General features: G+C 34.2%; 7 protein-coding genes, 1 long non-coding RNA gene and 1 pseudogene across 15 annotated transcripts; 2 read left to right on the plus strand and 7 right to left on the minus strand.

The window, feature by feature from the left end:
- Positions 1-30,554: 30,554 nt before the first annotated feature.
- Positions 30,555-32,870, minus strand: LOC132048090 (protein UNUSUAL FLORAL ORGANS). Its single transcript, XM_059439026.1, has one exon. The coding sequence runs from the start codon at positions 32,422-32,424 to the stop codon at positions 31,066-31,068; it is 1,359 nt and encodes a 452-aa protein (XP_059295009.1). The 5' UTR covers positions 32,425-32,870; the 3' UTR covers positions 30,555-31,065.
- Positions 32,871-46,163: 13,293 nt separating this feature from the next.
- On the minus strand, positions 46,164-54,931 carry LOC132038834 (GTP-binding protein ERG). The gene is made up of 8 exons (XM_059429387.1): positions 54,256-54,931; positions 52,377-52,466; positions 51,249-51,394; positions 48,232-48,390; positions 48,055-48,125; positions 47,378-47,481; positions 47,110-47,249; positions 46,164-46,576 (listed from the first exon to the last, which is right to left on the minus strand). Exons 1-8 carry the CDS (start codon positions 54,769-54,771, stop codon positions 46,489-46,491), a joined length of 1,314 nt encoding a protein of 437 aa, XP_059285370.1. The 5' UTR covers positions 54,772-54,931; the 3' UTR covers positions 46,164-46,488.
- Positions 54,932-57,752: 2,821 nt separating this feature from the next.
- On the minus strand, positions 57,753-67,202 carry LOC132038850 (enhancer of polycomb-like protein 1). The gene is made up of 12 exons (XM_059429388.1): positions 66,939-67,202; positions 66,224-66,353; positions 66,048-66,150; positions 64,825-64,948; positions 62,391-62,456; positions 61,542-61,580; positions 60,670-60,750; positions 60,502-60,549; positions 59,786-59,836; positions 59,554-59,622; positions 58,756-58,998; positions 57,753-58,592 (listed from the first exon to the last, which is right to left on the minus strand). Exons 1-12 carry the CDS (start codon positions 67,086-67,088, stop codon positions 58,344-58,346), a joined length of 1,353 nt encoding a protein of 450 aa, XP_059285371.1. The 5' UTR covers positions 67,089-67,202; the 3' UTR covers positions 57,753-58,343.
- A 2,739-nt stretch (positions 67,203-69,941) lies between these two features.
- On the minus strand, positions 69,942-86,073 carry LOC132038866 (transcription factor TFIIIB component B''). 2 transcript variants are annotated; one of them, XM_059429389.1, is made up of 15 exons: positions 85,992-86,073; positions 81,350-81,411; positions 81,101-81,262; positions 80,411-80,559; positions 80,272-80,335; positions 79,904-80,112; positions 79,746-79,803; positions 79,329-79,666; positions 78,817-79,210; positions 78,641-78,741; positions 78,463-78,506; positions 77,009-77,195; positions 71,872-72,016; positions 70,689-70,819; positions 69,942-70,328 (listed from the first exon to the last, which is right to left on the minus strand). In XM_059429389.1, exons 2-15 carry the CDS (start codon positions 81,393-81,395, stop codon positions 70,173-70,175), a joined length of 2,184 nt encoding a protein of 727 aa, XP_059285372.1. In that variant the 5' UTR covers positions 81,396-81,411; positions 85,992-86,073; the 3' UTR covers positions 69,942-70,172. The 2 variants fall into 2 exon arrangements, with proteins under 2 accessions (XP_059285372.1, XP_059285375.1); XM_059429392.1 differs by lacking the exon at positions 85,992-86,073 and having other exon boundaries at positions 81,350-81,427.
- Positions 86,074-87,181: 1,108 nt separating this feature from the next.
- LOC132048091 (uncharacterized) lies at positions 87,182-88,657 on the plus strand. Its single transcript, XR_009412896.1, has 3 exons — positions 87,182-87,416; positions 87,771-87,875; positions 88,328-88,657. It is a non-coding gene; the product is annotated as an uncharacterized LOC132048091 (long non-coding RNA).
- Positions 88,658-90,934: 2,277 nt separating this feature from the next.
- On the minus strand, positions 90,935-98,195 carry LOC132038892 (protein SUPPRESSOR OF FRI 4). 2 transcript variants are annotated; one of them, XM_059429394.1, is made up of 7 exons: positions 97,826-98,190; positions 95,857-95,957; positions 94,969-95,080; positions 93,126-93,529; positions 92,128-92,282; positions 91,993-92,046; positions 90,935-91,326 (listed from the first exon to the last, which is right to left on the minus strand). In XM_059429394.1, the coding sequence occupies exons 1-7, from the start codon at positions 98,017-98,019 to the stop codon at positions 91,255-91,257; spliced, it is 1,092 nt and encodes a 363-aa protein (XP_059285377.1). In that variant the 5' UTR covers positions 98,020-98,190; the 3' UTR covers positions 90,935-91,254. The 2 variants fall into 2 exon arrangements, with proteins under 2 accessions (XP_059285377.1, XP_059285376.1); XM_059429393.1 differs by having other exon boundaries at positions 90,935-92,046; positions 97,826-98,195.
- Positions 98,196-100,953: 2,758 nt separating this feature from the next.
- Positions 100,954-113,172, plus strand: LOC132038912 (phosphatidylinositol N-acetylglucosaminyltransferase subunit C). 6 transcript variants are annotated; one of them, XM_059429427.1, is made up of 4 exons: positions 100,954-101,087; positions 101,170-101,287; positions 109,034-109,218; positions 112,047-113,171. In XM_059429427.1, exon 4 carries the CDS (start codon positions 112,067-112,069, stop codon positions 112,985-112,987), a length of 921 nt encoding a protein of 306 aa, XP_059285410.1. In that variant the 5' UTR covers positions 100,954-101,087; positions 101,170-101,287; positions 109,034-109,218; positions 112,047-112,066; the 3' UTR covers positions 112,988-113,171. The 6 variants fall into 6 exon arrangements, with proteins under 6 accessions (XP_059285410.1, XP_059285389.1, XP_059285425.1 ...); XM_059429406.1 differs by having other exon boundaries at positions 101,170-101,274; XM_059429414.1 differs by adding an exon at positions 111,473-111,530 and having other exon boundaries at positions 101,016-101,274; positions 112,047-113,172.
- Positions 103,978-104,460, minus strand: LOC132047621 (uncharacterized). The gene has a single exon (XM_059438640.1). The coding sequence runs from the start codon at positions 104,458-104,460 to the stop codon at positions 103,978-103,980; it is 483 nt and encodes a 160-aa protein (XP_059294623.1).
- Positions 113,173-118,497: 5,325 nt separating the features above from the next.
- LOC132038946 (zinc transporter 3-like) lies at positions 118,498-121,653 on the minus strand (annotated as a pseudogene).
- Positions 121,654-131,780: the final 10,127 nt, after the last annotated feature.

A 131,780-nucleotide genomic window follows, 5' to 3' on the forward strand; every position in this document is an offset into this window, starting at 1 on the left:
ATCAAAGAATTTTCAGCTTTTTGTGGTCTGTTTCTTCACATAGTTAGAAGTACCAGCTTGCTACCCACAATATACCTCTTCTTATGGTACAATTATCAACCACACTATATAAATTCTTATTGCTCAAAATATGATAGTTGCTAATGTTGCTTTAACTTACCCAAGTAAATAAGTAAAGAGCTATTCTTCTATTTCTCCCAATGGCACAGGTTCAAGGCTGTAGCTTCTCAAATTCTCACTTCATCCGTTGGCAATTTGGTCAAAACGGTGGTCTCGACTAGTGATGATGTTCTGCGTAACACAAGCACAACAACCCCAGGTGAAGCAGACTTGGACATAGACTTGGACATAGCGGGTGAACCAGACTTTGACATAGGGGTGAAGCAATAGAGATTCCAGAATTGGCCAGACTTGATATAGAAGCAGACTTGGACATAGTGGGTGAAGCAATACAAATTCCAGAATTGGCTAGACTTGATATGGATCACCTAAGGGTGTCGTGTATCCGAGTGTACACGGACACTGATTTGTTCATGACCGCTGCTTTTCCAAATGGAGTTGAGTGTGTTCTAGTTTCGGTTACTGACATGTCAGACAACTAATACTATAGGCTCCTCGATAAAGTCAAGCAGTACCCTAAGATCCGTGTACAACTTAGAATTCCTAGGAGGAGGAGGAGGAGTTCCATTCTTCCCACAATTGGAGTTGTATCCGGCATTTTGGTAGCCGGCACCATCTATGACCTAACCTCCGAGAGGTGATACAATCGATCAAGGAAGGAGCAAAGGCTTCAGTTAAGGCACTGGGAAAAATGGTTGACAAGGCTACCATGGTTAGATTCGGTTTGAAAGGCAATTACCCATGGCTCCACAATATAAAGTTTGGTAGGCATTAGTCTGGGTAATGGGTTTTGTGGACTAAATTTAGTAGATGCTACTCCATATGTCATTCCATACGTGCTAAAAAATAAAAGAAGAAAAAATGAAACCTAAAAGATGGAAAATTGTATAGGACATATAGAAACCTTAAAGATGAGCTTGCAATGAGATAAGTTCTTTATGGTTCCTATCTGATCTTACCCTATAATGAATCACATCTTGACAAATTCCATGGTTCTTTCACTAAACACGTCTCAGCTTGATTATTGTGGATCTCTTCATGTGCACTTGAAACTAATGAAAGAGGCAATTATGTTAATAGTGCCGAATGCACATGACTCTACAGTTGAAATTGAAACCACTTCAACTTTAGGTGTCGTTGTTGGGGTTTAGATGATGGGCCGAAAGCTGAATACAAAGGGCCAGAAGCAGAATGCAAGGGGTCGGAGTCCTTTAGGTTTCCCTCAACAATATATTAGCTAAAATTAATATTACTTCAAGTATTTTACTGTTTTATTAAGTTTATGCATAGTAAATTTAGCCCTTTAGGTTGCCCTCTACTATTACTGTACAGAGTGGGGAAATTAGTAATAAATGAAGAGAAATTTTATTGTCGAATATCTCTCCCTGGCTATCTGCTGATTTGAATGATACAAACATAGTAATAGTTTTGCATATAACTTATTTTGTTGCTTGACTTTTTCTTGCAGTTATCACTTCTAATGGTTGACTAACACCATCTTGGAGAAGAACAACAAGCTCGTTTTGAATATGAACTTAACCAAATGGAAGTGTCAAAAGAAGATTTAGTTAAGATGTTGGAATTGCTAAACTAAGCTATTGGAAGGATGTAAACAGGATAGCCCTCTGATAAATTATTGGTATGTCATTCTTTTTATTCTTTTGTTTGGTATAAGACTTTTATTTGGGGTTTCCCAATTTGTTAATAAAATTATTTACCTTATCAATGTTACCATGAGTCGTACCAAAATCTTGAATAATTATGCAAAGTGACTGTTAAGAGTCGAGGGAAAATAAATTAGAAAAACTAGGAATTGCGGAAGGAAGTTTCGAGAAAGGTGTAAAACTGGAGAAAAGATTCTATTACCAGATTTGTGGTCAGATGCACCAGTTCGAATATTCATAGGTTAGTGGGTGAAGACCCTATCAAATAAGCAAAGTTCACCCGTTTGTGATCTACCAGAGGAAAGGATTGCTTGTTCTGCAACTTGATATTGTAGGCAATCACTTCAATCTGCTCCAATCAAAGTAATGGAATCAGTCTATTGAGTATATATGTAATTTATTCGTCTGAGCCACATAAGTCGCGGGCCGGTCCTTGTGACATAGTGGTCACTCACGTATTTTCCAACAAGTGTCTCTAGTAAGGCTTGACTTGTTGCAATGGTTCCAGTAGTGTCTGAGTTTCCCTATTTGATAGCTATTTTGCCACTCAGATTCCATTCGACACTATTAAATAAATGCCACTTTCATTAGTTTCAAGTGCACGTGAAGAGATCCACAATAATCAAGTTGAGACATCTGTTAGTGAAAGAACCATGGAACTTGTCAAGATGTGATCCATTATAGGGTAAGATCAGATAGGAACCATAAACAACTTATCTCGTTGCAAACTCATCTTTAAGATTTCTATATGTCCTATACAATTTTCCATCTTTTAGGTTTCATTTTTTCTTTATTCTTTTATTTTTCAGCCCGTATGAGATGACATATGGAGCAATCCTAAGCAAGTGCCATCAGTGCGGATCCATTATTATTTTTGACGGAGCTAACTTTTCTTGTTATCGGGCTGCATATATGAAATCTACATGCATATATGAGAGATATAATGTCAAGCATGCACGAACTCCTTGGCAAATTCCAGAGAATGTAGACAATGAACAGTTGAAAAGGGTATTCCATATCAATACTGTCTTCTTCTTCTTCTTTTAATTTTCAGGTGGATATGTGCTGATATTTTTTTTCAAGTGGAAGAAAGATTCTGAGAACATTAAACAAGGATACATATTAAAGGGTCAGAAGGCTGCAAACAGAGAAAAGATACTAAAGGAAATATAACAGCACAAGAAAATAGTTACTGACAAAACCATCAAAGAGCGTTTGTTGGTGGAGGAAGACACTGTCTACAGCTATTTCTTGGCCACAACTAATGATCTTGGAACGTTAAAGTGAGTTTTAACGACATAGTTAGCTGTTATATTTTATAAAACCTATTTTACTTTATTTTCTCATATTTGTTTATACCATTGTATATTTTTTTTTGTTACAGATATGCCTTCGGTCAAGTTTAATATATCTCATTTTTAAGTGTGCAGCTTGGACCGTGTAGCTATATGCTTTTTTCAAGGGAAAAAGGTTTGAGTACCCAATGATAAGGCTTATGAATATTTTGATCCTACAAAAGCTCACAATTACGCGATGAGTTGCTTAGGCAAATAGTTTCTACATTCAACCGGGAACACATGGGAGGAATGGCTTGAGGGAAGATTTGTTAGAATGCCTAAGAAATTCTTCGTTGAAGATAGTAAGATCTATACTATAGTATATCTTGCATGGTATTCCATAATTTCTTTTCCTGTAAAGAAGTTAAAAATAATTTTTTTTTCAGGATTATCACTTGAAACTCAATTTCGCAAAGATTAAGGACATTGAAGACTTCCAAGAACAAATTGTTGTTAACTTGGATGACTTGAAATAAGTCATTTGTTTAATTGTCTTTCAAATGTTTATTATATTAGTATATGGTAGTAAAGGACTCCGACCCTTTGCATTCTGCTTCTGGCCCTTTGCATTCGGCTTCCGGCCCGTCATCTAAACCCCAACAATGACACCACAAGTCGAAGCGGTTTCAATTTCAGCTGTAAAGTCACATGGGTGTCATTGTTGGGGTTTAGATGACGGAAGCAGAATGCAAGGGTCGGAGTCCTTTAGGTTTCCCTCTACTAATATTACTATATTTACATATAGCAACTCATTTTGATTCTTAATGAGATCTCAATACATTTAAATGTTTCAAATAAAATTATAGTTACTTAATATTCTTGTTGCAATTATTAAGTTGTATTTATATTTTTTTTAAATTTTATAATGCAGATATAATTCATTTCTTGTCAAAAAATAAAAGACGTTTATTCTTTTTTGATCTTTAAGCAGACTTATTACTCATTTTTATATAAAAGAATGACAATGTTAGTTTGCTTGGATTTAGTTATGTATTATATTGATTGAAACTTTTATTATGTACTCTTAAATTTTAATTAAATAAAAATAAAAACTTAATTAAAGTCTTTCATAATAGATTTTTAAAATAATTTCTCTATAAAATAATCTTAATAGTAAACGTTCTATGATACTTGTCCGTTTTCGTAATTTGACACTCAAAAGCAATTTTTTAAAAAGATTAGCCAAACAAAACCTGTTTATCAAAAGCACTTTCAAATAACATTGATAAGGTAAATAATTTTCTTAACAAATTGGGAAACCCCAAATACAAGTCTTATACCAAACAAAAGAATAAAACGAATGACATTCCAATACTTTATCAGAGCACTATCCTGTTTACATCCTTCCAATAGCTTAGTTTAGCAATTAAATTCCAACATCTTAACTAAATCTTCTTTTGACACTTCCATTCGGTTAAGTTCATCTTCAAAACGAGTTTGTTGTTCTTCTCCAAGATGGTGTTCGTCAACCGTTAGAAGTGATAACTGCAAGAAAAAGTCAAGCAACAAAATGAGCCATATGCAAAAGTATTACTATGTTTGTATCAATCAAATCAGCAGATAGCCAGGGAGAGATATTCGACAACAAAATTTCTCTTTACTTATTACTAATTTCCCCACTCAAATACGGTAATAGTAGAGGGCAACCTAAAGGACTAAATTGACTATGCATAAACTTAATAAAACAGTAAAATACTTAAAGTAATATTATTTTTAGCTAATATATTGTTGAGGGCAACCTAAAGGACTCCGACCCCTTGCATTCTACTTCCGGCCCTTTGTATTAGGCTTCCAGCCCGTCATCTAAACCCCAACAATGACACCAAAAGTCAAAGCAGTTTCAATTTCAACCGTAGAGTCACGTGCATTTGGCAATATTAACATAAATGTCAATTTCATTAGTTTCAAGTGCACGTGAAGAGATCCACAATAATCAAGCTGAGACGTGTTTAGTGAAAGAACCATGGAACTTGTGAAGATGTGATTCATTATAAGGTAAGATCAGATAGGAACCATAAAGAACTTATCTCATTGCAAACTCATCTTTAAGGTTTCTATATGTCCTATACAATTTTCCATCTTTTAGGTTTCATTTTTTCTTTATTCTTTTATTTTTCAGCACGTATAGAATGGCATATGGAGCAATCCTAAGCAAGTTCCCTCAGTGTGGATCCTTGATTATTTTTGACGGAGCTAACTTTTCCTGTTATTGGGCTGCATATATGAAATCTACATGCATATATGAGAGATATAATATCAAGCATGCACGAACTCCTTAGCAAATTCCAAAGACTGTGGACAATGAACAGTTGAAAAGGGTATTCCATATAAATACTATCTTCTTCTTTTTTTTAATTTTCGGGTGGATATGTGCTGATATTATTTTTTTTTTCTAGTGGAAGAAAGATTTTGAGAACATCAAACAAGGATACATATTAAAGGGTCAGAAGGCTGTAAACAGAGAAAAGATACTAAAGGAAATAAAAGAGCACAAGAAAATAGTTACTGACAAAACCATCAAAGAGCGTTTGTTGGTGGAGGGAGACACTGTCTACAGCTATTTCTTGGTCACAACAGATGATCTTGAAACATTAAAGTAAGTTTAAACGACATAGTTAGCTATTCTATTTTATAAAACTTATTTTACTTTATTTTCTCGTATTTGTTTATATCATTGTATTTTTAATAATTTTTCTTGTTATAGATATGCCTTCGGTCAAGTTCAATAGATCCCATCTTTAAGTGCGCAGCCTGGACCATGCAGCTATATGCTTTTTTCAAGGGAAAAGGTTTACAGAGTACCCGAAGGATAAGACTTATGAAGATTTTGATCCTACAAAAGCTTGCAATTACGCAATGAGGTGCTTTTGCAAAAAGTTTCTAGATTCAATCGGGAACACATAGGAGGAATGGCTTGAGGGAAAATTTGTTAGAATGCCTAAGAAATTCTTCCCGTTGAAGATAGTAGATCTATAATATAGTATATCTTGCATTGTATTCCATAATTTCTTTCCTGTAAAGAATTTTTTTTTTTTTTTTTTTTTTTTTGCAGGATTATCATGCTAAACTCGATTTCGCAAAGATCGAGGACATTGAAGACTTCCAAGAACAAATTGTTGTTAACTTGGATGACTTGAAGTGAGTCATTTGTTTAATTGTGTTTCAAATGTTTATTATATTAGTATATGATAGTAAAGGACTCCGACCCTTTGCATTTGGCTTCCGACCCCTCAACTAAGCCCCAACAATGACACCAAAAGTCAAAGCAGTTTCAATTTCAATTGTAGAGTCACGTGGGTGTCATTGTTAGGGCTTAGAGGATGGGCCGGAAGCTGACTACAAAGGGCCGCAAGCAGTATGCAAAGGATCAGAGTCCTTTAGATTGCCCTCTACTAATATTACTATATTTATGTACAACAACTCATTTTGATTCTTAATGAGATCTCAATACATTTAAATATTTTAAAGAAAATTACAGTCACTTAATATTCTTGTTACAATTATAAACTTGTATTTATATATATTTTGAATTTATACTGCAGATATAATTCATTTCTTGTCAAAAAATAAAAGACGTTTATTATTTTTTGATCTTTAAGCAGACTTATTACTCTTTTTTATATTTAAAGAATGACAATGTTAATTTGCTTGGATTTAGTTATGTATTATATTGATTGAAACTTTTAATATGTACTCTTAAATTTTAATTAAATAAAATCAAAAACATAATTGAAGTATTTCATAATAGATATTTAAAATAATTAGTCTCTATAAAATAATCTTAATAATAAACGTGCATTTGATACTTGTCCTTTGTCGTAATTTGACACTCATAAGCACTTTTTAACAGAGATTAGCCAAACAAAAACTATTTATCAAAAGCACTTTCAAAATGAATAGCCAAACACAAATATATATATATATCACCAAAATGAAGCGGCTCCAATCGAATTCCCACCATTCTAATTCATCATGCCATTAATTTCAAGAATTGAAATAAACGAGCTGAAGAAAAAAAAAATTAGAGAAAGAATGAAATTCAATTTTTTATTACAAGAAAAGGGAGAAATTCAGAAGCGGCTAGCTATAGAGAAGAAGAAGAAGACCCAACAAAACCATATAGAGCGAAACCAAACAGAACAAAACAGTGGGTAACGACTGCCCTACTTTTTTCCTATGAGGAGTTAGATTTTTGTAGCACTAAATCATTGGGTCTATTTGGGATTTTAGAGAAATTGTGGCGTTTAAGAATTACCCTGATTTGACTATAATCCACATTAAATTCCTGAATATATCATTAATAGTTAATCATAATTAAAATCAAAAAAATATATTTAAAAGTTCTAGTCAAAACTATTTGTTTTATAATATTGGGATTTATCTAGGAATGAAATTTATGGGAAGATACTGTTACGAGACACTAGTGTGCCAATTTCTGTGACCTAAATATTGTTCTTAGTCCTTTTGACATAAACATGTTAGGGTTTTTACGAGGAAAACAAAAAGAATTTCAATACAAACGAGGCTTAATATTGTATTAGTTTTATTTAAGTTATTTTAAGAACTAAATTTTACTATTTTTGGAATGAAATTTATAGACATATACTATTAGGGGACACTATTGTGCCAACTTCTTCGAGATAAATATATTGTTCTTAGTCCTTTCGACATAAAGGTTGTTAAAATATTCACGAAGAAAGAAAAAGAATTTCGATATTAAGGAGCTTAGCATAGTATTATTTTAGTTTAAATAAATAATTATAAGAATCTACATTTTTTTAGCAATGAAATTTATAGGCAGATATTGTTATAAGACACTATTGTGCCAACTTCTGGAGCTAAATGTTGCTCTTAGTGCTTTCAACACAGAGGTTGTTTGGGTTTTCACGAACAATAAGAAAAAGGGATTTCGATATTAACGGAGCTTAGTATTGAATTATTTTTATTTAAGTTATTAGATAATTTGCCCGCGCTCTGCGTGATCATGAATAACTGCATTAAACTTACAAATGATCTTTTTATATACCTGAATATTAAATAATGAAAAGATAAGTTCTTATAAATATTAAAAATATGAAGAATATTCTCACATGAATTAGAATATTTGACATTGTCATATTTCTCAAGAACCTCTAATGAATGAATTTATTTTCATGAAATATTCAATCATTGGATTTTCTTTTCTTTGTTTACACAAAAAGTAAAGGGAAAATGCATAAACACACCCTCAAACTTGTCCCGAATTATCAGTAACACACCTATACATTACGGGGGTCCAATGTAATGACCCATTTGGTCGTTATAGTCTTTTCGATATTTTCACCTGTTCCCGAGCATTGATTAGCTCACTTATGACTCAAAGGGACTGTTGACAGGCTTCCCGAGGTGTCTAGACTGGGTTCGGGCAACTTTTGTGAAAATATAGGCTTAAAGTGAAAAATGGTTGACCCAAAGTTGACTTTTGGGCAAACGAACCTTTTTCAGAATTTCGTCGATTTCGAGAGGTCCGGATGGTTGTTTAGAACCTGTATGGGTATTTGGTTCGGTTCCCAATGCATTCGGATGTATTTCGGGACTTAGGATGGGAAATTGGAATTAAGGCATCGGGGGTTGACTCGGTCAACGAGGCCTCCGTTGGATATTTTGAGACCACGAGCGCGTTTGCAGTGTAATTTTGTGTAGGTTTGTGGGTTTGGTTTGTAAGCAGATGGCCTCGGGAATAACCCAAAATTTCGATTGAAGACTTAGAAAAATGGAAAAATTCTGGTGTCTGGTGCCCGCTATGGTGGCACCGCTGTTGCGGTATGTTGACCGCTGGGGCGGCCATGTATATTTTGGCCATACCGCTGTGGCGGTCCACCAGCCGCCATAGCGGCGCAGCTGTAGCGGTATCTCTACGGCCAAGGCGGTGACGGGCAGTGATTTTTCATTAAATGTGTCTTAAATAAGTCTTAGACCCTCATTATTTCCCATCTCGGTTTTGGAGCTTGAGGAAACTGTTCTTGGAGCTAATTTGGAGAAATTCTTAGAGGTAAAACTTTGCTAATCCTTTACCCTTCCTTAATCCCAATCATCTTAGATTTCCCCCTTCCCTTTAACAATCCCTTAGAGATGGAATTTGAGAGAGGGTTTTTGAAGAACATTTCCCTAGATTATTAATGATAAATTGATGATGGTTATGCTAGATATTGACTAATCTAAGCTTATTAAGCATATATCTTCCACTTTTAACATTGAATTTCGAATTTGGAGACTTAGGGTTTATACCCAATTTGGGGGTTTTTACTTGAAATCAGATTTAGGCCAATTCTTGAGTTAAATCAACAATTAGTGGTCGGGTTATGATCACCTAGTACTTAATTTGGTATTTTGCCCGCGAATTTCTTGTTCTGCCCTTGTGGGCTCGTTTTCCCAATTTTTAGGGTTAAAATGGACCTAGTTGATATCATAGCAATATTAGTATCATTCTTCATGATTTCTAATATAGAATTCGATTATGCTTAGACTACTTTGGTTCTGAGCTTCAGAGGAAGGGCAAGGCAAAAGAGTGACTTGTTGGTGTTGCGGTTCGGCAGTCCAGGTAGGTTATGGCTTACCTTTAGTGAGACTTCGTATAGTGAATCACATATTTAGATTATAATGTCGGAGATAGCATGTGAACCTTCGGGTATGAAGTTGGGATGGATATTGCCTTAGGTTGGGCCCTGATGTGTGTTGGGACTAGCCACCCAGTTATGTGTGCTTGATTGTTCCATTTTGATGGATGATGCCATGTGTAGTTGGTAGATATCAAGTTCTGTCTTGTCGTCTTGATTTGGACAGAATTAACATACCCGTGGTTGGTATTTGTACTTGGATATATTGTTGGCGTACCCACTGTTAGTACTTGACTTATTGATATATGTTGGCACGCCCACTGTTGGTATTGTGATGTGATACTTGTTGGCGTACCCCGTTGTAGTGCTTGTGATATTGAACTTGATCGATTTATATATGCATTGCACGCATTCTCTCATATTCATGCATGGCTGATACACAGTGATGATCTGGTATCGTTGATTGAGCGAAACTGATATTTGATAAACTCTTTTACCTGAGTGATTATAAAAAGGCCGATGTCGGAGGATCTATTCCAAAATCGTTGATTATATGAAACTAATATTTTGATGAACTCTTTTACTTGAGTGATTGTGAGGAGGTCGATGTCCAAGGTTTAATTCTGGAATCGTTGATTGTGTGAAACTGATATTTGACAGACTCTTTTACTTGAGTGACTGTAAGATGACCGATGGCCGATGTCCGATGAGCTATTCCGGCATCGTTGTTGCATGGACGATTTCGATTTTATTCCAAAATAGTTGTTAGTGCATGGACTCCGCGGGTCCCCCAGGGTGGTACCGGTGAGGCTCCTCCTGTGAGCAATTAGCCAGGATCCCGTCTGTCTGTTGGGCAAAGATCCGAGACGGGTGGCACTTAGAATTCGCGAGTCAAGCTGGGTTGTGCTACTGAGACGTCGATATTTTCATCTGGAGTACATGTGTACACCTCATTTGCATGGCATAGCATCACATTCATAACATTATTGCACTGCATTGCATATGACTTGATTGAGGTGTTTGATGATTGGATTATGATGATTGGATTAGATCGGATCGGATATACTCAGACTTGACATATTCGGGTTTAGATGCTTTACATAGGTGGTGATGGATACTCGGTTGCGACTATATTGTCTCATGCTTGTTTGGTTTATTTGCTTATCTGCTTTATCTTCTGAATTGTGTTAACTATACTTAGTCGGCCGATGATGCCTACCAGTACTGTTGATTGTACTGACCTGCACTTGCTGCATTCCTTTATGAATGCAGAGTACCAGGACGGCTCTACTTCTGTGACCCGTGGTTGATCAACTCTTCAGCTTTCTCTCCAGTTTCCAGGGTGAGCATGGCGTCCCCTGACCTTGAAGACCTTCCTATCGCATGTCTTACTTTTATCTCAGAGACATAGACACCATGTATTAGTATTCCAGACCGTATTATTCACCTTAGATGCTCTTGTATTATTCAGACTAGACCCTGGGGGGTATTTACTGTCTTCCGCACTTTTTACTACTATCTATCTATATATATATATCGTGAGACTTACGTATTTGTTCTATTCCGCTGTTTTAAATTCATTCTTCGTGTATTTATTCGTTGTTGGGATGAGAGTTCGCTTACCGAGGTGGGAAGGTAAGTACCCGCACGACCTAAGCAAAATGGGTCGTGACATCAAATGACCCCTCCTGAACCATTTTAAAATGGATTATTGACACCCTTAAATTGTCACGCCCAGATCTTGATGTTGCATGTAGACGCGCGCCTTATTTTTCAATACTTCTTTATCCCTTTTTTCTTTCTTTATTTCCATTCTTCTTATTCCGCATCTCTTCCAATCCCATCTTATTTTCAATACGGCAAGTGGATCTTTTCCCTTTGTCCACCTTCTTGTGGATCAGCTTTAGATTCAAAATCACTTCACCTCCACTGCACGTTAAACATCTCAGAACTCCGGCCAATATCTCAGTCCACAGGTCCACTACAGAGTTCAGTCTTTTGTAGGCTATGAAGCTTCATATGGGTGGGACTAATTAGAATAAACTTTCACGATGAATGAAATTTAAAAACAAACTATCCATTTGAGTGTACTTTACATTATAGTATTAATATATTTATTACTGGTAAATGATTGAGCAAGTTTGTTACTAGTCTTAAAAAAATGATTGTGCAAGTGGCCGCAAAATTTGAAATTGAAGGATTCCCTTTTCTTTCTTTTGGTGGTGTTGCGTAATTTTAGGGGAAGAAAACGGAGGTGCATGAGAAAAGAATATTGTGGATGAAAAATGAAAGGAGAAGAAGAGAGAAATGGTTGGAGGGGCTCGTGGGCCTGCCATGGTCGATTTGCAGAGGTGAAAAAGAGGGGAAAGGGTTAGAGAGTGTTAAATCTTTAATTGTATAGTATCCCATTAAGAAATGACACATGTATATATCAGTTAACTTTGACTTATTTTTTTTGTCTCACACGCCTACAAGAGATTGAGTACACTTGACATGCCACATCATCACTTAAGGGTGTCAATATTCCAGTTTAAAATGATTTGGGGGAGTCATAGGACCCCAATAAAGTATAGGTGTGTTACTGATAATTCGGGACAAGTTTGAGGGTGTTTTTATGCTTTTTCCCAAAAGTAAATAATATTCAATCTCATCCCGTACACAATATTCATTCTCATATTCATTCTCAAGAACTTCATGATGTTAAAGCTTCCTAGAATCATCACTTTGTAATATCGGTAGTTAGTTAAATAATTGACTAAAAGTTTGTCAATAATAATGTTGATTGGAAAATTCCGAACATAACATTTTCTCAATTATGTTCACCCTTCCAATGTCTCCTATTAGTTCTCTGACTAATGAATAAACGCAAACAGGATAAAAGCTAAAAGAACCAGATTACAAAGGCGATTGCAAAAGAACAAAAGTCAAACATGTTGTGTACACTGAACATGTCACACCCTTAATCCGATAGGGTGTGATGGGCACCCGACCCTTACCTAGGGCCGAGCGAACCCGCAGACTTTCGTAATACACATAATCATACTAGCCCGCAAAACGTGTCAAAATGCGAAGGAAAATTTTCAAAAAACATCATCTTTTCGTCTTTTTCTCAAATAAAATCTTCATAACGAATAAACATAATGCGTGTTGCATAGCCGATTATAAAATAAATGCAGCATAATGCATAATAATACATCGGCTTACGCACAAGGTATCACACACACGACAACATGAAAGTCTCTAACTTAACTCCGGATACCATTTCGTGGATGGAGAAATGGAGCTCGCCGGTTGGAACATCTTCGCTAATCACTACTCATTGTGGGTAAAAACGGAGAAGAAAAAGGGGGTCGGTACGGAATATGTGCGAGAAAAGCGAAAATACGAGAAAACGAAATCATAACCGAAAGTCGGGGAGTACGAAAAGCATAATAACCCGAATACCAAAGTACTTACATCGACATACAAATCATACATAAGGGGTTCGAACGACAATAGGATAATCGGAATGTCAAAGTGCTTCGCTTTCTTTTTGAAAACATTTTACATCTCGTATATACGGAAAATCAAACATATCATATGAGTTAATCGAATGCCGAGGAACGTACGGCCCAATCCATATATAACATAATAATGCGAGGAACGTACGGCCGATCCATATATAACATAATAATGCGGGAACGTACGGCCCGATCCATATATAACATAATAATGCGGGAACGTACGGCCGATCCATATATAACATAATAATCATCATACCGTACCCGGCCCTACGTAGGGACTCGGTAAATCGAATCATATCGTCATATCATCACATATCATATCGTCTCATCAGATCATTACATATCATATCATATCACATACGGTCCGTAATGGGACCCGATGAACGGAACGTGGTCGCCACTCCATCTGGGCGCCACAACACATCATACTTCGAATATTGTATACCTCCGAACACATCATACTCCGTATCACATCATATATCATATCACATCATACTTCGAAAATCACATCATACTTCGAATATAACATAGTGCGCACGAACATAACCGGCCGGGATCCCGAAGAAGTAATAACGAGAATGCGCGAAAGCGAAATCGTAGAAATCATATGCAATGCCAAACATTCACAAAAACTCAATAGTGCGATCAAACGGTATTTTTATAAGCCAACGGTAGTCAAAACGGACTTTTCTTCCGAATGTCACTCGGGAACATATCAAATTGAACTTCGAAACCATAGTTACGTATCGGAATCATAAGTATACGAATCATTATTTCGGACTCGACACAAATATATAATCATACTCGGGGTCGGAAAGGTAGTCATATTGATTTCTTTCAAAAGCCATCGGTTGTACGAATCGCGGGACCCACGGACGAGCGTCGGCCCACGTCCGGGCCGCCTACGAAAATCATAGTCATCATATGTTACCGAATCATTATTACTAACTCAAAAGATAAGTAAACTGATCGTACTTGAAATTGGAATGATAGTCATATCATATCCTTTCAAAAATCGTCAGAAGTACATAAGGAAAGTCGCGGGGCCCACGGAAGGGTGTCGACTCAAGTCGGGCCCGCCCATAAAAATTTAAGTCATCATACGTCATAGAATCATTTTTGAGCATATCGAAGCGATCCGGTTCGTTCGTGAAAGTTACGGACTTTCGTAATTTTCGAATCATTTAGGAACAAAACTCTTTTAAAAACCAAACTTTTATGCAACTTTTGAAACTTAGCCATACAAAAGACGTATAAACCATAGCTTGACCATATAAGGATGCCAACATCAAAAGCAAATACGACTCATAAACGTGCTCAGATTTTTAAGAATAGAATTACCCCCGAAGCTCATAACATACCACAACCTAGCCATATCTAAGACATGCCAAAAGAAGGAAAGGTAAGTTTTACATACCTTGATTGCTTCCTAAGCTAATCCAAACTCAAGTCTCGGCTTCTCAAAATCTACAACACGTCATTAGACACCAAACATTAGTCATAGGCACCTCGGAATCCCATTTTAAGCTCGCACTTTATTTACAAAAATTTGGGCATTTCCCTATAAATTCAACACCCGAGAATTTAACTCGGCCAAATTCATCAACAACAATACCAACAAACATTCTAACAACATCAACCATTAATTCAAAACGCACTTTAACATCAACAACCTTTTTTCGCACAATGCGACGCATTCCAATTACGTTCAAATCAACATATATAATCAACCCAACATCATTGCCCACGCGTTCAAATACCAATCCAAAACCATTCAAACATGATTCAATAATATTTCCAACAATCCACAAAATTATTCAAAACAACTCAACCAAAACATAAGGCAACCCGAAACCTTCCAAGTCCAAAGAAATATCAACAACGCATTTCTTTTCTTCCAAATTCATAAACTATACTAACAATCCATACTTTAACAACATTAATCTCAAAATACAAGAAACCATATTAAGATCACATTAGGTTCCAAAACAGCCCACATGATTTCAACTTCACTTTGAACCATTAAGCCTTCATTTTACAACATAGAATCTACAACACAACATCCTAAACATACCAAATGAAATTAGTTCTTCACTTCTACCTTACACCACACATACACGGCCACAACACAACAATTACAACGTCAACTCGAATCATTCAATACCTTCATTCTCATCACATAATCCATGACAACAACAACCAAAATATACTAAATAAAATTAGTTCATCATATTCTACAAACAACACATATACACGGCCACATACCAACTTCCATATTTCCATGAATTTCATCCATTTCCACTTACTTCAACATGCACAAACACCTATTAAACATGTAAAGATGATTAAATCTTACCTTCCACTTAACTTCTCCCTCGGCTAGAATTGGTAACTTGCGACAACAAGCGGTTTTCTTGTTCCAACAACTACTCCACGTTGACGAGGACCTTCCAATTAGTAGAAAAGCTTGAAGCAAACAATTTTTCATGATCAATTTCATGGGCAAGTTTCGGCCAGCTTGGCCGTTTTTCTCCTTCTTTTTTTTTTTTTTTTTTTTTTTCTCTTGATGTTTCTTGAAATTTCTAGGAGAAGAAATGGTGAAGATGACTTAAATTAGTCATCTTTCTCTACATATATATTTGCACATGTGTCCCTATGGCCCACAAGTCATGTGCATGGCCACATTTTTCTTTTCATGAATTTTAAGTTTCCACAACATCACTTTTGGCCCCAAATTTTCATGAAATGTCTAGCTTTCCATAATTCATCTTTTGGTCCCAAATTTTCCTTATTCTAAATTTACCCTTAACATTCCATACCAACAAAAAGATGAATATGCAACTTATGTACTTTTAACAAAATCGGAAAAAATTGCAACCTTATCCTTAACTTGTCGCAACCGACTTAGAATATTCCAACATACAAAGTACGGGGTATAACAAAACAATCGTGAGGTATTCTCACATAATATTTTTCCAAAAACATATCAACATGTTCAATAAAGAAGATACACTTATGAAAATAGAAAAAGAAAGGAAGATAAAGTAATTAAAATCTGCAATCTCAAGTGAAATGAAGTCTGAATATCCAGACCACCTACAAATTACTATTCCATCTTGACAATTTTGTATCCCTAAATCAAGATTCCCAGTGTGTGACGAAGGTAGATAATAGAACTTTACTACCATTGAACACCTAGAATCAACTCGGACAATAGCATCCATCAGTCCAGGAAAAATATTAGCCCCAGGATTTTTTTTTCTTATATTCCCGATTTAATGAAATGTTTTTTCTAGGCATAATACATAAACAAGCCCTCAAACTTGGCCTCCGTTGGCAAGTGTACCCTCAAACTTTGGGTGTGCACAAGTAGTCACAAGTAGGTTTCCGAAAACGCCGCAATTTCGTCTGCCACAATTTAAAATTGTCCAACCCCCCATATATTAAGGACCATTTTGATCGTTTCTGTATTATTTTTGTCTAAATGGATAATTAATTATAAGAATCTACATTTTCTTAGGAATGAAATTTATAGGCAGATATTGCTATATGACATCATTGTGCCAACTTATGCGAGCTAATTATTGCTCTTATGCCTTTCAATATAAAGGTTGTTAGGGTTTTCACGAACAAAAAAAAAAGAATTTTGATATTAACGGAGCTTAGTATTGTATTACTTTTATTTAAATTATTATAAATATCTACACTTTACTTTTTTTTAGGAGTCAGACACTATTGCGCCACCTTCTGCGAGCTAAATATTGCTCTTTAGTCCTTTCGACATAGAGGTAATTAGGATTTTTACAAAGAAAAAAAATTCTACTAGTCGAGCTTAGTATTGTATTATTTTTATTTAAATATATTATAAGAATCTACATTTTACTTTTTTTTAGGAATGAAATTTATCAACAGATACTGTTATAAGACACTATTGTGTCAACTTCGCTGAGCTAATATTGCTTTTAGTCCTTTCGACATAAAGGTTTTTAGGATTTTCACGAAGAAAAAGAAATCGATACTAATAGAGCTTAGTATTGTATTAGAATCATTTTAGTTATTATAAGGATTTACATTTACTTTTTTTTTTTTTTAGGAATGAAATCTATAGGCAGATACTGTTACGAGATACTATTGTGTCAGCTTGCTAAATATTGCTCTTAATCCTCTCGACTTAAAAGGTTGTCGCTTTTTCTTCGCCAATGGAGCTTAGTACTGTATTAGTTTTATTTAAACTATTATTGTACTAGGAACCACAGCTGTGCCAACTGCATTGTGCCTAATTTTGCAGAATAACAACTTTTAGGAGCCTTTTGACATGAGGGATAAATATGAGATCGTGCTATTCTGTATTTACCACATTTTTAGCATTATTCTTATATCATATTACATGTAGGTAGCAATTTCAAAATTAGCTAATCCGGGGATAAAATAATTAAAAGACAAAGAAGCCCTCGACCGAAGCTCGTCTTCCAGGGTCCTTAATAAGGTTAAGGTTAACATTAAAAATAAAGATTTATTTAAGTTTATCTAATATAAAATGAACACATGTTTTCTGTATTCTATTTTTAATTCAATGAACTGAGCATTTACCAAAAAAATCATCCTCTAAATAATTCTATTATTATTACTATTTAATTTTTAATCATATTATGCTTTTTTTCCACATTATAATCGCAGTAAAAAATTTCCGCAAACGAGACTACCCCTTACTCCTTTTGGAACAAGAGTCGTCAGGACTTCTTTTAACAACAAAGAGCTATCCTTTCAAAATCAACAAAGTTTATTGTCGTTGTAGTTTCATTTAAATTATAAGAATCTACTTATTAAGTTTAGATGAAATTGCATTTCACAAAGTACTCAAATTTATCTTCGAAAAAAGCAAAATAAAGAAGAAATTTGTATTCAATCAATTTTATTAATAGATTTTAGGTGATACTTTTTGAATTTAAATAATAGAGCACAAATTCATTTGTATTTTCTGTAAAATAAAACAAAGAAGGGTATTTTATCTTGTAAGCTATTCCTGAGCAGCGTAGATAATTGGATTAAAATTTTTCTTAAAAGGAAATAATAACGAGACCTCATAAACTGCATAGCACATGTTTAGTACTCTGTGAAAACCATCAATGTAGTACATTAATGGGTTAGATCTTTTATGATACCACCAATTAATACGACATCGATTGCTTAGAATTTAATATGTATCTTAAGTCTCAGTTGTTTGAACTTAATGGAGGTCTGAATCTGAATTGTTCAGACGTTAGACCATTAAATGCATTTATTTACATTAAGATCTTAACATTTATTTGGTCTGAATGGGTCTTTTATTTATTTGCATCCAGTAGATTTTGTTTTCACTATTCAAAGATGTGAGATTAACAATTTTTAGTTCTCTAATGGAGTCCGTTGAATCCAAAAGAAACTTTGTAAATCCAGTATCCTGTACCTTCCACGCCTATTTCCTGGTTCATTCTTCTACGACAACATTTTGTCTAGTCCTTTATATTCAGAGGTTAGAGGTAGATCTACAATTTAAATAGATTCTACATTTTGAGGTTTTTAACATTTGAACTTATTATATTTTAAAAATTGTTTTAGCAATTTTTCAGCATATATCTACATCTCGTTTTAAATATATTGGAATCGATGAATTCGTAGTATGTACACTCCATACACCACTGCCTTGGACCCTCAGCCTGTTAAACACGCTTGCAACCTTACGTATCATATATTAAACCGGCGATGTCGTTTAGAGCCTTTTTAATCAGGCTTTCAAATTTACTTGTATTTTATTTTTCTTGTCAAATGAAATTCGGAATAGCTTTTTCCTCTTCGAACTTCCCTCCTCTGCTACAACAACAATATACCCAGTGTAGTCCATAAGTGGGATCTGAGGAGGATAGGATGTGTGCAGACCTTACCCCTATCTTTACGGGGTAGAGATGAAATTTCCGGATGTCCTCCTCTACTATTAAGTATTGACGAACCCACTGGCACTTCCGCCCAATAATTCGTCCAAAGGTAATTCTATTATAGGATTAGTTTTGTGAGACGCTGTTATTATTTTTTTCCGTCCAAGTCCAATAATCAATTTGGTCTCTCGGAGGGGGTAAGGAATAACAAGTTCGCCAAAAGATGCAATCAATATAGTTAAGAACCACACCCGTAACCCAAGTCAATTAGCAAAATTTGTTAAATTTGTCATGTACACACGAAATATATGATAGATAATCAGGACCATGATACTTGCCAAACATCGATGACCTGATCATTGACTCATTCCATATCATAAATAATTACACGAAATACTTTGATAACCCGAATTTCTATTTCTTATAATGATATTCCACAATCACTCAATCCTGTAAGTTCATTGATATCTTCTTTCCATAAAGTTAATCAACTTCGATCTTGTTTTAGCTTAAAAATTACTTGTCCTTTTAGCCTGTACGCGTAGACTGTTCAGCCAACGGTGTTAGTGCAAATATTTTCCTACAAATATATCATTATATATGTACTACTATCAACTTGCAAGATCTCTTTCGACCAACCTGGGAACCATCGAAACTAGTTTGATGAAGATATGAATATAAGTCAGATGAACAGTTAATATTTAATACTGGTGAAAAAAAGGACTATTGGTTAGTATAGTAGGGACATCAGAACTATCATATCTATTCGAAGAACTAATTATTCGATCACGAGCTGTTTTCATTTATAATTGAAATCACTTTCTTATGGCAAATAAGGCTAGTGTACTCCACGTGGCAGAAAACAAATGGAATACCTGTTTTTAAAAGATTTAGGATTAGGGCAAAACAATTACTTCTCCATGACTCCATGTCGGAAAAATTCGAGAAATGTTGCTTGTTCGATTTTTACCAGATTTTTGTATGTTACTATTGTTCTTATTATTATTATTGTCGTTGTCATAATTACACACAAAACAATTTAAAACTCGTGCGAATTAGGTAGGCTGGATTTTACTCTAGAAAAGAAATAGGCGAAAAGTACATAGAGAAGTGCTTTCTTTTTGTTAGAAAAATGATACGGAGCAAGGACAATGTAATTGTGTACGTTAAAACAGCGGAAGATTAATCGTTAAACTTGCTATCAAAGAATCACCCAAGTCGAACTTTGAATCACTTGGAAACAAAGTATTCTTTCACGAATTAGATGTCTTACTTTTGTGTGTATTGAGGAACTCAATTTTTCTTGTCATCAAAAATACTGGGTTTTCTCTATTTGAAGAGAAGAGAATTAGTGGAAAAAATCAGAAGTTACTACGTTGGAAAAGGAAAACTGTTTTTTGCAACCTCTATCCACGTAGAGTGTGGGAAGTTTCTCTATTGTGCAATAAACTTCCTCTCCCCGGTAACTTCTTATGTGGTTATCTCTTTAATCCTGGAGGTTTGTCCACATGGGCGACCCACAACCCATAGTTAATATCCAACATCTCCCACTTCGCACATGATGGACTAAATCCAAACTAGTACTATGTTAATAATACACATCGTTCATACTGACAAATATTTCGTGCGACCTGCGAGCATCAAGAGCTTTAATATTCCAAAACCTATTAAGGCCGTACAAGAGCTCTGTATAGAAATCCAATCACATGCGGAAATGATTCACTACTAACGTGAGGATCTTATTACTCGCAATACCCCAGACATCATTCGCTACACCAGTAGCTAATTATCCGATCCGTCGTCCTCTAAAGAGGTGAACTCGAGTTCATATTTAACTTTATATCCACTATTACACTTGACACCCTTATGGTAAGTGTAATGGCCCGTGAATACAAGTTAAATTAATAATTTTAATTGACTTCCTTTACTACTCGAATCTATCCGTTCCAAATCAATCGTTTTCCAGACATGCATCATTCTTGAATGACTCATGGCTATTAGTAACATGCTAAGTAGCAACACCGATTGCAACTTCAAGAAACGTACGAAAGGTCGAAAGGTATTCCATTTAAAAGTTAATGTAACTTTTCGGGGTCTCATACAATAAAGAAGCAGGGATCCATCCTTCCATTAACCCATTGGTCGCTTAGCACACGTGGTATGAAACACGTGCTACGGTGTTCTCACCTTCTAGTGACGCGTGTGTCTCATTCATTTACTTATTCAACACTGTATAGATCTTGATCTAGATACCTCCAGATGTCTAAATTTGAGCTTCTCTCAAATCCATCTTCTTAGAGAAACTCATATCTGGCTTCAAAACAAGTCATAACATGGTGGTGGAACTTATCTCTTCACGCTACTCAACATAAGAGGCGATTGCTCGTGTGAGAGAGCCAATCTCGCGACTTGTTCGACACACTTTATCAATAAAATTACATCATCACATGCATATAAGATATGAACACAAATTCAAGAGTAGAATATTGATGAAAATATTATAACAACCCATATTACAATACAGAAATATAATCATGTCCTACGCAAACCTAGAGCCATAACATGTTTCTCAAACAGGTCTCTAGATATCGCCTTTGTAAAATGATCAAATATTATTTTCTCGCGTAGGTATGTATTGTAAAGTTACTTCTCACTTGCATCGTGTCTCTTACAAAGTTATACTTGATATCAATGTGTTTGTTCTCTATTGTGATACTTGGGATCCTTTGTGTATGCAATAGCTATTTGACTATCACAATGTAAAATCATTGATCCTTGAGAATTTTTTGCTACGCCCAAATGCTCAAAGAATCTTTTTAACCAAACAGCTTCTTGTATTGCAGATGCACAAGCCACGAACTCAGCTTCCATAGTTGAAAGAGCCGTGCAAGTTTGTTTCTTACTTTTTGTCACACCTCATAGGCGTGTACGTGAAATCTATTGGGCAGTAGTTGGTTAAGTATAGACGTGGCGCATTCATCTTATGGTTACGAGGGTTTGAGTTCATATAATAATCTATGGAAGACTCGGGGACCAAGCAAATCAAGGAAATTAAGTGTGTCGAAAAATTTGAAACAGGATTTTGAGTCAACATTGGAGGGGCATATCTCCATGTGTATTAGGAGTTTTAAGGTGTTTCAAAATCCATAAATGAAGTTCGTCAAGTCTAGGTTATAATGCAACAAACCGCTCGTCGATAGGATATCGGAGTAGAGAATTATAGACGTTACAAACTGAGCTGATAAAGCAGAAACAGAACTGCTACAGTACTGTAGCTACAGTGCCGCCGCCTCAGCCCCTATATAAAGGGTTAAAACCTCATTTTAAAACTCTCCAAAAATTTCCAGAAAATTCAGCTCCAAAAAGGCTCTCAAATATTACGTAAAAGTGAGGATCTTGAGCAAAATTCAAGCTCGAGTACTAATCGAAGACCACAACTTGTAGTCGCGATTATCATATCGTTTTGTGTTAGAGTTAGCTTGGGAACAAGTGATTATTGAAGATCTTGCCACTTTAGTAAATATAAGGTATGAATCCTGAATTTCTTCCTTTATTAACCTTGATCAAGGAATAGTTGTAAGAATAAAAGTCATAGTTTGTTGTGTTGAGGTTGTTGGCTTATGGATGAAGTTCGAAGAGAAATTTGTATGAAAAATATATATAATTGTCTTGTGGAATGTTGAGGAAGTTGTTGTTAATGTTGTTGGTATTGTTTGGAAGTTGTTTTAGCATTTGGAGGAAGTCGACGATATAGGAGGTGTTTTACCAAATTTTCGTAACCTAAATTTAGTCTTCCATAATTAGTACTTATGAGTTGATGGAAAGGCAATGAAAATATGATTAATGATATATTTCTTGATATATATATATAGGCTCGGGTGAAGGGCAAGCCTCGATATAAGGAATTCTTTAAGTGGTGGCTCGGCGGATAAGGTATGTAAGGTCTTCGTTTCCTCTTCCTCGCGCGAATCCAATTAGTACATAAACACGAGCGTTCCATAACAAATCCACTCCATTCCCATGTTTTGTATTTCAAATCTTAAGGACTCGTTATTTTATTGATTCTTAAAATATTATTTTACTTATCATCATCGATTACTTCTTTGGACTCGATACGAATTCCATAAGCTATTCGGAGGCTACCGACCTTATGTCACTCCGAAAGGCCAAGGTCAGATCATTGACTTCTCATACATGGTATATACATATAAATAAATGTATTTCACTATTTTACTACACCGTGCCGCGCTATAGTCGGCCGGGCATGGCGCGTAAATGCGCACACCACCGGTGGGCATGTTATGATATTGCCCGGACGGCCAGCTAATGATGATAACACCGAGCCTTAATGGCGGGCATGATTTTACATATATGACACCGAGCCTTACGCCGGCATGGATACTATCTATTACATACGTATATACATATATATACATATATACGAGCACACAAATGAATTTATCATGCATTGCATTTTGTGCCATTTCCGGATGTTTGGTTTTCTTTGCCTATATTAATGTCACATTTTATCTTAATTATGTTGTTTCCCTCGCCTTACATACTCGGTACTTTATCCGTGCCGAGGTCCCGTTACGCACGGACGACTCGCATTTTCGTGTCACGACTGCGACGGATTGTATCGAGGAGCAACCCCGGTGGGACTCTCCGGATCCAGCAGGTGTTAGTGCCACTACCCCGGCTTGCTTTCTTTTGGGTACTTTCATAGTTTAACATATGTATATAAGTATGCTCTTAGAGGCTCATGGACATTGTGGGATATGTAATTATTATGTGTGGCCTTGTCGGCCTTTTTTTGGCTTCTTGATATGTTTCTGATAGCCTTGTCGCTTTATGATATACTTTATGTGTAGCGACCTTGCCGGTCACTTACGTACATGTGTGTTGAATTATTAAGTATTTTTCTATGTTGCCTTTCCTTTCCGCGAGCAAATATTCTTTGAGTTCTGGCACGTGAAGTCCAAGTAACGGTTAAGTCAGGTGACTTCGGCCTACGGGTCGGAGCCTGTCATACTCCTCATCGGGGGTGTGACACTTTTCCATGAAATAGCAACACCATTAAGTAAGAAAGCGTAGCCGGATGTCGATTTTCTATCGTTCCAGTCACCACCCCAATCAGCATTTGTATACCCTCTCAAGTGTAAATCATTTCCGCTATAACATAGTGAATAATCAACAGTTCCTTTCAGGTATCGAAAAATCCTCTTCACAGCTTTCCAATGATCTCTTCCAGGTTTAGACTGATACCTGCTAACCAGACCTATGGCAAAACAAATGTCCGGACAAGTACACATCATAGCGTACATCAAGCTCCCGACAACACTAGAATATGGAACTCGAGACATGTCTTCTTTTTCTTTTTCGGTCCTCTCGGACACATTTCAAGGCTTAAAGTTTCACCTCTTGCTATAGAGTATCCATGGGTTTGCAACTATTCATTCGGAAGCGTTCCAAAATTTTCTTTATATAAGTTTCTTGAGCTAGACTCAAAACCTTCTTGGAACGATCTCTTTGGATCTTAACACCCAATATATAGTCTACTTCACCCATGTCTTTCATGCCGAATGACTTTGAAAGACATGACTTGATAGTTTTCACATACTCCAAATTATTTTCGGCTAATAAAATATCATGCACGTAAAGGGAAAGAATTATAAACATTCCATTGGACTTCTTCACATAGATGCAATGGTCTTCATCAATCATATGAAATCACCCCTTTGTGAAATCTCAAATATCACTGCCTTGAAGACTGCTTTAGGCCATAAATAGATCTTTTAAATTTGCAGACTTTCTTTTCTTGGCCTTTAACGATGAAACCTACAGGTTGTTCCATGTAAATTTCCTAGTTTAGTTCTCCATTGAGAAAAGCTGTCTTCACGTCCATTTGGTGTAACTCTAGATCTAAACGTGCAACAATAGCCAAAAGTAACCGAATTGAGGTAAACTTCACAACTGGCGAAAAGGTTTCCTCATAATCTATTCCAGCTTGTTGGGTAAAACCTTTTGCGACCAATCGTGCCTTGTATCTATTGACCCGCCTGCTTTACGTTTAACCTTGAGAACCCATTTGTTCCTAATAGCTCTACGCCCAGAAGGAAGGTCAACCAGATCCCAAACTTTGTTGGTTCTCATGGACTCTAATTCTTCTTTTATTGCTTTTATCCATTCATCTTTTCTAGGACTAGTCAAAGCCTCAGTCACAGAATTAGGCTCATCCAATACTGTGGGAGACACCAGGAAAACATAATCTTCAATCTCATAAGATCGTTTAGGTACACTTTTTCTGGTACTCTTACGTTGTTGAAATTCAGATTCCTCTAAAGGATTTTGGGATTCAAAACTCCCACTTGGACCAGGAACCGATCCTTGATCTATTTGACTATCAAACATGTCCAAAGACATTGTCTGATCATCTGAATTCAACATTTCATAAAGAGGCTCTCCTTCTTTTATTTCGCCCTTTTTGGGAAAATCATTCTCTAAAAATGTGATATCTCGTGATTCAATTTCAGTTTTACTTCCATCTTCTAATTCACCAATGCACACATACCCTTTGAAGTGTTCTGAGTATCTTATAAAGATAAATTTCTTCCCTTTTTGACTTAGTTTTCCAAACTTACCAAAACGATCTTTTACATATGCAGTACAACCCCAAGGTCTTAGATCATTCAGGTTCGGTTTATGACCAGTCCATAGCTCATAGGGAGTGGAAGTAACTGATTTAGAAGGCACTTTATTTAGTATGTAGGCCGCAGTCAATAACGCATCTCCCCAGAAAGAGATAGGTAAATTTGCCTGCGCCATCATTGACCTTGTCATGTCCAATAATGTTCTATTCCTCCTTTTTGCTACAGCATTCTGTTGAGGTGTGTAAGGATTAATTAACTGTCTCGTAATGCCTTTTTCATTACATAATTCTTCAAACTATTTTGATAAATATTCACGGCCTCTATCGGTTCTTAAAGTCTTTATACTTTTATCTAATTGATTCTCAACTTCATTCATATATTTTCTAAAGCATTCAAGTGCTTCAGATTTATGAGAAATCAAATAGACATAACCAAAGCGCGTGAAATCATCAATAAATGTAATGAAATACAAAGCACCAGACCTTGCCTTCACATTCATTGGACCACGCTATCGGAATAGATTAATTGCAATGGGGAATCTGCTCTCTTAGCCTTCCCAAATGGTTTACGCGTAATCTTTCCGGCAAGACAATTTTCACTTAAGTTGGCATTTCAATCTTGGAGAAAGGACCTAAATGCCCTTCCTTTGCCAATCTATTCATCCGATCTTGCCCTATGTGACCTAATCTTGCATGCCACGTAATAACATCAACTTTACTGTTACTAGAATAACATGTCATTACACAACGGACAACATAATAGTCATAAGTTGAAGGATTACAATCTAAAATGATAAAACCATCATAACGAAGTCCAAAAGCATAAAAAAAAACATTGTCTTGAGTAATTCTAACACCATTGCGACTAAACTTTAAATCGAAACCTAGATCTAGAAGAACAGACATAGATACTAAGTTACGTCGGATCTCTGGAGCATATAGGACGTCATGCAACATCAAAGTTCGGCCACCACGCAAGTCCATTTTGCAAGTGCCTATCCCTTTGACTTCAAGCTTTGCATTATTTCCTACATATATCCACCTTGATCCAGGTGAGACTCGACGAAACTCCACAAATGCTTCTCGATCACGACTCACATGGTCGGTGGCCCCTGAGTCTACAATCCACACAGGATAAGATTCAGTTAGTAAAACAAAGGCTAGAAACATAAGTAGCACTTAGAGATGCGTTTTGAAATGCTACCTTTTTTGGCTCGGGACACTCATGAGCAAAATGCCCTAGAACATGGCAGTTGTAGCATGTCATCTTAATTTTGTCTTTCTTCTTGAAAAATCATTTTCCCTTCTTGGGATTTGGCTTGTTTCTTTTCTTGGAAGGTCCTTCTCCAGTCTCCTTACCCTTTCCGTTATTTTTCCAATTCTTCTTGCGTTTGAATCCTGAAGAATTTGTGCCACTAGATTCTACCACTTAGGCATTAGATACAGTTTTAGCAACACCAAGTCGCTCGTCTTCAAGCTCAACATGATGGGCAACATCAGAAAAAGTTTTCATGCTCTCATTATGGGTTAAGTTAACCTTCAAGTGTTCCCAACTATTGGGAAGAGACCGGATCACCGCCCGAACTCGCTCGCTCATCGTAGAGAACATGACCAAGACTTTTGAGTTGAGCAATCATGTTAGACATCACCCTAAGGTGTTGTTTGACATTGTGATCGTGACGCTTCTTGTAAGTGTCAAATTTGATAGTCACCGTATCTAAGGCGGGTCATGAGTAGCCCTATATGTCTCTCGTAAGTGTGCCCACATAGCATGAGCAGTAGGGTATTCATCACATTCGTGAATGAGATCATCAACAACAGAACTCAGAATAATCCCACGTGCAAAGAGAATCTTTCTTTTTCCACGCATTGTAAGTTTCTAGTTGATCTCTTCTGTGATGGGCAGTGTTACCCTCTTCTGGGTAAACCAAAACTTGGTTAATACCTTCCAGAGCATCTTGCTCTTCTAGTACATACCACATTTTATGACTCCAGATGTCATAATTCTCGCCATTTAGTTTTTCACCTTTGTTTAAATCAGCAATGATGCTCTTAGATGCCATATCTGTTGATTGAGACAATGAAGCAAGTTTTTACTCATCAATATTTACTTTAACAAATTTATGCATGTGATATTCACACTCAAGCAAATTAGTTCCCATAAATGACTTCATATTTAGTGTAAAATCGAAAGGTCATAAAGTTTCCGATCATCATCTACGGTCTAAATGTTTAATCAAAAAATGAAAAAAAAAATTCCTTATTATGAATATTATTTAATAACTTTCAATTTATTCACAACCCATTCAAAAAAATAAACGGCATATAAAAGGAGAGTTAAACAACGTGATTCCATAATATTAAAAGAAGAAAAAAAATCACATGCAAATTACAAGTTCATAATCTCCCACTCGACTTCGAGTTCTCAAACATACACCTCAAAAGGTTGACTTGGAAAGAAATCGTGATAAATTTTAACAAAAGTACCACTCCAAGGCTCTCGGAGGGAATCTACTAAAATTGTTAAAGCTTCTCAATCCGAGATTTCAATAAAATTAGCCAGTTCTTCTCGTTTTAACCGAAAAAGTTCAATATGTTCAAGCACTGAAGTATTAGGAGACATCTTAAAAGCTTTGAACTCTTTGAATTTCTTCTCTCCTTCCCTTCGTATAGACCTTTGATCCCTTAGTAGATTTTGCGTCGCCCTCGGAACATTATTCCTTATGACTTCACGTCCACGGAAATGTGTCCTACGACGACGTACTCTTCTACATTGTCTCTTTGCTCGATTTTGGGAACTCCCACTTGGAGTACTTCGAGCTTGTCCCTGTCCAGCCATGTCTGAAATGGGAACAATGAAACAATAAGAATGGACATACCATTCAATATGACAACACATGCCACATTACTCGTAGAAGACAAAAATACGTTTAAGGATCATATACCAATATAATGGCGTGGCTATTAGGAGGTTATAAAAAACAAAAAAACTTTTTATTTTATTTTTAAATTATTCAAACACAAACTGTAAAATTTACAGAGAATTCATGGGATATAGCAGAAGCATCAACAATTTAGAAGCCAACAATAGTCTTTCCATAACGAATAATGGTTCCAATTCTAAAATATTGCAAAAGAACCTACCTCTTCACAGTTCATCAACATTTATAGTAAGACCCATCAAACATGTTGGATATTTACACCATTTAATCACCATATCAAGTAACATTTTATTTATTTGACAAATCATGCTCAAAGATTCCCATCATAAAAAAAAAAATAACAGTAATATTACTGTAACTAGATAATATATTTCACTAATGGTACCTATTCCAACATTTCACTAGCGGTACCCATTTCAGTGATGGTACCCATTTTTACCCAAAACAAGTTTTCATCTATGGTACCCAAAATAAGTTTTCATGAGTGGTACCTAAAACAAGTTTTTATACGTATTTCATCTATGGTACCCAAAACAAGTTTTCATCAGTGGTATCTAAAACAAGTTTTTATACGAATTTCATCTATGATACCCAAAACAAGTTTGCATCAGTGGTACCTAAAACAAGTTTTTATACATATTTCATCTATGGTACCCAAAACAAGTTTTCATCAGTGGTACCTAAAACAAGTTTTTATACGAATTTCATCTATGGTACCCAAAACATGTTTTCATCTATGATACCCAAAACAAGTTTTCATCTGTAGAACCGTTTTCTCGTGAAAGAAAACTCATACTACGAGAAAACTCATACTAGGAAACAAATAAACCTGGCTCTGATACCATTGTTAGAAAAATGATACGGAGCAAGGACAATTGTGTACCTTAAAACAGCGGAAGATTAATCGTTGAACTTGCTACCAAAGAATCGCCCAAGTCAAACTTTGAATCACTTGGAAACAAAGTATTCTTTCACGAACTAGATGTCTTACTTTTGTGTGTATTGAGGAACTCAATTTTTCTTGTCATCAAAAATATTGTTTTCTCTATTTGAAGAGAACATAAGTGGAAAAAATCAGAAGTTACTACATAGGAAAAGGAAAACTGTTTTTTGCAACGTAGGTCCACGTAGAGTGTGGGAAGTTTCTCTATTGTGCAATAAACTTCCTCTGCAAAGAACTTCTTATTTGGTTATCTCTTTTAATTGGGCCGAGTTTGTCCACATGGGCGACTCACAACCCATATTTAATATCCAACATCATACTAGGAAACAAATAAACCTGGCTCTGATACCATTATTAAAAAAATGATAGGGAGCAAGGACAACGTAATTGTGTACCTTAAAACAGCGGAAGATTAATCGTTGAACTTGCTACCAAAGAATCGCCCAAGTCAAACTTTGAATCACTTGGAAACAAAGTATTTTTTCACGAACTAGATGTCTTACTTTTGTGTGTATTGAGGAACTCAATTTTTCTTGTCATAAAAAATATTGGGTTTTCTCTATTTGAAGAGAAGAGAAGTGGAAAAAATCAGAAGTTACTACGTAGGAAAAGGAAAACTGTTTTTTGCAACCTCTATCCACGTAGAGTGTGGGAAGTTTCTCTATTGTGCAATAAACTTCCTCTGCAGTAACTTCTTATGTGGTTATCTCTTTTAACTGGGCCGGACTTGTCCACATGGGCGACCCACAACCCATATTTAATATCCAACACTTCTCTTTCCAGAAAATATAGAAGAAGAATTTCATATTTACTAAATGCAAGGTTACATGTAGAAAAAAGCATGTCCGATCCTATAATTCATCAAATCAGAAATTCTTGTAAATTTGGTACTGAAGTTTAGTCGTTACTCATTAACGGTGCTAAATAGGCTAATAGCCATTGTAGATTGAAAACATTACTATGTTAATGTTGTTTAAATATTAGGGTTTTCTAGTTTGTAGTTTTCATTTACTGTCAAAAAGTACAAAGGAAAAGAAGGATCAAGCAAAAAATTAAAAAAGAAGAAAAAACACAAGTCAGTAAATGAGTTTGCTAATGTTAATGTTGATGTTGTTCTCTCTTATAGCCAAGTAAACTCTCATTTGTCTGTAGAACAAGGTAAAAAAAAAAAAAATTGAACTTGTTAACTGAGAACAATAATAGTAGCACAGATCAATGTAAAAACTCACAATAAGCCACGAGTAGTAGAGTACAAACTTCTTAGTAAACTTCTCACTAATATAACAGCAGTTACTAAATTGAACATTAAAATACACTAATAACCAAACCAAACTTAATAACTTACTACTATTCATAGTACTAGTACTACTGATACCCCCACTTAAAAACAGTTTAACTATCAGTTGAAAGACTGAAAGGGCAATGTCAACTGATCAAGAAGTGCACCAATTGGTGCAGCAAGTCTAGGATCATAACCAAATCCATGCAACTCTCCCCCTCCATATTCCCCACCATAATTATTACTAGTACCACCATAATCAACATTACTATTTCCACCCACAAATGGACAAGGTGGAATCCAAAGCCACCTCTTCTTGCAAAAATCAAACAACAATGCCTTATCTGAATTATTCTTGATCATTATCACCACAAATTCACCATGTCCAACACAATTAAAACCTTGCCCATTTTCCAATTCAGCAAATTGGACATACAATTGTTGTGGCATCCTTTCAATTTCCACCCACATTGTCCCACAATCTTGCAATGCCCATAACCTCAAACTCCTTGGCACATTCAGTTTGCTCTTCTCAACTGCAGCAACTAAAACAAGCCTTCCATTCCCCTCCACCAAGCTAGGCGAACGTAGAAATCGTCGCATAGGGGCTTGAATTTTGGACCAATTATTTGTGCCAATATCATAAGAAAGCACACTAAAAGGACTAAAATTCATGCAGTAAAATCTCCCTTGAACATGCACCATTTTGCCTGATTCAAAACTGCATAATCTTGGAAGTGAAGAAGTTGTACCCCATATTGAGTAAAATCCATTCCCATCAATGTGAAATGATTCAGTGGTCAAATTTTTAACAGCATAAGGAGAGATTAAATCATCTCCAGCCACAGCTAAGTCAATAGATGAATTAGTTATGGTCAAACCAATAGAAGGGAACAACCTAGGCCTTAAAGTTGGAGGTAGGGGAATTATGGACCCCACAAGAGGATTACACAAAAGTATGTTTTTTGATCCAGCTTCATCAGAAACAAAGCAAATTAGTCCACCAGAAGAGGAAACAGGAGAAAACCCTTGTGGGATTAAAGCAAAAGAAAGCCCATACCAAGAAAGATTATCAGGATCAAACAGGTACCCTTCAACTGAATTACTTCCAGCATTAGTACTGTTGTTGTTCTTGTAAATGTTGTTTCTTGGCACTTTTTGCTTGAAGAAAATGAACCAATGTCTCTGAGGGGAAACTTGGAGGTACAATTCAAGAAAATGAGTAGAGTAAAGAAGGCCATAAAATCTCTTACAAACAGCTCTAGCTCTAAAGAAAGCTGGTGGTGGAAGAAAAGCAACGATCCTATCAATGAGCCTATGTGGAAGTCTACTCCAAATTCTACTATCCATCCAAGTGTCTGATCCGTTAATTGATAAATTTGGTGCTGTTGTAGTTCCAAGAAAGTTGGTTGTTGGTGTTGGGACAGGGAAAGCATAGGGAAAGTGAAAGCTAATAGGTGCATGATGAAAAGCTTCCATTTTTTTGGTCTAGGAAAGAAAAGGTAGACTATAATTGGAGCTAATACTAAAAGGGATTTGAATTGTGCCTTCAAGTTTGAAGTTAGAGGAAACAACAGCTTAAAGGGAAAGTTAAGGTTTTTTTTTAGCAATCAACAACGAGGGGTTCTTTTGTTTCTCAAATTCAGTGGGAGTTTCACTAAAGAGGAAGAAAATGAGGAAAAGGATATGAATCTTTGGCAGAAAACTAAGCAAAACTAGAAGGGTAAGTCTCTTTTTTGGCTTCTCTCTTTGTCTTTTGGATTCTTGGTTTGTTTTGGGAGAGGAGAGCATGTGTTTATATAGGAGTTAAATGGCAACCTTTTATTTCCTTTAATTTTTTTTATTTGGTTTATTTTTTTTACTAAATCTTTTTTGCAGAGAAAAGGAAAAGTGGAAATCATCTTTTTGATGGATACATGTATCATTTCAGTGTTTTCTTGTCAAGGCCGAGGAAGGAAGGACAATCAGCAGACTGCAGTTGAAACAGATAACCAGACAACACATACATACACATAAATAAAGAGACAAGATATATATTCTGAACATAATTAACTATGGAGTTCTTGATCTCCTAGTTTGTGTAGAGGAAATGTTTCTATTATATTTATTTTGATTTTATCTCCTTTTATTTGGAATTATAATCAATCATGTAAGTTAACTTGTTAAAGTTTAACTTGTGATATCAGGTTGGTTTGTTATAGATAATTTATAAAAATCTAAGCGGGTAAATATTTTTTTACATTATCAGTGCAAAAACTTAAAACTCTTTTCTTTTTTTGTAAATATCAGTTAAGTAATTCAATAACACCTCGACTCATGTATGTAGTACTTGACAACTATCAGGGAAATTAAACTAAGTAATTACTAAGTTGTATAGCAACAAAAAGAAAAGAAAAGATGAACTACAAAAATTTCTGTTACTTGAGGGTTGTCTAGACCACAACTATAAGAAGAAAGACAGAATTCACGCCTAAATAAGTACAGATGCTAATATTTTTAATTAAAAGTGATTCTGAGAAAAGTTTAGGGTGTTTGAGATTTACATCTCTACTAATTAAGCCAGTTTGGAATAGATATATATGGCAAGGTCTGTGATAAGGTTATATATAATTAGTAGCTAAATTAATAGGTTCTCGGTTACAAAAGAGAGTGAGCATTTTATTGCAGACAACAGCTTAGAGACCAAGAACTCCATATATGGTTACTTCCAACTGGATTTAAGTTACACTTACTAACATTGTAATTTTCTTACTCTATTTTTACCAGGTTATCAATTGATGTTTATCACAATGTATTTACTCGTAACTATTTAGAAGTGACCTAGTTTTTTACACCCTCCAAACATGGAAATTAAAATCTTTTTAATTAACTCTGCTTAAATTATAGGAGTATAGATTTTTTTTTTCTTCTCTTACATATAGTGTTTGCTTCTCTTTACACAATCAAGGTTTTCGGTGGCGGAGCTATGAATGAATACAAGGGGATTCAAAAAAAATACTAGAATATCACATTTGAAATTTAACTTGTTACCTAAAGCAGAATTTGCCAATATTGCACAAAAATCTTCACTTATGTCAAGTGGATTCAAAGGTTCATATACAATCAGAAAACCTTTTTTTCATATTATAATTTTTCAACGGCTCTACATAGCTCCGCTCCCGAAGGTTTCCACAACTTAGTCCTAATGAATTGGGTATATGCAGCTTTCAACCTAATCAAAAGCTTTTCTTGAAAAAAGGCTTAGTAAGCTAAGTGCATGAAGCTATATTACCTTAATAATGAAAAGAAGAAAACTTAAGGACGTTGCACTCTATGTCAAACCTTATGAGATCTTGAAAGCATTCAAATTTTAAAGAATCATCTTTAGTATTTATTGTTGTCCTGCCAAATATTTGAATTTGTTTCCACCAGCAGCGTAGAATAAATGCTAGTTTCCAAGTTCTTAATAAGAGGCAGATAAGTTTCCTTTACTCTACTACTCAACATGACCAAAATAGAAGAAACGAACACAGTCCAAAAGCTATAGTAGTAAGTACGTAGCAACTATTCTTTTGTATTCTTATTTAATATCTTTACCTGATTTGTCTAAAATTCCAAGTGTCACCAGGTCTTAACACTTCTTTAAATATCACAAATCAGAGATATAATAAAACATTTATTTAAATAAGTATTATCATTGTCATAGTACTATTGTACTAGTAAGTGGTAGTCTTAGATGTAATTAATTGTTTGAGATTTAATATCAAATCCCAATGTGAAGTTTTCCTTTTCAAATTTAACTTAATTATATATGTCGAATGTTGATATTGTAAAAAATAATTAGTATCATACATGTTATTGCAGATTTTTTGTGTACTTATTTTTTATGTTACTAATCACTTTTTTATTTATCTTTTAATAAATCTGCTAATTTAAAAATTCTTTTACAGTGTCAACTTATATAAATTATCTTTTTTTCTTTTTATTTCGGAGAACTTTTGTCCAATCTGAACTATTTGTACCAAAAGCAATGAAATCTATGACTATGAGATCTTTGATGTATTTTGAAAAAGAGAAAGACCATTAGCTTTCCCTTTTCAATGAGTAATAATATTCTCTTTTTCCAACTGTCTTGGCTTTTGTTTGGTTCTGTTAAGGGGGCTTGCAAAGTCTAAGTCAGAATTACTAGTCAGTCATACACCCCCACCCCCTAAATACCCCCTACACCACCCCCTCACTTGTCTTGTTTCTGTCAATCTATTTATTAAGATTACCCTACAAAGCTTGTGTTTTTTCAAGAATACAAAAATGGAAAAAGTTGGGGTGATCAGATTTGGAAATTGTGTTTCCATTCAAGAAACCTCCTTTTAAGGAAAAAGTTTGTCCCCAGATTTGGAATTTGTGCATTCCTTCAAGAAACCTATGTTTCCAAGTTGTACAGTCAATACTGCTCAAGAAAGCTACCTATATGTACTTTTCTTTTTTTAATTTTTTTTTTTAAGGAGTAATCATGATTAGTGAAGACATTCTTATAACTATAATAATAATTTCTGATCAATTTCCTGACCCAAGATCTTTCTGTATTGCCCATCATTTTGCTTTGAATATTCATAAACTGATTTTAGTGAGTACTATTTACAATTTACACCAAGCAATGGACTAATTATGTACTACAATTTTGAAAATTATATTTTACATCATAACTAAGCTTTATTTTCTCCTTATTCGTTAAAACACGAGAGGGTAAACAATTATGCAGCTATAATAGCTATAATATATCATTATATATATAGTAGTGGGGAACTATGAAACAAAATATAAGCCCATTCGGTTCCAGAACGGGTATAACACAAGGTCATCACTCCCTTTGGTTTTCACTATATATAAAAAAAAAAAGACATGATGATTTACCAGAAAATAAGAAATTGTATCAAGAATTATGTAAAAATAGATGGACAAAATATAATGTTAATTCTACTTGCTATCTTTTAAAAATACTTTTATTGAGTTTAAGAAAATTAACGGGATATGGCTTGCTATATACACTGGGCGGTAAGTATTTACCTATCTTAGTTACCCTATAATTCGTTCAAAATAAATGTCTTGTTCCATTTTGAAAAAAATCAAAATTCGCAACTATTATATACCTAGACATATACGTTCAGTTTTTTACATGCAACTTTCATCATTTTGTGATGCTTGATAGTTTCTAATGTATCAGCTAAACTCTCAAAAGAGAAAAGAATACTGATCACTTTTAGATTTTACCTCTTGTTTTTAACAATTGAATACATGATCATAATTGAACATATTTAGTTTTAAGATGAATTAACAATTCAATTTTTCTGTGTGAGTAAAAGCAACATTGGCTAGTTACATCAGAAGTTTGACTTGTTTCTGATTTAGTGCTAGATTGATGGAAAAGGCTACTGTTTCAAAGTTTTGACTTTTTAAATTTGCCTCCAATGGTCTTTTGGTTAAAATAGTGGAATCCCTCAAGCTTACCCTTAGATTTGTGGGAGTTACTAGGGTTTTAAAGGTGTTTGTTTAATTACTTGAATTGCAACTACCCAATCAATCTTGGCACGCGGTTTCTTTTGCATTCAGTCAATGCTAACTTAGAATTTCGACATATATATGGACTGAGAAAAATTTAAGATTTCAATTTTATGGATTTTTATAGCGACCTAAAATTTTTTGTCACAATTATGTGACAATTTTCATTTCTCAATTAAATTATATAAATTTTGACCAATATTTAAAATGTGTTTTTTCATCATATTTACTCTCGAAAAGTGAAAAATGTTACATAAATTTAAATGAAGGATGTATAATAATTGAATTTACAATCATATTTCTAATATTTAGTAAATTTCTTAATAAAAATACAAATTTAGACAAAAGTCACTGAATGAACCAAAACCCATAGCTTTAAGGCTAGATCCATATATTTAGATAGAACACTACCGTAAAATCGTATTGTTAGTTTTTGCGCACATATTAGAAAAAATTAATAGAATATTTTTAATAATTATTTGACTAAGTTACCCTTAATATCTTCTCAAAACTCGAAGTCTAACCTTCATCTCTCCTCATGCCTTTTAGATAATTTATTTCGGTACCAATATATTTGAAAATAAATAAAAACTTTTGTTCTTCTAAATCGACGCTTGTTTTGGACTTTTTTGGACTAAATTTGAAAGGTCAAAATGACATTTAAATTGGAGCAGAAGTAGTAGGGTGTAGCAATATTTATTTTCCCTTTGTTTTTGTCTAAGGGGGTACAATGACGGAGTTAGGAGTGTAAGGGGTTTATCTGAATCATCTTAGTTGGAAAGTTACATTGTAGGTACAATGTTAATTTTTTTATGTATATATAATAGATGTTATATATATTGAATCTCTTTGATATTCACTGTAAGTGTAGTTTCTTATTTTTAAAATTTTCTCGGTGAAAATCCTGACTCCATCCTAGAAGGAGTTCCAGTTTTGATCTTATCTTATCTATTTTTAGTTCAATTTTGGTTTTAGTTCATTAATCATTGTACTCGTACATATGGTACTTTGTTGCTGTAGTCGTCCTTGCAAATCAAACGAAAATGGAATAGGAAATTCAGGTTCTTCTGGCACTACACTCTTTTGGCCAAACTTCCCCTTATAAATTTTCTAATTTGAAGTCCCCAACATATGGAAACAGAACTTGGATTAAAGGAAAGGATGAGGGGATTACAAGGTATGGAATTGAGGGGATTACAAGGTATGGAATTGAGGGGATTACAAGGCATGGAATTGCACTCCCCACCAACAAAAAGGAAATTTAGGTATTAACTGGCTACCATAATTATCCACTGAAGTAAAAAATTTGTTTTAAATTTTTTTTATGATAAAAACCTTTAGTAAAACTTTATATTTACGGAACTATTTCAACATTAAAGACAAAAACAATGTCACGCCTTGTCGATAGCACATGTACGGCCAAAGTCAAATAAATATACTCCCTCCCTTTATTTTCTAACTAGTGTACTTGACCGCGCTTCGCGTCGTCATAAAAAATTCTCTTACAAACACAAAGATCATAGATTAAATGGAAAACAAAAAATACACATATTGATGGGAAGTAAAATTAAAGGTATAAATATTAATTCCCACATTTAGTTTAAAATATTTATTTTGCCAAAAAGAATAATTAAAATTTTACAATATAAATGCAAAAAAAAAAAACACCATCATGCTAATAAGCATAAAAATTATAAATCTACTAAAAAAAGAAAGAAATACGGAGGAAAAGTAAAAGAAAAAAAAATAAGAATGTAACACATACTTATTAGCCTTAAACCTCTCACTGAGGGTATCAAAGTTACATAACCCCAAAACACAAAATACATAAATTTAAGAAAATTATGAAAATACCCGATTAAATAAACAAAAAAGAGAACATAAAGAAACATTAAAAAAAAATAGTCCTACTCTCACTAATAACTAAAGAATTGATTTTACAACATATTAAAACTTATTAAAAATTCTCATGATACTTAAATAAGCAAATAATTTGAATAGAACATTTGCAAGAGCTCACGAACCTGAAAAAGAAAACAAAAAAAAAAACATATCAGTAGTTTGTTAGCTGTCAACCCTACTCTAAGAACATGGGCTTGAAACAAAATTAAAAGGAAATCAAGATCACAATAACTCAGAGCCCCCTAAGCACAAAGAAATACAAAAATGAAAAAGAGGGGAAGAGGGAAGGTATTTTCTTTTATTAATAATTTTCATATAAATTAATAACATTTATTTTAGGAGAAGGGGAAAAGGATCAAAATGTTTGAGGAAAAAAGCTAAAGAACAAAATGTTTGTCGCCACGTCACGTTCCTAAGACCAACACGTGAATAAAGAATTTAGACACAGTTTTCTGTTCTATGAAAACAAATAGGCTTACAACTAAATTATTGTTGGGTTAATTTATCACTTTGGCTTGCATATAAAATGTATAGTTAATTATTATTAGTGGTACATTGAGAAGATGATTTTTTTTATAAAGGAAGTACAAATTTTGTAATTAGCAACAACATCATATGACTTCTACTACCTCTTGTCGGCCTTTCATTACAAATTTAAAAATAGCTGAAATTTTCTTATTAGAGTGCGTACCTTGTATCTATAATAAGTAAAATTAATATTGAAATAAGCAACAAAAAATTGATCGTATATTTATAAATGTTATTCAAACGACATAATTGGAGTTTACCTTGATGAAGCAAATGCTTTTGTTAATAGTTAAACATTTGAATGTAAGAGGGATAAAAACAACTTTATCTAGCCAATTCAACATACTAATTCACATATGATCCGTGACCAAACAAAGAATTAGCATAGAAAGAAACGGTAATCTTTTTGTACTTATTGCAATCTTCTCTATTAATTGGGGAAAAAAAAAATCAGCATAAGAATGTTATATAAATACAATTTCTTATCTGGCGACTCGCAATATAGCTTCAAATTTATTAGTACTGCCGCCCAAAAACATGATCGTGCTTTGCCAACTTCCTTTTAAATCACCTTAAACAACAATTGAATAAGGAATGCTTAAAAATGAACTTAAGAAAACAAATGTGCAAGGAAAACGATATAAAAGCATAATACAAAATTAAAACCAGATATAAGCCTCTCATACCTTTTTGGCTTTTTGTAAGCAACTAGTTCCAGGTTGCCTTTGATAGCATAGATGCTCAAGCTTATCACTTATGGACATGCTTTTAGAGAGAAAAAGACACCTCTCCATTTTAGATTTTGTTCATAAATAGTGGTGAATCCCCAAATAACACCAATTCATAAAAGCAGTTTTGTAACTAATATATGAAAAATCAAACGGGCCGGTGATTTTTGGTTTTCTTAAAGAAAGCAAACGGACAGGAGCTTAACAGTTATTTTGTGTTTAATTTTTTTTTTTTTTATGAGTTATGTGAATCTCTTAATTTTGAAAAGAAAAAAAAAATCTGAACTTTCTAATCAACAAAGAAAGGTTAGCAGATATCAAACAAAGTTTTCCACGTTAGATGACAAATAAAGTGCTCATAAATTTGCACATTAATTCATTTGGGGGTTATTACCATGAAAGGCTTGGAAGTTATGGATACTACTAATTATTACATTCTTAATAAGTAGAAGTTATGAAGATTAAGGTATGGAGATGATTTTTAAAATTTTCAAATTTAAAAAAAAAAAAAAAAGTGGGAAAAGGCCAAAGAAAGGAGAAAAAAGATAAATAAAAATGGTGGCCATAGAAAGGTGTTACATTACCTTGTCTATGCCTAGCTTTATATTATATATATAGATTTGCTTTTTTACATTTAATTAATAAATAAAAAATAAAAAAACTTTAACTAAAGTCTTCAAATTATTTATCATTTAGATGATGCTACTTATAAAGTGATTTTTTATATATATATTTTTATAATTTGACACTCAAAAGCAATTACGAAAAGATTGGTTCCAATCTGCCTCTGTAATACCTTAAAAGGTGCTTCTCAAACAATAAGACCAAACACAAGTACACACCCTGACTCCCTAAGTATAAAATTGCAATCACTGCAACTCTAATCCTAACTAGGAAATATATACTATACACCTAATCATAATTGCCATCTAATATTTACTTTTAGCTAATTACTACCTAATGTTGAGTCGTTAAAAGCAGATATTCTTTTCTTTATGGATCAATCAAGGATTATGTAATTCTTCCTCACTGCATTTTGCAAAGGAGATAAACACTCTTTATCTTTAAATCAGTATTACATGCTCAATCAAGTACATTGCTCCCATGAGATTTGATTCGTCCTATAATGTAAGGTGAATTTTGACAAAAAAGAAACAATCAAAATTAATTTTTTTTATGGATGTAGTTATAGTTTTGCCCAATTGGTCTTAGCTATTAAGTAAATCTATATATAATATAAAGCTAGGCATAAACAAGATGATGTGGCACCTTTCTATGATCACCATTCCTATTTATCTTTTTTCTCCTTTTTTTGAAATTTTCACCTTCTCATTTTGCTCCAAAATATCCAAATAATCTGATTCTTTTTATTTTCCTTTATTAATTATAATTAAAGTCCTCTAAATAAGATCTTTAATATGTCAACAAACGGGTGAAGACAAAGGGTCATTTTTAAAAGCATTTTTTCCTACTTTAAAAAAAGTTTTTTGACTTATTTTTTGGCCAATTAATTAAAAAGTAATTTGAGCGTAGTTTAAAAGGTGCTCGTTTTTAAAAAAGAAGTGAATATTTTTTTTAAATTTTCTTCAAAATCATTTCGCTTATTCCCAAAAGACTTATTTTCTCCCAAAAGCTTGGCCAAACACCTACTTTTTAAAATAAGTACTTATTGAAAAATATAAGTACTTTTTATGGAAAAATAAGCTTGGCCAAACTATTAATTTTTACTTATTTTTAGTATATCTTTTTCAAAAAGAAGTGAAATTTTATTCCAAGACTATTTTTTTTAATTTATTAGAATTTACTATTTTTTTTGTTATTAGAATTTACATGTGCGTTACCCTCTACTCATTTCTTACCTTAAATTTCTACCATTAATTGCTTTATTATTAGAATATACATGTATAGACGTTAAATATTGTATATGTGTTTAAGCACATTAAAGAGGAAGACATTAAGGAAAATGCAAGATATAAAAACAACACTTCTTAGGACATTTCATCATCCCAAACTGTTTTTGTTTTGAGGACGAATATTTTATAGCTATGACAACGTATATAGGTAAGCAAAATAGAAAAAAGCATTTTTATAGTGTTGCTGAGGAAGGGAATGAAATGGAGAAAATAGAAGATCGATCTCGGTAGTATATGTAGCGCAGAGGAAAGAAGTGAATCATTAAAAATAGAAAGAAAGGAAAATTGCAAGATATCAACTCTGAAGAACGTAGATGAGGAGAGACCTCGATCAAATGGACAAAACAATGACGACTTTATATAATGAGACGATGAAGATGACAAAAGTGGTCATGTCGGTGGAAGTAGAAAGGTGGAATCGTGGAGATACGTGGTAGCATTGGATTCTTCCGCAGAAATATTTTGTATGTGTGTGAGTTGTTATATGTTATTAATCCTTAGTATTCTGTACTTCATGAATATGGAGTCTCGCATTTTAGTTTCGCTTAATTTTCTAATTTATTCTCTCTTTTCTCTTTCAGTTAAACTTTGTAGATTTGTTTTCTATACATCATTTCTTTTGCGGAATTTATATGCAAAAAACGTGGTGAAAATTGTAACCGTAAACATGAATTTTATGAGATGCTGTAAATATAGAATATTTAGTCTAATTTTTTTTAAGGGAAAAGAAATTTTCCTATATTTAAAGCAGTGACTTCAGACTTTGGTGACTAACTGGTAGATAAGAACCGAGAAGAAAGTAAACAAAAAGAGAAGGAAGAAAAAAAATGGATGAAAAGGAAGAACGAAAGATAATGTTGCTGTAATCTGTATTAAAACAAGGATCAGTAATTATTTGAAACGAATATAAGGATAGATGTTTGTTTCACCCCTCAATCATGTTTTCAAAGATAGAGGTGTAGTTCTATTACCTTTTGGACACTTCTTTTAAAATATTTCTATAGGAGAAATTTATTAATTGAATTTGTAAAATTACTTTGATTTTTAATAGACTTTTACCCCAACAACGGCAAGTTTTTTTTTTTCATTTAGAATGTTTTGTTTTGATGATAAAAGCATTTTGGTTTTCTTGCCAACAAAATAAGTTGTAACTTTTAGCGATTTTTTTAAAATTTTATGCACCTTATAACTTGAAGGGACCAATGACTTATCATGAGAATATTACCAAATTGTCTTCCATTGGACAAATAACATACCAAAATCAACTCATAAGCTATCCTCTCCCAAACAAATCTCAATTAACTAAAATGTGCTAATGAAGCTTTAATCAAACAAAAAAGGTTCAAACCTTAAAAGTAAGAGATATTAGCATCAAAACTTGCTTTAAATAAGTTTAGATCAAATAACATATCAGCATGAATAGATACCATGTTCCCGGTGAAAACGTATCTAACTATATAATTTTTTATATTACTTAAAAATTAGACTGAAATGAGAACATATCTAACCTTTATTGCAATTTTTGTCAAACAGCTAAAAAGGTTAATTATAGATATTTTATGTAAAGAAAATTAATCAATGAAATTTGTCTCCGTTAAATTCCCCTTCACTTTGTGAAACCAAACATGATATAAGAGAATGAGAAGAAGAAAAAAATAGGTGAAACAACCTATCTTAATTATTCTAAAAAATTGAACATTAGAAAAAAAAAATCATAAATATAATGAAATCAGTTATAACCGCGCGAAGCGCGGCAAGTTCACTAGTTAACTTATTAAGTCGATAACTCTGCAAATAGTAATATTTCATAGACTTTTATTCTTTTTGGACCCGAAATAGTTACACCTCAATCAAATAGTTACACCTCAATCAATCCTTTACACATCAGCTTGAAGAATTTCTAATATATATATAAGTGTGAAGAGAGGACTAACACAGCATTACAAATTTTTACCACAAACTATATAAATTGTACATTTTAACCAACTATTTTTTTATCCCACGTGGACATATGTCATAATACTGAATATTTATCTCTTCTCATGTATACATAGTGGCGGAATGTGATTTCGGCTTAGGGTTCAAAATATAAAAAGAAACATACGAAGAAAGTTTCCTAAAGGGGTTCAACATCTACTATATATACATAAAAAATAATTTTAATCTTAAATAGTTTTTTTTTCCGCCGAGAGGGTTCGGATGAACACCCTCGGCATAGTGTGGCTCCACCGCTGTGTATACACGTATGCACTTTAAATTTAATTCTCCGACACATTTATTTCGTGCACTTCAACATTACTAAACTTCTCCGACAACACATATTTATTTACACGTATGCTTCAATTTTAATCCTCCGCACTTTTATTTCTTGTTCATAAAAATGAAGTACTCAACATTACTAAAAATATATGTCCAAATTACTTGTTCATTTACAAAACCAAGATAAAATTAATTAAATCTTTCCCATTTTATCCTCTCCATCCCATATTACTTGGCCACATTACTAAAAATATATGTCCAAATTACTTATTCATTTACAAAATCAAGATAAAATTAATTAAATCTTTCCCATTTTACCCTTAGTAATAAATGTTCTTGAAAATAGTCAATTTTGATTAGAATGTATTTATTGGAGAGAGATAGGGATAAGATAGTAAAATACATCTTTTATTTATGATTTTTTTAAGGGGCGTGCAAAGGGAAAGTGACAAGTAATATGGGACGGAGGTAGTATATATTTTACCATAATATTCATATTTATTGGTGTAAGTCTCAATAGCCTTCGAAAATGATTTGAAAATGAGTAATTAATGTGAAGGGTAGAATTAATAATAAGAACAAAAATTTCTTTTTCTTGATATGTTAACGTTGACAAGTAAAAGTAAACGGAGGGAGTGACTTTTATTCTCATTTTTCTTCTTTGTCAATACTTTAAACGTGAAGAGATGATGAACAATAGCAATGCAAGTTATATAAATTATACACTTTAACCAACTACTTTTTTATCCCACTTAGATGTCATAATACTAACATTTGTTCTCTTCTCATGTATACACGCATGCACTTCAATTTTAATTCTCCTACACATAACTTGTCCACTTTTGACTTTTCACGTTCTTTAAGAATTAATAAATGAAGTATATATTTTATCATAATATCCATATTTATTGGTGTATAGTCTCAATAGCCTCGTAAAATGATTTGAAAATGAGTAATTAATGTGAAGTGTAAAATAAGAAGAAGAAAAAATTTCTTTTTCTTGATATGTTAACGTGATAAGTAAAAGTGAAGGAGGGAGTGACTTTTATCCCGTTTTCCTTCTTTGTCAATATTCTACTTATTTTACTCTCTTTTTTATAGCTACGATTATTGTTTCTTCACATTTATAAAATGTATTACTTTATAGTTTCATTTTAGAATTAAAATTTGGTGGCTTACGATATAACATATATCTTTCTAATTTTGATTTCTTTATAACAATTTATTTTATCTATAATTGTTAATATAAAAATTATAATATATTTTTTAATTAATTTTAATAAAAACATTCTATTAGTTTTGCTTTTAAAAAATCCAATATATACAACAATGGTTCTTATGTTTGGATCTGAACAGTTAGTTAATTGAAATGGATATCAACCTATCGGTATACATATAAGATATTAAAGAATTTAAAAGAAAAAATCTAGAATCAAAATATTAATTTTCCCTCATATTCTTACTAATTTTCTTTTTCACAATGAACAACTTTCATTGTTATGACAACTCCGACTTCTTTCCATCTCAAAGACTTAATTCCATCATATGAGTTTTTTAAACTATTTTTTAAGTCCCAAACCATTGACTCTTTCCATCTCGAAAGACTTAATTCCATCATATGTTTTTCCACTTAGTTTTTGCCGTTAAACTTAAGTGGTCAATTAAATTGTGTCGACTCATTTTAATTTTAATTGTAAATTCACTAATTTGTAAATTGGTAGATTTTGACCATTAAAAATTGGGGCTTTTGGGGTTTGGATATATGGTTTTGGTTTTGCTGCGATATATAATAACAATTAGAATGTTTTTTAAATGGAACGAGGGTATGTTCAAAATACAAACAAAGTTTGTACATAAAATACATTTTGTATATTGCTATATATAAAACAATTAGAATGTTTTTTAAAGTTATTTTAATCAATACAAAGTTTAAAGTGAATAGACATACTAAACCCGTACATCGCACGGGCATGTATTGCAAGTACCAATACAAATGTACAATATGACTATTTTTAGCACTACTATGTAAATGTTACCATGTGGCAAGAATTTTCACCTTGTCAGAACAGAAAGAGTTGTAGCTGTATAACCAGAAAGTCACGGGTTTAAGCCGTGAAAATGAGCTTTTGCAAAAGTACAAGGTAGGACTGCATACAATACATGCAAGTGGTCTGACCTTTTCACAAATCACGTATGTTGCCAAAACTTAATGCACCCAACTACCCTTTACCACGTAAGCATCACCATGTTTGGATGGTAACTAATTTGATTAGGTGCAAATCTAAATATGGGAACACTTGCAAGGTTTTAAAATATATTGTAAGAACACAAAGTAGATAGCTTAGATGAGAAATTGAACAATTGAAGGTTCAAATATATTAATGCAATAGAACCAACAGGACACCCAATCTTACTCTAGTGGAAAGAGCATTGTACACTTAATCCAACATGAATACAAACAATGTCTAGAATTTTGACCTTAAATTATAGAAAAGAATATGAATGTATTCACATGAAAGGGAAATTAAACTTCTCTTCCATATTTTGTATCAGAACATAATTTTACATTATGATATGCTTTAGTAGATTATCGTGTCAAGTGACATTTGCTTTGGTAAAGGGACAAAACTGGAGCACCTCAATATATACATGCAAAACAACGACATAGTTCTTTGATCTCATGATTTCACTCTAACCATAAGGACTAGATGGACGGTTCTCTTGAATATCGTTCTTAACTCTTCATTTGCCTCGATGCCTATTGTCCTGCACAAAAACAACAGATATAAAATGTTATACTATGGCAACTTTGCCCGAGCTAAGATCATTCATGTCAAACAGCACTTTGCCGAAGAAAATATATAAGCTCCAAATTATAATTGCTTTTTTAAGAATTATAAATACTACTTTTAGATGCGAATGTAGAAGGGAACAGTCTTGTTCATGTTCATACACCAGTAGATAAGAAAAAATCGTGGTCGGGAAGGCTAGAGTAGCCAAAGCCATTGGAATTTTGATTATATACATTGGAAAAATCCGATTACACGGAGAAAGAAAAGCTTTTATCTAGGGTGATGGTTCAAGTACATAAATTAGCTCGGTCCCATCCTCCTCTACAGGCATTAAAACTAATCTCATTTTCAGAGTTTTCATGGACAAGATATCAAGAAGAAATTTTATGAACCAATTTTGTTCTTCACTTTGGCTCAGATATTAAGCTAAGAAGTTACTCACATCTACTTCATGTTCTTCTAGTATTAATAAAAAGGTTGGGTAAAGTTCAATGGAAAGAACATTACCCTATTTTGGAACCTTTCTTTCCTACGAGAATCTTGCGTTGGCTTATCTTGTGTGTGATCAAATGCTGTTCAATTCTTAGGGAACCATCACGTAGCTCCTTCCAGTCCATCAGGCGATGGTCAATGCCATATGGGATTTCCTATATAGACAAATTAGCAGGTCATCTTCATGCTTATCAACTGCATTAATGTAATATAAAAGGTACTTTGTCCCCTGCTGGTTAAAGAATGCACATCCTCAAAGTGCACAAACAAGACAGTGGAATACCTGATGTATGTAATGTAGCAACTTTTCCCTGACAACTTCCATTGAAATATTCTTCATAACTTCTTCACTCATGATCAATGGATCTTCATCCCATGGTCGTTTCACTGCCTAAGCACAACAACAAACACGGTATACGAGTTAAGCCCTTAAACTTAGTACATAGATTACAAAACTAAGCATCCAGTTTCATCGTTAAAAGGGGATGAGTCCTTCAAAGAGAGGTCAAAGCAAGAAATAATTAACTAGAAGAACCTCTTAACTCCACACATGTATAATAACGTATATGAGAGAAAACACAGCAACACATCCCTATGCACTCTCTTTAGAGAGTAGTGCCTGCAGTTAATAGGGAAGAAAATGGGATGCGGGAATTATAGTTTTTGGTTCAAACAACACTCTAACAATAATAATTTTTGGCTCAAACTACGCTAACAATTATAGTTTTTGGCTCAAACTACACTAACAATTATAGTTTTTGGCTCAAACTACACTCTCCATGACAGAAATAAGGCAGAACCACCTTTTAGGAGCTAAAAGATCCCAAGGTAGATAGAATAACTTAGCAGTCGCCAAAAAAAGAGGTAGGTGGTATCACTAATAAGGTATGACTTAAACGTAGCACGCAGAAGGGTAAAAACACCACACACACCCACACACACAGAGCCTCAGACGTAAACATGCCTGCTCCGTCAAGTATTTCGTTAGATCTTTCACTCCAGCTCCCTTTAGTCCTGATATCGTAAAGCACCTAATAAAGGAGAAATCAAGAATGCAAACAAGATAATGAGCACTAATCTCAATTAAATCAAATAATGGATAATACAATACCATATTATGAGAAAGTAAAAGATTACCTCTCGTATCCAGGAAGGTCTTTGAATTCCTCAGCAACTTTCAACAAGTCTTTCTTTTTCTCGATTAGGTCAACTTTATTGATACACAGTAAACGTTTCTGCTTTGGATTAGCCTCCGAACCCATTCTCTCAATCAACCTCACCACTCTGGAATCGGGCCTATATATTTGTAGAGTAGAACATTATAAAAGATCTGTTTCAGAATTAGACTAAAGAAATCATGCATGCAAAATTCTGATGAATCTACAGTGCTATAGATGCATTTTAAATGTGCAACCTTAATTCTTCTCTAAATATTTTTTTCTCGATAATTTCAACTTCATTTTGAACATGGAAACCTATATCTATCTTCACTGCACAAAGCTACTGAAGGCAGAGGAGTAGGGGAACTACTGATCTGTGGCTACAAAAATGTCGGCAAAAACATTGTGCAGATGCTGGAGGGGAAATCGAACCCAGGTCTGCGCACTAAAGGATCATTTGTGCACCCTGTATCAACCAGTGCAGCTAACCGACCTTTGTGAATGAGGGTGCCAATCAAAATATATACATATATTTTTCCCGAGGTTACCGGGGGCATGTGACCCCTCTACTCTAGGGGTAGGTACGCTTCTGACTGAAGGTGATCCAGGATTTCAGGCACAACAAATTCCAAAGCCTTCCATTTGGGCTAAAGGACCCAGAATTTCAGTTCACACCAAAAACTCAATATTTGGAGCTCTGCTAGCATGTATACATATACGAAGCTATGAAAACCTGACACTTCCCGTGTTAAAATCTAAAGAGCATAATTTGTTAACCCTAGATTGGAATTTGCAAATGAAAAACTAAATTTTCAAAAATAAAAGGAAAAGAGGATTACATAGACATAAATGCTATTCCTACTTGAGAAATTAGTGACATACATTTGGAAATACCACAACACCGTCGACTACATAAAAGAAAGGAAACCTACTCTATCTGCCACATATTGTACAAGTAATTAATCATCTTGGGAAGTCCTGACATTTCTATCTCAGCAATGACCTTGGAAGGCCCTCATATGCCTATCCCAAGTGGAAGCCTGCTCTATTAAAGGGAGAAAATTATCAAGGCTTAACACGCAATTTGAACCATGTTTTTGTATAGGGAGACAAGCTTACACTTGAACAAAAACCAAAATACCAGTTGGTCAAAATGGGCCCAGAAGTCAAATTTGACAGGAATTTTAATTGGACCACGAGATTACTTCAAATATCATCTTGATCATAAAGATGAATCTTGGATAAATAAACCTCTACCAGCATATAAGGAACTTCATCCAAGTCAAGTTTCACGTCGGAGTTCGTCAGTTGACTTTCAAAAAGCTAAAAGTGACAAATTCACTTCGAAATGGTCCGTTGACCCTCAAAAAGCCTAAAGTGACAAAAGATTTGGGATGGAGGAAGTGGTTTTCTTTCATCAGCCGTGGAAATATGGTTGTCACCTCATTGATATATTTCAAGCTGATCTTCTCTTCTGGAACTCTAACCTCACCTCTATGAAGCACAACTTTCTACCTCAAAAAAATTCCAGAGGAATATTATCCACACCATCACCTTTTCACCTCAACAATCACAAGTAGAGCTGTTGAAGTAGTTTATTTTATATTTTTAACGATGGTGTGCGAGCTAACTTCAATGCACTCGACTAATTAACCTGGTACCTGCTACCTGCCCCAGTAAAAGTACCACGTCACTCTTCCAGCTGAAAGATCAACTAGAGTTGTTTATGTTGTTGGAATTTGAACCTTGGTCTACCAGGAGCTTTCCTGGTTTACTGACCACTATGTCATACCCCTGGGTGCATGTAGAGCTGTTCAAGCAGTTTTACTTCTAAGAATATAGAATCTCCAGCCTCAGTCAAGGACTTACAGTGTCACAGTGTCATTAAACAAACTAACTACATTTTGTTAAACACCCATGCTATTAGTAAACCTCAACCTTCCCTTGAAATTACCTGTATCTGCGAGAAATTTCTTTAGAAGATGTACTCCAGTAATATGTACACCCTCTGTCCCATTTTATGTGACAAATTTTCTGTTTTAGTCTGTCTCAAAAGGAATACTATATTTAGAATTAATTTAACTTTAATTTCTTCATTTTACCCTTGATGACATGATTTTATAGCCAAACAAATGTCAATGCCATGTTTTACACCACAAGTTTCAAAAACCTTCCTTTTTTAGACTTCGTGTTCAGTCGACCACCATCACATAAAATGGGACAGAGGGAGTATATGTTATAATTTCATATTAGTAAATCCTTCTGAATGATTTAAGAAATGCTTTTAGATGGAAATCCACAATTACAAATCTTTGCACGCAACTCCAAATTGCCATTTTTTTCCTTGATAAGTACTCCTAAATGTTTGTGTTTCATTAATAAGCATCTTATTTACAGAGCAAGAGAAATCGAGAGGACAAAAGCCCATCCATTGAAGCATGCCACAGAAGATGTGCACCATCATCAAGAAATTCTACTCCCTCCACCCTATATAATGTGACAAAATTTAGCTATGCACCAAATTTGAAATGTTAAAATGAATTGTACCTTGTATTGGTGTTGGTGAATGCAATACTATGCAGAGGACTATTTGCTTAATAATTGTTAAAAAAAAGTGATTGAAAAATGACATGGGCTAGTATAACAACCAGACCAAACTCCAAAGACAAAAGCAAATAACAGCATGCAGGATTAGGGTAAGAGTACTAGTATTGAACAGCATCTCCATGTTACTAAACATATGGAGAACAAAATCTACCTTCTTCTGTGAACTCAGCCTAACGATGAAAATCTGAAAATTAAACAAACATATCCAGATTAAGCAATTAAAGCACATTTTACCATATTTTCTTTTTTCCTATATTAGTAACTTACATATCACAGGTAATTATACATAAAAGTTTTGCATATATAATATCATGAGATGGAGCACATAGTTATAGCAATAAAATACAGAAATGGACTTTTGGAGTCAAGGCAAGAAGAAAAACTAACTTGGTAAGATGCCTATGAGCATCAAATATGACAATGAGTACATCATATAAATCAATAGACCTCCATGCACTTTCAATACGTGCTTTCACATCCTTGTGGGGAAATCCACTTTTCTTTAGCATAAGCCCGGGAGTGTCAAAGAAACACTGCATAAAGAATCCATTAAATATATAGCAGCTTTGTTCTCATATATTTCAGACACAAAGTATACTTCTACCTGCAAGATTAGCTCATAAGGTTTGACATTTTTTGCTAGTAGTCATTCTTTGCAGTTTGCTTCATTTATCTTTTGCGAAAGGTTTCCCTTAAAATAAATAAAAGTTATTCCAGTGTTACATTTAAAAAAAAAAAAATTGAAAAGGTAAAATAAATAAAAGGTTCACTTGCTAAGATGTTTGATGTAAGAGTACATATTCCCCTTTTCAAAAAGAATGATGGGTGACATCAAACTTGTGCCAGCTTAATCAAACTTAGGATATTTATGAATCCTAAGAAAGCGAGATTGTAATCTTAATCCAAGAAAGAAAGAAAAAAATTGATCAGTTAGCCGGTGAATTTTATGTATGGTTCCTGAACTTTACCCTTTATACCAGTAAAGTCACAAAACTATATGTTTGTCACATTTAAGTAACAACACTTAATCCACTATTATAGTAAAATCACAAAACTGTTTTTTGTCACATTAAACTGAATTATGTGTGAATTTCTCAGAAATAGAAATGACTGGAAGGTCAAATTTCCGGCACCTATCAATCATTTTTTTTGTGGGGGGGGGGGGGGGGGGGGGGGGGTTATTAAGATGTTTTTGAATTGTCTTTTGTTCCATAAAATATGGGTAGTCAAAATCTTTACTTGGTGAATTTTTTATTTTCTATCATTTGTATCTCTTGAGCAGGAAATTTGACATTTTTCTGAGTAATTGATACATAGTTCAGTTGCTTTAAAATGTGACAAAAATAGTTTTTTAACTGGTATAGTTGGCAAAGTTCATTTGTATAGTAGGAGATTAGAATTCATTTTAGCAAATAGATGCAGCTCAAGCAGTAAAAAACTGATGAAAATGAAATGGAGGTCAACAATCAGAGAAGAGAAAGGAAACTGCAACCTAGTAATTCTAAGTACACTCACGATTTGTGTTTTTCCTTTAGTCATCACACCTAAGACTTCATGGGTAGTGGTATTCGTCTTCCGTGATACAGCAGAAACTTTGGTGCCAACCTACAGAAACAGAAAAAGGTCAGACAAAGGTTAAAGACTACTGCAGGGATTAGTTGCCAATAATAAAATAATGACATTTTGTTTGGGGTAAAATGAGAGTTGTTACAGTTCATAGGGTATACTCTATAGACAATACAACAGAAACAACTACATCTCAATTTCATACTCGTTGAGGTTATCAATATGAATCCTCTAAAAGTGGGGAGAGGGGGGACTAATGGTTTGTTCAAAATTTATATTTAGCAAGATACAAGCTAAAAATACTTGAGCATTTCATTGCACTAATGAGCATTAACCACCAATATTGGCAAATTAGTCATCACTATACTCATAGAACAACAACAATAAAGCATGGAAAATTATCAAGAGGGTCATCGAACCATGTACTTGAAAAACTAAATTGTTTGTTCAAAACTTCATACTTAAGCATAAGATTGCCCTAATCACCAAATTAAAAGTACTTAAGCATAAGATTGCCCTAATCACCAGCAACCACCGATATCCTCATTCAACTGGAAAGCTTCATGCTTTATCTAGCTTTCGTTGGATTTCTTTCTTCTTTGAGTTAGCGTGGCTCTCATTGAAGTAGGGAAAGCGGGATAAGAGCTCTAAGTTTGCATCTTCATCTTCTATTAGAGGGGCAGTGGGTCCAATCAATTTGAAGGAGAACTAGCCCACCAGCCTTTCTGGGGGAGCAGTGGGTTTAGCAATTTATCATCTTCATCTATCGCATTTCATCTATTTTTAGCTAATATTGGCAATTAGTCATCAGTATACTCATTTAACAATTTACCAAGAATCGAACCATGTATTTAAATAACTTAATTGTTTGTTCGAAATTTCATACTTAGCAACAAAACAAACTAAAATTACTTAAGCATAGCATTGCCCTAATCACCAGTAACCGCTAATATCCTCATTCAACAGGAAAGCTTCATGCTCTATCTAGCTTTGGTTGGGTTTCTTTGTTCTTTGAATTAGCTTGGCTCTCACTGAAATAGGGAAAGCAGGATGAAAGCTCTAAGTTTGCATCTTCATCTGTAGGTTTAGCAATTCCTAATCTTCATCTACTCATGTAAACAACAATAACAAACTAAAAGTACTTAAGCATATCATTGCCATAATCACCATTCACTAGTAACCACCAATATCCTCATTCAACAGGAAGGCTTCATGCTTTTTCTAGCTTTGGTTGGGTTTCTTTCTTCTTTGAGTTAGCTTGGCTATCCACTGAAGTAGGGAAAGCAGGATGAGAGCTCTAAGTTTGCATCTTCATCTTCTATTAGAGGGGCCCACCAACCTTTCTGGAGGATCAGTAGGTTTAGCAATTTTTAATCTTTATCTATCACATTTCATCAATTAAGCTAATATTGGCAATTAGTCATCAGTATACTCTTCTTTTCCTTTTTTTTTTTTTTTTTTTTTTTTTTTTTTGGTGGGGGGTGAGGAATCATGATGCACTCATGTAAGTAAAAATAACAAGAGTTAAATGGTCAAAAACACACCTAAACTATCACTTCATCGCGAGTTTCATACCTCAACTATCCATTATTCCCTTTACCAACCTAAACTAACACTCCCTTTATATTAAAACGCAGCTCGATGCTAAGTTGGCTAAATATTTAAAACCAATCGACAACAGGCGCGTAAGGCCAACTCACCATCGAGGTATGGAACAATGGATAGTTTAGGTACAAAACTCGTAAAAAGGTGATAGTTTAGGTGTGTTTTTGACCATTAACTCAAATAACAATAAAGCATGTAAATTTATGGAAAAGAGACATCCAACCATGTAATTAGTCAATGAAGATTTGCCAGCATTAGGAGCACCAATAATTCCAACACTCAATGACATTTGATCTTCTTCCTTCACAACCATATCCTCTTTATCTTCCTCCCCCTCTTCATCAGGCCGATCGAGCGCAGCTTCAAGAAGTGTCCTAGCCAATATAGCAGCTCTCCTTCTCTTCTCTTCTTCTTTAATCAAGATTCTTGAACTCCTCTTAATCTCTAAAGGGTCTTCACCAAACACTTTAGTTTTCACTCTTTCCCTATATTTCTCATCCCAAGTTGAGCTGTTTACACTGTTTTCTGAGTTAACAACGTTGTTTAATCCTAACTCCACATCATATTGTGAACTATCAAAGACTGAGGATGACGTGTCATCTTCTTCAGAGGTTGTGGGGTTGTCTTCTTGAGGTTGGGCTGAGTAAAAACGAAGAAAAATGGTTGAATTGAAATGGGGTTTTCTTGGATTTGAAGATAGTGATGAGTTCAATGTCCTTAAAACTCTTAAAGCTTTCATATCAAGATTTCAACTTTGAGCTTATGGTAAAATCCAAAATGCAAACTTTAATTGTTTTGTTCAAAATTTGATTTGATTTATTTATTTCTGTAGAGAAGGAGATGGTGAGGGTGTGGGGGTGTTAGAACTGTAAAATGGACAAAGGGGTTTTGAGGGTTTATGGAAGAGAAAGGATAAATATGGGGATTTGTTTGTCATTTTGGAATTGTTTGAATATGGGCTCATGAGTTTGTAAATGGTCCAGTAGTACATGTGGACTAAAATAAGCCCAACACTGGATATGCTTAGGGGCCATTTGCACTTTTGTGCTGGTCTTTAGTATTTGGGGAACTTTCATAAATATAAGATATATAAGAGTTAATTATACAGTCAAATCTCTCTATAATAATATGGTTGGATTCAAAAAATTTTAATTTATTATAGAGAATGGTTGTTATAAACCTATAACAGCATTGACATTTAAATAATATTTCGTTGTTATAGGGCAAAAAGATGCATAAAATTTAATTTTCATTTTTAATTGTCAAATTCTAAGCTTAATCACATTTTGTATAACGAACTAAAATCGTTTAATGATGAAAATATATATATTCATATGATATTTTTTGTCATAAATAGTGTATTAAATGATCAAATATTTGGTCAAAATTTCCACTCTTATTATTGGTAATCATAGATATTCTATTTTTATAAAGATGGTTAATTATTATATTATCAAAAAAAGAAGATAGCTATTATATGGGGGGTAATTTTACAAATAGCGTACTGCTATAAAGTTGGTTGTTGCTGTTATAGGTGAAATGTTGTTATAGAGAAGTAAAATATAACATAAAAAATCGGTTCCGAAAAATCTTAGCTGTAATAGAGAGATGTTGTTATATGCAGGTGCCGCTATAGAGAGGTCTGACTGTATAATCTACAACTAATTTAGATATTAAAAATTGTGCAACTTAAATCTAAAAATAAGGAGATTATTGCTATATATAAAAATCTAAAAATAAGGAGGTTACCTATATTAGTGATACCATAACTAAATGCATATAAAAACACAATAAATGCTTACCTAAAAAAGCTCCAGCACAATCTACTACTCCTTCCGGATCAAAAAAAATGTCCACTTAGCCTTTTTTTCTTGGGTCAAAAAAAGTGTTCACTTATCAAATCAATAAAGAATTAACCTTGTTTTTTTAAAAAAATTGGCCCTATTAAGTGTTATATGATCAAATCTCAATGTCTATTTAATTAGGAGTAGTTTAGTCAAATTACCTATTTTTGTCTAGGAGTTAGTGTTTTCTTAAAGGTTGTTCAAATGGCTAAGTGGACTCTTTTTTGTATCCGGGGGGAGTAGCAAGCTAATTCAAGAATTTTAACCCAAAAAATAAAGCTAATTCATGAACAAGTATATTATTGTAGTATCTGTTATATAGATTATTCTATCTATATATCGTATATTGTTACCATATATGTTATTATAGAGTACAATTGGTTCGCACGTAGAGTAATATATTCGTATATTAGGTATATAATATACATACTTAGATATACTAATTTCTACTATTATATTCACAGATATTTTGTTATCATATTTTCAGTTAAATTTGCCAATTTGATTATACCATATACTTTTTAGGTATATTTTCATGTACTTTTGTTATACAATATACCATATATTTTCGTGTAGTTTTCTTAATATTAATATTAATATATTCAAATAATTTCTTTTAGTGACAAAAAAATAATTGCATCAGTCATCAAGTGAAAATTAAAAAAAAATAAAAAGAATAAAGAGGAGGAAACAAAAGAAAAAAAATCTTTTTAAAACGGTAGATGGAATATGGAAAATTACATTATCTCATGTCCTTTTCATAGATTTTTTTTTTTTTTTTTTTTTTTTTGGGGAGCATGGGATGATTTTGAAATAAAGAGAAAGTAAAAAGTGGATATGTATTAATGGTAGTAACTCCTAAAATTAAGTATTATTGATTTATTAGGAATGTAAGAAGTTGTATTTTTGTAATTAAGAAGTTTAAATTTTTAAATTTTGAATAAGTTGTATTTATGTAATTTTTTGAAAGTAGTTGTAATCTTTTTAATTACCATTTGAAAAATTTGTATTTGTGTGACTTTTCCTTAATATTTCTCCTCATAACAAATAACTTTTTCGTGGACATATAAGTTAATATTTCCGCATCATAATTCCCACAAGTTATGCCCTTGCCCTCAAAGAACTTATGTGCCGTTAGGCATAAGTTGGATTGCTAAATGGCAAACATTAAAGGACAAGATGTGCAATTTCTTCTGGATTTTTTTCAACATGGCAGCGGCTTCAATGGCATGTTCTTAATTTGTTTTAGAAAATACCGGCCAGCTTGCACACATCTGTGAAAGTTGATATGGAGAAGTTCTCTAGATAACACCCAAAAAGTAGAAGACTTTATCTCGCCACTAGGTCTTTGCAGTAATTGAATCAATTGGTTTTCAACATGAAAGCGTAAGAAGTCAATGAGTATATTTCTTAGTTTGTTTGATTTAAAAGCTATATACTCCTTGAGTGATCGATAGTGATGTAGTATCATGAGGAGACGGGTGAAAAGAATTTCGAGGAGTGAAATAGAATATGTCCTTAGCTATTCTAAAAATGGAAAGTTCAACAATTGTAGAACAAATTCCCAAGTTCATGTACCAAAATAGAACTTCACACAACCTTCACTTTTACATGGAGTATGTTAATGTTATCACTTATTTGTTTGAGATGGAGTATGTTAATGTTATCACTTACTTGTTTTGACTTATTATTTTCATCTTACAAACACTTAAAACCCGAGCAACTTCCCTATCTTAACAGTCAAAAGCCTTACATATCTAAATGACTAAATTGGATGACCAGAAAACGAGAATCCATTATCGGTGTAACAGTATTCTTATGGCTTTGCTTGGTCTAAGCTACAAACACAAAGATTCATTTGCTCTTTACTCAGTCGTGCCTTTGAAATATCACTTTTCCAATAGGACTTCATTTTACACAATAAACATTATAACATCCCGTAATAAAGTAAAACTGGAAAATTGCAAGATACGAAAATAAACAGACCTAATTAAGAATGAATCGCTAAACCTGGCCAACTTCATCCTTCATTTACAACAGAAGACATGCATTATCTACGTGGGCATGTACTTAAAATAGACCTCATCAACAACATTCTACAAAGACAGGGACGAAGATACTTTTTCCTCTTTTTCTACACCTGTCGTAACTTGGAAATAGTGTACAATTGGGCAGAGAGATGCTTTCATTTCTTAACTTGGAAATAAATGGTACACCCTGCACCTGCAAAAAAGAAAAGGGCAGGCCACCACGGCAAAACGATGCTTTAAGCATTCTACGGCACCTGCCTTCAGCACTTTTGTTAAATATTTCCGTGCCTCTTCAAAGTCCAAAACTGAGTCTTGGTTCTTCGATTGTCACTGGCTCAAAATTTTCCCTTCTATCTTTAGCATCATCCTTGCAAATATCATACGCATATACAACTTTTAAGGGGATAGAGACACAAGCTCATGAAATGCTGAATATTTCATTGATGTGCAGAATGCCGGGCCTTCGGTGGAACATATAAAGTATCACCGCACTCAATTGGTGTATGGCTAAGTGGGTTCCATCTATCAAACACGATGCGGCCACCTCGCCCCATCCTTCCACGAAAGCTAAATGTGCGGGCAGGTAGGCCATTTGGTGTTGGAGAACCTGGAGGTATAATGCCTGCAGCAGACAATTTGGCTGGGTCCAGAGGTTTCGTGAACAGCAGTGGTGGCTCGTTTGGATCCTACATAACCCAATTTACGCAGTCTCATCTTCAGTTTATTTTTAACAAGTGAATTAAGTTCAAGTAGCTTTCAACTCACATGCAAAGTAATACGAACACAACATATGAAAATATGGGTGATAAAGTAAATATAAGGAAGCAACTTTAGGGAGTAAGTAAGCACCAATTTATGGAGCCATCCATGCGGCACATGTCTTCGCTTGAACTCTCGCCTCATGATTCTAGGAGAAGCTGTCACCAGCTTCGTGTCGGGGAAGGTTATGTGTTGTGTCACATGCCTATCATGTGGACGGCCAATAGAAGGATCATCAGAGTCGGCAAATTCGTCCTCACTTGAACCAACCTTACTTGGGAAGGAAGGAAATTCAGGCAGAGCCAAGGTATCCTCAAGAAGCTCAGTTTCATTCTGGAATCCAATAAGGTTACATTTATTAAGTCAAAGTAACATTCAAAATGAATAACCTCAAAACATAAGGCCCTGAGGAGGATGTCCAGTGACATCTGCTACTTGGAAAAGGTCTAACGATATCGTAATATCACTAAGCAGGATATATATATATAAGGAAAATCTGCCTCCACATTTAAGTGTTCTATTGCAGTAAGAGCAATTTCCACTCCAACCTACTAGTTTTTCCTTTTCTTTAAGGAAAAAAAAAACTACTGCCACTCTGTTCGGCAAACCAACTTTTAACAGGCAGCTGAATTTCTTTTCAGTACCACAGTTAGAAATTTATCCGGAGCTGCGTTTAAGATTCTAGGAAAACCTCAATTTTGCCAAACTTAAAATGCAATCATAATAAAACCGAAAGCAGATACTCTCAATCTATTTCCAGTCGAGACAGAACAAGAGAGAGAATAGAAATTTATGAAATGATACTCCCATTACTGCTAGTAGGTATCATAGGGTAAATATCATGAAAAAACAAAGAAGATAGACTAGATAGTAACCCTCTCCACATACCTTGTGTTTCATTTGAAGTCTCTGGAGACTAATCTCACTCTCAATAAACTCTCGCTTCTTCTCCTCTCTCTGCACACAACAAGATCAGGGAAAATGAATGCCGACTGTGCAGATCGTAAGGAATCAAGTTGTATGGGTCTGTAACTTGTTCGTGAAGTCCAGTATCCTATTCATTCCACAATTGTCACAACACACCAAATATATACATTAGCAGTTATTAAGAAATACAAACCTTGATGAGAGCCTCAAGAATGATCTTTGCTTGGTCGAGGTTGCGCCTAACCTGGATAATGTGAGATGATATAAATAAATTTCTTATGGGAAAAAGACCAAATCACATTTACCATCAACTCGTCTATAGTCATAGAAGATTTACTAATGCAGTCTATCCCTCTAACCAAGTATAAAGGCAATAAGCCACAGAAAAATCATGTAGGAAACAGCTGTTAGTTTCTTAGATCCTTATTCTTAGGTATCAAACAACCAACAAATCACTGTAATTCTACATATGAAAAGTTCACCGTGCGAACAAGAGAGACTGATACAATACAATTCTCAAAGTAGAAATGCTGTGAGCACTGGACATGGTAAGAAGGCAGTACGCGATTAAATAGTAACCATCATCTAAAAAAGATGTCTAGATTCATTAACGGGAAAAGAGAGATTGAAGTACAAAATTGCAATAACTTGGCATTGTTTCAGCGATTCATGCCGGACCTAATGCAATGCTGTTAGATTGGAATGAAGGAAATGAGGGGTGGTATCGTCTGGTGGCAAAGAAGCTTATGACTCTGGGTGCAGCCGGACTGGGATGATGATAAGCAAGATATCACATGAAACCTCGGCCAATACACAGAGAACTGTCAAGATAGACAATCATAGGTAGAACAGTATTTCATTTAAGAGGACAGATAAAGAAATATGAGCTAAATTAGTCCTTGGTTTCACCTGGCGAAGCTTTTCAAATGACTGTGCGTTGTTTTCCCTCCTTTGCATCTGTTAAAGAAGAAAAGAAGCCACAAATTCTCCATTAACACAAAACAAAAATCCATGAGAATTATATTGCCAACCAGAAATTTGACACAACAAGATTGGTACAGTCATAGAATGGCATACCCTTCTTGTATGAAGTCTGTGGGCCTTCTCCCTTGGCCTAAATACATTATATGGATTCGTGTCATTAACTGGTGGAGGCGGCTGAAAACATGACAGCAAAGAAGTAGTTAGTAGATAATCAACAGCAGTAAATACAGTCACATTAAACTAAAAGAACATCAAATCTTCATTATTCCAATATATACAGATCTTCATTGGCAATAATACAGATAAGATTTGCACTATTTTTCTTTAGGTATGGAAAACATAGTAATCATTTATCACCCCCAAAGCAGAATTTAAGAATTGGTGCTGAAAGTACCAGTCAGACAGGGAGGCAGATCCAAAAGTATTTCGGGAGACATAATAAAGAAGCAGACAAGACTCAGTTCACTCTAAAGGATAACCAATTGATGAGGTTAACTAAGGAAATAAGATTGTGTCAAGTACTATGTAGTAACTGATTAAAAAATGAACATTGGGCCTAACTCAAACTCAAACTCAAAATCTAGCTCAAGAGGTAAGGATTTCCCAAGACCATATAAGGAGACAAATTGCCTCCTATCGGCCGATGTAGGACAATTCAACACCCCCTGCACGCCCAGACAAGATAATGTGGGGGCCCCACATCGGGTAAAATAAGAATTGGCTGGGTCTGGCTTGATACCATGTTGAAGTGTGTGACCATTAAGCTTTTAGATGAGATGATTCCGCACTTCAACATGGTACCAAAGCAGGCATAACTCCTAGATTCAACTGCCATCCAATATCAAAAAGAATCAGGCTCGCATGTGAGAGAGCATGTTGAAGACATAATTAAATAAATAAAGTGTTAGTGCAACATTAATTCAAAATCACTTTATGAGTTTACAAATTCAGAAAGTTGAACTGACCTGCAAACGCCGAAGAGAAGGCTTCTGCCACCGCTCCCGCTGATAGAAAAGAAACAGAGGTTCTCAATAAAAAGAGAAGGATGCATGAGGATTCATCTTTAAAGACCACATATAAATGGACTCCATTAATTCTGATAAGAAGCAAACACCAACGGCCCAATAGTCAAGCATTTGGAGCTTTCATGTTGAATACTATACATCAGATCAATCAGTGTGATACTGAATTACCAATCAAATCTAGAACATACAAGTTGGAGGATAAAGTTTTTCATGTTTTGCATTGCATAAACATTTGTTGACATGCAAGGGGATGCTTTTAGCACATACTCAAATCAATTTCCAATTAATCTCATTATCTATGGAAAAAACACACCTATCAGCCTATGGAAGGCATTTTTGCCTTCTTTTTTTTTTTTTTTGATAAGGAGGGAGGCCTTTTTGCCTTGTATTCTGAATAAGTTAGTTTTTTTCTTAAATTGGAAAGCAGTTTGAGGAGGGGTTATGAGCCATTCTACTAAATTTGCCCCATAAAAGGTTACATTTAGGCTTTAGCACCTATAGAAGGAAGCTGCTAACATTAAGATGACTTTAAATCCTAAAAGAAAGGTAATCTGTAAGGGAATCACAGGCAAACAGGCTTATTAAGTAGAATACGAGCTTTGTGATTATACCAGTATCGTGAAAGCGAATTTACAGATTTTGGTGGACGCAAACAAACAAGTATGTTCCAATATATCTTGTTGAACGTCTTGAAATGGAACCCGCTAATAGTGTGTTAGCCATATTCTTCTTTGGATGAACATGTGTGTTCACCAATTTATACAACCGTAAGTGGTGAGAAATACATACCTTATCCTTCCAGTAATTATAAATAGACTGGAATACTCCATATTTAATGGATAAAGATTGCAAGGCCTGAATTTAAATCAAAAAAAGGAAAACAAAAGATGAATAATTAGGTAAACTAGACCTCACTACATTCAGAGAAGCAAAATGATCTCAGAAAGTAAAAAAATCATAACAGCTAAAATCTCACTCCATAGTAATTTAAAAAAAAAAAAAAAAAAAAAGATTGTGTAAGAGTTTTTTGTTGAAAAAGATCATGTACGAGTTATGTTGTTGAAACTGAAGAAACGAACATAGTTTCCAATGTCAGCAACAAGCATGAAGAATCCATATATCTTATTATTGCAGAACTTGAGCAAATTCAGTGAGCTATCAATTATTGAACATCCAAGAAGTTTTTCTATTTCTATTGAACAGGTAAATATATACCAAAGCATGATATTGGTCACACTAACCAGATCTGCAGTACCAAAAAGTTTTAACAAGTAGGAGCCAATATTTTTAATCACATTCAAGGAGACTGATCAGCATGTTTCGACTACAGTGATCCAAATGCAATCAAACGCTAGCCTTAAATCCATGATGATTCCCAACTTTCTTAAATTGACATAATATGTGTTGCTTTGCACAGGTCGTTAATGCATAGACGACAACAAATATCAATTATCATAAATTTCACAAGAAATAAATACACCAAATATAGAAAAGAGTCCATGTAACTGTTACACATAAGAAATCAAACTCTTGAACTCAATAAAATCTTCCTTTGATGTCAAAAAATCCTGGTATATATCTACTAATCTCAGTGCGATAGCAAAGAGCAAGAAATGGCTCTAGTTTTTGGGATAATGATGGAAGATTTTTTAGCTTTTAAGTAGCTTGCAACCAGGGGCGGAGCTAGGGTGGCGGAAGGGGGCAAGCACCTTCGCCAGAAAATTACATTGTATATATAAGGTCAAATTTGATATTTACGTGTATATATTCCAAAATGAACCCCCTTGAAATAACTCAGAAGCTTGGCCCAGTGGTTAACGGGGTTCAAATTCCCCCAAGGTCGCGGGATCAATTCTCAGTGACTGCAGCATTTTTCCTTTTTCTAGTTTGGCCATTGTCGACAGCATTTTCCAGATTTCTTTTCAGCTATTAAAGTACCATTTTTCAGATTTCTTTCCATCAATAGAAGTAAGGGTTGTTACTTGTTGCTATTATCCAGCTTTCTTTTATGCTTAACTAATATTAATGATAGTAAAGCATTTTTTTATTTGCTTGAACACATCAAATTTAACTGTAATTTTATTTCACTTCACAGTATTCCCAATAACAAAAGTCCATAAAATAAAAGGAAATGAGCCATGTGATTAGTAAATAGTTTTTTGAATAACATAAAAAAAAAAAAAAAAACCACAACCATACAGTACATAATGATATTTATCTTTATCTTTTTAAAAAATATTTTTATTCAATTCAAATTAAATTCAATAACTAACAACATGTAATTCAAAAACTTTATCTATCAATTTAAATTCATAGTTATTATATAGCCTACTAATATTATCCTAAAATCGTAATATGTCTTTTTATTAGCTTCTCGCTTACTTAATTAATCAACTTTAAATAGAGAGCACCTTTCGATTCAACAGAATACTTTAGACATCCCAAACGTAGATATAATTTCATAAATATTCAAAATTATTTTATATTCTACAGTTAGGTTTAGAACTCAGTTTCGAAAGAGAGGACAAAGTTGTGAGTTTTTTTTCCTTTTTAATTTTGGGTGTTCCCCACAAATTTAATGAGCTTTATGTGAAGGCTATAGATATTTATGGAAAGTTTGAAGATTTTAATGAAAAATTATGTGCTTTCACCAATGATATGAAAGTTCCTTTTTCTGAAGAGCAATCTTACACTCCCTCCTTTCCTTTTTAAGTGATTTTCTAGCCTTTTAAATGGGTTTTAAAATAAGCAATCTTTAAGAAATCAAGAAGGTATTAAAAAAAAAAAAAAATCCAGAATTGCCCTTATTTAAAAAACACAGGAATTTTTTTAAAAAGGCTCGATGAAGCAGGCAAAAGTAGGAAGAAATATTAAAAGGGAGATGAAAAGGCGAGTTAAAGTTTGGCGGGTTAAGGTTAGTCTTGCCCTTCGCCACCCCGCCCCGTTTATCAGCATGCAATCTTTTCATACTTATTTTATATTTTGAACCCCCTTGATAAAAATCCTGCCTCCGCCACTGCTTGCAACAGTTACAAATTACTATAAGAGTTAGCTAAAATTACATGAATTCTCCAGTAGGTCCACATATAACTACACATATGGAGTTCTTAATAGAGCAAACAAGATCAAAATTTCAAAGTAGACTCTTCAAATAACAATGCAACACGAAAGACAATGGCAAACCTGCAAAATCAACAGACTAACAAGAAGAACTACTTTTTACCTCAACAGCAGCATCAAAACTTAGAAGCACAGGAACTGGCGAGCCAAGCGTATTTACTATAACTCCTGCTCTTTCTCGGGCCTTGTGATCTAAAACTTCAAGTTTGAACAAAATCGTCTCCAACCTATATCAGGAAACAATAGTGATTTGTCACCTATGGGCAATAAGCAAAACTCAAGTCTTGAATTAGGCTTTTTGTATTCCTTATATTAAAAAACACATATTGTGTTGAAGGGGAAAGAACTGAACGAAATGCATAGAGCATAGACAAACTACACTCAGCATCAGAAACCTGAAACCCAATACAGAATAAAGATGAACTAATTAAGGAACTGAAAGTAGCTTGAAGAAATGAAAAGGCAGGGCCAGTGAGTCGGAGAGCCACAAACATTGTAGCCCTAAGAAGAAAACTAATGTCCAGTACTTGGCTTACGGTATGGGAAGGATATATTAGAATGAAAGTAAGGGGTTGTCTGGTTTGTGGGATAGAACAACCCGCGGAAAAAATGGGATCATTTTATCTCTTTTTTGGTTGAACTTTCATTCCGGGATTAGCAATCCCGGGATTATTTATACCACAATTGTGGGATTATTTTTCTACCACACTCAATGTTCATTAATAATCTCAGGATAAAACACCAAAATGATTAAGATGCCCTTTTCCAAAACTCTGCTCGAGTCCTTTAGGAAAAGTCAAGGTTAAAATTGAAAGTAAAAGTTTATCCCAATTTATCTAGTTTAAAACCAAACACACGTACTGTATTATACCCTTGATCTTAGCCAAAAGGCCGAGAAAGGTATCCCATATCTAGTTAAAAGAACCAAAGATGTACCAATAAAAGCATATCCACTAAATAATACCACCATCATTATTCCCCACATTATAATCCATGTATAACTTGTTCACCAACCAAACGACCCCTAAGTGTATATGGTTCTAGGATGAAAGGTAATGTCACACAACTTTTGCAAATTCAACACAAAGGAAGTAGTGTCTTCCATATGGCAACCAACATGTCACAACAGGACTAACAAACAAAAAGATTGAAATCCATCAGCTATCAATGGAAGGTCAAGTAAGGTCTAAGAAGAGCCCCTATTGAAACAAAAATAAAGGATGAACCAACCATAAGGAAGAAACAGAGAACAATTGTCTCAAAGAAAGTTGTGTATGTGGGTGTGTGTGTAAATGTCGCACACAGAAGCATGGTTTAGGATTTTACGTTTCAGCCGCAAGAACCTTTCTTTCTCTGTTGAATTCTTTGAGCCAATCTTCGTCCTCATTGTCAAGATCATACTCAACGAATTCTCCAATCTCAGCCCGAGCTACAGTAAATTTAACAAAATTCAGAACTTACTGCACATATGATGATTCGAACATACCCCCCACTTCACATACCTCCTCTAGCATGTATATATGATGTCGGCTGAGCAAAAGTTCGCGAATAATCTCTTTCATATGTATCCACAACAACATACTCAGGAGTAGGTATTTCGGGAGCCAACTTCTTGCTAGAAGTTTGTGGTACCTAAAAAGGAAATTATTTTACAACATAATAAGCTCAGTACAGACAGAATTCACCAGCACAGCCATACCGAAATCTCATTCTTAATGTGTGTCATGATTAAGACCAAGTACATTATGAAAATTTTGATGGTCTAACCTTCAAAGGCAAACTTAGGACAGTTAACTTGAAACGAAGGGATTAAAATATAAAATGATACTCCCTCCGTTTCAATTTGTTTGTCTTACTTCTCTTTTTAGTCCGTTTAAAAAAGAATTGTCTCTTTCCTTTTTTGGCAACTCATTAGTTCCAACTTTCCACATGGCATGTTTAAGACCACACAATTAAGAGGCATTTTGATACATTTTACATATCTTTAGTTTAATACCACAAGATTCAAAAGTCTTCTTTTTTTGATAACCAAGATTCAAAAGACTTCTTTATTTTCTTAAACTCCGTGCCAAGTCAAAACCAGACAAACAAATTGAAATGGAGGGAGTAGTAAGAGTTGGTTAAAATGAATATATAATTATGAACAATGCATGCATACAAGTTTATCATAGATAGTCCATGCAATACATTAAAGCATAATACATTAAGCTCAAAAACCTCATTTTCCGTAGCTTCAGCAGCGAGACGAAGAATAAGGTTTCGGGTATTAGTCTGGGAATCATCATCCTCAAAATCCTTGATAGACTTTAAAATTGGCAACTTCTTGTGAATATCAAGAGGACGCGGTCTAAATGAGAGTCTACTCATTATCAACTCAGCTCATTCCCCCCACACACAATTCACTCTTTTCTACTCTTTATCAACTTTCAGCTAAGCTTCCAACCTCCCACACTGCATTAACTCACACAAAAACAAAAAACCAAAAGTACAAACTCATCAATATTGAGCAAAATAAAGGGAAATTTTCAAAAATATACAGCCCAACATGAAATATTACGCCACGTAGCCATATTTTCAGTTTATACAACATTATAACTGGGGGGGGGAAAGCAAACCACCAAACATAATGTATCAACCTTGTATAAAAGGTGTTTATAAACAAATATGGGCTAAACCGGGTAATAAACTCAAAATATGGGCTAAACGGGGCAACAAACTCAAAATATGGGATGAAGGGGGGGTAAATATTTTCTCCCAGTAGACATAGAGCGTAATTTTCCCCAAAATTCAACACTCTGAGTTCATTCTAGGGTTCAATAATTGAGCTGAGTCCGACTCGTCCGGGTCCCGAGTCAACTCGGTGACCCGTTTTCAATGACAACTACAACAATAATTTCCTTTACCTGTGAAAGAATTTCGTTTGGAAAAAGAAGCTCCGGTAGATATGAATGGCTTTTCCGGTGACCTAGCTAGGGCAATTTAAATGGGGGATTTTGATAGTTGCTTCGGGTTAACCCGACCCGTATATTCTTCGGGCATAAATAAATACTTTATGCGCTCGTGTGGAGTTTGTTGGTCCCTTTAATTATTATAAAGATAAATAATATCGAAATTATATTTGAGATGAATTTATTTCATGTTTGGTTGGGATAAAATAATGGTAGAATTATAGTGTTATTTTATTTCTATGAGAGAGTGGAATAACTAATCTCATAATAAGTTATCCTGGGATAATTTGTTTCCAACCAAACGACCCCTCATAGTATAATATGAATCAACCAATGCGAGTGATGTTTGAATTCTAGTTAACTTCCACATGCCTTTTTCCAACGGTCCTTGAAAATTCTTCATTTTGGGGATAATGTGATATATGATTCAGTATATTTGATCTTTAATTAATTATAAGAAAAATGGTTAAAATTATGTCTTACGTATTGGGATGGTTTAAAATTGTCATATTCCCACCTATCGGATGTCGATTGTCTTCAATATTAATTTCTGAATTAAATGTGTCCCTCCTCCTATCTTTGAACCTCGATGCTCCTTTACAGTTAAGAATATCCTTCATTTTAAAAAATTATAAAAATAAAATATACGGGGACTCAATTAATAAAGGTGATACTGATTTATTAGTTAGCATGAATATGAAATCCAACTCATAAATAATCTGATCTGTCCGGATGTATATGTTTAGAATTGTTGGGCTAGATTTCTAAGAATCCATCATTTTAAAGAACGAAGGAAATAGAGTTAAACCTAGATTTGAAAACCATATGAGCTTGTTTGCATCAATTTTGAACAAAAAATTACAACTTCAAAGAAGCCTTCAGTCACAAAATGAGAAGAATCAAGGGATCTGGGTACAAACAAATAGTTTTTAGTTGTTAAGTGAACCTGGATGAGTTGATTTATTTATGGTTGGGACCATACGGATCATGTTATCTTTTTTATTAAAGCATCATATGTGTCATCTCATAATTTCATTAAAAGGGGAAATTTTAACTCGAAACTTAAAGTTGAGGGCAATTAAGATCCAATATATGAAAGGGGGGTTGGGGGGGGGGGTGCATTTTTAAATCGAAAATTACTGTGAAAGTTAATTAGAGTCCAACTGAGGAAATAAGGACAAATTTAATCATTTTCAATACGATAAGGGAATTTTTGACCATTTTCCGTTAATTGCCATGTGTTTTTTGTCCCGTCATGTAAAATATATAGTATTACATTTGAATATTTATAGAACCATATTACTGTTAAATATGAAGTGACTATAAATTTAACAGAACACACATTAGTAATTAAGTGGTGGAGCGATTATACTTGTGATAAATTTGTAAATATTCACAAGAAAGGAATAAAAATGCATAATTCAATTAGTTGAAGATTTAATATACTTAATCAGATAGCACAGAAAACAAAATCAGAATTATCAATTGCTGAGAGACCAAAATTGTTATAACTTTTTAAAAATTTTGGTTGAGATACTCGTGTAAAATATTATACCTTAATTTATTTTTGTAGCTTTACTAATCAAAAGGTAGGAAATCAACCTTTTTCTTAAAGTTTGCATAATCAACCTGTGTCTATTAGATTAGTCAAGAAAGATTGAAGTAGCTCATATTCACTTTCACCTGTAGATATGAGAGCATACTACGGAATCTTTTAATTCTGATTTCTGACTATCAACTCGGGACTATACAAGGGGAAAAAAATGGGGACTATATATCAGTATAAAGAAAAACATAATTCCCAATTTAATCTCCCGCCCACTAACCAACATGAAGGAGGAACACATTTTTGATTAATTATACTTAACTATTTACTAATAAAAAACATGAGAGATCTTATTGGAGGAAACGGCTAGGGTACAACATAAGTCACCCAAAGGTAGGGATTGAAAGAACCAAAAATAGATTCTTACTTTAGAAAATAATCGCAACTGGCCAATATTAGTACTAAGACCAATTATGGAAGAAAATAATCAAGAAGTGAGTCAGAAAATAGCAAGACCAATTATGGAAGAAAATAATCAAGTGTACGTTGTTTAGGGAACTGCAGAACATCTTAACAAATTTTGGCGAACTAGTTAACGAGGAATTAGAAAAGTTAGTTATATCAAAGTTTCAAACCAGAAGTGAGGACAGTAGGGCATTCTATAAGAGGAAACATGCATGCCTTTGGTATTTCATTCTTACCACTTCGTAATTTTCTAATAAGATATGGTATGAAGAATAATGCTTACACCCATCAAGTTAAAGCTAACATATCAGTGCCAATTTTCTTTACATTGTCGGGGCATATAACTTTGAACACTTTAACATTTTGCTACATTCCTTTGACATGATTCTCCCAAGTACCATACTATTGGTACGAGTTCAAAAAGGAATAAACAAAAGAGATATAAGAGCCATGTGGCAGGAAAATATAAATAAACTAAAACTGAGTTAACATTCAGACTTCACTCTTGTACTCACTCCATTTCAAGAAATCGTCTTCAATATCGTCTTCAATATCGTCCTCCTTAATTAAGCTCTCCATTTCTGGAACATCTTGCTCCACTGCTTCAGCTTCTTTTTCCTCAACATGCTCAGACTTTGCTTCTTCCTCCTGTATAAAATCATTGTGCAGCAAATGGACGAATCAGGACATTGGAAAGACAAAAAAGAATGAAAAAAATCTCGAGGACAGCCCTGATAATAGTCTAGCCAAACCACAGCCCACATTCTTCCTCTCTCCAGCCAGTTAATAAAAAAAGAATTATGATAATGACGTGTGCATCAGTATGTTAATACAAATGCAGAGTGCAGAACTCTATCAACAGACATTCTGCTAAAGCAAGATATGATGCAGATAAAATTTTGCAGAGATTACGTTATGAAAAAAAACAGCATGAAATAGAAAAAGAGATGCACCCCTACACAGGAAGATATATAAGAAAGAAAATGAGGAGCAAGAGAAGATCCATACATTGACCTCCTGGGTCTCCTCCATTTCCTCCTCCCCTATCAAGTCAACTGACTCATCTTTATCGGCGTACTGCAATTCCTCAGCTTCAATTTGCTTTAAGCGCTCAATTACTCGTTCAAAGTGGGAATGATCTGCAACAAGTATAGTATCATGTCAAACCTCTGCAGAAAACTTTAAAAAGAAAACATGACACATTTTAGTGGAAAAGCCTTTCTCTACTTCAGGGCAATTGTTCTTTTTCCTTCTGTGATGGTCTGATGACATAGAAAAATAATTTAAGTAGTGCGTGCCCTATCCATAGCTCCAGCCTCAAGACATTTTACAAAATAATGATTAAGGGATATAGTAAAAGTGAAATCACGAAGAAATTCAATATATTTTCCAAATGAAACAGAAAACCAAGTTTAGGGGAGTAGTTAAACTATGTAAAACCTGTATGTTCCTGTAGTCAACACAGTGATGGAACAACACCCTTTTATACATCTTTTGGAACCATAACGTAGCAATTTACAAAAATGATAAAGATTGAATTTTCAAATTATCCAAATATCAGTTCTTTTATACTGTTTTATGATCAAATATAAAACTAATATCAAACAAACTAAAGATGAAAAGTGTCGTGCCATGAGCAGATATAGAATTATAACTCTAGAGACTACAGTGCAGAAACCACGTTGAAAGAATTATTATAAAACAGAGAAAGAGAGAGAGAGAACTCAGATCGTTCAGAATTTGTGAATTTGCATACTCTAATATGATAATCTTAGCCATCAATCATTTGACAGAGAGACTAACAAGCACTAGGGAGAGATCGGAGGATTACAAGACAAACACATGAAAGAAGGAAAAGAAAAAATTATGGAATAAGAATCCAGGCTCCAATTCCTTTTTTCCCCTTTTTTATTTAATAAGTTTATTAAGTCAGGCTCCAATTCATGTTGGGGCTTGATCGGCCATAACAACAAGCTAGCATGTATGCTTTCAGCCACATCAGAATTTCATTTTTGCCATGCTGATGAAACATTACTCTTTATTGGAAGGTTTCTCTTTAAAAATAATACTCATTTGTCCAATGTATCTCCAAACTATATTTACGCCCATTTACAATGAAATGTTAATCAAATAATAATGAGGCCTGGGAAAATAAATAGATGTGCAGTAGAGAAAGTTGAACAAAATTTACCTTTGGAACGATTTGTTAGAGCATCATGAAGCCCTAATGGATTTTGCTTCTCTTCTTTTTTGTATTTTAGCTTTAGCTGTCTACGTGTCCGACCAGGAAAAAGTTGTTGTATCAGGGACAAGTCTGTCCCAAACTGCTGCACAGCCTGAAGACATGTTTGTTCTAAACGGTTAAGATCAAACCAAGGGAAAGGAACAAAAGAGTATAGCACAATACTATTTCTGCTCAATCACTTAAAGCATTTTTATCCATTAGCTCTATTTGGTGCCATGACACCTTTAAGTCAAAAGTTATACGATCTTTTTCAAATACTTGATTTCTCGTAACATCTGGGTTCAGCTCTCCTACTCTTCCCATAACAACCACGACAACATAACAAGTGTAATCCCACAAGTGGAGTCTAGGATGCACGCAGACCTTACCCCTACTCTTCCCATAAAAGTTGACAATTATCTTATAAAAGGGAATTTATCAAAAGAATAAGAATCTTATAAACGGAAAAGGGCCAAAATTACCCCTAAACTTTGGGAAATAGTTCATTCATACCCTTCATTATACTTTAGGGCCAATTATACCCTTACCGTTATACTATGGGGTCAATTATACCCTTATGTCTAACAGCTGCCACGTGGCATCATCCCCTCAAATAATTTTTTACCCACTAAAATAACTCAACCCGACCCGATTTTTTTTTCCAGCCAAAGTGATACGGACCCAACCCATTACCCCTGGGCTGGAAAAAAAAAAAATCGGGTCGGGTTGGGTTATTTTAGTAGGTAAAAAATTATTTGAGGGGAAAATAATTTTGAAGGGGGGATGATGCACGTGTGTTCGTTAGACATAAGGGTATAATTTGACCCCATAGTATAGTATAATTGACCCCATAGTATAAGGGGTATAATTGGCCCTAAAGTATAACGAAGGGTATGGATGAACTATTTCTCAAAGTTCAGGGGTAATTTTGGCCCTTTTCCGTCTTATAAAAGGAAGAATATTATAAAAGGCTCATGCCTTCTTCTTTTTTATTGTCAAAGGAAGGGTCACGCCTTTTTCGAACTAGTCCAGACCATATAGATGCAGTTCCCCATAGTTTCACCTTTACACACCACTTATTAAATTCATTCATTTCTTTGTTCTTATTTTCTAGAAGATATAAGAGGCAGGGGGAGGAAAAAAGACGAGCAAGACCCAGGAGGCTAGCAGCTACCACAGCCGTAACACCTTGCTGGTTTGTCAGACACTCTGGAGATAAGAGATTGCAATCGTATCTGGACATAATTTGACAGTGGGTCTTCTTTCTTTATGTTCTTCCTTCGTACAAACTGAATCTTGAGGGTCCTGGTAAAGTGATGGGGCAAGTTCTGACATCGAATTAAGCTTATAAAGGGAGACATCACAATCTCAGGGGTCCAAGAACAGTTATAAGACTCTCTATCACATGGTTAACAGGAAGCACAAATCTCAGGCATCCAATAATGCTTAAAGTTGTCTGGCAAGTGGAAGCGCTATGTGAGATGTCGTAAATGCAAATGGACTCCTTACATCTCATGTACTTTTTTTACTTTTTTTTTTTTTTTTTTTTTACAAGGAAAAAACACATTTTACATCGCATGTACTTCACACATGTATCTGCTATTTACACCAACAAGACTGCGCAGTTAGCTTGTTCTTGTTAGTTCATTACTTTAGTTTATATAATTATCACAAGCCACTGATACGTTTCAAGTTCATTTCTCGGAATGCCCCCCACTTTGCATCAATTACTTATCAAAAGGGAAAGAAAAAAGTTACCAATAAGTTTCAACTGTGTTACAACTTACAACAACAACTACGCCTCATTCCCAAACAAGTTGAGATGTTTCAACTTTGTCAGTGAGTCAAAAATCATAGTTCAAGGTGTCCTGGCATAATTTCTTTCAAAGTTACTTGTTGAGTAGCTACCAACCCAACTTAAATGAGTCAAAAGCTAACTGATGCCAAGAACCAAAATTATGTCCAAGGTTTCATTTACATTCAATACCTTCAAATCCTAGCCTAAATAGGCGAAAAGTGAATGAGTCGGTGCTTTGGTGAGAGTTTCTACACACCATCTCACCTTGAATAACCCTGAGCAATGTTTTTCTAAAATCTGAATTATAATCAATTTTTTAAATGATTGATAGGCCAATTATAATCAATTTGAAACTATTAGGGATTCCAAAACAAATTTAAAAAATCTTTAACCCAACTTTAGAATCATAAAGAACGAAATTTTTTCATATATTTTTATAACAATGGTGTCGGGGCCATCTTGCATGCACCTCAACTGATTCCAGGGGACACCTGCTAGGCTGCTACCTCACACCAGCACAAGTACCAGGTAACTCTGCCACCAAGAATTGGACAAATGGGAAAAAATCACCTAGTGTTTTTGCCTAGCGGAATTTGAACCTGAAACCTCAAGGTTCACAACCCACTTCATTGACCGCTAGGCCACACCCTTGGGTGCTGTATATATGACAACATTGTTGATAACCAGAAAGCAAGCCGGAAGAAAGTCACAAGCTGACAATTAACCCAATTGGTCCATCAGCAACCTAATGATCTGTTTAACGCAGTAGTGCTACATCCAGCAAAGAAGCAACACTGATCCCAATTGCATCTCAAGGCCCAAAAAGGAAGCTTCAAATTTCCACTAACACAGAAACTTTATTTTCCATCATTTTGCATCTTAATCTTTAATTCATATCAATTTTTCCATTATAAAAAATAAAAACAAATATATATTACTACTATATGTAAGGGACAACCAAAGGGTATTTTGTAGTCCCCACAAAAGTTTCCAATAAAATGTCAAACTTTTCAATTAATTACTTCTAGGTCTTGACCTTATTTTTTAAAGTCAAATTTACTTTTGTTCTTATGGTCTACTTTTCAAAAGTTGTCGAACCTCCTACCTTATTTACCCTGTGTTTTATTTTATTTTTTTCCTATCCAGTGTCCGATACGCTCATTGGAGCTAGACTAATCCGGATTCGCGTCGCGTAGAGCCCAATCGGGGGAAGTGTTCCCTATCAAGAATTTTGTCATTTCTTCGTTAGATATTTTTGCTTCTTGTTGTTCTCTCGTTTTTTCCGTTTTCATTTGTTGCTTATTATAGATTTTTACATGTAAGCATTTCTTTTACTTAATATTTGTATTATGAAATTTGAGAATTTCTAAAAATTCTTTTACTTACATGTAGGCATTCCTTTTAGAAGATATTTATACTATAATGAGCTCATATGTGTTCACAAAGATTTGAACTAAAATAATTTTCAGAAAATTTTAAGAAGTATTAAATGATGCCATATAGTGTTGACAATGAAGACAATGTTATCAGTCAAGACCGGGTTATCTATAAAATCTCTTGTTTAACTAAAATTAATCTTTTAAACACAAAATGAGTTTGAAGCAGGACGGAGTTAGAGTGTCAGCTACGGGTTTGATCGGAATCGGTAGCGCTTTGGTTCAAATTCTATAATTGTCATAAAAGTTCCTTAAATATGTATAGATTATTAATTTAAAACTAAATAACTTAAAAAATTAGGATTCAGAACTCATAAACTTCAAATTTTGACTCTGCATCTGATTTGACGTAATAATTTTACCAAAATGAAAGTTAAGCTATTAAAGGAGTGAAATGAAAGTTTTCTTTTATATATTGAAAATACATTTACTTGAAATTTAATTATTACTAACATAAATTATATTTCTTAAATAAAATATTTACTTTTATATCTTAAGTTTGGGCCCGGCTAAGCACGAGCCTCGTGAAACTTTTATATCCAAAAGTTCTAAAGTTTATCTAAGATCCCCTTCCCCTGCTCTGATCAACATGGTGAGGATAAAGATGCCAAAGAAGTTAACACTGGTGCTATGTTCAAAAAAACTTTGGGCTAGTGTAGCACCAAATAGACTGGGTCTACGCTTCCGTTAATAGATGAAAATGAGAAGCTTGCTTAGACTAAATGAATGCAAACTCCCCCCCCGCCCCTACCCCCTCCTCTTAAAGGACTCTCCGTAATTGTCACATCCAAGCAATATTGTTGACCTTTCAATGATTTCGTATGCTGTATTGATAGCATACACTTCAGACTCTTCGAGACAGTCTTGCCAGATCGTTTGAATCTTCTAGTAAGTCCCTTTTGACTAAATAGTACTTACTCTGTTCACTTTTTCTTGTCCACAATGGACTTTGCACTCCCCTTAAAAAATAATAAATGAAGTGCATATTTTACCATAATACCCATACTAATTGGTGTTGTCTCAATGGACTTGGGAAATGAGTAGTTAATGTTGAGGGTAAAACCAAAAAAAAAAATCTCTTGATATGCTAAAATGGACAAGTACAAGTGAGAATTTATTTTTAGAATAGTGGACAAGTAAAAGTGAACGGAGGGAGTACATAGTCAGACCAGCTTCCCACTTGTTTTCCAACAAGTATATCCTGAAAAGGTAACCATGTTCTACAGAAAACTAAATTACATGGATGCTTCATTTGCCTTGAAGCATTCATTGTCGAATGACATAGGAGCGGAAACTTCGTATAATTCTTCAAAGTGCACTAAAAATAGACAAATACTGCGTAGCATTACCCAGTCCCTCGTGCATGAGTCCATGTAACATAGACCGTAATCTAGTCTGCCAAGCATTCCCTCTACAGAAATACTTCATTTTCTTTTTGCTTTAAAACTGCATCTACCCACAATTATAGGTGCTTTGCATTCCAGAATTCACTTGGATGGGACAAATATATCCATGTAATATTTGACAAGGACGCTTATCTCACATAGAGAAAACAACATTTAGATAAATAAACACCTACAAGGATGTCCTACGGGAATCTTTCACTAATATCTCATAGGAAGGTCTCAACAATTGAAACAAATTTGATAACACCATGATTGACAGATCTATGAAAGGAAATATAGAAAAGAATCCACAAACTTTATCTTCTAGACTGGGGAATGCCTAGGTGAATCTGCTTATAACTTGAGCACTTTATAAGTTGCACTTGTAGAATCCTCATTTAAAATTAATTTTTCCTATTCAAATTTCAATTACCTCCCTATTTAATTGTGCATCTTTTAGTACGCTACAAATGAAAGGGGTGCACCTCATAGAAAAGTTCTGTGTCCTGTTTTGACCACCTTGTGCTGGGTGTTTTGTCCATGTAAGTCTGATAATTGAAGTAGGCAGAGGTATCTTCAGCCCTAGGACTTTTCTGATGATCATTAGTTTCCCCATCTTCATCTGAAGCATAGGTCTCATCCTCATCATAATTAGAAACAGAAGCACCAGCACTGCACAAACACAAATCATGGAGAAAATATAACTCCAAAAATGAAAGGACCTGGGCCCTAAAGGGGAAAATACATGCAACACCTCTAGCATAAGTAAGAATGTGAACTATGACACAACAAAAACAACTGATTACAAAACTATTCCAGCATACATCAAACTTATTTATTTATTTTTATGAGGGACCTGCTTCTCTCTTATGAATGCTTAGTGGAGAAGAGATAATATTGATATCTTGATTGGTCGAAGGGGGAAGATGCTTCTACAAACTCAGGTAGTTGCACGCGGAGATCGCGCGGGTTGTTCGGGGCGAATTTTCACAATACAAGGTTTCTGAGATGAGAAAACTGTATGCAAATGCAATACAAGCTTTATCTGGTGGATGGAGTAAGCAGCACAGGCAGGTTATCACCTATAACAAAACAATTCTTTCTTTTTGTGCAAAAGATGCTTTTAGATTTTGTACATACAGATTTGTCAGTTCTGAAGATTTGGTCATTGTGACTGTTGATATCTTGATACCGGTGCTTGTGTGGATTCAAAAACTCCTTCTCTTCTTGTACAGTAAAATGACAAACTAGTTATGCTCTTCTAGGCAAAAAATGTAGTAATATCACTTACAGTAAAATATCTGAGGAGTTGGGTTGTGAAATCTTTGTGTTGGACATGGATTCTTGAAAGGTGTTAAGAGTCCCTAAGAGCATAGAACGCAGCTGTTGTAATACTTAAGCTTGGTTTATTTGTAATGTACAGAGAGTTGGTACTGCCCTGTTTCAGGCACAGATTGAACAGAGCTAATGAACAGAGTAAGCAAAGGCTACTCGACCATTTCTGGAACAGTAATGATGCTATAATTGGTGAAGATGGTTCACTTGGTCAATGTGGCGTAGAAAAAGAGGAATAGCAGAGGCAAAGGGCCATTAGGGAGAAGTCTTCACATAATTCTGGGAAAAGTGGTTGGACTGATTAGTTAAAACAGTCTAAGCTGTGGACAATATAAAAGAGACCAGTGGTGCTCTTGAATAGCTAGAAGATGGATCTGATATGAGAGAAGCAGACCTTATGAATGGAGACTAGAATGTATCGACCCAATAATAACCTATACACATCATCTACATTTTTACGATCAACAAGAATAGATTTATTAAATCTATGGAGTAAACGGAGAAGCCCTATGCAAAAGGTTAAACACGGATTAGTATTTTTTCCACAAATAAAGCAAAAGGTAAACGTCGATTAGTATATTTAATTGAATATAACTTCTGATACCTCGGATCTGTAGTAGGTATTTGTGACGCTGCTGCATCTTTTTTCTGCAAGTAAGGATGGCAAGCAAGGAAACAAGAGAATCAAGGATGACAGCGTCAAAATAAAGAATTCTCTATTTAATATTTCCTCTTTATAAAAGGTTGGTGGCAAACAAGAGAAACATAAAGAAGAAACGTACCGCCAACCGCTCTTTGTGCTCAGCTAATATAATTAAATCCTTAATAGGCACCTTTGAATAGTCAAACGCACCCTCGGGAGCCTCAAGCAAAGCCTTGTCCACTGTAAACAAGGATGTTGGTCAAAAAAATCATAACCACAAGTATGCCAAATGTCAGCAATACCCACTCGGCTTACCTCTTCTCCTCTTTTGACGAGTGGAATGAGAAAACTTTTTAGGCTTCTTGTTGGCTGCCTGGTCCGAAGCTTCAGCAGTCTTTTTACTCTTCCTAACTCGTTTTCCTTCCTTAGTAACTGTTTTCTTCGACTTTTTCTGTCCCTTTTTCCCTTTTGAATCATTTTCCACCAGAAGATCCTCATCATTATCATCATTCCCATTTATAACATCATTAGGATGTTCAGGCACATATTCCCCGTCATCAATTACTTCTTCAGGCTCATCTACAAGTCTATTTGCATTCACAGACTTTCTTCTACTCCTTAATGATCTACTGTCTCCGTTCTCTTCACTAATTGCAGAAAGATCAGATGCAGGGATTTTTCGTTTTATAGTCTTTGGCCTCTGAGGTACCTAAACAGACATAGTTGCAAGTGGGTTAAGAAGAGGGACAACGGACTCCAACGAGGCAAACTATTGCAAAAATTTGAGAAATAACTGAAACAATTTGAAAAACAAGTTAAGGATTTACAAGCTCCTCAGGCATCTGAGAAGTAGCTTCAGGATGCTTTGCTAGGATGCCAGCATCTGGAAGAGAAGCCTCTGTAACATACTCTTCATGAACTGGAAATTCATGAGCAGATTCTGTCATTATATTATTATCAAATCCTCCGGCTGAGAAATCAAGGACATCATCAGCAGGGAAACCATGTTCATTCCCATTATCCACAAAATCCATTTCAGAATGAACGGAGTGTAAATCTGGCTGACATGATACAGACTGTCCTACATCTGAATCAGGAATGCTAGTATCGTATCTCTCTCTGTATACTTGTAGCTTGGACTTGGATTGGAATCTTCTACTCTGCCCTGGATAAAGGTTAAAAATTTAAAAGAAGTGCAGGATATAATAAAGTACAAGTGCAGGAACCTGAAAATTCAGTCATACCAGGTATAGTAGTTACCCCAAGGATATCAGCTTCCAAGGAAGGGTAGGTGTCCATCTCCTGCAACCGACAAACTGGAGTTTTTCATAGTGTGCCAAGGAATTAAGTGACAAATGTTTATCTACTCAGAGTAAAAAGAGGGGAAGGACAAGAATTTGACCATCTGACAACTTCCACTAACAGGAAGAACAGTTCCTTGGAAAGTTAATGGATCTTGGGCTGCTGCAGCTTCATCAGATTGAAGATTGGAAGCACTAGGAGCTGAATCATCAACTGAAGAAACTGGAATTGAAAGCTGTTCTTGTTCTTCTCGCTTCTCTGCACCAGCAACATGAACAGGAGATGGATCTGTAGCGGGACTAGAACTCTCTGCATTAGATGCAGCACAGAATTTTAATAATTTAATCATTAATTGGCCAATTTATCCAAAAGAAGGAACCCAATTAAAGCATCCACTATCAAGTTCCAACTAATAGCAATAGGCAGGAATATTCAGCTAGAAAAGAATAGAAGATGATTGGTTGTTACCTATGCCGCTTGAGTGAGGAAGTAAATCATCAAATGAATCCAAACCTATATATACATCTGCATTCTGAAAATCCAAGAACTTTAATAAGGATACAAAAGTTTTGTTAACGCAATCAAGATATGAATAAGAACATATCACCTCTCCTTCAGATTTCTCAAAGCAAGATTTCCAATCTTCATTGTTATCAGTCATTACCGTACTTGCATCTAGACTTGAACCAACTGATGGACCTAAAGTTTCTGCAGCAAGAGGGTGCTCCAACGATGGTTCAGCTGACATTTCATCGTCTGCTTACAGTTAACAAAAGACAATCATTCTTGAAGAAGTCTAAAAGTATCAACGAAGAGCAATATAGACTATTTAGAGCATATTTGTATGACATTTAGCTAAAAAATACAAAACCAACTTTGTCTAGAAGGCAAATTCTTAAATTATGCGCATTGCACAGAAGAAACAAAAAGTGTTCTGAAGGACAAGGGAACTCAACTCTGAAGATTAAATCTGATTGTTTTTCGCTGATCTTGTCTAGGTGTAAAATGGAATGGCCAGATGAGAATGAAACTCTGGTTACAATTCCTAAAATCTGTTATATAGATAGTCGGGGTATTTTCTTTTTGCTTATTTGGCTCTCTTTTTGATGAAATCACAGCACTCTCTTAGTGCAATATTTTGACATCACTTACCATTTCATAAATTATGCACATAAGCAATCAACGTTTTTTATGACCCTCAGGCCTCAACAGTCAATATATAATCACATTTGGCAGCAACAAAATGTTCTGGGAAAAATAATAATAATGATAACAACATAAAGGCAAGAAAGCTAACAGTTTTGGGAATTCTTTGCAGTCGTGAAAGCCTCAGAGGAATCAGTTGCTACAGTATCACCAGTGGGTTTTGACGTCAAAGAAACAGCTGGGGACGCAACAGCTGGACCTTTTTTCACCAGACGAGGCTTTGCCTTGGGTTGAAACTTGCCACCAGCCTTGACTGCATCATATAACAATATAAAGCTTAGCCTTGAACACCGAGAATAAATTACATCACAAACTAAAGAGACCTTTTCTCCCCACTTACCAGTCTTTGAAGCACCATCGGCAAAAATATCATCTAAAAGGTCCATGCGCACACTTTCAACACTGAAAAGAATAATGACTGATAAGACAAATGTAACCACTAAAATAAGTTAAAAACAGCCTTAAATAAAGTAATTACATCTTTGTAAAATTTCAATTTGAGAATTACAACTAAAGCCACATAACTTTAAATGGTCTATGGAGTATAGATACAATTTCCAAGACCGAGAATGAACCAGACACAAAAAGAAGAACTAAAAACAACAATAAAAAAAGATCAAATAAAAAAATAAAGGGAAAGATCTTCATAAATCATAACTACTTCAGAACTTGGGTAAAATTCAAAAATGACAAATAAAACTAGATCATCGTAATAGCAGAAAAAACAAAGTTTAATGTAAAGCTAATCCCCCACCCCCTCCACATTCCAAAGCTAAAATATAACTAGATAATAAGAGGACAAATAAATTACTAATGCTCAATAGAAACATTTACGGAAGAGATTTTTCTAAAAATCAAAATTATTACTAATTGGAATATGAAATGTATAATACTAGTTGGGTTTCACCCACATGCCACATCCCATAAAAACATATAATATTTTTTCATAGATAACAAAATAAAACAAAAACTTCACACAGTACTATTAATCTCCTTATTAGTTTTTTTGACAGGTAATGTAAGAAATAGTTTGGGCCGTTCCAAGAATCGAACGCGGGACCTCTGGCAAAAATCTCCTAAAAGTTGGTTCTTTCTCCAAGAAAGTTTCAGTGAATATACAAAAAAACGACATATACAGTGGCATTGTGTGTGTGTGTGTGTGTATGTGTATGTCTTTGTGTTTTGTGTGTGCCCAAGGCATACATGTGGTCAGTTTGATTTGTTTTGGGCTTCAATTCTCGTTATTCATTTTTTCAGTTAATATAAACAAACTGATTGAGCAGAAAAAGTTACTTCAATAATTATGACAACCTAGAGCAAAAAGTAATTTTTTCAGTAATAATAAAACAACAAATATTATTCATTAACCATCTTTTAATAATCATAACAAGATAAGATTGCAGAACTTAATGGAAGCTCAGATAATAACTAGACGACATGGAGCACATTTTTAACAGCCCAATTTATGAAGATACTCAAAAATAAAAAACACAACTTTGAATCGAAGCTCATTCAAGTGCAAAAAAAATTCCCAAAACCGTTTTTAACAATTACTGAAACTATAACCAACATTCGTCTCTTTGTTTTCATTTTTCTATCTTTACACTGTATATCATTAATTCATTACATAATTTACATGTCCATGTCAAACATCTCCTTAAGCAGAACCTAAAAGTATCTACAAAATCTTCACTCAGCAAACTCAAAATGTATTTTGGGACAAAGCTATATTTTTTGCAAGGAAAGACTAATAATACCTCACCAGTACTTCTTCCTTTTCCAGGGAAAAAACTAAGAAAGTAAAAAACAATTTGTAGAACTCGATCAAAATTACTGAAACTATAAAGCCAACATTCTACTTTTTTGTTTTCTTCTTTCTATCTTTACTTTAAACAAGGGCAGCACGGTGCACTAAGCTCCCGCTATGCGCGGGGTGGGTCAGGGAAAGGGCCGGACCACAAGGGTCTATTGTACGCAGCCTTACCCTGCATTTCTGCAAAAGGCTGTTTCCACGGCTCTAACTTGTGACCTCCTGTTCACATGGCAACGAATTTACCAGTTACTCTATATAATATTAATTCATTATAATTTACAAACAGCTCCTTAAGCAGAATCTAAAAGTATTCACAAAATCCTCCGTCTGTAAACTCACAATGTGTTTTGGAGACAAAGCTAGATTTTCCACAAGTATGTATTTTTTCCTTTTCCAGGAAAAAAAGATAAGAATGTAAAAAAACAATTTGTGGAAATCGATCAACTTACAGAAACCGGTGGCCGGAAGTTGCACCGCCAGTGACCGAGTGCGTGTTGTGTGTGTGTGTGTGTGAGATGATGGAGGTTGAAATCGCCGGTTAGGTAAGAGGGAATAGCGAAAAACAAGAGGGAAAGGGAAAATTTCAATAATGTACAATCCAGCATACAAAATTACATTCATGTAGCCATTTTTTTAATTACAACTGCATAGCCACTTTTTCACGGTATACAACATTATACAACTTTATACACCTACTGTAGATAATATATCAACATTGTTGTATAAAAGTGTATAATAGATGTTTATACACATTTAGAACTATTATACAAAATATACAACTTTATACCTCACTGTAGACAATGTATCAACATTGTATAAAAGTGTATAAGAGATGTTTATACATACTTTTACACTGTTATACCCAATTATAAAAGGTAATGAATTTATATATGCAATAGAAATGAACACCCATTAAAACGGTTAAAAAAACTTAGAGATAGAGAAAGAATTACTGTGTTTCGTAAAACCTTCAAAAGAAAAAGGGTTTTGTGTACCTGATTTGTTTCTATGTTCTCTTCTCTTTGGAACGATGTGTTCGTGGAAAGATCTGGTGTTTGGAGCTCCACCGGCGGCTACTGTGTTCCCCCACTGAAATGCCACGTTTGGCAATAATAATGTATGGGCCTATTTCTATCTCAAGTATTTGACTTAACATGTAATTTAAAAAAAGAAAAATAAAATACTCCCCCCATCTCAATTTAAGTGTTTTTGTTTAACCTAACATGTAATTTAAGAAAAGAAAAATAAAATACTCCCCCCATCTCAATTTAAGTGTTTTTGTTTAACCGTAGTTTAAGAAATAAAAAATAAAAATAAAACTTATGGTATTAAATAAAAGATGTGTATAATTTTTTAAATCTTGTGGTCTTAAACTTGTCTTGGAATTGAAGAACTTAATAGAGAAAGAGTCACTCTTACATACCAAAAAGGAAAGTAAGACAATTAGATCACAACAGAGGGACTAAAAGTTTTGAAATTTGCTCTCTAGAACAAGTTATAATATTTGTATGACTATAAATCATTTCATTAAGGATAAAAAAGAAATTTAAAATAAAATTGTTATTAAATATAGATTTGCACGATATTTAATATATTCTAGGATAGCAGCCAAGAAATTGAGTGATTCCTTCTTTCTTCCAACTTTGAAAGTACGATAGATACCATCATAGAAAAAGAAGAGGTGGTCTGAATAAATCAATGAAGTGAATTTTTCAAAAACATGATCAGAAAAATGAGAAACTGATCGAGCAGAAAAAGTTACTTCAATAATTATGACAACCTAGAGCAAAAAGTAATTTTTTCAGTAATAATAAAACAACAAATATTATTCATTAACCATCTTTTAATAATCATAACAAGATAAGATTGCAGAACTTAATGGAAGCTCAGATAATAACTAGACGACATGGAGCACATTTTTAACAGCCCAATTTATGAAGATACTCAAAAATAAAAAAACACAACTTTGAATCGAAGCTCATTCAAGTGCAAAAAAAATTCCCAAAACCGTTTTTAACAATTACTGAAACTATAACCAACATTCGTCTCTTTGTTTTCATTTTTCTATCTTTACACTGTATATCATTAGTTCATTACATAATTTACATGTCCATGTCAAACATCTCCTTAAGCAGAACCTAAAAGTATCTACAAAATCTTCACTCAGCAAACTCAAAATGTATTTTGGGACAAAGCTACATTTTTTGCAAGGAAAGACTAATAATACCTCACCAGTACTTCTTCCTTTTCGAGGGAAAAAACTAAGAAAGTAAAAAACAATTTGTAGAACTCGATCAAAATTACTGAAACTATAAAGCCAAAATTCTACTTTTTTGTTTTCTTCTTTCTATCTTTACTTTAAACAAGGGCAGCACGGTGCACTAAGCTCCCGCTATGCACGGGGTGGGTCAAGGAAAGGGTCGGACCACAAGAGTCTATTGTACGCAGCCTTACCCTGCATTTCTGCAAAAGGCTGTTTCCACGGCTCTAACTTGTGACCTCCTGTTCACATGGCAACGAATTTACCAGTTACTCTGTATACTATTAATTCATTATAATTTACAAACAGCTCCTTAAGCAGAATCTAAAAGTATTCACAAAATCCTCCGTCTGTAAACTCACAATGTGTTTTGGAGACAAAGCTAGATTTTCCACAAGTACGTATTTTTTCCTTTTCCAGGAAAAAAAGATAAGAATGTAAAAAAACAATTTGTGGAAATCGATCAACTTACAGAAACCGGTGGCCGGAAGTTGCACCGCCAGTGACCGAGTGCGTGTTGTGTGTGTGTGTGTGAGATGATGGAGGTTGAAATCGCCGGTTAGGTAAGAGGGAATAGCAAAAAACAAGAAGGAAAGGGAAAATTTCAATAATGTACAATCCAGCATACAAAATTGCATTCATGTAGCCATTTTTTAATTACAACCACATAGCCACTTTTTCACGGTATACAACATTATACAACTTTATACACCTACTGTAGATAATATATCAACATTGTTGTATAATAGATGTTTATACACATTTAGAACTATTATACAAAATATACAACTTTATACCTCACTGTAGACAATGTATCAACATTGTATAAAAGTGTATAAGAGATGTTTATACATACTTTTACGCTGTTATACCCAATTATACAATGGCGAGAGAGAATAAATCAGGTACCTCACAATGGTGGTGGAAAACCGATAAAGCTCCGTCTGGACAGTTCAACGGTGAGAAAGGAAAGGAAAAACTGGTGGTTGCCGTGCTCTCAGCGGTTCCCAGCGATTGCAGTGATGAGATAACCTCTCCGACAGCCGGCGGGCAACAAAAAAAAATATTGGGCTAAACCGGGTAATTATTTTACCCTAATCCACAGAGAGCGTAAAAATCTATTGTATTGAAAACAAAGCAAAACAAAAAAATAGTTGGCTGAGTTAGTTGATGGGCAGTTTACATGCGAGATTTGGGATCCATTTTCCTCAATATACCCCTCTTCTCGTCGCACCCGGCTTGTCTGGTACGGTATTTTCCATTTACCTCTCCTTCTATTCGTGTTTATTTTAAATTTTGCTATTTACTCTTGCTGACAATAATCTATCTATTATTAAAAAGAGGATAGTTTGCCATAGGATTGTGACAAGTGTCAATGCAGGATAATGCCACGTGGTAGTTTTAGGACAAAAATAGTTAATTAGTTAATAATTAGTTATTAGTTATTGTTTTTAATTTAAAAAATAATTAAATATCAATATTTTCTAGGAAACGTATACATCTATATATTGATTTAATATAAATTGACAAATAAATAATTTAGATTAGAACATAAATTATTTGAATTTGATTTGAAAAGTAAACACATTTTTTTATGAAGGAAGCACATACATCTATATATTGGCTTTAAATTAACAAATAAAGAAAAACGTAAAAACTAAAAAAGAAAAAATACTATTAAACTCAAGTAAAGTTTTAGCATAAGAAGTACTAATTGCTAGACCTGAGAACTTAAATTGAAATATATTTTAGAACGAATATATCAGTAATTAATAAAGTGTAAGTGGCATTAATCTATATTTATATTAAAGGATAAATATCATCTTCGAATCATATCTTTTATTATTTTCTTAAAAATAGATCCTATTCCTTACCACTTATTATTTGGTAGTATAGAATTCGAATTTGAACTAAACAAGAGTTAAGTTCCTGTTGACACAAGAACGATGGAAAAGGTCCATATTTTTAGAGACAGTTACAACTCCTTTCCCAAAACTGTCCACAACTACACGCAACCCACGAATTCTAAGCAACTAAGGACACTATGACGAGCATGCAGTTTTTTAAACGAACATGCAGTTTTTTAAGAAAGGTTTATTTTCTTTTGTTCTTGATTATTTTCTTTTTGTCCCCAAGAAAGGATTTTTCTACATTGAAATTGTGAGCGCAAGTTCAATTTCTTTGTGACGCACATAATTATATCTAGAACAGGTGCTTCCAAGATGGGCAAACATCCTTCATGCACGATGGATCCTCTCAAGTAGAAAGCTGCCAGTTTCTACTCACTTAGGGAAAATGACACACGGGTTAGATCTAAAGCTATTTGTTTTGACAGTTAAGCATCATTTGTATCCTTATGTAAACTCATTTGTGTGAGTTTCTTAATATAAGGAAGAATATTACAAAATTTGTTCATTTTTTTGTTATTATGTTGTTTGTAATTAGTTTATTTAGTATTAGTTTTGTCACCGATTCATCCGTAAAAATTCATGAAAATTATAATGCAAGTCTTTGAACATAGTACAAAAGTTCATCTTCGTATTTGTCATGTGCATTTGTTGCATTTCCTCTACACTCCAGATATAGATGGAAAGATTTACATGATGTATAGTGTGCATTATTCTGTTTGTTGTGATTATGTATAGATGCATTGCTAATTTCCTTTTCTGCTTCTTTTTTGTTTTCCAGGTTTTTTGATTGCTGATTTCGTGCGTCAATAAATTTTTTTACAGACTCGGGTGCAATATAACGTGGTTGACTTTTTCATGCTCCAAGTGTCTCAACAACTGTTAGGTTTGAAATTTTGATTAACTTCTTTGCTAAGTTTGAGAGTTTAAATGAAACGCTGTTATTTTGAATTTTACAGTTTTTAGTTTTTTTTTATTTCACAGTTACATGACTTCTAACTTTTGGAATTGAAAAAGAGAAATCAAGTTTTTAATGTGTGATTAAAGCTTTTGAAAAAGAAAAAAAAAAGAAAAGAAATCTTATTCAAGCTCTACATAACTCCCAAGTTTTAAACGTGTGGTTAGAATTTTGAATCTAAAATAAAAACTCCTATTTACAGTTGCAGTTCTATTTTGAATTAGTTGGCCAGTTTTTTATTTGTGTCGTTGCAGTTGTTTTTTTAATCAAAGTGAATTAAACTTCAACTGGTTAAGCACTTTATGTTTAGCATTATCATTATATATATTTTTAAATTCAGAGATAAATTTATTGTGAATCTTAATCAATGATATTTGTAGGTTCCCCTGAGCCAATAACTATTAAGTTGCTTGTGAAGAAGGTGATTTGCAGTTTCAAAACATCACGTGCGGTCAAGAGAAAAAGTAGAAAACATGAAAACAGAAGAAACCTAAGCCAAATGTTTTATGATCCTCCAAAATACTATTCTTTATAAACTATTTACTGAGGTTGATTCTTGGGGCACAGTCATGGGGTTTTTATCATGCTCTTTGTAAATGCAACACTAAATCACCAGCTTTAGAAGGAGAGAATAAAGAAGAATTTGAAGATGAGGTCAATCTCATATTTTTGTCAAGAAATAGAATAATACCATTATAAAGAAGGAATTGCATCAATATTGGAGTAGAAGTGTTTAATAGTGAATATTATATTATGGGACTAGAACTCTAGAAGAATAAATAGTAGAGGTAATATATAACGAAAGAAATGAAGGCAATGGGACTTGAAATAAAAAATTTAAGTATGAATGCAGAGTAGTGTTTACTATACTTTTTTCAATGCAGGTTTATTTCATTTGATTTTCACACTGATGTTCCATCTTTGAGTTTTGTAAATTTGTTTCCTCTAAGGGAAGGAACCAAAATTATCTGTTTTTGGTGAAGACATCTATGATAACGGAGTTTACGTGTAGAAATGCATAAATAGTTTTTTCATAATTAATTAGTATATCTTATGTAAGTAATTTGTACTTATTTTATATTTAAGAATTTGAAAAAATGTAAATTCAATTTTTTTAAAAACAAATATATAATTTTTAGTCAATCACTTATAGGTACACTGTTTTAATTAGCTGTTTTAGTCAATCGCTAATTCGTACTGTCTCTTTCTGGTGTAAAACATTTTTCTATTTCTACTTTATAGATATAACTGCTTGAAATTAAACTATGTGAAATCTAGAATACCAAACACTATTTATTTCAGATTGAGTAGATTCGGAAACCTCACCATGGTCATTAGTTGAATTGTGGGCAACACTAAGATTTTTACGATGAATTCAAATATTTTGGGGTTTTAACTTCTTTCATGTTAGCACGATGTTGTGTAAGTACAATGTCTTAATTTGTTAGCACAATTCAAGATGATCAGAACTTAAAGCCAATTGATAAAATGATCTCTCCCCGCCTCTTTTTCTTTGAAACGTCCGCGCATCGCGCGGGTACGTACGCTAAAAAGATTTTTTTAAATAGCCAAATAAATTGATTGTAGCTTATAATTTTTGAATTTAGCAGGAAATTTTTTTTAAAAAGAAAAAGGTATCAAAAGGCTCAAGGCGATATTTTAACAAAATAAAAGGAAATACCCACGTATTGAGAAGCGCACGTCCCACGCCACAAATATCAAAAAGAATAAAAAAAAATAAAAAGGCTGAATGCATATGCAGCCCCTAAATTTATTCCTTTTTTTTTATTTTCCTACCTCAACTAATTGCTCCTATCAACCCCCGAACTCGTCCTCGCCGTTGTACTATCAAACCCTCTAAATATGATTTTTATTAGAAGCAAAAAATAAATTATGGTAATGAAAGTAAAGTAATATTTTAGACGTGTAGTAAGCTATTCTTTAGGTCATGGATGTGTCGGTTTTTGTTGGTTCTGCTCTTTTACTGCTAGCTTAATTAAGAGCTTACTCTTTTTTCCCTCTCAATTGCAGCTAATCTTAGCTAAAAAAATGGCATAATTAAATTAGAATATATATTAGCATGTTGCTACATTGAAGATATAATACTATGTAAGTCGATTGTATTTGATAGACACACTGAGGACGAGTTCGGGGTTCAATAGGAACAACACTTACTGAGGTGCCAAAATAAAAAAAAGGGACAAGTTCAGGGGGCTGCATATGCATTAAGCCAAAAAAAATTTCCTCCCACCATCATTGCCTCCCTCTACTAAGTTTCTAAACCCCAATTTCTCCAATTCTTTTCTCAATACCCGTAAGGTTCCATCTCAATTCTCTTAATGGGTTATCTTTCTTTTTTTCTTTTTGAAATTGGGTTATTATTGTCTTTTGATAATTGTTACTGTAAAATATTGATTATTGATTATATAAGCTACTTGGTTGGTGGATTTTTCTTAAGGTAGTTAGTGATTGAGACGAATGTACGAATGCAATTTAGAGTGTTTTATTCCTATCGATGTTAAAGGGACTAACTCGTTGAACTTAGGATTTGTTTTTATTTTATTTTTTATTACAGTTTTATTGAAAAGTTAGCAACTTTATGTTTATCTATTGCTTAGACAACCTTCTTGTGTTGGCAATGATGATGGAGGGGAAGGAAATTTTAGAGGAAAGGGGGTATAATGGACTAGGGGTGATGAGGTGACATGTCACGTGACGTCCACCTCATCAAATGACAGTGTCACGTGGGATTACATGTCCACCTTGGACAACTTTAATGGAGAAAGAGTATATTTGAACTCAAAATATAACAGCATGAGTATATTTGAGTCCAAAGTATAACGAGACGTATATTTGACCCTTTTTTGATAGTGCAGGAGTATAATTGATCCTTTTCCCGGAAAAAAAAAAAAAACAAAGCATTGAAGAATTTTTTTTCAAGTCCTTGGTATTTAAGGATGACAATCGAGAACAATTTTACACAAATGAATCGGCAAAAGGCATTTTACTGCCTGGAAGCAAATTGCACCACAGGTTAGAGATGCCAGCTAAACCACATCGATGTATGACTAACTCGCAACAGCAATGATGCTGTACGAAAACAACAAATCTGCATCATTTGCGTATTCCTCTCTGACTCTGCAAAATGAATGCTTCTCATAAATACTTGTCCTAAAGAATTACAACATCTAAACCACCCTACGAATCCAGAACAACATGCAAATCTTTTTGAAGTAGAAGTTTGTTCCAGTTAAACAATTTCCTACGGTGAGAGAGCACCCGGCCAAACAGAGAAAAACGACCAGGTCTAGAAAGCCATGCGCCCTGCAAGTCTGCTTTCTGATATTCTTCTGTCTATTGCCGCATCTATTGACGTCATCTGAAAGAAGGAAACACAGACAGGAAATTTTATTAGGACAGAAACGTGAAAAGATTAGGTAATCAGCATGATGTATGAGTCAAAATCATAGCCTGCTTCAATGACAATAGATTCTGACCTGGGCCAAATTTGAACCACTGTTCGACCACAAATATCTATAAATAATCACAGTAATTCGCAAACATCTGTTGGGTCTTTCAAGGTCAAAGTAAAGCTCAAGGAGAACATGGAAATTTCCAAGAACTAATACATGCACTCTGTTGAGATTCCTTGAGTGGATGGCAGCATAGTAGTCAGAAACGTCATTACTTAACTACCAGCAAAAGATGATAAAGATACCTACTTGAATCTTTGATGACCACAAAATTGTTGGGATTGCTTGCCAACCGGAGAATGGCCAAAAGAAGATAAAAGACGCCCATTAATTAATGGGGTTGAAAATACACTATAATTGAGTGATTATCATATACTCATCCAAGAGCACTAGCTATTTCCAAGAAGATGAATGAGAATGGAAAGACTTACAAATTTGCTTTACGAATACGAAAGAATAGTAAACAAGTGAATCCGAGATATGAAACTAACACCAACCATCTGTTGGATAAATGTACAACACAAGTCCATGTCCATAAGAACGAATACTAGTATTAGGTAATTATAACTTACCTGGCTAGTCTCATCATGCACCTGATACTTTGGTAAGGACATTCTTCTTTCCTCCTGCAAATATTTCACATCAACACTCAGTATCACCAATTAACTGTAAGATACTAATTCCATGAAAACGCAAACACTACTAACCATGGACATTGCCTCATCATCCCAAACTAAGTAGACCTCATTTGTTGCTGGTTGGTTAGCTGGAGCTTTGTTTGAAATAACAGGTGGTGGACCATATGAGGGCCCACCAGTATTTGGGCCAGATGCATAAGAATGTGAATTTACTGGCATTGGCGCTGCAGAAAGAGTAACTGAAATGAGAAATGAAGATGAACCAAAGAGCTTTTCCACGTTCTAAACGGGCCATGGTATTTATAAAGCATTAGTCAGATAGCCAAGATTGACATATAAAAGCATAAATCGAACTCTACCAGGCAGCAAAGCCAATCTGGCAAGATAGCTTGCATAGTATTTAACAGAAAATATTATATGAGGAAGAAATAGGATGTTCTTTTCCTGTGCTTCAACAAGGATTCAGGTCAGAAAGCTAATAAAAATCGCATGTTGTACAAAGCCTGTAGGATACAGCCAACAGCTTCAATGTCAAATTTCATCCTCTTTTTTTTTTTGACAGAATGTCAAAAATTCATCATTATAAATAAATTTGAAACTATAACACCCTTCAATGTTAATTTCTCTGGAGCATGTGTGTATATATATATATATATATCAAATGAAGTTTGTACCATCACCTCCTCTATGTGACTAACAAATTTTCTTTCAGCAAGATTTCAAAACTAATTCCCAAAGTTTGGAAAGAATCATGGCCAACAAACAGGCTTCACATATCAATTCCAAAAAATAATCAACGAATACTTCTTACTAAAGGATCAGAACAGAGCTGCTTATCCTATCAAAAAGGCACAACACTAAATTGGTAGCACAAACAGGCTTCACATATCAATTCCAAAAAATAATCAACGAATACTTCTTACTAAAGGATCAGAACAGAGCTGCTTATCCTATCAAAAAAGGCACAACACTAAATTGGTAGTAAGTAAATTCCCAATAGGAACCATGTTAAGGGTCAGACCTTTAACAGAATGGATAAAGACATTACAATTCAAGACCTTGAATACCTGAAATCTGATAGCCAATGGTGGCAGGAGTGTTGCTGCCCATGTTTGGGTCAATTAAGCTCTTTGCTTCAGCTGCAGAGCTCAATGGCACACCTGTTGACAGCATCGGCGCTGAAAATGGCGAACTTTGGGCAAGGTTGTTGTTATTAGGAACAACAGGAAACAAGGGCTGAGACACGGGAACAGGTGGGGTAGATGTTGGGAGCCCCGGAGGAGCAACAAGCGTTGGTGGTGCAGTGGCTGGCATTGGAGGCCTTACATTTTGCACAGGAAATAATGGTTGTTGCGGTAGACCCATCGGTGCAGGAGGTGGAACCGAGCCAGCAGGATACTGTGGATACCAAGGTGGGTGGCGAAGAGGGACTGGCCAACCAGCAGGAGGCATAGGCACAGCAGGATTATAGCTACACCAAACAGGCCAGATCCATGTAAGAATTTTTATACCTATTAGAGTTGCTAAATAAACGTCAAACAACTAATAAATTTAAGCATGCCAAAAAACAACAAAATGCAGAAGAGAAGGTTGACAAAAAGATAAAAATGCAAAGACTAATTTTCCATAATATCTTTTTTTTTTTTTTTGTGATGGCGATGGTATGATTTCTATTGATTTCTATTCCAAGTTACTAATCCACCGAGAAGCTAGTTACCGCCCACAAGCATAGGTGCTGCCGTGTCCGTAACCCTGACCCATCAATACTAATGCCAAGTGGTGTAACAGGGATTTGAACACGGAATCTCCACACTGTTACTCAGATTCCTCAACTACCGAGCTATCCCTGGAGACAAAGATTTCTGTATTATCTACAGGCCAGAACGCTAACCATAGCAAGGAAGAAATGGGCCAACTTCAATATTGGAAACAGAGCTGCTGGACACCTGAAAACTAACACTAGAATTCTTTACACACCAAATCTTGACTAAATTTTTTGGTCATGTCACACCAACACCATAACAAAGTTAGAACTGAGGTATTTGGATCACACTATAATAATGAGTTTAATCTTATCTCATAATTCATTGTTTTGCTCGTTTGACCAAGTTACTACTCCTAACAAAGGGATTCTTTCAGAAGAAACAGTAGGTATTCCTCGAATAGAGAAAAAAAGCAAGATACAGCTGCTCCCCTCCCTCCCCTGGTGATAAGCAAAAACAAGTTGTAGTCCTTAAAAAGATCAGTCAACTATAGAATGAACTAAACTTTACTTCGAAGATAGAGCTTGCCTCTTGTCTTTTGCTAAACCATTGGTCAGGATGGATCCATATTAAAATATTCTTAAGCATACCTTCTTAAAAGAGTTAGCTGTTTTGCCCTTCTCTATTGAAGCTTGTGTCATTGACTAGTCAAAATTGAAAATGTTTAATTGTTTTCAAGAAATACTACGCTTCTTTGCATTTATTCGGTCTTAAACACAGAAACTTATTCAAGGAAAATTGTCTTTGATACTGATAAACCGACATGAATGACAGATTCCATCTTAGAGAAAACTTATTCAAGGAGAACATACATCGGTAGAGAAGATAAAAATGAACTGACTCCAGACTTCAAGCACAAAATGAAGAGACCGTGTTTTTAATACAACTTACTTCATCAACAAAAAATGAAGAGACCATGTCCTGGATCTTATGTGGGCATGTATTCTCACGGATTCCAAATATCTATGCTTAATAGGAAAAAAAAAACTCATCCACATCCAAGAGATTTAGCATGCAGCATATAAAAAGGAAAGGCCTTTTTTAATAAGTAACTCATGCAACAGCATGTGAAAATGACGGTGTATCCTAATGCAATCAAGCATAAGGAAATTTAAAAGAATAACAAGCATTTTCATGAGAAACATACGGTGGTGGCACTGCACCAAAAGCTGCCCGGGGAGGATATCCTGGAATTGCACCACCAAGATACTGGGATGACGGGATGTCCACTTTGGCAGTTTTTGCTGGGGACTCATCATCTACAGGAAAATAAATCAAACAGGGAAACAAATTTAGCTTTATGTAATCATGAAAGCGAGCAGCAGGAACAGACATATTAGTATCTGGGGAAAAGATCTGCAGAAAGCTGAAAAGGTAATAAGCTCATATTAACTCAAAGATGAGATAAAGAAAGGCACTAAATTAAACACCTAAACCAGTGGACAGGAAGCAAATAATTCAGACATCAATTGTTATTAGTTTAGCAAGATGCAAGGTTGAAAAGCTTAAAAACAAGCTTCCAATTTCTGCATGATACAGGGTTCTACAGACGTAGGAAAAAGGCCCAGGAGCCCATACTGAAGCAGACTTAAAATTCTATAGCAGTGACATATTAAGCTACAAGCTTCAGATGTCCCTTCGGGGGCATTAGATAAAAATGGGATGATACAAACCCTAGTCTATAACTAAATTCAAGCAAATGCCCTGAACTTCTGTAGCATTATTTCAAATTTTCAACACCCTGATTAAAGTTTGTAAAACAAAGTTAAGGAGAAATTCTTTTTTTGATAACCGATAAATCGCCGAGGGTGAATGGTTCATGGTTCGAAACTTGGTGGATAACAGGTCACCCCTCTAAGTTGAGGAAACATTTTTGGCACAAGAATAGCAATTCAATAGTCACAAAACAATGGTATAACAAGAAAGACAAGAATGCAAAAGTAGTTTTCTCTTCTTGCAACAATTCAGCAAACCATAGGGCTCCTACATGTCACTCAAATAGGCACACTTAAGCACATCACAGCACTGCTCATACCTTCCTCTCCATAGTGAGCTGCTAAGACATCGGCTGGGATTCCTTGCATTCCATATACTTCAATATCTGTTGACTCTCTACCGGATTTGGCATTCGGTACCCTGTAACAGCCAAATATGCTATCTTAATGCATTTATAGCCAAAAAAATGACACTAAAAAAAGGTAGCATGAAACATTATCAGCATGTGGCAAGAAAACTAGAGCAGAGATGCTTTAGGAATTTTGCAGATATGTGTGGGTCAAAAAACAAGTTCAAACTTGCTTTAAACTTCAAAAGAACCCATCGACATCATCAACTGCTATGTCTCCATCCCAAATAGTTAGGGTCCGTTATATGAATCCTCAACATCTATTCTGTTCCATTGGAACTGCTTTATTGCAATACTCAATAATTTGACTTGGTATCACCTATTTGGATCATTTGCTTCCAGGGTGTTGTATTCTACCCAAAGTAGTATGACATTCACAATTCTTTTAGTTGCATCAACAGGTAACAGAATGCTCTTCTACCTTATGATGATGCACTACCTTAGTACTGATTATATATATACGCACACATATGTCACCAATCTACAAAAAAAAAAAAAAAAAAGAATGCTCTTCTACCATAACATTTAACTTCTGAGACAGAATAAATGACTTCTTGCTCCAGCTTCACATTAGGCAAAATTCTATAAAATGAAAATATTTCAGGCATAGGCATATTATATCTATATATTTTTGGGAAGATGTTGCCCTACATTATAAACCAAAAAGCTGACCTACTTTAGATGATGCTTTTTTTTTTTGTGAAGTAAATAACTTTCTTCCTGACGGGAAACCCGCAATGCACATTTATGGATCGAGGGATATCATCCTTGATAAAGACGTATCAAGGGGTATCATAAAGAGTACCTAAAATAACACAATTTTTTCCATGTTTCAACGTTAGTAGACATGAATTACTCACAGGTTACACAAGAAATTTTAAGTTTATATTTCCTAAATCAGACACATCAATAAATTGATACCATTCTCTAATATGACCAAATTGTCGAGCTACTTTTGATTCTTTTGTGTCCCAAAAAATTCTCAATAACGAACTATATTCTTACACAACCTTCAAGATATCTGCTCAAACATGTATCCAAAAGCAAATACCCACTCACCTACATAACTTTTCTTTACATTTTAATGAACAGTCTTGAAAGAGAGATTAAAGAAGGAAGCTCATAAAGAAGTGTACTTTCAAAGAGAATGCAGTAACAAGGAGGAAGAGTATCTAAAAGCCGCATAATGCAACTTTCCTCTTCTACAATACTCATATATTAATTTTCCTTGAATCATTTGAAATAGTTTATCTTCATTATTTTTTGGAACATACGGAACATATATATATATATATGTCAGAAACCAGAGTTAATATATTTCTTGCATAAGTTCTATCCCGGAAAAAACTCTTCCTTCTTTCACTCAGTTTGTGGGAGCTGACTGTGAGATTCAAAGAAACAATAATTTCTCATTGGGATCGCTATCTAAAGCACATGTCTGCACCCTTAAGGAATCGTTTCGTAGCTGGTTTAGGAGCTAACTTATTCATGTACTAAATCCTCAAATCCTGCATAAGTAATACCATGTTCGATAGCATTCTTTTGCTATGTATAAAACGCAACATACTTAATACGGTGTTTGGTTTATAATTTAGAAACCCACATAACCAATACACGTATAAGTTATGAGAGAATCTATGTATTATTTTATGCAGGATAGAATATAGAATAACCAAACCCCGCATAACTAATCCCTACGACAACAACAACAACATACTCTCATAACTAATCCATATATTACTAGTACCTACATAACACTAACAGCTACCAAACAACCCCTTATAGCTACATTCCCCACTTCAACAGCAGCAACAATAAAACATACAAATACCACAATCAATTTATCAACAAAATAGGGGTAAAAAGGGCATTTACGCACTTGGTGACGGTTTCTTTGTGAACCTGAAGAACGTGAATGGCCATACCACCAGCAGTGGAAAGCTTCTTATGACAAACATGGCATTTGAAGTGTTTAGCTTTTTGATGTTGAACCAAAATCTTCTCATCATCAAACTCCCTGTCACAGTAATAACACCATACTTTATCGGTTGCTCTCTTCTTCTTCTTCCCCATTTTATCCCTACAGAAAACCCTAATTCCTCTCCGCTCCGATCCGCTAGGGTTTACGAAATCGATTTGGGGGATTGAAGAGTGGGGGGTTTTTCTGTCTTGAAGGGAGTTAGGGTTTGTCAATAAACGGGAGACACTTCCTAATAATGAAAATTGAAATAAATTTATTTATATCTTTCTTTTATTTATTTATTTATGTAAGAAAATCTTGAAACAGATAGAACTACGTAATTAAAGGGATATACTTCCAACTCCTAATCCTAATAAAAATTAAATTACTACATAAAATTGCTAGCAGCAGAGAAATGAAAAAAAGAAATTGTTTACTTCTAGTTTGCAGAACTATAAAAGTGACCATAGCCTGTTTGGCCATGCGTATATTTTCTAAAAAAATGGGAATTTTTTTTAATAAGTGCTTATTTTTTAAAAGTGAGGTATAGAGAAAATAAGTGTTTTTGGGAGTAGCACAAGTAATTTTTTAGAAGCTAAAAAAAAAAGTTTTCGCCCAAAAACACTTTTGAGAAAAAATACACTTAGAAATTTATTTGGGTGAGCTTATAAGTTGGTCAAACCAGCTTACAAGCCATTTTTAATTTATTTGGGTGTTTGGCAAAAATAGAAAACAACTTAAATTAACTTTAAAAAAAATGCTTAAAATAAGCCAAAACCAATAAGTTGCTCAACCTCAATTTTTTTTTTTTTTTTGGGCTTAAAAGCCTATTTGACCAACAACTTTACCCTTTTATCCCTTATATTTTTTATTAACTCCAATACTACCCTTAATTTTAAAAACTTTTTAAGCACTTTTATCCAACCACGTGCTAACTATTTATAAAATAACTTTTTTTCAAACTTAAAATGTCTTAGCACTTATGCTTAAAAGTCACTTTTTTCCAAATTAATCCCAAGTTTTTAGAAGCACTTTTTAAAAAACTTGGCCAAACAATCATTCTTTTAAAAGTGTTTCTTAAATTAATTGGTCAAGCAGGAACTGCTTTTCGTCAAAAGTGCTTTTTTGAAAAGCATTTTTGAAAAAAGTACTTTAAAAAAAAAAAAGCAAATTTCAGAAGCTTGACAAAACAAGCTAATTTTGGATGAACAAAAAAGGTTTGAAATATACGATCATTAGTTTTTTATGAAGACAATTAAGGAGAAAGATATATTTGGAATATTAAATATGAGCTCCATAATTTTCTTGAGAGTATAATATAATTTAAAAGTTTAATCTTTTTTTAAAATGAACATTATTTTGCCATGTTATTGAAAATAAAAGCTAAAACATCCGACAACAACAACAACAACAACAACAAGATTTTTAGGCTGTTGTGCAATATTTTCTCATACGATTTTGAGTTAGCTCAAAAAGAAATTTTGGGTCATGGATCATTTCAATTCATATATTGAAAAAACAAATCACTTATTAAATACCTATCCCAAAAACTTAGAGTGTGCATAGTGTGGATAAATTCGAACATCTTGGACTAATATTTTGGAATTTTTCGAATTTTGAATTGGATTTCGGATTTAATTTTTAAAATTTTCAGATTTTGGATTTGGAACTTCGATTTTTGGTTATCTGAAATCCGAATTTCTTATAACTTATATTTAGCCTATTCGACTATCCATCGGGTATTAGCACGTTATTGTATGTTCAATCTAATAAGTCAAGTATACTCCTACTCATTATATATCAAACCTGTATTCAAAAATATTACTAAGTTCAGTATATTTTGTTAATTTTAAAGATTACTTTTTTGTTTTCATTGTCAGAATATTCGATGTATGGCGTGATTTACTATGTTGGACTTGTCAATTCACAGGGCCAGTGCTTCTGTTGCATCTAGGTAATGATTCATTGTTTGTATGAATGCTTTATTTATATATGATTGTGATAACAATGAGGAACTATAAATTAAGGCAATTCGGTGTGAATATTTTATTTGGTTGTTCATTTTTGTAAGAAGAAGAGGAAGCAATTCACTTGTAGGTCGAATTGAAATTCGAATTATCCAAATCGAATCACTCGAAGCCAAACATTAAAAAATCTCATCCAATGCGAGCTAATCTGAATCAATTTCAAATTACATTTTACGAAATCCAAAAATCAAATTATAAAATTGATAATTCTCAAATGCAATCCAATCCAATCCGTATACAACCTTACCAAAAAGGGTCAATTAGTGGAAATTTATGAAAAAAAGTGATGGGAATATAGTGATTTTAGTATTTGAGTTATAGGTTTAGTTCGATTTTAATTTTGTGGTATACCACATTCCAACCATAATTAATTTAAATGTATGATTCTGAACCCTTAAACTAGCAATGGTCTTAAAACTCAATAGAACAGTTACTTAAGAAATTAGAATTTATTTTAAGAAAACAACTATCTTTTCTTTTGAGCTAATGGTATATCGGAAACAACTTTTCTATCTCATAAAGACAGGTGTAATGTCTACATGCATCTTGCCCTCCCCATAGCTCACTTGTTGTGAACCACACAGGGCATGTTAATATTGTTATTTAAAAAAGGAAAAAGGTGCAAATATACTTTCAACTTTGCGATTTAGAGCAAATATATCCCTTGTTTAAAAAGTGATGCATATATACCCCTGCCATTACACAAATGGTGCAAATATGTCTTTTTCGCTAACATATTTTTAAAACATTTAGCTTATTTTTTTATTAAGAAAATGTCACGCGACTTTAAAAAAATAAGTCCATCATGAGATAATTTTTTTGCTAGTGGGTTGTCTTATTCGTTTTAAAAAAGAAATCTGCTTGACTTTAAAAATAATAAGGCTATCCATTTTTGTAAACGAATTAGACCCGACTCATCAGCATTTTTGTAAACTAATCAGACCCGACTCATCAGGAAAAAAAATTATAAAATAAGTCTATTAAAAAAATAGGTAGACTTATTTTTAAATCAGGGTATACTTGCACTTTTCCCTTTCAGAAAACAGAAGAAAAAAAAAAGAAGAGAGAATATGATATAAGACGAAGGTGACAATTCCTCTTTTCTTCTCCACCAAAACGATTGCAGCAAAGCTAAAGAAAGAAGCATTTCAAAGGTTTTTTTTCGCTCTGTCCTTCTCTTTCTTTTTCTTCTTGTTTTCTAAACGGCAACCCCATTAAAATTTTAAATTCCCTTAGTTTTAGGGACCAAGATTGCACATAAATACAGGCTTAAATCCGACAAAGAAGATAACAGAATCAGCTGTCCGATATTGGGGGAGAGCGATTTTCATCCAATCTCAGGTTTTACTTGCTAGTAATTTCACTTTTCACCTATTGCTTTATTTTATTTTCTTGTTCCAAACAAAATGTTTGCTTTTTTACTCATATCTTGTAGCACTTCTTGGTGAAAAGATTATATTTTTCTATCTGGGTGTGGCTAAAATAGCTAAAAATGAATTGGGTTCTCTGTAAATGTTGATGGGGTTAGAATTATTGGTTGATATAAAAGGAATGTTGTATAGATTTTTAAGTATATTGTTCAAAACATTCTGGAATTTAGGAATTATGGGTTTTTAGCATATTTGGCTACCTATGTTGGACGATTCCATAATGTGAACCGAAGCAAATGTAGCTTATTAGCTATGGATTCAACCAAACCAGCATTTTTACATAGAGTATCGATATGTGAAAAATCACTAAGATTTTAACAAATATTATGTTCTGAAACCATAATTTCAATAGTCTAACAAGTTTAGTGTTAAGAATATAATAAATCTTTAAAGGTCGAATCCATCAAGTTTAAATTCTGCATCTGTTGAATGTGAACGAATGGACAGACTCTAAACATCTCTGTCCGTTATTTTTTTTCTTGGAGCTTCAAGTGATTTTTCTTCTGTTGAGCCAGTTGATGATGACGCAACATACAGTTGCTCCGCTGGTGACTTTTACAATTTGATCTGAGTCATTGTAGTAGCTTAATATTGGGAAGATAATCTATGACAGCAGGGGATTTGCCTTCTGGGTCGAGCTCGTTGCACGGTGCTTGTCTAGTACGGGTTATCTCTCCTACATGGTTTGCGGGCTATTGCACAGGAGCGGGGTTTACCCTGTGCGCACCCGAACGGTTCCCTTGTCATAAAAAAAATATTGGGAAGATACTATAAGGTCAAGGTTTAGATATATGCCACTCATAATTGTAATGATCAGTAGTGGTGACTCATCTTTTTTCCTTTTTATCAGTACGGTAATGGTGAGTTCGAAACCCCCTGCCTACAATAGGGGATTTGCCTTCTGGGTTGAGCTCGTCGCATGGGGCTTGCCTAGTGTGGGTTATCTCTTTTGTGTGGTTTGCGGGCTATTGCATAGGAGTGGGATTTACCCTGTGCACACCCAAAGGGTAGCGGCTGGGGGTTCCCTTGTCATAAAAAAAAAAAAAAAACTAAAAGACGTTCCTTGTCTTGTGAAGTCAAGTGTTGTTATTATGTTTTGAGTAAGGTTAGAAGTGACAATTAGCTATCTATTTGTTCAAGGGATGTTGTGGTTGGCAACCGTCTGTAGACATATTTGTGTGACGTGCTCTGAAGTAAATATGAATTACATCACAGGGAGTCAGTTTTGCAGTTTAATGTTTCATGGTACAATTTAGTTTACTAAAAAGAAAAAAGAATCTAATGTCTCATGCTATATCACCATAAGTGTCAAACTTCTGAATGTTCTTGGTCAGAGTCACTTGAAACTTTAGGGGAAACGGAAATTTGTCCAAAGGTTTTTTTTTTTTTTTTTTTTTTTTTGATTGGTAAAGGGTATTTTGTATTGATAAGCAGCAAAACTGCTGGCAAGAATTTACAGAGGAAAGCCTCTTTACAAGTTGGGAAATGAACTCAAAAAGTCAACCATGGCTTCTGCATCATTAGCTATTGCCATGTTGCACCAAAAAACAGTAAAGAAATGCATCTGTGCTTCAAACTAATTGCAGATTCCTTTCTGCTATGAAACGTTCTTGAGTTTCTTTCCTTCCAAATACACCACCAGATGGCGGCAGGCAGTGTGTTCCAAGTGCTTAGTTTGCCTTTTCCCAGTCCTTTCACATGCCAGCACTGCAGAAGCTCGAGTGTAGTCTTAGGCATTACCCAACTGACCCCCAAAATATTTAAGAGAAGATACCACATTTTTGAGGTGTAGGGGCAATTTAAGAAAAGGTTGATTGACACTCTCCCCTTCCTTCTCACACAATAGACATCTGCTGCGGATTGTAATCCCTCTTTTCTGAAGATTGTCATGAGTTAAAACTGCCCCGTGTGCCACCAGCCACAAAAAGCACTCGACCTTCAAAAGTGCCTTATTTCTCCAGATGATTCTCCAAGGCCAGTTAGGAATGTTGTTAGATGATCTCATCAAGTTCTGGTAACAGATTCTAACCTTGAATTCCCCTTTGCATCTCTTTTCCATATTAAAGTATCAGCTTTTGACTGGACCAGGCTTTGGCCATGTAGCTGAAGCAATAGGGAGGACACACTGTCAAACTCCCTGTCATTCATATTGCGTCTAAACGTGAGGTTCTAGCCATGCTCTGACCAGTAATCCGAGACAGTGGCATCGCGATGTTGTGCTAAGTTGAATAGTACTGGAAATTGCTCTTTTAATGGAGAGTGCCCGAGCCAAATATCCGACCAGAACTTTATCTTTCTACCATTTCCAACTTTGAGAGCGGAGTTTGAATAGAAAGAGTGCCAATGTACTCTGATGTGTCGCCATATACCAGACGTACCAGAAGAAGATGGTTGTTTGGTAGTCCGGGGATTAAGGAGACCGTATTTTGCACTAATAACATTCCTCCATAGTGCTTCTTCCTCTTGACTAAACCTCCAGAGCCACTTTTCCATTAAGCTGATGTTTTGATGTTTCAGATTTTTTATCCCGAGGCCCCCAACTTTCCTGTTTCCAACCTCCCATTTCACCACGAATTCTGTCCAGTCTTTTAGCTACATTGGCTGCTAAAGGAAACTAGGACATAGTGTAGGTGGGTAATGAGTCGAGCACGCTATTGATCAAAACAACTCTGCTTCCCAAGGAAAGATACTTCCTTTTCCAGCTAGACAATTTCTTTTCACAGCGTTCTACTATATCATTCCATATTGTTACAGCTTTTGCTTTGGATCCGAGGGGTAGGCCTAGATATTTAGCTAGAAAGACTCCAACTTTACAGCCCATGATGTCTGCAACTTCCTTGATGTTGGGTATTTCATTGAGCGGATAAATAACACTCTTTGCGAAGTTTATATGGAGACCGGACACTGCTTCGAAGAGTAAAAGAATCAGTTTTAGATGATAAATTTGCTCCCTTTCTGGTTCGCAAAAGATTAAAGAATCATCAGCATATAGAAGATGAGTGATTTCCAGCTCCCCCTGATTTCTGATACAGGGGTTAAAACCCTTAATCCACCTGTGTTGTCCAGCTGTTACAAGCATCTTGCTCAAGCCTTCCATAACCAAAGTGAATAAGAAGGGGGACAGAGGGTCGCCCTGTCTTAGGCCCTTTTGAGTGGCGAAGAAACCCTTAGGAGAGCCATTTATGATGATGGATAATTTTAGGAGAGCCATTTATGATGATGGATAATTTTACTGTTGAAATACAGTAGGATATCCATTTTATCCATTTTCCTCCAAAACCCATCAACTTCAGCATGTCTAAGAGGAAATCCCAATGCACATTCTCGGAAGCTTTCTCGATGTCTAGCTTACATGAGATTCCCGACTTCCCTTGCTTCACTCTGGAGTCTATACATTCATTCGCAATTCGCAATTAGGCAGCATCCACTATTTGTCTACCCCTTACGAACGCCATTTGAGAAGTCGACACTAGTTTATCCATCACAATTTTAAGCCTGTTAGCCAGAAGTTTAGACAGCACCTTGTAGAAACTACCAATTAGGCTTATTGGTCTAAAATCCTTCAATTCCTTTGCTCGTTCTTCTTGGGAATTAGAGCAATATAGGATGCGTTCAAACTTTTCTCAAATCTTTCTTGAGTGTGAAAAAAGTTGACTGCTGCAATGAGATCAGACTTTACAGTGTTCCAACATTTTTTGTAAAATTCCATAGTGAAACCATCCGGGCCCGGAGCCTTGTCCCCGTTACAGTCTGTAATAGTGTAATCACCCCCAAAATTTCTTCTTCATGAAAAGACCTTTGCAACCACTGATTCTCTTCTGCTGAAATGGATGGCTTGTATTCTTGAGCCCAGGAAGGTCTGCAGCTCTCTGACGAAGTGTACAGGGACTGGTAAAAACTCAAAATTTCATCGACAATGGCTTCCTCTTCTTCCAGCACTTGCGCATTCACTTCTAACTTGTCAATATGGTTGATTCTCTTGCGTGCATTTGCCATTTTGTGGAAGAATTTTGTGTTTTTATCCCCATGTTTGAGCCATAGACATCTTGATTTTTGTGTCCAAGAGATCTCTTCAAGTCTTGCTATTTCATCCAGCTCCATTGAGATCTCCGCTTTAAGAACCATCTCGCTCTCATTTAGGATCCTATTCTCAGCCTCCCTATCAGACCACTGCACTTTCCGTAAAAATTCAGCTTTTCTATGCTCTATTCTACCGAAAATATTCTGGTTCCACTCCTTCAACTGCGATTTGAGATGCTGAATTTTTTTTTGCAAAGATATTATCCGGGCTGCCTGGTATGACGCAGGAATTCCATCAATGTTCCACCAAATCCACAAAACCTTCATGTTCAAGCCACATATTTTCGAACTTGAAGTATGAAGGATTACTTGACCACTTTCCACATTGCAGCAAGAGGGGAAAGTGATCTGAAGTAATTCTTGGCATCACAGATTGTTTCACGTTCCTGAAATTGTCATCCCACTCTGCGGAGTATAAGAACCTATCAATTCTAGACGCCGTGGAGCTATTAATTCCCCTGGTCCACGTATACTTACCACCATTGAGAGGGGGGTCAACTAGCTCAAGCTTTTCTATAAAATCTGAAAAGTCTTCCATTGCTCTTGTGTATCTATTGGAATGTTTCCTCTCCTTTGCGAATCTGGTGACATTAAAGTCACCACGGATCACCCAAAGCTCTGTGGATAAACCCTTGACTGCAGATAGTTCTTTATCCAAAAAAAATAAAAAAAATTAGACCTATCGGCGTCATTTGTTGGTGCATAAACTCCGGAAAGAACCCATTCAAAACCAGTCAGCAGATTTTTGAAATGGACTGAGATGGAATGGAGACCCTTTAGAATCTCAGTGCCCAACCATGTTTCTTTGTCCCATATTATTGCTATACCCCCCCCCCCCCTCCAGTACCTTCGGCCTCAAGTGCCAGATAATCAGCTCTCCGGCCCGGACCTAACTGACGAGCAAATTCTAATGGAAAGTTCTCCAACTTGGTTTCTTGGAGACAATAAAAATCAGCCTTCCACAACCTGAACACTGAATTTAATAAACTTCTCTTTTCTGGACCAAATTGATGTCTTTGCCATCTACATTTTTGAGCTTATTGCGCTAGACTGTACACTGAAAGTTTATTTGATTGACTTGCTTAACATTTTAGTTTCATGCTGTTGATCAATAGTTACATAGTTCTCTAAAATGATATGGATAAGATTATGACGTATGTGAGTGATGCATCAACGAAAGATTGTGACTGATGTCAGTGGCTGTTCTTTAAATATTTCGTCAGTCATGCTGGACTCTCTTGGTGATCTTCTCTCTTTGAAATAATGTTCACAGTCTTCTTGATGACTGATAGACCATGAGGTCTCTCGAAACACGTTCTTGTTACAACTTGCTGAATTTCTTCTATCCTTCTATCTTGAACCAATATAACTTCTTCAGCAATGACCAAGAATACTAAGCAAGAACACATGATAATTGATGAAGGCAGAAACTATAGAGACAAGTGGAATTTGTTGAAAAATTATCTGTGCACAGACCAACAACAACAACAACAACATACCCAGTGAAATCCCACAGTGTGGGGTCTGGGGAGGGTAAAATGTACGCAGACCTTACCCCCATCTCGGAAGATAGAGAGGCTGTTTCCGAAAGACCCTCGGCTCAAGAGAAAACATGATGAGAAAAGGTCAAATAAGCTCAAACAGTTCAAAGCAATACGAAAATGAAACTAACGAAAGCGAAAAAGCCATGATAAAGCAGTCTGAGAAAAAGGAAATAGTAGCTACCACAAATAAATAAGATAATTGTGGTACAAGGAACAACATATAGTTGCACGAGTCAAAGGACAAGAAAATGAAGATCAAAACTGTGACTACTAGTACGATGGGATACGTGGGACTACCTACTAGCCTTCTACCCTAATCCGCGTCCTCCATAGCCTTTTATCTAAGGTCATGTCCTCGGTAAGCTGGAACTGCACCATGTCCTGTCTAAGCACCTCTCCCCAATACTTCTTCGGCCTACCTCTACCTCTTCTGAAACCGTCCATAGCCAACCTCTCACACCTCCGCACTGGGGCATCTGTGTCTCTCCTCTTCACATGCCCAAACCATCTCAGCCGCGCTTCCCGCATCTTGTCCTCCACTGATGCCACTCCCACCTTATCTCGGATATCTTCATTCCTAATCCTATCTCGCCTGGTGTGCCCACACATCCATCGCAACATTCTCATTCTCATTCTCATTTTATCTGTGCACAGACCATTGTGGCCAAATATTTTCAGAAAGACTGTTATAGATCAGATTTACACTGCAGAAGTGTCATTGTCCTTTGAAACATAAAAGGTTAACCTTAAAATCAAGACAAGTATGGTAACTCTGTAAATGTCATATATTTAGCTCTCTCACCGTAAAATATTTTGATATCTTCTCATCATCCTGAATTTTTCAACCAACTCTCTCTGATGATTAGTTCACTGGACTAGTAAGAGTGGAGGTTTGTCTTATTTCCTATTTGTGTGATTTGTCTACCTTTTTTTCTGGTTGATAACATTGTCGACGTGTGCCTAACTCACACATCATATGTTGTGCTCTTACCACTAGACCAAAGCCCTAGGGGCTACTATATGAATCATCTTTGTCAATCCCGCTCTCTATTGAGGCGACCATATCATTCCAATACATTCAAGATAGACGGTAGAAGAAAAATTTAAAGTAAACCATCTGCCCTCTCTCTCCTGTGTTGAGCATTTTGTAGTAGTTATTTGAGCTTATGCAGTTCTTTTTTCTTCTTCTTGTGGTTTCCTTACCAATAGCAGTGATTGATGGATCATGGTACAATCTATAATAGTATAGGATATGACTACAGTTTACTGATATTCAGTGACATCGTCATTGCATATTTCTAAAATATAGTGATGATCTTTCAAACATTATCGTTAAGTGGAAATTTTTTGATACCATCTAATTGATTTTTCTTGAAATAGACACTTTTGCTCTCTTCAGATTTCAAACTTGAAAAAAGGTGGGTTGGCATAATGCTTTGGCGGGCAGCCAAAAAAATGCTGGGCACTAGGGCTATGGTGGTGGCCTGGTAGGGGGCATTGGCATTGGCTAGAGGGGATCATTTTGAGGTTAAATGGTGCTACAGAAATCTTTAACTCCATTTGATCCTTATGAATTGATACAAAACAAAAAAAAGAAAAAAAGCTCATTTGAATATAAGGCGGTCATATTATACACTTCGAGGGAGACTTAAAGGCTTTACTCTAGTTCAAAAGCTGAAGATATAAGGAGTACATTCACTAATTAAGAGGGGTTAAGTGATGTAAAATGGAACAGGATGGCATACAATATATTATTCTATCAGACTCTATAAAGATAAATATTGCAAAATAAAGAGTTTTTGTAGCTAGGAATCTTCTTTTTATATCTTAAATGCAATGTGAAATTTACTTTCTGCAATGTGTCTATCTAGCTTAAAGCTACTAAATAGACAACTCTATCCAGTTACTTAAATTGTTATGTTCTTTATCCCTAACATAAAGCGATTTGCTAATGTTGATTAAAATATTACATAGCTCCACACTCTTAAGCAAAATTGCATCATTTCTAACTTTTTTCATTTCTAACTTGTCTTTTCTACTATATAGAAGCGTCGGTTTGGATGCGGATCGACATGCTTGCTTGATAGGGCATTTTGGACTTTCAACCACATAAGCAACGTGGCTTTTAGCTGAACATCCAGCACTCTCTTTCTTCCTTTCATGTCTTCCTCCCAATTCCATCAGCTGCTACGTTGAAGTTTCTAGATCACCATCTCTACTTAGCTTTCAAGGTACCTCACTGAATCATCCTTTCCCTTTTTTGCTTAATTTCTTTCTAAGTTCTTAGATCTTGATATTCAACTGTCATCTTTTCCCTTCATTTTAATTTCTCTGATCGTTGGTCTTCTAGTGGAGTGTTGAACAGTTGAGGTGAGTATCTTCTCTTTTCTATTTTAATTTCATTTATTTTTCATCCGACTATTTTATTCACCTTTGGCGTGGTCAGTTCATCAGAGGCTTCAATTTTTCTCTTCTACCCTGCTTTTTGACTTCTTCATTGCTCTAATCAGAGCCATAATTGAATACAATTAAATACAGATAAAGATAAATTTAATAGTTCTAGATATAATAAAGTTTTGAATACAATGGGTGGTGTATATTCATTATAAACTCAATTATCGATCAGTATAATGATTTAAAAATTAATACTTTTATATCACCCCATAAGATCTTGATTCTTGGAGTAATTGTTACATTTAAAAAGAATGAGATGCTGAAAACTTAATATAGAATTCAATTGACAATTATCGAAGGAATTATAGTTTGTAATTTGTGACGTCAAAATGGTTGTAGTTTAAAATATGGGTTTGAAGCTTTGCATCTGCTAACCTTCTTTATCTTCTAAATACATGAGCATTTACACATAAGTCAAGAAGTGATGATGTAGATAAGTATTAACTCAACTTTGCGCAGTATTTGATACTAGATACTGATGCTAATCAATGATTTTGAATGTTATATGTTCTCTCCACGAAAACCTCAGTCAGAGATACTGATAAATTGGACAATGATTATGCCGGAAGATTTTATTTGACTTGAATGCCCGGGTCTTTTACAAGCTCTGAAACCTTTCTTTCATAGTTTCGTTTTGTTCAAAATTGTGATTAGATGGGTTCAGTTTTTATGTAGTACAGAAAGCCAAACCATTTAGTGCATATTTTCATGAATCAACTGCAATTGCTCACTGGCAATTTGTATGTTATTGACCAGGTGAATATATTGTTTACATCATCAGGTAAAATTGATTAATGGTTTGATAATTGTTTAAATTGAGGTCGTTTATCTTTTTGTTCCTATCTACATGATTTGATGTTCGGCCATACCATGAACATTAGGCTTATCTTCATGGTATCCTCTTCTTATATTCCTTCCACCGACAGTGAGTGATTTGAGTTACAGAGCTTTGATTTTTTATTTAATCTAGGTATGTATAATTATCATTAAATATAATGGAGAAAAGGTTCTATAAACAAAAAGAGACCATATATTCATCAAAGAAAAAAAGATCATATGGTTTTGTGTTAGAAATATTGATACAATCAGTAACGAATCCTGCATTAGAGATATTACACGATAAGATAGATTTAAATTATGCTACAGGAAAAATTGACCATCCTTTTACAGTTGATGTCTTTGTTGTGTAATAGTGCAGAAGTAGCATTAGTAATGGAGAAAGTGGTTGAAAATTTGTATCAAAGTTTCTATTCTTTGTTTTAATTGATAAGTTCAGACTCTTACAATGATTGTGATTTTGTGGGAATATGTATTTCATTAAGATCGACTTGCTAATATCTGCTATTTCTATTTGCAAGGCAGAAAAGGCATGTATTCCGTGTCGATACACTACTTATGACATGCTCAGCTTACTTGATTACTGGAAACTTCATATCATTGATATTTGATGTGTAATGCTGTAAAGGATATATTCCAAACTTACATTTACAAAATAAAGTTTCATCATGATATGGCACTTCGATTCATTCAAAGGTCTACGTGTGTCCTGTTTGTGTCTCTGTGTAAGAACCAAAGCGAGCGAAACATCTCTGATTAATTAATTGTTAGTAGTTTTAGTTGGCAATATAGTTTAGCTTGACTGCTTGGGGTTATGCATACGAAAGCCAAAAACAGGATGATTACCTATATAAATTGACCTCTTAAGTTACTAAGTTAAATAGTACTAATTTTCCTTCAAAACTTAAATTTTGTTAATTGAACTTCTGCTATAACATGCTCTATAGTCTAGAGAGTTGGATGACATTACTGGGGTTGTCTTTTAAAAAGGGCTTTTTGGCCTAGCTCTCGCATGTCAGAGAAGTGTCCTATTATTTATCTAGATGCTAGCCTATATTGAGGACTCAGAGTTGGTTGCAGCTGCTGCACTTTCAGCAGTAAAGAGGCTGTGTACTTGTTGCTTTCGACGGAGTAATTGAAGCTTTGCTAACTATAATTTGGCAGTTCCTAATTTAAAGTTGAATACTTATGCAGGTTTGGTTTTAGTATCTTCGAACTTAGGCATTTGGAGCTGCATTTGATAGGAGTTGATGTATGCTCACTGTTTCTATTAGCTATATATATATATACACACACACACACACACTAAATTGCTGGATGAGAAGTACATTTGTTTTTCTTGAATCCTCTTTTCTTTTCCAAAGAACAATAACCTGATCCGTTTTAGATCATTTGAAGATGCTACATAAGTGTGCCGGTAAATTCATGTTGTATGGATATATTCGTTGATGTGATTTGGAGTATGAGCAAAGTTCGACATGCTAATTGCACAGGGCGTGAAATTCATTTTTGAATCTGTATAATAATTTGATTTTTTTTGGGATGTGATTAATGTAGCTTTCTCTATTTGTTATTTATCAAGCTTGAATTATACATCATTTATGTGGTTGTGAGGTTGTAAGAAAAAATCATAAATATCAAAGTATTGCTTCTATTCAAATTGTAGGGCCCGTGCGCAGCACGGGTATCACTCATCTAGTATAAACTATAAGAGAGTGACTGGTGATTTAGGATACTTAAGTGCTGATTGTCATTTAATTGTTCACAGATGCCTTGGAGTAAAGTTGTATGATACAAATGGAAACTAGCATCAGTGGGAGCTCTTCTCCAACCCATCCTAAATGGAGAAAAGTTGTCTATGGTGGGATGCAACCTGGCTTTGGTGACAATCACACAGATGAAACCTTCCTGGAGGAAATGATCATGAATGCTAATGTTGTCAAAAGAGACTTATTGAAGGTGGTCCTCGACGCAGTTTCTATCTCACAATATCTTTGCATTGTTGCCCTTGTGGTTTTGGTTTGGACCTACACCCTCACAAATACCTTGACGGAAAAGTATCTTTTGCTATTGAATGTTAGCCTACTTGGATCGGGTTTCTTTATTCTGCTCTTAACTGCGGACATGATACCCTTCCATCTCCTCCTCAATTACCTCCTAAAGAATACCTTCTTCATAACTGCCTTATACATGTTGTCTCCTATCTACCACACACTTACTAGGTCCATAAGCTCGAATTCTATATGGGCACTAACAGCTTCCCTTCTCATACTCCATCTATTCCTGCACAATTACTCAGGGTCCACCGTAAAGGCTCCTGGAGCTTTAGATAATCCAACCCTGACAAGCAATATCTCTCTGAATGCTTCGATCGTGGCTTCACTTCTGATTTCTTCTCGACTTCCATCGAGGCTTCATGTCTTTGCTATCGTGCTTTTCTCCTTGCAAGTTTTCCTCTTCGCTCCTTTAGTCACATATTGTGTCAAGAAGCGTTCTTTTAAGTTGCATATTTGTTTTTCCCTCCAGTTACTGGTTCTGACACTAATCTTCACTTACCAGTTGCATAAGCTGCTTTTCATTTTGCTTTTGGGCATCTTTGTCTTTGTTAATTTGGTTTGTCCTTACTGGCTGATAAGGATTCAAGAGTACAAGTTTGAGATTAATGGCCCCTGGGATGAAGCCAAGCTATGTTTTAACATTACAGAATGAGCAAGTTATTTCTTAGGCATCTCCTTTGTATTTTAATCATAGAAGTTATCAGTTAATTAAGCCTTTTGTCTCTTTTATATTGTTGATTTAACTAGTCATGTAGGTATGCTAATTATTTGTTCGATAGATTTGTGGATGGATGAATGTGATTCGTTGAATCAAATCTTTGAATTACAATCAATTTTGACCACTCTTTGTATTCTTATTACCCTGCTAAAGCACTATTGATTGCTTTCTGCTAGCTCATGTCAATTTTTTTCCTTTTCATTGATAGATTCTTGGAAGAGTTGTCTTACGAGAACCAATGAAGAATCGTACAAATATGTCATTTCACCAAAATGCTCATCTAACATAAGTTTTGTTTCAGTATTTGCAAATACTAATTAGGACACGTTTGGCCATGAGAATTATTTACCCTTTTCCGAACTAATTTTTCGCTTTATTTCAAAATTATTGTTTGATTATAAGGACCCGTTTGGCCATAAGAATTATTCACTTTTTTCCGGATTTTTTTTTCTTTCAAAAATTAGTGTCTGAACATGAAAATTACAAATACAACTTGAAAAAATAAGTTGTATTTCATTAGTGTTTGAAGTTGTATTTGAAATTTGAAAAATAAGTTGTTTTTCATTTTTTTCACAATCAAAATCTTGTTGACAAAATACATTTCAACAAAATATACTATTTGCAAAAACTGTGGCAAAAAACAACTCCAACTCAAACTCCAAAATTTCAAAAAAAGTGAAAAAGTTTTTGGTTTCTATGGCCAAACGCCTACTAAAGATTTTCAAATCCAACTTGGAGTTGAATTCTAAGGACCCGTTTGGCCATGAGAATTATTCACTTTTTTTCGAAACATTTTTTCACTTTTTTCACTTTATGGTGTTTGGCCATAAAAATTCCAAATACAACTTCACATTTTTTCACTTCAAGTTCTATTTGGAATTTAGAAAACAACTAAACCTTGTTTTTCGCTTTTTCCTTTTTCTGTTTTAGACCTTTACTTTTGTTTTTTATTTTTAATTTTTATCCCAAAAGTTTTTATGTTACTCAATTTTTATCCTAAAAGTTCATACAACTTTTTTCACTGGCAAGAGGCAACTTATGTTGCTCTCCACTCCAATAACATTGAACATCATGTGTTAAAAAGCCTCTAAAAGAAAAGAAGCAGATGGGAATTTTGCAGCAAAATCATATTTAGAGATGTTATATATTTTGTGTACACCGGTAAAGCGCCTCCCGGCTGACCTTTTGATGAAAAAAACCATCAGTTTTGACTTTTGAGCACTCCATAAGCTAACCTCAAGTATGATTGCTGTATTTCTCGCACTGGTTATGTTTATTAATTGCTTTGCATGATTTTGCTAGTTTTTAGAAATTGGGGGGCATAAATCATATTTCATGTTTTTAAGGAAAAGTAAATTTCAACAACCAAATATTATTTGCAAAAACTATGGCCAAACACAATTTCAACTTCAAAAATTCCAAAAAAATGATTATTTTTTTTCCTATGGCCAAACGCCTACTAAATTTGGAGAAGTGCTCCAAACCTGTTTTTCAACTCCATCTTCATAAATTCCAAACCTATTAAGCTATTCTCTTATTAAATAGTATAATCAAACGCAACTCCATCTTTCACTTCAATTTCATGGATTTCAAATAAAGTGAAAAATATTTGAAATTATGGCCAAACACCTACTAAATTTCGATATTATTTCGACCATGAGTGTATACTTCATTTTTTGCATCATTTTCTACGACAGTGTTTGAGTGAACAATTACTTTTAGTAGTCTTGAAAACATCATTACATTTCTTTCGTTACAAAAGCACATCATCAAGTCGCTTTAATCCGATTTACCGTTGAGGATTACCGGACGATTCATTACTGGACAGGATCCTTATATCTAAATTTTAGTTAAGTTCAAATAATAAAATGATGCTGATTTTACTTTTGCGAAACATGTGAAAGAAATTGAGAATAATGCAGTAATGTGTAATTTCTTTCTATCCTATCACTCAAATCACCTTACTTATCAAGTAAATATCTTACACCCATGGAATTTTGTTCAATTGTCTGTTGTATTCTTTTATTGTGGAGCGTACAAGATTTGACACAACTATATCAGATTAAATGTAAACACTATCATTGGATCCCCTTTTTTCTTATTTTTCCCATTTCATATTTATCCTTTTGTTGACTCTAATTAAAGTTAAGTTGCTTTACATCTCTATAATCCTGGTGAACTGTATCTGTGTTGTCCTTTTTACACTTCCACAAACTAAAGATTCAAGGACCAGATAATTTGTCCTTATTCTCTATTTGGCCTTACATTTCCTTCAAAATAGGCTGGTAGTTCTTGCAATTATTATTTCGATAGAGAATAGTTAATTATATTATAGCGGCTCAAGATTACCAAATATCAACCTTATTATGAACTTAGGATATAAATCCTCTTTCCAATTTCTTAATGCACTTTGTTCTTTCTTAATATTTCACATTTATAAACAAATACTTTGAGACAAGTAACACCCCTCTTGTTGAAGGAAAAAAAAGGGCCATATTTATGAAATTGCAAACGTCTCTCTTGACGAGCGGGTTTAACTCAACAGTAACAAAACAAGCATTCTATTGCCGAAGGTTATTGTAGGATACGCTAAATTAGAAGTTTCAGAGTTCAATTATGAATAAAGACCTTTTTTAGTAGAGAAACTTTACCCCCTTAGTGCATGGACTTAAAGATTGTGAATCTAAGTTAGTCGGGCCAGTAAACTTCAATGTCAGATAATTGAATAAAATAAAAAATCCCATTTGTTTAAAAGATAACAGGATGATTTGAGCTCCTTGTTACATATAATTTGTACGTGTACAAGTCTTTGATTCTTAGAATAAAGAGTTTATCTCCTTGTGATTGTTCTATATGTATTTGGTAAAGAGAATATTCCTCTTTCAACCATTAAAGAATGGGAAAAATACAATTGGTAAATGACAATACAATGAAAAAAGGGTTGGTAGCTATAGCTAGCGTATTAGCTCAAGCAAAGGAGTTTCCATGTAAAAACTTAAAAATCTTTAAAGAATAATAGACAACTTGATCACAAACTCTAATTGGATGAACTTTTGGGATAGTATAATTCTTTGAAATAGCCCATACACAGTGGTCTATTATTTAGTGATAAGTTTGGTGTCATACTATGCATGAGAATGATTTTTTTTTTTTTTTGGTACATTGAAAATACTATAAAGTTCTAAGATCGATCATAAGCTACACTACTTAAATCTGCTAGGAGCAAAGACTCCATTTCCTTAGAGTGCATTCTCCCATATATAAAAATCTTCTTCCTGTCTCTGACCATCTTCATTTGCCAAAAAGTACACATTTTAATTGTGTTAATGCCCTACCTAATAACTCTTTCTCAAACAATTTCACTTACAGAACTTTATACTAAGAACAGAAGAAAGTTCCTAGTCAATTTTATTTATGTGAAGGAAATTATCTTGACAAGAAGTGATGAAATAAGTTTCCAGCTTTTGATGGTGCAAGAAAGAAACTTTAATTTGTTTTAATCTCTTAAATAAATTATTTTTAAAGTGAAAAATGAAAGTGCAAGAGAGGGGGGGGGGGGGGGGTTAATTGTAACTTTTTTTATCGGACACCGACTACTTGAGAACACTAATGACTATAAAGTAATGCAAAGAATAAAAGTCACGTAATATAAATGAAACAAATATTTTATATTGGTTCAGATTCAATGTGAATCCTAGTCCAGTCCCTTTGTAAATGGTTTGGTACAAAGGTTGGTTTGTATGGAGCTCCTACGTCTACACTCAAACACTCTTAATCTTTTTGATACAATGCCTCACAAACTATACTATATCTCTCCTTTTTTTTTTTTTTTTTTTTGTTTACACTATGTCACTCAAGAATACAATGTTTGTGAAAAGTAAACCAGAGAGCTTGAGAGTATGAGACGAATGTATATTTTTTGTTCCTCTCTAGAGTCTTGAATATATAGTCTTCAAGTGACTAGCCGTTAGACTCTTTTCCAGCAGAGATGTCAACCCAAGAGATTTGATCCTTGTAAATTAGAATGTTGAGGATCCTAATTTCCAAGAATAAAGCAAGAGCTCATTAATGTTTGTAACGTTTCTTTCCTTTTGTGTCATCACCCTTATTTAGTAGATACTTGTTTCCTTGTACATTCTTGATGCATAATCAATGCTGTACAACTGCTTTCCTTATGCGCCATTTGCCTTGTTTGAATGGTACTTGTTTCCTTGTATATGTCGATTTGATTTAATACTTGAATTTTCACAATTGTGCTGATTTGATTGCTTGAGTAAACTTTGATCCTTGTTCCAAAAATAAGCAAGAGCTTATTTTCTTCGTGCCTGGTAGTCCTTTCCTTATGGAGCCGACTTGAGCTTGTACTCCTTTGCAGCCGACTGAACCCTTTTTGTCTATTGGGCTTTTCTGTCAACTGGGCTTGATTGAGCCGTTGAGTATGGTACCTACACAATAATTTGTCATCATTAAAATCATAACACTAACAAAAAAGAAAGTTTTTTTTAATCTCAAGAGACACTCCTTTTTGAGATGCCTCTTTAGTTTTCCAATATAAAGGACACTCCCTTTGAAATATATCATTACTTGGATTCTGAAAGAAATAAAAGGAAGGATTAAATTGAGAAAGAAGAATAAACTCCTCAAAATTGTCTGTTGGTCAAAAAAAGAAAAAGAAAAAGAAATATTCACCGGCAATATTGAAATGTGTAAGCCAAAAGGGAAGACTATTTCCAATTTCGACCAAAGAACATATTCAGAAGAAATCCAAACAATTGTTTTCATCTGAAAATCGAGATTAACTAGTTTCATTATTTTCATTTTCTTGCTTAATTAACCACCAAAATGGTGATAATTTCGTCTTATTTTTGCCTAATAGTATCACGGACTAGGCTAATTAACTACGAGTATATGGTACTTCCTCCATTCCATAATAAGTGACTTTTTAGGCTTTTCATTGTGTTTTAAAATAAGTGGTGTTTTACGATTTCAAGAAGAAATTGATCTTCTTTTTCCAAAATGACCCTTATTTACATAATCAAGAATCATTAAATTTTTCTTTTTTCTAGGCATTTAATTAGGGGTAAGTTAGTAAAAACACTTATAATTTTTTAGGAGTGAGCACTTTCTTAAGAGGTGTGTGTAAGCTTAAAAAGTCACTTATTATGGAATGGACGGATTAATAATTTCTCTAAGAAGCACCCATTTTTTCTACACATCAAATCAAACATCGGAATTGACTACCTGTCCATTTTATAATTTCATTGGCTTTTTTCACATCGTTAACAGGAGAGCAACTTGAGTTTTGATGCAGTCTTTTATCACATCGATGCCCACTACTATAGTAAAAATAAGAATATGCTTGCAAATTGACAGATGCTAAAGTGCAAAAAGCCCAAAATTTTACATTTTTTTTTTTACTACAATCATGGAGTCATATCACAAAGGGATGACATAAGTTGATACTATAATAAAATAATATAAGGTCCAATTCTTGTGAAGCTAAAAACTATATACATAATTTATCTAGAAAATTATGTCCCACCCCATTTTGCCAATAATGACATACAACAAGCTCCCATAACAAGGGATACATTGGCAATTATTTGGAGTTTGAAACTACTCTGTAATTTAGGGTCCATAAAATCAGTTGCAAGAAGATCCACAAGTGCCATGTAAATTAAAATCCCAGCTGATGCTGAATTAAGAACTCCTTGTACAATTAAAGCTGCTGAACTTTGCTCATTGTAACCTTTTGATATCATCATTCCAATAGCTATTCCAGTTGGAGTAGTAAGAGTGAAGAACAATACCATAATTGTGATTGTTCTTGCCTTGTACTTGGCCTACGCATGCATATATATCATGTATCATAACTTGCACTATATATGCTTTCTTTCAATAATAATACGATGATGACGATAATAAAACTGATAATTAATTAGATAGTTAGCATTTTCAGAGGCGTATTCAGAATATTAAATTAATGGATGCAGAGTGTCACTACTTCCGCTATTTTTTTTGTAAAATTGTTGGTCCGACCTCAGTATCCATGTATATTTTTTAGAATTGTTTGTTACGAATATATAGTTCAAGCCGAAAGTAATGAGTGTGATCCACCTACTGCATAAACTTTGCACCTGTCTGTGCCTTGCCTAGTGGTGATCATTTCATATATCTAGTTTGTATCTTCAAGTGTTTATATTCTAAAGAAGTATAATTGTTTGTTTCACTTAAATCTATCATAAATGTTATCGGTTCATTATTACAACATAGACAACGATAAATTGGAGAGTATGCCAATGTAATTTTCTATTTTATATATCATGAAGGAAAAATCTAAAACAGGTTCTTCCGCAGGCAAGTGACACTTCAAAGTGACAAATAATATACTAGCATTTGCTCATTAAAAATAGAGAAAGAATTCACTAAGTTTACCTGGGAAATGCAGCCACCAAGTCCCATGCCTTCAAAAAATTGATGAAAACTCAAAGCTATTATAAGAGGTTTGATTGTTTTGGGATTTTCTGTCGTTCCAAGGGAAATGCCAATAATCACAGAATGAACCAAAATTCCAAACTCCAAAACCTGCAAATTTTGAAGAATTGTTTTAGAATATTCGTAAACCTATTGAATTCACTAAGCCAAATAGTTAGTTCACCTGAAAAACAAAGACACACCTTCTTGTCTTTTAAAAAGGTGGCGTGCAATTTTTTGTTTTTCGAGAAGCCATTTACATAGTTTAATTTCTTTGGTTAGAGAATTATTTGTGGTAAATATGTCTGGAAGTGATTTTAATTACTAAGTTCTAACTTTCCTAATTATAATTCTTTATAAATAACAATTCTCTTTGAATTAAATTGAAGGTTTCGCAACATAAAACTAGTTACTATACGATGGATCATTTTTTTTTTAAATAGGGGTTCCTACATATATGTGATTAGGATAAATTTGTAAGGATGTTTACGTAATTAACCTTAAATCTGTTGAATCGAAACAAATGGAGCTGAATTATTATCTCGATGATATTGATTGATCCATGGACAAAAATTACAGAATAATTGACAACACAAAAGGTTTAGGCATAATACATAAAGACAAATATACCGACACAAGAATATACGCAACTTATATTCCATGATTCTTGTGCTTTCTAAATCTCTCAAAGTTTTTTTCCTTTTAGGATGAACACCAAAAGAAAAGAAACAAATTAAGACAAAGAAGATTGAGGAAAATCAGATCAAGTAAGAGTTAAGGAAAACTTTAAATTTTTCTTTGTTTTTTCTTCTCATTCGTGTAGTTACAAGAAAAATTATCAGTTGGCTTGTGAATCCAAACATCATACTGTCAGATATTAGTAGTGTAGTGTCTCCTTCCCCTCTCGCCCTTTTCAATAGAGAATAGAATAAAATTATCAGTAGCTGTTCAAAAGTATTTATTTTAGGAGGATATAATACGGGTGCAGTAATATTTTTAGAGAGTCCGTGCAACATTCAGCGTAAGACACAGTTCCTCCAAATGTAATCTATTTTTGGAGGATCTGACCTAGGCCAGAGCCAATAAGGGCCGAGGAGGTTCAATCTTCGGCGAAATATGACACTGTATATACAAGATGAATTTTTTTTTTTATATATACATAGTAGATATTGAACTCCCTTGATTTCTTTATTTGTCTATTTTTTTTAATATTTTTGAACCCTCTTATTTAAAATCTTGGCTCCGCCACTGGATCTGAAAGATATGAAACATAACTTTTAGAAAGTCTGAGCTACATAATCGTCAATATACATGAACTTTATTGTTTATATTATCCGTTCAGTCAAAAAATATTACCTGTGATATTAACCTATGCCGAATAAGACTTGAAGAATTGGATCTTTCTAACAAAATTTGAGGACTATGACCATGCTCATGTCCTTGTCCATGCCCATGTGTATGGATACCTTCATTTTCTTCAATATTCACTGGCTGAGCTTTTCTCAGCTCAGCTCTTCTATGATAACCAGTTGCAAAAGACTCAATCATCAGAGTAAAAATAGCAGACATCATTGAAACAAATCCAGCAAATGGAAAACTCCCCCATAATTTCTTACTAAGGCAAGGGTTAGTCAAGCTCTCAAATGCATCTGGAAGAATGTGGATGAATCCAGTGGCTAGGATCACGCCCGCGGCGAAAGCCTTTAATCAAGAAATTAAAGGATGAATAATCATTTTGTTGCAAGGATTTGAAGCTTTTTAAGATAATTGGGATGATAACTCCAAGTGCACTTGCACAAAGGATTGAAGATATGGCTACTAGTTTGTAGGATAAGGCTTTATGTTTGGTTTGATAATTGTTTTTGTTGTCTTGGGGTTCACATGTACAATTTGCAAAGATTAGGGTTGATTGGAGAAGGATTGAGATGTATATGAGGGTTGAGATTTTGAGGAGAAAAAGTTGAGTACTCATTGTTTAGTTTGTTGTAGGGAGAAGAATAAGAAGTTAAGCTTATATATATGGAGCTTGGACAAGTTGCAATGAAGATGTGATAGATGTATATTGGAATTTTTTGTGAATAATTTCTAAGTATCTAATACCAATTTGAAAGGCATTTACATACCTCAAAATAGTAATTTGCCACAAGTGAAGCATTTAACCATAGATATTTAGAAGAAATCTTACAGAGAAGATGGGAGGAAGGGTTGATCATTAATTTAGTAATCTCAACATTATTGAAGTAAACTTAATGACAATTTTAATTAACACTGATGATCTCAGCTATTTCACTAAACTCCCCATGTACAGAGATAGGTCGTAATTAATATTCATATTTATAGAAGTACAAAGCCTGTTTTGACTGAAAGAAGACATGTTATAATATTATTTTGACAACAAAACTAGACATTAACTAATTAAAAAAACTAAAATATCAAATTCTAAATAATTTAATTAAGATTAAGCTAGTAGCTAAATACAAAAAAATACCTGACGTGTCTTCTTGATGTGAGTCGAACTAAAGGCCTTCAGGGGTCGTTTGGTTGAAGTGATAAGGGATAAAAATTAATTCGTGAATAAATACGTGATTACTTTACTCTGTGTTTGGTTGAGTTCTTAACTATGGATTAGTGATTTCAGAATTAGTTATATCATAATTGTACATAGTGTTTCAATGTGAGATAGCAACCTTAGAGTTATTAATCCTCAAATAAAGCATCAAAATGACAATTATGCCCTTCTCCAAAGCTCTTCCTCTAAAGTCTTTTAAAGAAAGTCAGGATTAAAATTGTAATATATATAGCATACAACCAAACATGTGTTTTATATTATATCTGGTATATCTCATTTTTAGTTCATTAAATCAAACATGTACAAGAAAATGTATATTTATTAAATAATTTTGTTATTAATTAATCCCCATTATAATCCCGTATTACTTGTTCGCAAACCAAATGACCCCCATCATGTTTATTAAGACAATATTATAATAACCTCTACTTTTGAATATCCATGACGATGTTTTAGTGAAGTTCATATTTCAGCCTTTTCGAAATAAAGAAAAATAAATAAAGAAGGGCAGATATTTCTCATTTGTGTCATGAAAAGAATCATGATGCAATGAGGTAAAAGTTATATGACATAAATCCCAAAATACTCTTAATTCTACGTAAAAGTGTAGTCAACAGAACTTGGCTCTAGATATGTCTTTAAGAGACAAATTAAATTTAACAAATTGTATTTTCAACTAATGTTGATGGGATTTGACATTCGGGAGTATAAGAATATTTGCCTTCCTATATGAAGAAAAGCTAAAAGGAAAAAGATAAAAAGATAGAAAACAGTTCAAAGAGAACAAAAAGAAATATTATCGTAGTTAGTATTGTATGCTGGAATTGACGATGCCCAAGGAAATCATCAAGGCTAATTAGAGAATATACCAACACTAAGCAGAAAGCGGCGAATCCAGAATTTGAACTTTCTGAGTTTGAGTTTGCAATTCTCCCACAACCCATTAATCTTATTTGAAATCTATCATTTATAGTTATTTAGTAAATTTTTTAATATATAAATACACTAAAAGTCTAAAACCATATAATTAACAGTAACATGCCCTTGTGCTTCAAAAAATTGCTGGCTCCAAAGATATATGCTTGACGAAATTATATTCCTCTAATGTTCGGGAAAAAAAGAATTATTCCTCTAATGAAAACGACTAACGACGAATTTTTCCATGTTGTATTATACTACTAGATGACGGAAGCCCGTGCTAGCACAGGCGAACAAAAACTGACTACATTTTTAGTAAATTTTTATTACAGAAAGGTAATTAATTCAAAATGTCAGTATCTTATTTTACTTAGTTTGTCTATCCCTTATATTGAAAGTTTGGTTCTGCGATAAATTTTTTTGAAATATCTTCTCCTGGCACAGAGTTTGAGAAAGAAACTAAGACTTTTGAAACTTATGGTCTAAAATGAGCTATATATATTTGTGTGACTGTAAATTATTTCATTAAGGATAAAATGGATATTTTAAAGTTAATTTGTTACTAAATATAGAAAGTTATCATTCTTTTTAGGACTGACAAAAAAGAAAAGAGTGTCATATAAATTGGGACGGAGGGAGTACTAATCATTTTGATATTTCATATTACTTTAGGTTTGCAAGCTATTTCACCGGGCCATTTAAAAGTGAATCGATTCCTCATTCGCTCTAGAAATTGATCATATTGAGTTAAAAAATTGAAATTGACTTAAATAAAACTTGATAAAAAATTATTTGAAATTGAAAAACTAATAAAGTGATCCGTGTCAGCTTTTTCTTAAACCTCATTTGTTTTAGACTTAATGGAAGTTTGAATCTGAATAGTTCGCACGCCAGGCCATTAGTGCATTTATTTACGATGGAGACTTGGTCTGAATAGATCTTAATTATTAAGATCTTGAACAAAGTCTTAATATTGTTAAGTCTTATATTTGAGATTCCATAGTGTGTAAGACAATTTTCTCCAGTATTTTTGAGATTAATAGTTAATTATATTTTAAAGTATTTTTAGGTTCATAAAATTTAATACTACCAAAACGGAAAAGGCATCTTGCCATTTATGGTACTTTAAACAAATGAAAAAAAAATCATTAATAGAAGAGATAAATTAATTAATTTACACAGTTTTAAAAATTAATCACATAGTTCATATATAATGGTAGAAAGAATTGCAGGTTAAGTAGGGTTTCAACAGTTTATAGAAAAATTTGCTTGTTAAATAAGCTCTAGTTGAAATATGCACAGGTGAGAAACGGTTTGATTAGGGCAGGGGCCTGGGGGATTATAGATAAGCAAATGAAAGCTATTGGGTTGGAAGAGTGTATAGGAGTAATAGATAAGCAAATGGTAAAGAAGACCAAAGGGCCCACAATTTTCCTTAATAAATAAGGAAAACGAAAATGTGGGAACTAATATCACTCTATGAATTAGTTGGTACTTAGTAGGCGTTTGGTAATGTGTTTTTCAATGTGTACGGCAACCAAGATTGGACATCGTTTACTCATAATTTCAAATCACGAAATCATCAAAAATGACGATTTGGGGTTTAAAATCATGGTTTCAACTTTTTTAAATATAAAATTTAACCCAAAAGTTTATATTTTGTAAAAAAGACCCATAAGTTGATAGATATTTTTAACAATTACCCCCATCAATCATTTACTAATCTCATTAACTTTCACCAACCTTTATTTATGTCTAGCAACCTTTAATTTATGTGGGAGGATTATATTAAAGAGTAGTTACATATTCATGTTAAATTTTAGTTTATTGAATTAAAGTTTGATTAAATGATGTTGTATTTTTTAGAAAGGCACTTAGTAGTGTCTTAATTTTGTTATGAACTATGATTTGCTCATTTGGTAAGATTGTATAGAATTGAGAATGTTTTGATAGTTTTCACAATTTGTGGGGTTTTTATGTCTATAAGAGAAAATACAACTTAAAATATCCAAATTGCATATCCAAACATGATTTGAAACTATGATTTGAAACCATGTTTTCAAACCATGGTTTCAAACCATGTCCAAACGGAACCTTAGAGCCGTTTGGACATGGTTTCAAATTCATGGTTTCAAACCATGATTTGAAATCATGTTTGGACATGTAATTTTGGATATCTTAAGTTGTATTTTTCTTATATACATAAAAAATCCCATAAATTTATGCGAAAACTATCAAAACATTCCTAAATTTATACAATCTTACCAAAACAGAAGTCATAGTTAAATGAACAAAATTAATACACTATAGAGTCGCCTTTCTAAAAATACAACATCAATTGATTAAACTTTATTTCAATAAAAACATGAATAGTAATGTAACTACTCTTTAATATAATCCTCCCACATGATAGACATAAATAAAGGTTAGTGGAAGTTAATTGAGGCAGGTAAATGATTGGCGGGAGTAATTGTTAAAAATATTTACCAACTTATGAGTCTTTTTTTTTGTAAAATATAAACTTATGGGTCAAGTTTTATATAATAAGTTTTATATTTAAAATTTTTTAAACCATGATTTGAAATCATGAGATGAAATGCATGTCCAAACGCTAATTTTATCTCATGGTTTCAAACTATGATTTCAAACCACATGTCCAAACACCTACTTAGCAGTGTGACATGGGTCTTGTCAAAAATCAAAGTCGTGATTAGTGAATATTGATAAAAATATCTTTTAACTTTGTCAACTTTTATATGCCCAATAACAATGTTAACATAGTAAACTCCACCTGGGAATAGTACTATTAATTAATTTAAAATTTAATATTCCTTTGGTTAATTGTAGCATAATTCCTCCATCTAGCACATAAAATAATACGACGTTTAATTGGTCATATAAGAAAAAGTGATTTCCGCAGAAGTACTGCAGTGGATGATTTGTCGTATTAAATAGTATTTGTATCAAGTAATGCGATAATTATATTATTTTATGTGAGATAAAATGTGAAATAATAATATGTATATTAGCAATATGAAGATTAACCAACTAAAGAGAAAAATATCCTTAAAACTAAAATGCTTGGTTCAATTAAATAATTACTTCTTTATGCTTATGCTTTCCAAATGTCGCACATTTTTTAGGTCATTAGTCAACAACGCTTTGGACAATGAAATACGGGTGACTTTAAATTATTTTTGACACGCCTATCTTTGCTTTATTCACCTTTTTTTTTTTTTTTTGTTTGGATGGGCAAGTTTTATCGTCCAATCTTTTAAGCCACAAATTTTTTTCCAACTAAGGCTCGATGCCATAGACTTCAATTATTTGATGGGAATGTCTCGTAGAGTTATGTGGCGGAGCGGTGATTCGTTTTGCTAGGTTTCGGGTTAATTTTTTAAAAGTACTAATTCTTAATTAATAATATTATATATTATTAAGTATTATTTAATAATAATAATAATAATAATAAGTAGTATCTAATTAATAAGAAGAATTAAAGTGATTAGTTGCTTCCTTTCTGAAGAGGTGTATCCTTTTAAATTAATGGTTGTAACCATTGGGAGGAGTAAGAAACTTTGCCTGTAAAATAGACATTATGGCAGAAGCCATAATTTGAAATAACGGATATCTCTCCTCTGCGAAAACATTGTGACATCTTCCTAAATGAAAATATATTTGGGAAAATTTCACTTATAAACAATTTATGGGTCAAAATTACATATTCATAACCCATATTTTAAAGGGCAAAATACATATATATACATCTTTAGAGTAAATATTTACAAAACGCGACGACAGCTTTGATTACAAGATATAACAAGAAGGAGACAATTTACAAAAAACCTATACAAAACCCAATTAGACGGCCAAATAATTATACACCCAATTTTAATCAATTTCCAAATGCTCAGTTGGTTCTACTCTTCCATAATGCTCCCCCGATTTTTTCTCCTACGATTTCGCTCAATGTTTTCGCCCTATCTCTTCGGTTTTCATTGAGGATTCGAATGTGATTGAAGAAACGGCGCAGAACGTTGATAAACAATCAATTCTCCAATCAAAAACCATTGAAGTATCGAAAATACATATCGAGTTCGAAAAGTGAGCGGGTATTTTCCTTTTTTTGTTGATATTTTGTGGAAGAATACAATGCGATTTAATAGAAGTCGATTGATGCATTAATTACCTAAACAAATTATCAATTATACGCGATTGAAATTTCGAAGTCATAATCAAAATCATACGGATCAAAGCTTTATTAGTGTAACAATGGCGGATAGCACAATGCGAAATAATAATGATACAACACAAGCAAGATGGGACGCGTATCGTGAATATATTTGAACTCCAAATACATTATGTTTTGAAGTCGGTTAAAAGCATGTAATCTCGTGCATGAAAGAATTTGTATGAAAAGTTGTATGAACTTCATATAATAAGTAGATTCGTTTGTATGGAACCGATTTTGTTCGGGAAAAATTTGTCTATTGGAGTATGTATGAATTTTGGTTGAAAGTTGTATGAACTTCATATAATAGGTAGATTACAGTGTGGGCCGATTTTGTTTAGGAAAAATTTGTCTCATTGGAGTATGTATGGATTTTGGTTGAAAGTTGTATGAACTCAGGTATCACTAGGTAGATTACGTATGTGGGAACTGATTTTGTTCAGGAAAAATTTGTCTATTGGAGTATGTATGGATTTTGGTACTCTGTATACTAGGTAGAGTCTGTAGTGTGGAACTGATTTGGTTCAGACAAAATTTGTCTATTTTAGTATGTATGAATTTTGGTTTAAAGTTGTATGAACTTAGTGTAACAGTCGAATGTAGAATTCAAAATTGAAGGAATCCAAACGATTCAAATTCGAACTATAATGGATTGATTTCTACAATTCTTGCTCAACTAGGGATAGATACCACAGTCCAAACCATGATGATTAAATACATTGCTAGTGGCCAGGTGATGCCCACCAATGATCATACACGACGACATGGGTGTTTGGGTATATTTAGATAAAAAAAGAGTAAAGATTTCTTCGGTAGGTTTATTTATGTATCACGTTGGAGGATAGTGAAATGGAGGGAATTGAATTCCATCGCTGATGGTGAAAGCGAGTTCCGGTTCAATAAAGACAAATTCGATCTTCATACATGGGAAATATTATTGAACGTATTGATATGGCTTCAAGTGAACATGTTGAGTTGTTGGATAGTTGTGGCAAATAATAAGCGACCCTCGACATGAATTTGTTGCGGAAAAACGATTACAATGATAAAGAAACACTCAATACGATCGTAGGCAATATGCCTTTATGAAGCGAGCTTCAATTTGGTGAACAAACTGTACAAAAAGGTACGAACAAATATTATTGTTTATTGTAGATAAATAAAAAATGTATGAAGCATGTATGTATGTAAATCACATATATAATATAGGTGGGTGTATGAATGTTGTATGATGTATGTATAAAAATGTATATTTTCAATGTTTCTGATGTGTACTTCTTCATCAATAGCTATCATCTCATATGCCACAGTGACAATTGTTTATGGTGTTTAAAGGCCTCGGAAGTCTAAATGAGTCAAGGCTTTCAAGATTAGGAATTTCTGTGATGTGCACACACATGCTTGTTAAAGGATAGAATTTATGAACAACGTCAAGCAACTTCCAATGTCACAAGATTATTATAATGGATAAGTATGAAGATCCAAAAACAATATACACACCCAAGGATATATCTAGGGACGTGAGAAACAACATGGTGTAACGTTGACCACATGCAAGCTTATAGAGCGAAGCAAAAGGCAATGATTATGTTGCGAGGGGATCCGACTCGTACGGTAAAATTCCGGCCTACTTATACATTTTACGAAGACATATATCCTGGATCGGTTGTAAGATTGGAAAAAATAAGAGGAAAATAGTTTCTTGTATACCTTTGTAGCCTTTGGAAGCTTGTATTAGAGGATGGGAGTATTCTACACACCCAAATTCTGATAGGGTGTGATGGGCGCACAGACCCTTATTTAGGGCCGAGCGAACCTACATTTTGTCATAGCACTCGTAGTCATAATGGGCCACTAACTTAGCCATAAACGCGTAGTGAATTTTTTTTTTTTTTGAAAAGCAACATACGGTATAACTTTCAAATCAACATAACTTGTGGTATTGCAAAATCTGTAATATTATGTATAACAATACGGCTTATAGAGCGGCTCACGACGGACGTCTTATATACATGACTGCACATGCACAAAGTCTACTAACATGATCGGGTACCATAGTCCACGTATACGACTGACGGCAAAGACTCGATAAATGGAGCTCGCCCCGGCTGAATACCTTAAAGTCTTGATTCACCTGGATGTACTGCCGCGGCATGAACGCGGCCCCAGAAGAAGAGAAATTCGGTACGAGCAATGTGCGAGTATGTAAGCTACGTGAATAGTAACATAGCAAGAATGAACATATGAATATCAACTATATGGGAATATAGAGTATATCATAAGATCAAGTGGTAACCTGTACATAGGAATGCACGGTTGTCTGTTCTTGGAAAACATTTCTTTTTCATAGACATAGAAAATAAAATCTGGGTTGTATCGTGTCTTATCATATCAAGTTATAGCATATCGGGTCATAGCATAGCGAGCCATAGCATGGGGTAGGTCATGGATAGCCGATCATGGCGTAGTAATTCATAGCATCGGCGATCATAGCATAGTAAGTCATAGCATAGGCGATCATAGCATAGTAAGTCATGTAGCATGGGCGATCATAGCATAGTAAGTCATAGCATAGCAGAACAATGTCCCGCTCGCCCCACATAGCACCGAAAATACATCGGCTCGCCCGTATATCCCGCGTCCGATCCCGCGTCCGGGATGATAAGCCAGGCGGCCGGGTGGCGGTGAAACATAGTTTCCTTCCCCGATTCCCAAGTATCCCTACCCCCACCCCATGTACATATACATATGTCTTATTTTAAAGGGAACGATAATTTATAAGGCTAACCCATCAACTAAAATAATATTAAAAGAAAACGGAAACGAGATCATGAACATCATAAACGTTAGTTCATATGCTTGAAATCTTTAGAAAATAGTATCAAAACCAAGGAATAAATTTAAAAACCAAGAACTAGTTTAACACTTTCATATTAGCGTTGGAATCTTAACGTAGGTTCTTAGTCATGGAATCTTTCTTGTTACACTTATCATAGACATATACTCTTCTTTACACCATCATTATCATAGAAATATTCTCATTAGAGTAGTTACGACACTTATCGTTTGATAACGGAACGATAAGAAAATCACGGGAACGATGGGCCACTCGAGTCAAATGAGGTGGCGTACACAACTTACATATAATACGTGTCATGACGTTAATTATGAAGGTCTTAGTGGTAATCGGGTCTTGATTCGCAGTTCTAGGATATTTAGACATTTCTTTCCTGATTATGCACTTTTGATTCAATCTTCTTTTGAATGAATAGTAACTATTTTCAATCTCGGATTTCTAGGAAAGGGATTGTCCACGAGGTACGTATTGACCTATTACATCTAAGACATGCCAAAGAAGGAAGGTGAGACCTTACATACCTTTTTTCCGCTCCTTCAGCCTCGAAACTCGAGTTCGAGTTCGCCCCGAAATCTCAATTTGGTCACATTTACAAGCGTCAACTAAAGCATTTAGAAGTTGATCTTGACTTCACATTTGTTTACTAGAAAATTTGACAAAGATTTCCCCGGAAATGCGCCTATCCCCGAGAATCTAACTGCGACGATTTTCAATCAATCAACAATCAAGAATTCAACGCGGCTAAGACCAACAATACTAACAATTGTTCTACTTGAACACTATTGAATCAATTCAATTCATATACTATTCCAACAACTCAATCGACATACTACTTCCAAGTTGACATCGACATTCACATATTCATTTATTAATCCAAGATCATTCCATCAAAATTCAAGAATACTTCCAACACCTTTCCAAATACACAAGAACGATAACAACTTAATTCTTTCTTTCAAATTCACAAACTCTATCAACAATCCGCATGCTAACGATCATTATTCTCATGCACACAAGAATCTATATTAAAATCATATTGCTCTGTACAAAGTCCACAACATTCGACTTCCCATTTCAGCCATCAAACCTTCATTTTCATCACATAATCTACAAATGTAATCAACAACCAAAATACCATAAAATGAAGTTCAACATACTTACACCAATTCAAAATTTCATATTCCCGGGCCCCAAAACAACATACAACACCCACAAACCCTTCATTCTCTACACATTACAACAACACATAAACAGTGGAACACACTTAATTTTTTACCAACAAACACACACTTTCACCGGGCCCCACATATGCCCCACACGGCCATACTCCAATTTCTATATTTTCATGAATTTCATTCGTTTCCATGCATTATAACAAGCCCAAACATCCACAAAACATGCAAAAGAGAATTGAATCATACCTTCTCCTCTTGCTTTTCCTTCAAAAGCTGGGTGTTTTTTTTTACAAAACAAATGGTTTCTTTTTTTCCAACAACTAATCCAAAGAAGGACCTTCCATTTAGTCCCCAAACTGTAAGAAAATAATTTTTCTATGATCAACCATGGAGGGGTTTCGGTCACCCGGGCTTCCCTTTTCCTTCTTTTTCCATGTTTCTTGAATTTTCCTGTAGAAACATGACTTTGGTCTTATATTATTAATCCCACACATATATATATA

Source organism: Lycium ferocissimum, chromosome 2, assembly GCF_029784015.1.
Source record: "Lycium ferocissimum isolate CSIRO_LF1 chromosome 2, AGI_CSIRO_Lferr_CH_V1, whole genome shotgun sequence".
NCBI classification, from domain to species: Eukaryota; Viridiplantae; Streptophyta; class Magnoliopsida; order Solanales; family Solanaceae; genus Lycium; species Lycium ferocissimum.

What these genes read in the sequence shown, in the direction of transcription:
- LOC132048090 (XM_059439026.1), bottom strand. Translation starts at nt 32,424, where the DNA reads ATGGAAGCTTTTCATCATGCACCTATTAGCTTTCACTTTCCCTATGCT.
- LOC132038834 (XM_059429387.1), bottom strand. Translation starts at nt 54,771, where the DNA reads ATGAAAGCTTTAAGAGTTTTAAGGACATTGAACTCATCACTATCTTCA. An exon ending in CTAAAGGAAAAACACAAATC is followed by an intron (nt 51,395 to 52,376) that starts GTGAGTGTACTT and finishes TTCTTTATGCAG; the next exon opens with TGTTTCTTTGACACTCCCGG. An exon ending in ATACTTGACGGAGCAGGCAT is followed by an intron (nt 47,482 to 48,054) that starts GTTTACGTCTGA and finishes GTGCTTAGGCAG; the next exon opens with TGAAACGACCATGGGATGAA.
- LOC132038850 (XM_059429388.1), bottom strand. Translation starts at nt 67,088, where the DNA reads ATGAGTAGACTCTCATTTAGACCGCGTCCTCTTGATATTCACAAGAAG. An exon ending in CATTTGAAAAGCTTCGCCAG is followed by an intron (nt 59,837 to 60,501) that starts GTGAAACCAAGG and finishes CACATTATCCAG; the next exon opens with GTTAGGCGCAACCTCGACCA. An exon ending in ATGGATGGCTCCATAAATTG is followed by an intron (nt 58,593 to 58,755) that starts GTGCTTACTTAC and finishes TGGGTTATGTAG; the next exon opens with GATCCAAACGAGCCACCACT.
- LOC132038866 (XM_059429389.1), bottom strand. Translation starts at nt 81,395, where the DNA reads ATGGACCTTTTAGATGATATTTTTGCCGATGGTGCTTCAAAGACTG. An exon ending in CGATGGTGCTTCAAAGACTG is followed by an intron (nt 81,263 to 81,349) that starts GTAAGTGGGGAG and finishes TATATGATGCAG; the next exon opens with TCAAGGCTGGTGGCAAGTTT. An exon ending in TTAGTGGAAGTTGTCAGATG is followed by an intron (nt 79,804 to 79,903) that starts GTCAAATTCTTG and finishes TGTCGGTTGCAG; the next exon opens with GAGATGGACACCTACCCTTC.
- LOC132038892 (XM_059429393.1), bottom strand. Translation starts at nt 98,019, where the DNA reads ATGGGGAAGAAGAAGAAGAGAGCAACCGATAAAGTATGGTGTTATTAC. An exon ending in AGCTCACTATGGAGAGGAAG is followed by an intron (nt 95,081 to 95,856) that starts GTATGAGCAGTG and finishes ATTTTCCTGTAG; the next exon opens with ATGATGAGTCCCCAGCAAAA. An exon ending in ATGATGAGGCAATGTCCATG is followed by an intron (nt 92,047 to 92,127) that starts GTTAGTAGTGTT and finishes AAATATTTGCAG; the next exon opens with GAGGAAAGAAGAATGTCCTT.
- LOC132047621 (XM_059438640.1), bottom strand. Translation starts at nt 104,460, where the DNA reads ATGGAAGGCTTGAGCAAGATGCTTGTAACAGCTGGACAACACAGGTGG.
- LOC132038912 (XM_059429442.1), top strand. Translation starts at nt 112,067, where the DNA reads ATGATACAAATGGAAACTAGCATCAGTGGGAGCTCTTCTCCAACCCAT.